This window comes from Mobula birostris, chromosome 24 (assembly GCF_030028105.1).
Source record: "Mobula birostris isolate sMobBir1 chromosome 24, sMobBir1.hap1, whole genome shotgun sequence".
Taxonomy (NCBI): domain Eukaryota; kingdom Metazoa; phylum Chordata; class Chondrichthyes; order Myliobatiformes; family Myliobatidae; genus Mobula; species Mobula birostris.
In genome coordinates, this window is record NC_092393.1 from 43,853,077 (window position 1) to 43,993,909 (window position 140,833).

At 41.2% G+C, this 140,833-nt stretch overlaps 1 protein-coding gene across 4 annotated transcripts; it reads left to right on the forward strand.

Moving 5' to 3' along the window:
- Window positions 1-10,916: 10,916 nt before the first annotated feature.
- On the forward strand, window positions 10,917-107,605 carry mafga (v-maf avian musculoaponeurotic fibrosarcoma oncogene homolog Ga). Of its 4 annotated transcripts, XM_072242097.1 has the most exons (6): window positions 83,348-83,433; window positions 84,550-84,595; window positions 97,890-98,027; window positions 100,338-100,510; window positions 104,053-104,145; window positions 107,503-107,605. In XM_072242097.1, the coding sequence occupies exons 3-6, from the start codon at window positions 97,961-97,963 to the stop codon at window positions 107,551-107,553; spliced, it is 384 nt and encodes a 127-aa protein (XP_072098198.1). In that variant the 5' UTR covers window positions 83,348-83,433; window positions 84,550-84,595; window positions 97,890-97,960; the 3' UTR covers window positions 107,554-107,605. The 4 variants fall into 4 exon arrangements, with proteins under 4 accessions (XP_072098195.1, XP_072098197.1, XP_072098196.1 ...); XM_072242094.1 differs by lacking the exons at window positions 83,348-83,433; window positions 84,550-84,595; window positions 97,890-98,027; ... (1 more) ...; window positions 104,053-104,145; window positions 107,503-107,605 and adding exons at window positions 10,917-11,042; window positions 46,885-46,948; window positions 69,894-76,469; XM_072242096.1 differs by lacking the exons at window positions 83,348-83,433; window positions 84,550-84,595; window positions 97,890-98,027; ... (1 more) ...; window positions 104,053-104,145; window positions 107,503-107,605 and adding exons at window positions 24,305-24,382; window positions 46,885-46,948; window positions 69,894-76,469.
- Window positions 107,606-140,833: the final 33,228 nt, after the last annotated feature.

Consider the following 140,833-nt stretch of genomic DNA (forward strand, 5'->3'; position numbering starts at 1 on the left):
GCTGAGTGGTGCCAAAACAACAACCTCTCACTCAATGTCAGCAAGACCAAGGAGATGAGTATTGAGTTCAGGAGGAGGAACCACAGGTCCATGAACCAATCCTCATCAGGGGATCAGAGGTGGAGAGGGTCAGCAACTTTAAATTCCTCAGCGTTAATATTTGAGAAGTGTGGGCACGTGGCCAAGTGGTTAAGGCATTCGACTAGCAACCTGAAGGTTACGAGTTCGAGCCCCAGCCGAGGCAGCATGTTGTGTCCTTGAGCAAGGCATGTAACCACACATTGCTCTGCGACAACACTGGTGCCAAGCTGTATTGGCCCTTGCTCTTCCCTTGGACAACATCGGTGTCGTGGAGAGGGGAGACTTGCAGCATGGGCAACTGCCGGTATTCCATACAACCTTGCCCAGGCCTGCGCACTGGAGAGTGAAGACTTTCCAGGTGCAGATCCATGGTCTCACAAGACTAATATTTGAGAGGGCCCCCCTGGGCCAATAAAGGCAATTACAAAGTTGGCACAACAGCGCTTCTATCTCCTTAGAAGTCTGCGAAGCTTCAGCATGACATCTAAAACTTTGACAAACTTCTAGAGATGTGTGGTGGGGAGTATATTGACTGGCTGCATCACAGCCAGCTATAACATCAATGCCTTTGAATGGAAAATCTAAAAAATGCAGTGGATGCAGTCCAGTCCATCACAGGAAAAGCCTTCCTCACCATGGAGCACATCTACACTGTTGTTGCAGGGAAGTAGCATCTATTATCAGGTTCCCCCACCACCCAGGTCATGCTCTTAAACTAAAGGGGATAACTTCACTGAACTTCTCTTGCCCCATCACTGAAGTGTTCCCACAACCAATGGACTCACTTTCAACGATTCTTCATCTCATGTTCTCGATAATTATTGCTTATTTATTTATTACTATTATTCTTTCTTTTTGTATTTGCAGAGTTTGTTTTTTTTTGCACACCGTTTGAACACCAAAATTCCACTGATTCAAATTATGATTATTATTCTATTATGGATTTATTGAGTATGCCCACAAGAAATGATTTTCAGAGTTGTATATGGCGGCATATATGCACGTTGATAATAAATTTACTTTGAACTTGACCTTTAAGCAACTATCTAACTATCCCTCTTCCCAAAGCCCCACCTTTTTATTCTGACATCTTCCCCCTTCCTTTCCAGTCCTGAAGAAGGGTCTCGGCCTGAAACATTGACTGTTTGCTCATTTCCATGGATACTGCCTGCCCTGCTGAGTTCCTCCAGAATTTTGTGTGTCTGGCTCTGGATTTCCAGCATCTGCAGAATTTCTTGTGTTTATGTAAACAACAACGTGAGTTGCTCGAGTTGGATTCAGACCTTTAAGTAAACTGCAGAGTTGTATCTCTGGACAGACTGTGCGAGAACAAACCTTTTCCGGTGGACTGATCTAAATGATCTTTTATGTAAACTAGAGGTTAAGATTACATTATAAGGAATGCATTGTTTGGCATCATAGGGCTTTTAATTTTATATTATCTCTGGTAATTAATTACCAGGAAATGGAGGCTGTTTTTATTCTACTTGCTTTAAGTTGATAACATTTAACATTTTGGTAAGGGATCTGTTATTCTGCCACCCTCTTCAATTCTGAAAATCAGGATTTAAATAACTCATTGACCTGTAAATTAAAATTGAGATGATTTTGGAAAGAGCCTTGTGGTATTTTATAAAAATTGTCTCCAAATTAACAGTGTAATAAGATGCTAAAAACCATTTTTAAATTACAAGCAAACAACAGGAATTCTGCAGATGCTGGAAATTTCTGTCCTCAGTAAGGGCCTCACCTTTGTCCCCCTTCGCCCACACCTCAGCGAATTCCGTGTTCGCCATGATGCGGAACTTTTCTTCCGCCGTCTCCGTCTCCGAGCCTACTTCTTCGGCAAGGACTCTTCCACCCCCACCGATGACCCCTTCTCCCGTCTTCAACCCTCCTCTTCTTCATGGACACCCCGCTCTGGTCTTCTGCCTGCTCTGGATCTCATTATTGCTAACTGCCGACGGGACATCAACCGTCTCGACTTTACCGCACCTTGTCCCCATTCCAACCTCACTCCTTCGGAACGCTCTGCTCTCCACTCCCTCCGCACCAATCCTAACCTTATTATTAAACCCGCCGATAAGGGGGTTGCTGTTGTAGTCTGGTGTACTGACCTCTACCTTGCCGAGGCACAGCGACAACTCGCGGATACTTCCTCTTATTTACCCCTCGATCGTGACCCCACTAAGGAGCACTAGGCCATTGTCTCCCACACCATTACCGACTTCATCCGCTCAGGGGATCTCCCATCCACTGCTACCAACCTTATAGTTCCCACACCTCGCACTTCCCGTTTCTACCTCCTACCCAAGATCCACAAACCTGCCTGTCCTGGCCGACCCATTGTCTCAGCTTGCTCCTGCCCCACCGAACTCATTTCTGCATACCTCGACACTGTTTTATCACCCCTTGTTCAATCCCTTCCGACCTATGTTCGTGACATTTCTTCCGCTCTTAAACTTTTCGATGATTTTAAGTTCCTTGGCCCCCACCGCTTTATTTTCACCATGGATGTCCAGTCCCTATATACTTCCATCCCCCATCAGGAAGGTCTCAAAGCTCTACGCTTCTTTTTGGATTCCAGACCTAATCAGTACCTCTCTACCACCACTCTGCTCCGTCTGGCGGAATTAGTCCTTACTCTTAATAATTTCTCCTTTGGCTCCTCCCACTTCCTCCAAACTAAAGTTGTAGCTATGGGTACCAGTATGGGTCCTAGCTATGCCTGCCTTTTTGTTGGGTTTGTGGAACAATCTATGTTCCGTGCCTATTTTGGTATCTGTCCCCCACTTTTCCTTCGCTACATCGACGACTGCATTGGCGCTGCTTCCTGCACGCATGCAGAACTCGTTGACTTTATTAACTTTGCCTCCAACTTTCACCCTGCCCTCAAGTTTACCTGGTCCATTTCCGACACCTCCCTCCCCTTTCTAGATCATTCTGTCTCTGTCTCTGGAGACAGCTTATCCACTGATGTCTACTATAAGCCTACTGACTCTCACAGCTATCTGGACTATTCCTCTTCTCACCCTGTCTCTTGCAAAAATGCCATCCCCTTCTCGCAATTCCTCTGCTCTCAGGATGAGGCTTTTCATTCTAGGACGAGGGAGATGTCTTCCTTTTTTAAAGAAAGGGGCTTCCCTTCCTCCACTATCAACTCTGCTCTTAAACGCATCTCCCCCATTTCACGTACATCTGCTCTCACTCCATCCTCCCGCCACCCCACTAGGAATAGGGTCCCCCTGGTCCTCACCTACCACCCCACCAGCCTCCAGGTCCAACATATTATTCTCCGTAACTTCCGCCACCTCCAACGGGATCCCACCACTAAGCACATCTTTCCCTCCCCCACCTCTGCATTCTGCAGGGATCGCTCCCTAAGCAACTCCCTTGTCCATTCGTCCCCCCCATCCCTCCCCACTGATCTCCCTCCTGGCACTTATCCGTGTAAGCGGAACAAGTGCTACACATGCCCTTACACTTCCTCCCTTACCACCATTCAGGGCCCCAAACAGTCCTTCTACGTGAGGCAACACTTCACCTGTGAGTCGACTGGGGTGATATACTGCGTCCGGTGCTCCCGATGTGGCCTTTTATATATTGGCGAGACCCGACGCAGACTGGGAGACCACTTTGCTGAACATCTACGCTCTGTCCACCAGAGAAAGCAGGATCTCCCAGTGGCCACACATTTTAATTCCACATCCCATTCCCATTCTGACATGTCTATCCACGGCCTCCTCTACTGTAAAGATGAAGCCACACTCAGGTTGGAGGAACAACACCTTATATTCCGTCTGGGTAGCCTCCAACCTGATGGCATGAACATCGACTTCTCTAATTTCCGCTGATGCCCCACCTCCCCCTCGTACCCCATCTGTTACTTATTTTTATACACACATTCTTTCTCTCACTCTCCTTTTTCTCCCTCTGTCCCTCTGAATATACCCCTTGCCCATCCTCTGGGTTCCCCCCCCCTTGTCTTTCTTCCCGGACCTCCTGTCCCATGATCCTCTCGTATCCCTTTTGCCTATCACCTGTCCAGCTCTTGGCTCCATCCCTCCCCCTCCTGTCTTCTCCTATCATTTTGGATCTCCCCCTCCCCCTCCAACTTTCAAATCCCTTACTCACTCTTCCTTCAGTTAGTCCTGACGAAGGGTCTCGGCCTGAAACGTCGACTGCACCTCTTCCTAGAGATGCTGCCTGGCCTGCTGCGTTCACCAGCAACTTTTATGTGTGTTGTTTAAATTACAAGAATATTTTATGCCCTAACTTTATAGGGGAAGATTGGTTTAAATGATGAACTGGCCTGTGCTCACAAATTTTTGTGATTTCTTGTGACCTTGAGCAGAACAGTCACAGTTTGGTATGGCAATTGCTCTACCTAAGACTGCAGGAAGTCTCAGTTGGTCAGTTTGACCATGAATGTTGTGTCTTAGGCATCTAGATATACAAGACAGGGCAGTACAATAAGGAGAGAAAGTTGCTGCTCATGTAGCAAGTGCCCCCCTCCACGCATCTGATGAACCCAAAAGAACAGCAGAGACTGATACAGTTTGACACCAGCAATGTCACAGGAGTTGTCAGTCAGCATTGAACTCAACATAGTACTGCCTTAGGGGCTCCAGCTCCAGATTTTTCCCTCGGGGTTTACTCCTGAAGCTTTTCCCATGAGTGGGTATAGCTGCAAGGCAGCGGAGGTTTAAAATCAGAGCATATTCCTTATCCTAGATGAGTTTCCAACCACGGCTGACAAGCCCCCTCTACCTGAAGCAGCTGGCTTTAAGGTGCCGGTAACTTGCCTTTGCCACCTCTCCTGTCAGTAGAAACAGTTCCACTGGGCTTAGTAGCTAAGCCACACGTGAAGGCCAGGAGCTGGACTTGGTTGTCAGAGGCCATTTGAGGCGCACGCAATTGGGAGCATTTAGTAGGTAGTGGGACCTTCTCCCTACTAACACCACTGGCTATAACAATCTTAAAGGACCAAGACTGCAAGAAATTGCAGTGAATTGTGTGTTGAGTCTGCCTACACTTCCTGCTCCCTTGGGAAAGCAGCTAATATAATAATGACCCCTTCTACCCCAGCAATTCTCTTTACCCCCACCCCAAGTTCCCCATCAGGAAGATGATACAAAATCCTGAGAGAATGAACCACACCTGACTCAAGGACAGCTTTGATCCTACTGCTATCAAACTCTTAAATGGACCTCTCTTTTGCTCAATGATAAAATCTTGAACTCTTGATCTCCCGATCTGCCTTGTCATCCTTCTTACACCTACCTTCACCTAATCTGTCTAACTGCAGTTTCTCTACAAGTGTAACTCTACATTCTGTATTCTTTCTTCTTGTATGGTATGATCTGTCTGGGCGGCATGCAAGTCAAAAGCTTTTCACTGTATCTCAATGCATTTCATAACACTGTAATAAACCAATTCCAACATAAAAGCTAATTAATTAACAAAGATATGGTATATTTTTCATAATGGTCCAAATATATTTTGATTGATTTACACCCATTTTTTTTAAAAAACATTCACAGAGAGTTCTCTAAGCTTACCCAACAAGTTCTGCAAAAATGGAAGGTTAGACTCTCCATCTTTGTGGACAGAAGCATAGTGGTTAGCACAACGCTTTACAGTACAGGCGAACTGGGTTCATTTCCTGCCACTACCTGTAAGAAGATTGTACGTTCTCCCTGTGACCACGTGGGTTTCCTCCAGGTGCTCCGGTTTCCTCCCATAGTCCAAAGACGTAGCAGATATAGGTTGATTGGTCATTGTAAATTGTCCTGTGTTTAGGCTAGGATTAAATCAGTGCAGCTTGAAGGGCTGGGAGGGCCTATTCCAAGCAGAAGCTCAATAAATAAATAGTTCAAAGTAAATGTTATTATCAAAGTACAAATATGTCACCATATACAGCCCAGAGATTCATTTTCCTGTGGGCGTACTCAGCAAATCTATAGAATAGTAACTATAACAGGGTCAATGGAAGATCAAATAAAGTGCAGAAGGCAGCATACTGTGCAAATGCAAATGTAATTAAATAGTAATAAATAACAAGAGATAACAAGATAAAGGGACCTTAAAGGGAGTTCATTGGTTGAGGGAATATCTCAATGGATGGGCAAGTGAGTGTAGTTATACCCTTTGTTCAAGAGCTTGATAGTTGAGGGGGAGTAACTGTTCTTGAACCAGCTGGTGCAAATCTATTAAGATTTATTTTGGTGTGTTGTCTGTAGCTACATACATGTGATCCCACTGTAAGCAAGGTTTTCATTGTATCTGTGCCTCACATTATTTGGGCATATGACAATAAACTCAACTTGTCTTGAAAAAGTTGTAAACAAGATGATCTGGCCAATAGGAATTGAATGGGAGTGGGAGCAGGTAACAGTTCCCTATTCCGGTTACCCTCTCACCCCTTCACTTCTCCTCACCTATCCATCACCTCTCTCTCATTCCCCTTCTTCCCTTTCTTCTATGGTCCGCTATCCTCTCCTATCAATTCCTTCTCCTCCAGCCCTTTACCTCTTCCACGTATCCCTGCTCACTTTCTTTACCCCACCTTCTCTCCTCACCTGGCTTCACTTATCACCTGCCATCTACAAATGCCCACTTGGATTCTCTGCAGGAACCTGTGAAACATGACACAAGCTTATTAAGAACAGTGCTATGGTGTGTTATTAACCTCTTGATCTCTGGGAAGATAATCAGATTTTAAAGATAATCTCCCTGAGGCACACAGTAGTGCAGCATAAAGTGCTTGCCTAAGGAGGTACGTGAAAACATGTGGAAGGACAATCGATTTCTATTCACTATGGCTTGGTGCCAGCCACCCATTCTCATATCTCACCCCACCCGATCTGAGATGTATCAGGCAGCAACCTGGCTTTTTCTTTAGCATTTGTTTGTTTTTACCGAGACCGAGATGCTAGCTCTATGCTCAACCCAGCGTGGATGGAAAGCATGCAAGGAGCCGGCCAGATTCGAACCAGGGACCACTCGCCTCCAAGTTTGGTGTGGATGCCATTACACCATTGTGATACCCATCCCCATGGTCTCCATAATCTTGACTACTGAAAACAGACTGGTATCTGTTATTCACAAGATATTGATGCCACATTGCAGACCCTTTCATTGTCTTGTCACTCATTGTCAATCTTTGCAGAATATGCAGCCAGTTTTCCTATGGGTGATCAAGGAATTTTGTAGGTTGCCCCTTAAATTTCCAATCTGTGGGGGCATTGAAGGAAGCTTGAGCCAAGTGACCTAAGATATTATCAGGTGTGCATCTGACTGCAGGAAAATGCCAAGCAGGCCATGGCGAATGTGCCCAGAGCAACTTAAAAGCCAGTTACATGTTAACAATACCCACAGATGATTGCAGTTTCTAGATTTTAATTTGCCAAGGCTGACCAGCATTTTGGATGGATTGCTAAGCATGTTCACGAGTGATAGACACCGAATCCTTAAAATATTAGCTCAAGAGCAGCCCGATTAGTCCATCATGTTTTTATGAGTTCTATGATCCCATCAAGACAATTTAACTATTACTCTATTTTCCTAAATTTATTATTACTTCTTTGAGCATTTCTCTAATTCTGCCTTAAACGCTGTTCTTAAGCTGTGATCACTTGTGGTAATGCTTTCCATATTCCATCAACAATTTTAAAACTACTTGTCCTCTTTTCAGCAGTTGCTATTCCCGTGTGAGATTCCAAACGCCATTCACCCATATCTGACCTGACAGTGATACCTTGTTCCTGGCTGACAGGAACTATGCCTGAGTGGCTTCAGCTGTTTCTTTCCTTTGATCATGGCTGTTGCTTTGGGGGCAGTGGGGGTGGGGAGGGAAGGGCAGTTGGCGCGCGGAGGGAAGAACTTGACTTTCGTTTGGTTTCTCACTTCAGCAATATGCATAGGATGAAATTGAGAAGTCTGTGTATTAGCTGACATGCGGTACAACCACCAAACACAAAACATACATTTTATTTATGTATTACAAACTTGGAATATACAAGTTAATAAACTTCCTTTTGAGTAGACATAACTAAGAATTCATTTTAAAATTTGGTTTACTGCTGGAATTTCCTAAGAGGATCAGGCAACAAAATACAACTGCTCTGCTGAAAGACACTTTGAAATGGGTAAAATAAGATGAAATAAAAATGCTGGCAAAAGAATGTTACAGGGGACATTTAATCCTCTTTTATGTTTCATTTTATGTACAAATTGCTCTGGTGAACACCCATACTATTCTTTGTCAAAAACTGGAAGTCTCAATTACAATAAATATAGGTATATCTCCTGAGAGTTATTGGATTGTTAAGAATTTGAGGGTCATGGACTTTTACCTGCAATTTAACTGAGTTGCTCCATGATTTGAGTTTCCACTTTGGTCCGAAGTTTCTGACCTAAAATTACCTAGAGGAGCAGGTTGATCTCCTTGGAGGACTAATTATGCACTGGCCCCAAGTTGTACCGAGAGACCCCGCACCAGATGCAGGTCACCTTTGGCTGTCTGCTCCTTTTTGCAATCTTGTTTGCGTACAGATGGCCCTGGATAAAGAGCAGGCAGGGTTTGCCTGTACCGCCGAATGGGTAGACAATGCTAAAAATCAATCTGTGGATATCAGCAATAACAAAATTATTTACGTTTCCAAGTTTCCTGTTTTATGATTTACTTCCTTTATAGTTGAACCATTCTGAAAAGGGGATTTTGTTTTTTGTTAGACATAATTCATTGCAATGGTTGAGAAAAAGCACATTGTTGGCAGTGTAATGCACAGGGAAGTCATTAACCTGCAACAACATTTGATTCAAAGGTTTATGGCATATTACTTACTATTAGTGATAGAAAGGTCTCAATAGGTTTTCCTTTATTCATATTCATTTTGCAGGATTTGAGCATTGCTGACATTTACTGTCTACTCCTAAATGCTCCAGAAAAAGGTAGTTTTGAGCTGTCTTCTTGAACTGCTGCAGTGCTGAAAGCCTGTCCAGAATGCTGTTAGGTCAGGAATGTTAGGACTAGGCCAGGGGCAGGTGACTTGGAGTGGGATCTGTGTTTGTTGCTTCTGTCTGTACATCAAACAGTACAGCACAGGAATAGACCCTTTGAGCTGTGGCCCTTTGGGAACACCTAACTAAACTAATTCTTTTTGCCGTCACAATATCCACATTCTTCCATTATCTGCATATTTATATGCCTATCTGTGGCAGAGGTAGTATGGGTTTGGGAATTATTGTCGAACTAGCCTGCCAGTGCATTTTGTACATGGTACATACTGTGTGTTTGTAGTGTAGCGAATTAATAATTAGGGTCGTTGATGGGGTGTCAGTTAAGTGAGCTGCTTTGTCCAAGATAGTGAGCACAATTATTAATAATGAAATCTGTGAACACATCATCCTTTTCTGTCTGCTCTTTATGATTTTCATGTTGTAAATTCCCCGTTTCTTTTGTTTTTCCTTTTTATATCTGGGGTAAATTCCTAGACCCAGAAAAAAATTGTTTCTTGTTTTTTTTTCACTGAAAGTTATTGCTTGCATTCCTCCTGATGATTATTGCTGTATCTTTTTGACTGTGCCGTTCCTCTGTCTTTTAAGCCCCGGACTGTAATTTGTAAAAGCAACTGTTTTGAAGAAAAAAAGGAAAATTTAAATTGAATCAGAATGTTGCCCTGGAGGTTTGACAATATGCTCCAGACCCTCAGTTGCCCACTAGTTGCAGAAGCCTTTGAACAGGCTGATGGACACCACATGCTTCCTCTCCAGGGACACCCAAGCACATATGTAAGGAAAATGATAGGCAGCTGGAATGAATGACTCCGTCACCAGCTCAGCGTTGTCCTATACAGATAACAACTATAGATTTCCCATTTGTGTTTCACAGTGCATAAAATTAATATATGGGAAGCAATCTGGAGTTTAATCTTGTGTGCAATTTAAAAAAAAAAATGCATTTAACTATGTACATTTAAACTATCTCAAAATTCTGTAGTTTTTTATTAAATTGCGTCTGTCTGGGAAATGTGCTTATTGGCATGCTGGAGGAATTTTCATGTGAGATAGACAAGGAATTTTCTTTATCTCCTTTGTTTCCTTTTTTGATGGGGAACTGAGTTATGTGGAGACTGGAGAGGCCGAGCTTGTTCTTTATGGAGCTGGAAATGTTAATGTGAGCTTTAATAAAGGCATTCAACAGGAAAAGAGTAGCACCAGAGAAACAGGTTTCATAAAACCATAGAAATTAATGACACGCAAAGAGCCTATTCTGTTCATCATAACAATATTAACTGATAAAGCTATTTGGACTAAACCTACTTTGTAGTTGCCAGATTTTTTATTGGTAATTGGCGTCTCATTGCAGATGCAACGAGATATGGTGAAGAATTCAGAAACATCATTCCAAATCTTAGTACCTCGAGGCAATTCAAAGGGCAATAATGGGCTGCAATATGGCATTGCAAAAGTGTAGTGCAGGTAAACAAATAAAGTGCGAGGGCTTTGACGAGGGAGTTGGTTAGTGTCCATGATGTGTTCGTTGAGGTTATTTTTAATTAGGATGGATTTTTCCATCTCCATTACCCTTAGTCGCAGTGAGATTCCACCGCCCCTTGAACTCCCTTTAATCCTTCTCTTCATGGACTCCTCCCAAGCTTCTGAAAGGAGCAAGGTCCACTGGCAGGAGTTTCACAGAGTGACGGAGGGTTGCAGATTACAGTGTTAAAGGCAGATGCTTGTTACAGTGCCTGTGCCTTTAAAAGTTTGCCCGTTGCGTAGAGCTTCATGAATGAAGCCACATGACAAAACATCATCTGACGTCTGGCCTCGGCACAAGCGCAAACAACGAGTGGGGGGAAATTCCTTCAATTGCAAAAGGAGGAAAAACAGGCCTTTTGGCTGTCCAGGTCTGCTTCAAACCCACTCCGAAGGGTCGGGGAGCTTCTCAGGAGTCGGTGAGTAAGCGAAAGGTGGGGTTTGGTGGGATTAAGGGGACAGAAAAGGCGCGGTGTTTTGCTGAGTGTGCAAACGCAATGAGTGTGTGTGTGTGTGTCTATGATAGGGAGGGAGGGAGGGAGAGAGCTGCTGACTCATCAGCGGATCACAGCAGCCTGAGTCAGGCAGCCTGGCCACTGGGTTTTGCAATGGAGGCAGAGCGGGGACTAAGACTGCTTCACACAGAGGGCTACCCTTCACCACCCGTACCCCCCTCTCTCGTTTCGTTTCCTCCCCTTCCCTCTCTCTCTCTTCCTTCCCCTCTCTCTTTCTCTCATGCCTTTGCTCACTCACTCTGGAACACACACGTTGAACGGGAGGCTGCTGTCTGACTCCCGAGTTCCCTATACACTGAAACCAGTTACCATTCCCGATCTACAGTGGAGAGAGCAGGGCAGAGACAATGTGTAATCTGATAGCACTTGCCTGAAAATACATAACGATCACAGGAGAGCTGCTGACTCAGGGTACCGACTCTGGCAGCAGACTGTTGTCCTATTCGGGATTAAAAGGGGATATGATCATTCCAGTAACTGATATGTATCTGACCGGGTTCTTTATCTGTCAGGTAATTTTGAAGTAACTGCACGGAATAGTTGATGTTTGAGAATATGGAGTTCTTTTAGGAAAACCAAAATCATTCCTTTATTGGGAAAAATACACCACTTTCTGGTGTAACACGGATCAATGGGCTGTGTCTCAATGTGGGATTTTATGTGAGCAAAATACACCAGCTGACTCAGCACTGATTAGTGAAGGTACACCAATACACTGAGTAATGGATTCAGTTAGATAGTTCTAGATTGTGACAGTGGCACAAATATGAGGGTGGACACTGGATGGGGAAACATAACTTGTCTGCTGGGTCTTGTGATTATATGCTGTAATAGGTACGGAAATGTGACCCGGTGCATGTCTCAGTTCAGTTATTGTTGTGACTTCAGTCTGGCATTTTATAGTGCCAAAGTGATAATGATTGATTATTTGTGTCTCTACTTCAAATGCACTTTTTGGTAGATACAACAAGTGATCCTCACTAAGTTTTCACAGTACTCTTATTTAATCAGAAGCTTTGTTGTAATCCATGAACAGGTAAAGCTTGTACCAGTTCAATAACTTTTGTGTGTAATGAGTTCTCCTAATTGATGCATGTTACAATTTTACACTTCTGTCTGTATTTTGAATTTGTCTTTTCATGAAAGGTTCTCCCAACATTTTGATTCTTAAGCTGCCGGTATGCCACATGATGGCAGCTATTAAACTTGATGCCCTTTTTTGTGTAGCACGTGTTCCATTGGTATGCAAGAGTAGTTCTGGGAAGTCTTAAAAGATTCTATTATGGATCTGTAAAAGTGTACATAATATATATATTTAAAAATCTAACTATAATGGTGAGGGAGCTAATTGCTGTAATTAGATCTGCAAATTTTGCTGACACTAGTAAATTACATGAGTTTCACTTGATCAGTTTGATATAATCCTTTCCACTGAGTGAATTACAGCCTTATAAAATTTCCAAAGCATCTGCTTTTTGAAAATGATGGTGAGGAAATTGATTGGTCTGAACAATGGCAAAACTTAGTAACTCAGGCAAAGGGGGAGAAAAAATTGGTTATGGCTGGCAATATATCAAATATCATCCTGGGCAATCTGTTACTTCCGTACAGAGCCATAATGTTGTGCGGCTTCATATTGACAATTGACGCTCTTTCTGATTTCAAATCTTAGAATTGTATAAATTGTTTTCAAAATTAACGTTAGCTATACTTATTGCATGTGAAATTGATATAGATTTATAATTTGTTCTTAACATTATTATAGCTTTAACTAGAAATGATCTGTACCCCAAATTAGGTATTTACATTTTGACATGGAACCAAGCATATTTAGATTTAAAGTGTAGCATGGAGCTTCTTAATTTGCCTTCATACATTTTTTAAAATTTCTGTTTGGGGCGTGGCTGTCACTGACATGGCCAGCTGTAGTTGTCCAGCCCTTGAACGTGCTGAACCACCATCGAAGAACCACCATCGTTGCTGGCCTTGGAATGATGCCATTCTGATAATGGCGTTGGTAAGTTACAGGATTTGGACTCAGTATCTGAGTGAAGTCCGGCAGCTGTTCAGTTTGGAGAGCAGCCTGCAGGTCATGGTGCTCCCGAGAGCCTCCTGTCCTTGTCCCTCTTGGTGTTATGCTTGGTCTTCTTGTCCACCTATATCTTGGTCAGCCTGTAATTCTCTAATGCACTATAATTCCGGTTATACAGTTGGAGAAGAAGCCCATGTGATGATGAGGTGGAGAAATAAGTTAAATGGGCAAGAAAGGAAAATTCCCAGGAGTGCCTCTCGGAATTGCACTGGGAGGGAAAAGCTCTTGTGACTGAACTGTTGGCAGTAAGTGAAGAAAAGCTCTTGTGTGGCTGAGTAGTAGCTGTAATATCCCAACTGTATTTGACAATTGTGTTTTGAATTCTTAGCGAGAAAAGATGGTGGAATAGATAGGGTGTAGATAGGGTTTCATTTTGGGCCTGGTGAGAGTTTTGCAACCCTCTATTGTTCCCACATAATCCATTTGGCTAATGGACTAGGGCGTGATTCTGAATGTAAAATTTGAACCTTGCCCATGTTAAGGAGGTGAATATTGAAAAGAAGGTATTGAGAAACTGAAATACAATAAAAAAACAATTAATTGTCACCCTTTATGTAAACATGGATGAGGTAACTGAGCAAGAACTAAAACAGTAGTTATTCATTGCAAACATTAAGCTGGGGTTGAGTCGGAATACCTGAATCCCAGCCAACAGGGTGTTGATGTTCACCAAAAGCATTGGAGGATATAATAACCCTGGTAACATTTCCCTGACAAATATCAGAAGCTACAGTGGAATAAGGAAGTTGCAGAGAAATTAAACAGTTGCCTTTTGTCTTTGCAGAAAGTACAAAGACCTTGAATTAATGGAGAATTGGGGAATCTAGTGTAAATGAGGAAGTAAAAGTCAATAGTTGTTGAAAAAACTACAAGAGGAGTTGATGGCGTTGATAAAACTGATGAATTTCAGAATCCAATAATCTACAGTATATCCTAGAGCGGAGGTTCCCAATCTGGCGTCCGAGGACGCCTCGGTTAATGGTATGGCTTCGTGGCATAAAAAAGGTTGGGAACCCCTGTTCTAAAGTTTTGATAGAGATTATGGATGCACTGATTAAAATAATTTAAGATTCTACAGATTGTAGAGTAATTCCTGTAGATTGGACACTAGCAAATGCAACTCACTGAAGGGTAAACCAAATGGGAAACTACTGACTTGTTAGCCCAGAGGTTCCTGACCGGGGGTCCACAGATCCCTCGGTTAATGGTAGGGTCCATGACATAAAAAAGGTTGGAAACCCCTGTGTTAGCCTGATGTATATGGTTGGGCATATGTTAGAGCCTGTTGTAAAGGATGTGATAGCATTATAGTTAAAGATAATTGAGCTAAGCCAGCATGGATGTTTTTGAAAGGGAAATCGTATTTTACTAATCTATTGCCACACAAGTTGCTGGAGGAACTCAGCAGGTCAGGCTGCATCTTTGGAGAGGAACAAGCAGTAAATTTTGGGCAGAGATCCTTTTTCAGACTGGGAAGGAATACCAGTTGGTTGGTGATAAGTGAAACCAGGTGAGGGGGAGGTCAGAAGTGAGAAGCTGGGAGGTAATAGGTGGAAGGAGGAACCTGATAGGAGAGTGGACCATGGAAGGAAGGAGAGGGGCACCAAAGGGAGGTGATGGGCTGCTATTGAGGAGGGATAAGAGGGGAACCAAAACTGAAAAAGAAGAAATTGCTAGAAGTTAGAGACATGTTTAGTCAGAGATCAGAAGAGAAGCAGCGATAGAGGGTCTTACTGAACTCCCATTGAAAAGGAGATTTAAATTTTAGGGTAGGCATGCCTCGTAGAGACTTTGGAGTGGAGCAAACAAATCAAACATAAGATTTACATCAGAATCTCGTGTTACTAATCTGAAGACAGCTATAGGTAAGGATAAGTATGGACTTTGCAGGAGACTTTTAAACTAGAGCAGGGCAAATTACAGTAGCATTGCGGAGGAACTAGGGAGAGTTATTTGGGAATAACTGTTTTTGGGCAAATTCTCATCAGATGTGGATGGTGTTGAAAGGCCAGCTGCTTGAAATACCGAACAGGTATGTGCCAGTCAGTATGAAGGACAAGGATGACAGGCTAAGAGAACCTTATGTGGAATGGGGTGATGAATTTTGTCAAGAAGGAAAAGTGTGTAAAGCTTCGGAAGCTAGAATCAAACAGAGTCCAGGAGGATTATAAAGAAGTCACAAAAGAATTTAAGAATGGAATTAGGAAAGCCAGGAGGGGGCCATTGAAAGTCCTTGGCAAATAAGATTAAAGAGAATCCGAAGACATTCTACACATGCATCCAAAGCATGAAGATAACCAGGGAGAGGGTGGGAGAAGGGTGGCGTGGAACGTTCGCTTTGATGCGAAGCACGTAGATGATGTCCTTAATGAATACTTTACATCATTATTTACAAAGAAGGACATGGAGGATAAGGAGATCAGTGCTGCGAGTGTAAATATCCTAGGGAATTTAAAGTAAAAGAGACAGTAGTGTTGGGTCTCTTAAAGTGGACCAGTCTGCAGGGCCTGTTGGGATATACCCCAGGTTACTGAGAGAGGCAAGTGACGAGATTTCGAGAGCCTTGACCAATATCTTTGAGTCCTCCCTAGTCATAGGCGAGCTACCGGAGGACTGTCGAGTAGCTAATGTTATTCCGTTGTTCAAGACGGAAACCAGGGATAATTCTGGAAACAATAGACAAGCTAGTCTCATGTTAGTGGTGGGGAAATTAATGGAAAGAATTCTTGGGGGTAGGATTTATGAGCATTTGGAAAACCATGACCTAATTAAGGAGGGTCAGCATAGCTTTACGTGGGGCAAGCCCTGTCTTACTAAATTGATTGAGGTTTTTTGATGTGATGAGAATAACTGATGAAGGTAGAGCTGTGGATGTTGTGTCCATGGATTTCGGTAAGGTGTTTGAGAAAGTCCCTCGTAGGAGGCTTGTCTAAAAGATTAAGATACTTGGGATCAATGGTGCATTGGCTGTTTGGATTCAGAACTGGCTTGCCCATGGACAACAGAGGGTGGTGGTGGTCAAAGGGACTTATTCTAGCTGGAGGTCTGTGACTAATGGTGTTCTGCAGGGATCTGTGCCGGCAACTTTGCTATTTGTGATGTATATAAATGACCAGCTGAAAAGATAAGATAGGCTTTCAGATGATATAAAGTTTGGTGATGTGGATAGCGTAAATGTCTGGCAAAAAATATAGTGGGATATAGATCAGTTGCAGATATGAAAGGAGAAATGGCAAGTGGAGTTTAACCTGGCCAAATGTGAAGTGTTGCACTTTGGTAGGTCAAATGTAAAGAGATGGTACATTAAGGGCAAGACCCTTAACGGCGATAAGCAGAGGGGCTTGGGGGTCTGAGTTCACAGCTCCCAGAAAGAAGCTGCACAAGTTAATAGTGGTTAAGAACGGGGGTCCCCAACCTTTTTTGCATTGCGGACTGGTTTAATATTGACAATATTCTTGCGGACCGGCCGACAGGGTTGGGTGTTCAAGTAGGGTTAAACTCACCTCAACATGTCTTTTACAGTTAGGGTTGCCAGCTTTCTCACTCCCATATGAGGGACAAAAGTAGCAGTCAAATCCTGATGAAGGATCCCGGCCCGAAACGTCGACTGTACATCTTCCTATAGTTGCTGCCTGGCCTGCTGCGTTCACCAGCATTTTTTGTGTGTGTTGACGGGACACTCGTGTTTACCCTGAGAAAGACTACCATGACCATGAAGCCTTGCGCAGGCACCTGTGTGCGCATGCGTCAATTTTTTTTTCCACAAATCAGTTTTGGCTTAATCTTCCCGACTACACTATACATACATTATTTCCACTTTATAGGCTGTGTATTTATCATATCATTCCTGCTTTTACTATGCGTTATTTTAGGTTTTATGTGTTATTTGGTATGATTTGGTAGGTTATTTTTTGGGTCTGGGAATGCCCAAAAATTTTTCCCATATAAATTAATGGTAATTGCTTCTTCGCTTTACGCCATCTCGGCACGAAAGGTTTCGTAAGAACACTCTACCTTAGCGGGGGAAATATGGGACAAGGGCGGTCCCGCATGGGACAAACCAATTTAGCTCAATATACAGGATGTCCCAGCAAATATGGGACAGTTGGCAACCCTACGTTCAAGTTCAACAGTGCGTGGCAGGGAATGTGGAAAGGTGCAGCTGACTCGTATTGTTTCCTCGTGGCCCGGTAGCACATGCGTTGCGGCCCAGTGGTTGGCGGACCGCTGGTTAAGAAGGCATATGGCAACCTTGCCCTTATTAGTTGAGGCATTGAGTACCAAAGTCAAAGTTGTGTTGCAGCTTTTTAAAACTTTAGTTAGGCTGTATCTGGAGTATAGTATACAGTTCTTTCCCCCCTCCCCCATTATAAGAAGGATGCAAAAGCTTTGGAGAGGGTGTAGAAGAGTTTTGCCAGAATACTATCTAGATTAGAAGGCTATAATGAGAGTTTAAACAAACTTGGGCTGACTTCTCTGGAGCGGAAAAGACTGACAGGAGATCTGACAGGGGTTTATAAGAGTATGAGGCATAGGTAAAATTTTTTTAGTATCTTTTTCCAAGGGTTGAAATGTCTAATACTAGAGGGCAGCATTTAAGGTGGCGGGGGGGGGGGGGAGATATTTAAAGGAGGTATGAGGCAAATTTTATACACAGTGGTGAGTGTCTGGAATATGTTGCCTAGGGTGGTGGTAAAAGCAGATACATTAGAGACTTTTTTCGATAGACATGTGAATGTGAGGAAATGGAAGGTTATGGACATTATGTAAGCGTAAGAGATTAGTTAGCAATTTGATTACTGATTTATCTGGTTCAACATAACATTGTTGGCTGAAGGGCCCGTTTGTTCGCTGTACTATTCTATGTTCTATATATTTAGTAGAGTTGATAATGGGGGACAGGTCTCTATGGTATGTTTGGATTTTTCAATAAGGCCTCAATTAGGAGATTGGTGATCAAGGTTAGAGCATGTGGAACTGGTGGTAATGATCTGATGTGAGTTGAGAGTTGGTAAAATAGTGTTATTTATATTGGTAGGCTGTTGCAAGGTTTGGTGCTTGGATCCCAATCATTCACACTGAATATAGCATGTACAATTTTGATAACATTAAACTGTTAGAATTTAAGTACAGATGAAGATACAAAGATTCTTCAAGGGAATACAGACAAATTAAATGAATGGGCAGCAGCTTGGCAAATGAAGTGTAATGCAGAAAAAGGAGATGTTCACTGAATGGGGAAATGGTCAATGTACTTAATTGGTAAGAGATGGGTCAATGTTGATGTTCAGAGGGATCAAGGTGACATTGAAAGTTAGTGTGCAAACACAGCAAACATTTATGAAGGCAGGTGTTATGCTACCCTTTAGTACATGAAATTTTGAATGCAGGGATAAAGCTATAACAATACATTGCCAAATTGAGATAGTATCTGGAGTACTGTATATAGTCTTTGCCTCCTTGTCTAAGGAAAGATGTACTGGTCCAAGAAAGCATGCAGAGAAGGTTCAGGATTTGTTCCTGGGATGGCAGGTCTGTCTCATGAGAAGAAATAGAACAGGTTCTCTAGAATTATCTTTTCTGCATCGTGGATGTCTGTAAAGAGTAAGGTTGTATACATTCACTGATATTAAATTGCACCATGAATTATCTCTTCTGGAGAGGTGACGTCATTGAAATGTACTGAATTCTTGGAGGGCTCGATGGCATGCATGTGCATTCTTAAAAGCATGTACCAACAGCTTTAAGGACGGTTTCTATCCTGCTGTTATAAGAATATTAAATAGCTTCCTAGTATGATAAGATGGATTCTTGTCCTTACAATCTACCTTATTTTGATCTTGCACCTTATTGTTCACGTGCACTGCACTTTCTCTGTAGCTGTTGCACTCTATTCTGAATTGTTCTTGTTTTACCTTGTTCTACTTCAGAACTGTGTAATGATCTGGTCTGCATGAGCAATATGCTCAACGAGTGTTTTATTGTATCTCAGTACATCAGATATCCAACCTTGTAATTCATTTTCTTGCGGGCAATCACAGTTAATATATGAAACACAAGAGAATCAATTAAATCTGACTCTGAGAAGTAGAGAAGGTGGGTCAGAGACTTTATGTGTAGGCCATTTATGATTGAGGGAAGAAATTTCTTGACTGGGATAGGGATAGGAGGAAATGTTGGTAATTCTTTACCCCAGAGAACTGCAGAGCCTCAATCATTGTTAGATTGTTGGAGGAAGTAAGGAACATCGGAAACACTGAGAAGGTAGTGTCAAGTTAGAAAATCTACCATGACGTGCTGAATGGTGGAGTAGGCTTCAATTTCTGATGTTTTTAAAAAAACTAGATTATTTTCCACTTGATTAGGTACACCTGTACAGCTGCTTGTTAATGCAAATATAATTAACCAATCGTGTGGCAGCAACTCACTGCATGAAAGCATGCAGACGTGGTCAAGAGGTTCAGTAGCTTTTTTGAATAAATATCAGAATGGAGAAGAAATGCAACCTAAGTGATTTTGACTGTGGAACGATTGGTGCTGGATGGGTGGTTTAAGTAGCTCAGAAGCTGCTGATCTCTTGAATTTTTCATGCACATTTTTAGAATTTGCAGATAATTGTGTGTGAAAACAATAAAACATCCCGTGAGTGGCTGTTCAGTGGGCAAAAATGCTTTGTTAATAACAGGAGAGATCGGAGGAGAATGGCCAGACTGGTTCAAGCTGACAGGAAGGTGACAGTAACTCAATTGACCATGCATTACAACAGTGGTGTGCAGAAGAGCATTTCTGAACGCGCAACATGCCAATCCTTGAAGTGGATGGACAACAGCAACAGAAGACCGCAAATATGCACTCAGTGAGCCCTTACTTAGTAACAGGATGTAACTAATAAAGTGGCCACTGATTGTGTCTTTGCCATTCACAGTGTTATGGCCGGCAAGCTTTCATTAAGGGGATTACTTAAGCATCTTCATTCGAGAAGCACTGAAAATCTATATAGGCTTTAAATAAAATGGCAGGATATCCTGAATGTGCAACTTTGAAGATGAACTAGTTTGGTAGTGTTTTCAAAGTTGAAAGTAAAAGTCAAAGTACATGTATATCACCATATGCAACCCTGAGGTTCATTTTCCTGTGGGCATACTCAGCAAATCTATAGGATAGTAACCGTTACAGGATCAGAGTGCAGAAGGCAATAAACTTTGCAAATACAAATAAATAGCAATAATTAACGAGAACATGAGCTGGTGAGATAAAGAGTGCTTAAAGTGAGATCATTGGTTGGGGCAACATACATTAAAGTTGCTGGTGAACGCAGCAGGCCAGGCAGCACCTCTAGGAAGAGGTACAGTCGACGTTTCATTGGTTGGGGGAGCATTGCAATGATAGGGCAAGTGAGTGTAGTTATCCCCTTTTATTCAAGAGCCTGATGGTTGAGGGGTGGTAACTGTTTCTGATTGGGGTGCTGCAGGTCCTGAGGCTCTTGTACCTTCTACCTGGTGGCAGCAGTGATGGGAGCTTGGATGATGGATGCTGCTTTCCTCTGACAGTGTTTCATGTAGATGTGCTTAATAGCTGAGGGGGCTTTATCCATGATGACTGAGCTGAATCCACTACCTTTTGTAGGACCTTTCAACGGCATTGGTGTTTCCATATCAGAGAGTGACGTGGCCAGTCAAATATGCTGCCCACCATACATGTATGGAAGTTTGTTGAAGTTTACTATTCTGTTTAAGAATGTAAAATCTAAGGTGTGTAAATATTTATCAGTTTAAATTCCATGAACTAGATTACAAGGTTGGCTTTTGTAGATCTAGTTTTGCTCTTGAGTTTTGTCTTGGAGAGATCTTTGTGATTTGGAGAAGGTTTGCAAACTGAAGGCGCTGTATCATATGAATGAAGAATTGAATATGCAATGCTTGTACACTTGTGTGTGTGTTTTTAAAATCCATGTGAAAGGAAAAAACAATTTTTTTGAAGTTTAATGAGAAAAGCCAGAAGATAGGTGAAGAGGAACCAGAAAGTCTCACCTCAGAATCGGGTTTATTATCATTGACATACGTTGTGCAATTTGTTGCTTTCTGGCAGTAGTGCAGTGCAAGTCCGGAAAAAAAAAAAGATCGCCAAGCTAAAATAACTAAGTAGTGCAAAAAGAGGAATAGTGAATTACTATTCATGGATCATACAGAATCTGGTGGCAGAGGGTAAGAAGCTGTTATTAAAATATTGAGCATAGGTTTTCAGGCTCCTGTACCTTCACCCTGGTGGTAGTACTGAGAAGAGGGCAGGTCCTGAAGCCTGAGATTCCTTAATGATGGATGCTTCCTTCCTGAGTCAGCACTTCTTGAAGTTAGTTGAATGCGTGTGTGGGGACGGGAGTTGTGCCCTTGATAGAATTGGCTGAGTGTACAACTCTCTGTGGCCTCATTAGAGTCACCGTACCAGATGGTGATGCAACCAGTCAGAAAGCTCTTAATGGGACATTTTTAGAAACTTGCTTAAGTCTTTGGGGACATACCAAGTCTCCATGAACTCCTAATGAATGCTACTGGTGTGCATTCTTCATGATTGCATCAATGTGTTAGACCCAGGATGAATCCTCTGAAATGTTGCCACCCAGGAACTTGAAGCTGCTCATACTTTCCACCCCTGACCCCTCAACGGGGACTGGTGTGTGTTTGAAACCTGAAATCTATAATAGATGCTGTCTGCATCCTGACCGACCTTCAGAGTGTTTCCAGCCTTTCATATCTAACGCCTTGCACGTTTTTTTTTTCATTTTGTGTGCTTCCTGCAGGTTAGAGACAATCGGTTGAAGCTTCTGTACAGTATGTGGTATATGTAAATTTACTGCAAAAGCAGTGGTATTCATGGAGCAAAAATTAAATTTTGCATGTGTGCAGTTGATAACTGCCTTTGTCTGTCCTTCCTTCCTTCCTGAACAGCAACAGATAGCAATTTCTGTTTGGAGGTTTTGCATGTTGAGCTACAAAAACTAGATGTGCTATTGTTGGGGCCCCGTTTTCAGTTTGAGTTCAGAGAGGCTAGTAGGATAATTCTTCAGGATTCCAGTACTTCCTATTGTCCTGATTCCTATTATTTCAAGTTTTTATAAGATGCTGGGACTGCTTATCCTGCTTTTATTTGAAATGTAGATGAGGTGTTCAGGATCTCCAAAAAATATCTGTGGTTATGCGATCCATATATCTTCCTTCCAACGTTCTCACTCCAGAGAGTGTAATTATAAAACATGTATATTTTAATAGATAATATTGACTTATCAAAAGTTTAGTGCAAGTTTGTTTTAATTCTGAAAATTCAGTGGGGAACCTGGAAAGTTAACCTCTCATGCGAATAACAGATACAAAATGCTGGAGGAACTGGGCAGCATCTATGGAAAGAAGTAAACAGTTGATGTGTTGGCCCAGGGCTCTTCACTTGTTTATTGTCTGACCTGCAAAGAGTTCCTCCAGCATTCTGTGTGTGTGTGTTGCCCCGGATTTCCAGCACCTGTAGAATCTCTTGTGCTAATGCAAACTTAAATACATTCTTGTCATAGTTGCTGTACTATTTCCATTTCATCTCCTCTGTATGGCTGAGACAAGAGAATGAAATACCTGTGGACTATTTCCACTTCGCCTCCTGTTTCTTGCGTATTTGTATGCCAGTGAAATATCTAATCTTTTCTTTTTCCCATTGCCACTGCTTTCCCCTGGCAGTGAAATGCGGCTGTGGTTTTCTGACCCGAGCAACACTTGATGGATTTTGTTTGAAATCACTTGCTGGGCTTATTGAAGCTACTGTCATTTTATGACTAATCCAGCCAAGTCATTTCACTGCTCGAACTTTGCTGTCTGGTCTCAAATTTGGTCATTGGTGCATCATGAGAAAATGTAATGTAGTCTGTTGGAAAAGCCCAGTATTGGTGTTGTGGGAACGGGGAAGGGGCATGAAAGAGATTTTAAGGTCTGTAATAATATTCTAGTGATTGAGGTGCCTTTGTCTTTTGCTGCATGTTGTTTTGAGCAGAAATAATTTGAAGTGCATCACAAAAATACAGTACTGTGCAAAAGTTGTAGATATATAGTATCTAAGACATTTGCACAGTGCTGTGGTAACGTCATGTACTGTACAGTACTGTTGCCACAAAAGAAACATTTCATGACCTATGTGAGTGATGATAAACCTGATTCTGATATGGGTTTCTGTTGTGGATTGAGAGCGAGAAAGGGGAATCATGGTTGGGAAAGGGGGAAGGGACAGAGCGTTAAGTACCAGAGAGATATTCTGTAACAGTTAATAAACCAACTGTTTGGAATCAAAAATGACCTTGCCAGGTGTCTCGGGGTTAGATGTATCTGCAGCCCAAACCATCATCCGCCCCTGCCACTCCTCTGCCACCTGTCCCACACCTCTTCTGTGGCACTCCACCCTCGCCATTTCCAACATCCTTTGCCCCTGCCAGATTTATGAACTTGCTATCTGCTCCACATTGACAAATAAAGTACTGTGCAAAAGTCTTGGGCACTATATATATTTAGAGATATAAAATCTCTTTATCTCTAAATATATATCTCTAAACCATAGACATTTACGAGGTACTTTATCTGTTATATTTTCTTGTCAAGTGTTGGCATACTACATTTGTGGGAATTGCCTCTAAAGCATAAGTGAGGACGGGACATAGATACAAGATAACCCCACAGCGAAGGACTCTGAGTTGTTTTCTGTTAACGAGCTAGTGTTAACAGAATTACAGGAATGAGCTTCCTTCCTTAAAGTGGAAGAAAGGACAATCTTTTCATTTGAGAATATTCTAACATTCTTCTTGCCCTTTGATCTTGACTCTGCATCCAAGGTGTATTGGAGAGAATAGGTTATGTTTGTGTGTTAATGGAACAGTAAATGCGAAATATAATATTTAGGTGGATTTGCTGATTCATCTGGATTGCACAATTCAGCAAATGCCATCCAACACTCCACCCACTCAATCGGCACTGAAAGATTGCACAGTGTTTGGAATGTGATGGTGTTCATTTATGTAGAGTCTGTTGGAGCCTCTTGATCGAGCTTCACTACAGGGTCCATCTTGCCCCATCACTCCTTGTCGACACCCCTACAAAATCTCCTTTCCAATCTTCTGGACTTGAGGGCAAGTACCATTCTGTCATTTGTTAATAGTGGGTGAGATTGTTGATACGGATTGAGGTTGTTTTGAAGAAGCTTGAACGACGAATAAGCAGGCATAGGAAGGCTTCATTTTAAGGGTGAGCTCATATAAGGCTTATTGAAGTAGTGGTTTTAGGCTTTGCAGGAAATTGGCTTCCTGTGAAGCATGTCGCTGGCTTTCATCTAAACTATTGGGTGCAGCGTGACTTTTTTTTCACAAACATTTGGTTAAAGTTTAAATGTTTACCTCAGATTCTTGTGTACATATTTTCAAGTGAAAGTGTTGCTCAGTCGCAGTGGTTTTAAGACTAAACTATGCTCAATAGTGGAATTAAGTTCATCTTCTGTGATATTACTGAATGGTGAAGCAGATTGGATGTTCAGATCTGGCCTACTATTTTGTATGTAATACAACTTGTTTTTCTTAATCCCTTGAAGGAAATGCTTGATTTGAAAATTATTGAATGACTTTTGTTTTCCATGTTGTGATGATTGTGTGCAAGAGGTAAGGTATTGCCGTTGCTGTGGGGTATTTGAACCCATGTGGTTTTACTTGTGCTATTTACTTAGATTTGGGTGCAGGGAGTGTCCCTTGGTTGGCAGGTCGCATTTTGTCATAACGTAGCCTTAAACGTGTATTCTAATTGATGTGTGGCATTTATTTCTGAATTCAAATTTCAGCTTCAAGTAAAAATGCAGTTGCTCAGCCAAGCCTGTGAGTCAGCACATTGTGGTTTAAGACACAGGCCAGGATTTGAGGCCATAGTCAGAGCTGACCCTTCAGTACCCAGGCAGTTAGGACATGTTAAGCTGAGGCTCTGTCTGCTCAGTCAAGTGGATATAAGTTCTGCTTTTCCAAATGGTCCCGCAAGAAATGAGGAGAAATTCAGGTCACATGGAGAGCTTTTGGAAAATTTAATTTGTAGTTATAAATGTAAAATAAGAGATATAGCAGACAAGTTTGTGCATAGGAAGCTCTCCTAATATAAGATCAAATTCTGTTTTAGTAAGATGATGGTTAAATATTAGAAACATAGAAACAGAAAATCTACTGCACATTACAGGCTCTTTTGCCCACAATGTTGTGCCGACCATGTAACCTACTCGAGAAGCTCCCTAGGATATCCCTACTGCATAGCCCTCTATTTTTCTAAGCTCCATGTACCTAAGAGTCTCTTCCAAGCACCTTAAAACTGTGCCCTCTCGCGTTTGCCATTTCAGCCCTGGGGAAAATGCCTCTGGCTATGTACACAATCATCTTATACATCTCTATCAGGTCACCTCTCATCCTCCGTCAGTTCAAGAGGAAAAAGCCAAGTTCGCTCAACTTACTCTCATCAGGTGCACTCTCTAGTCTTGGCAACATCCTTGTAAATCTCCTCTGCACGCTCTCTATAGCAAATTGGTCAGATTAGCTTTTCAAATGAATACCATCAGGTGTAAGTGGCAGAGGTTGTTAAGCTCATGAATAGAATACGAGAGTTGTATTACTTGTTTTATTCACAGATTAACACACACTTAACTGCACCAACAGATATCCCTCAAATAACAGATTTTTCTGAGTCTTTTGTGGGATTTGGCTGCCACATTTCTCTTCACAAACTACTGAGTGTCCTACATCTCTATTCCATTTTATCAAATCCCAAGGTCAACATCAGCATCTTCGATGTGAGTCTTCCCCGAGGCTCTGTTCCTGAGATCCATTCAAAATCTGATTCTTTCTCAAGTTGGAAATAAGACCACGAGCTGAGTTCCCACATGGCAGAAGATGCCTATAGGCCCTTGGCAGCTGGAAAATCTATTCGGCCAGTCTCCCCAAAGCTTATCTGTATGCGCAGGCCTCCATCGGTCAGAGTTGACCATACGTATTGCATCCTAGCTGTCTAGATACGCAAGCAGTACGATATGGAGAGCAAGGTGTTGCCCATGTAGCAAGCTCCCCTTCAACACGCACTTGATGAACCCAAAGGAACGGCGGAGACCGATACAGTTTGGTACCAGCAGGGTTGCAGGAGTTGCCCGTCAGTGTTGAACTCAACGTAGGACTGCCTTAGGGACTCCAGCTTCGGATTTTTCCCTCAGGGTTTACTCCCGAAGCCTTCCCCATGAGTGGATATAGCTGCAAGGCGGCAGAGGTTTGAGATCAGAGTTTTCCTTCTAGATGAGCTGCCGACCACGGCTAGCAAGCCCTATCTGCCTGAAGCGACTGGTTTTAAGCCTCCATTAACCCATCTTTGCCCTTTCTCTTGTCAGTGGAGACGGTACTGGCAGGCTTTGTAGCTAAGCCACACCTGAAGGCCAGGAGCTGGATTTGCTTGTCAGAGGCTATTTGAGGTGCACGCGATTGGGAACATTTAATAGGTAGTGGGGAGCTTGACCCCATTAGCGCCCCCCCAGCTATAACAACCTCAAGGAACCACAGGCTGCATGCAAGTTAGACATTTGTAGGCTGGGAAGGACCTGTAATTACTTCATCGAAATTGCACAAATTCTCATCATTATTAAAAGTTGGTTAACTGATGAAATTATTTTGATTTTTGCTGTAAAAGTCTCAGATTGGAGGAGAAAAGGGCTAAGGAAATTGATAACCTGTGAATGTGAGGTCATGAGATAAAGCTGTGAAATGCTGCTCCACTGTATTGGTAACCCACACTGGGCATGTGCTTGTCTCTGCCACCCTGTGGCCATAATGCTTGAGTATTTGCAAGTTTAATGAATAAGGCCCTCCGTTTATTCAGCATTAATGGGTAATGCTACATTAATATCATTGTCGCTTGATTCATAAAGAGAGCAGTACAATTACTTATCAATATAATCACAAGACACTTGTTTCTGGTGATTTTTGTTTGACTTGAACTGCTGAGAAGTCAGAGACAGTATGGCTCTTTTAAAGTGTTAACTAATAAAAACAGGACTCAATGTCAGCTAAGTTACAATTTAAGCTTCCCAGGACCCCACAAATATTTGAAGATCTTCATGCTTTGAACTGTATTAATGTCTCTATGTAAAGAAATATTTTTTTCCCAGTTGAAATTGAGAAGAGTTGACGCTGATCTATATTTTTTGGTCATTTTGCCTTGAGCAGTTTATTAACCTCGTTGATTTGGGGAGTGCTGTGCAGCTGGGAAATTGTTTCAGATCTTTTATGTTTAAACGGAGATTTGCTACAAGCTGCAACCCCCCCCCCCCACCTCCACCACCACCTTGTGTTGCTTTTGTAATGGAGACTGTTGCTTTCAAACAGATGCTTGGTGTTATCTGCAGTACTTTTTAAAAGTGAGTTTGTGTAGCCTTGGCCAACTTCGACATGTGGACAGTAATTATATTTGTCAGATCAGTTAATGAACAGGTGGACTTCCCTGTTAAAATTGTTTTCTTTAAATTTGGCACAATTTTGCACCAGTGGCCTGGATTTGCTGCTAAAGTGATCTCCGAAGCAAAGTTTCAGTTTCATTTGACAAAGGGTACGGTAGGATAAGACACGTGTGCAAAAACACAGCCCCACATAGGTTTGTTGTCTGCTGGGCCTGTTTCTGTGTTGTAATGTTCCAGCTACTGAAATCTTTCAAAGCTTACTATACAAGATGCCAAAGCTGAGGCACATAAATGTTCCATTAATGGATAATATATCTATTCTAAGCTTCTAGTAATATGGTGATTTTATTTAATCATGTTGTTTATGGAAACCTACAGTTGGAAGGAGGTTGACTTTTCCCATTTTTTCCCCCTTCCCCTGCTGTTCCAGTTACCTCATCCCCTTAAATCTTATGAGTCTTCCACCACTCCTTTGCTTCTAGATCAAGTGAACCTAATGCTTTTTTTTAAAAAAAAATGGTCTTTTTGCCAAAGCGTGAAAATAAAGTCTGCATTTTTATTTTGAAGCTATTGATAAAGTTGGAATTTTCTCAATTATTTGAGAGCTGTGGAGGACTGTACCTGGGTGTGCATTTCAGATTGCGTTTCCAACTTTTGTTGATATGCTGAGCAAATGCCCACACACTTTTTTGTTGTTAATCCTCCAGTTCAGTGTGTTTCCTGTGGGGATTATTGTCCTGATTTAATTTGAAGTTCATTCATTTATTTAACAGGATCTGTGTGCATGTAAATTTTACAGCCCGAGTCACTGCAAATTAATGTTAGAATCTGTAATGTGAACATTTTTGCTCTGTGTTCATGCAAGCACACTTCATTTGGTGTTTCCTTAAAAGCACATTTGGGATCTGCTTGTGCTCTTTGAATTCAAAATTAAAAGCACCTTGACCCACTTCTCAAAACTGCAATGTCCTATTTTAATAGTAGCTTAGATGTCCTGCTAGGCATCCACTTCGTCTTCAATCAATATCGTATCGTTTTTTTAAAAACATGTTATACTGTCAGGGCTGGTATTATATTCTTGAACACATTTTGGCAATTTTACCTTGTGGATATCATGTAGCGTGGTGCTAGTAACATTCCCAGTAGAGTGTATTCGGTTATTCTTAGTAACTGATGCCATCTTTTCCTTGTGGATCCAGTGTTCTATTTGGATTTTGAGTTTGAGCTGCATTTTAACCTCTGTTTTCTTTTAGTGGCTATAAATTTTGCACACTGATCCAGATAATTCTTTATAGGCTGATTGTACCTTAAGACATGGGAGCAGAATTAGGCCATTTGGCCCATCGAATCTGCTCCACCATTCAATCATGGTTGATCCTCTTTTTTTCTGCCCCCCTCTCGAGCCCCACCTCCCGGCCTTCTCCCTGTAACCTTTGATGCGGTGTCCAATCAAGAGCCTATCAATTGCTGCCTTAAATACACCCAACGACCTGGCAATTCCGAGGAGCTGGGTAATCTGTCAATATGCCCTACCGTCACAAGATCCATAACTGGACCTTTCGAACAGAAAATGTGGTGCCAACGTCCAAGAAAGGATTTGAGGACAACAATAAGTACTGAAGAGCTTTAAGTGTTCACAGGAGAAAGTGACATAGGCAAAGTGTATTTGGAAGAGCAGTCTGGAGCAGGACCCTTACCATTAACCGGGGGGGGGGGGGAACGGGTCTGTGGACCCCACGTTGGGAACCCCTGGTCGAGAGCTTAGAACCTTGAGAGTTGAAGGCATGATGTATGAAGGGGTACGGTATGTATGTTGCAATTACATCAGAATTGAAGGGTTGCAGGTACCTGGGACTTGGAAAGAGTTAGAAAGATTTATTTTATTTCTCACGTGTACATTGAAAAACAATGGAAAAATGTCATCTGCATCAACAGCCAACACAGTCTGAGGACATACTTACTGGAGGCATTCCGCAAGTGTTGGCACTAGAACCACGGTGACGCTTGCTAACCTGACTGACCGTCCGTCTTTGGAATGTGGGTGAAAACTGAAGCGCCCAGTGGAAACCCACGCGGTCGCAAAGAGAACGTACAAACTCCTTGTGGGCAGTGGTGGGAATCAGGCCCCAATCGCTGGCACTGTAAACTGTTACACTAGCCCCTAAACTACCAGGATTCCCGATTCTAATGAGGAATGGAGAGGTTTTACAATTGAGGTATTGTAGATCATGAAAGGAGCGGTGGCTGAAGGATATTTGGTACTGGCTACAAGAAGTAGTCTTGGTTGCACTCAAGTTATGGAAGAAGGTTGGCCATGGTGGACTTTTGCCGAAGAGTCTGTTTCCATAGTGTATCATTCAGCTTCCATGGTGGAATAGTCAAGGTTTGGATGGAAGTTTTACCAGCAGCTCAGCAGAGGGCAAGATGGTCAGACAATGCTATGAAGGTGAAGGTTGACACCTGTTGCTATGGGGGCTTCTCTTGGGATCTGTGCATGCTTGTACAGAGGATGGTTCTATTTCCCATTTGCCAGGGTTGGGAATGAAGCTGATGGTCAGGAGCACCTATTGTGTAAGGTTCCAGTGAAAACTGCTTTGACCACTTCAAAATCCTCAGCTGAAGAGAAGTACGTGAGGAATAGCAACTGGATTTGTTAGTGAGAGATGATGCATTTGGGATATTCAAAGCTGGGTAGGACTAGTACGGTGAATGGCAAGGGGCTGGTGGATGTTGTGGATTAGAGTAACTTGGGAATTCACTGTGAGTGACTGTGCAGGTAGATAGTGGTGGCATTTAGTATGCTGGCTTTCATCAATCAGGGCATCAAGTTTGGGAGTCGGAACATAATGTTGCAGTTATACAAGTTATTGGTAAGTTTGCACTTAATAACTCTGTTATAGGAAAGACATTGGCAAGCTGGAGAGGGTACAGAGGAGGTTTACAAGGATACTACCTGGACTAGAGGTAGGGGTTGGCCACTCTGGATCTTTATTCCTTTGAACAAAGGAGAATGAAAGGAGAGCCTCAAAAGATTATAAAATCACGTGGAGTATGGATAAGATGCATGATTATGGTCTTTTCTACCAGGGTTGGGGAGTCCAAAGCTATAAGAAAACAGGGGAGAGATGGAAGAGACCTGAGAGGTAACTACTTTACGCAGTATAGTGAGTACCTGGAATGAGCTGCCAGAGTAAGTGGTTGAGGTAGGTACAGTAGCAATATTAAGAAGCCTTTGGATAAGCACTTGGAGGAGTGTGGGCTGTACACAGGTCGCTGGGATTAATGGCGACTGCTGTATTCGACACGGACCAGTTGGTGCAAAGGGCCTGTTTCTGTACTGCGACTCTATAAGGTTATCATTAGTCTGTGGCTCTATAAGAATACTCGTACTGGTCAGCTTGGCCAGTAGGGAATGTTGGGATTGTTGCAGGAGAGGTGAGAAGTGCGTCTGATGGGCAAGTTGGTGTGAAGCGAGAAGGGGTAACAGGGTGACTTGGGTGTGAGTGCAGTGGAAAATTCTATATAATTTTACCAGAGTATGGGGTAATGGAGGGCAATGACGGCCATTAAGCCACTTGTTTCCATGTGTAAGAAATCCATGAGCTCCTTGTAATTGTTGATGAGGGAAGAAGAGGCAGAGAATGGGGACTTAAAGGTTTTCAGTAGAGGAAAGAAGCCAGGAATTAGATTTTCATTCCAGGATGATCCAAAATCAGTGATCTTGGCAGACAAGGGCAGGATCCATTGCTGCTTTCTTTGTGTTCCAGCCAAATCTGTTGGGAGGGTGGGGCGCGGGAAATGGCTACCATTTCTTCAGGTCTTAGTCTTGGTCTTGAGAGAACTGAGCTGAGGGTTGTACAGAGGAAAGGGCCGAGGTAAGATCAAGTGGTTTAATTGGATCAAAGGAGAAAGATTTGGCAGATGCAGAAATAACATAATGACCGAAGGGCTCAAGTTTGGAAAATACGGATTTTGAAAATACAGTTGGAGACATTTTCCCCTGGAGGCTTCTGAAGCAGGTATGGAAATAAGTGGTCATGGTAACCACATAAATAATCATCATAAATTCATTCTTCTATCTCCTTAACTAAACAATCATAATTATTCTGTTTCATAATGTGATAAAATAGTCAACATGCACAAACAGTGCGTCGTGCACTTACAGCAGTTGCTGATCTGCACAGTCGGCTAAATTCTACGTGTTAAACACCCAAGCATTCTGAGATTTAACAACTTTAACCATTCATTTTGTATTTCACCATCTGCATTGCGGATACACAAGCCTTAAGTCTAAAAAAAGTAAGTTAAACCTTTTTGAGGTTGAAACAAATCCTTGTGCTATTTGTCTGTACATACACATCCTTGCATAAAGATGTTCTGTTCAGAGAGAACAGCATTAACCCTTTGTGCCATAGCACTGGCTTGGATATGTTTGAAGAGTGACTGGGTGGTCTCTGGCAGACAACTGTAAGGTTCACACTACGTGACCTGAGAGCAAAGTACATCGCTCAACTGAAACCCCCAATCTAGATTGTTGAAGAAAACAGATTTTTAAGAAAAAATCTCCCTTAGCTCTTGAGAATAAAGTGAAAACAATTGTTTGTCTGAGCTTTCCTGCTCATTTTTGTTTCAAAGTTTGATGAAGTTTGATGACCCAATTTGAAGCAACTGTTGGTCGTTCTCAGGGATGTATAGAACTTAGCATCAGTTGTCCTCTGAATTCATCAGATTATCCATCTGTGCACTTGGCAGACCCGCATTTTACCTTTCCTGAATGATTCCGTTAAGTATAGAAATCATTGCTGCTTCCTTTTAGTTTCAAACTTCTCTTTTTCTTTCCCCCACTGAGCACCCAGCTGCATAAGCCAAAATAAGTTTTTGAAAGAACAAGATTTTTGCTATTAAGAATTTTACCTTTTAATGTAATTTTTTAAAATGTCCTTGGTTCAGTGGGAGCTGTAAACAGTTTGAGCAAACTAAAGTTTCCACTTGGCAGTTTTTGGTGGAGATTATGTGAGAACCCTTTGCAAGCTGTGGGTGCATTTTTGTTTTGGGGAGATGTTTGCAAGAAGACAGTTAAGAATTCTTCATTCCTCCTCGTGTTTTGGCACACTTTTTAAAAAAAAAAAAAAAAAAAAAATTAATTGTGGATAACTCTAATGTAGAGATCGATAAGAAAGGGCCTTGCTGAGTTTCTCAACGACATACGTTTGTACGAATCAAAGGGAAGCAATTGTCCTAGTTAAATTTTCCTTGGCCCAGATAGAGCCAATCTGTTGTCAGACGTAGAGATACAGCATAGGAAATCATTTTGAGGAAAGGTACTCAAGATTGTTCAATGTCATTTCCATTATATTAAAGGAGAATAAAATGATTTGTTCCTCCAGACCTGATGCAGCGCACAAAGAACACAATAATAAAAACAATAAATATAAGTACATAAGATAGCTTGTATACATTGATTGTATATCCACAAAGTGACGAGGGGCACAGGAGTGTCTGTACATAAGGTGACTCTGACAAGAAATGAAGTAGTAGTGGTGTGGAGGGTGGGTTAGTGGGTGGAGGTGTTTTGCAATTCACAATTACCTCTAGTGCTGTAATCTAGTGAGAATGTACTTAATCAGCAAAAACCAGTTAGTCCTGTGGCACAGATTCCATTTTGTGTGTAAAATGTTGTTGTAGATGAGAAGAAAGAAAGAAATTAATTGCAAAGGCTTTGCTAAATTTGTGACAGGGCTACATCTTTTCCTTGCTTCACTGTAAATTGTACCATTTAACTTTTATGGATGTCTGATGTTAATTACTTACTTTCATGGCAGTAGTGCTGAACTACTTACCAGAAGCTAAAGATCTAATGTGCTTCAATAATAGAAAAAGTGACATTTAAAACTTAGGTTTTTTTGCCTTGAGTAATGAGGATACAACATTGACTTCTGCAAATGGAGAGTTGGGTGATAACTCAGTTATTCTGAACGCTTCCTTTAGACTGGGATACCTTGGTTTAAAAGTGATTAATACTGTGATGTGGTAGTGCGCAAGTTTATATAATCTGCATAACCACCAACCAGCTTTCAACCACAGATGCAAGCTTACTGCCCTGAACTTAAACTGTCCTTGGGAGTTTTTTTTATATAAAACTTCTTGCCTGAGCCAACCTAAGCTCCCTGTTTGTTTTCTTGACAATATTTATTGCAACTGCTTAAATGCATGGCAAACATTCATCACTGAAAACAATGGTAAACAATATTTTGTTGAGTTTGGTAACAATGATTCTTGTCACTTGGAAAACCAAGCCAGGCCGATCTTGAATCAAATGCCAATCTCTGCACGATGGGATTCTTGCTTGAATGGCGACAAAGGCTGTTCCATTAATTTTGCAGCCCTTTTTTTTGTATCGGGTCAAAATGAAACGCGTTGAAGAGGCTGACATGGTGGAGCTGTATAAAATTATGAGAGGTCTAAATAGGGTAGAGAGCCAGAGTGAATTTCCCATGGTAGGGGTGCCGATGGTACAGGTTCCGAGTAAGACAGAGGAAGTTTAAAGGGGATCCAAGGGGTTAATTTTTCATACAAAGTAGTTGGCATCTGGAAAATGTTGCAAAAGGAGGTCATGGAGGCTGGAGAAGGAATAACACTTAAAAGGCACCTAGACGAATACATGAAAGAGTGAAGTATGAAGAGTTATGGGATTAATTCCGGTCAAGTGAGATCATCACAGAGAAGCAGGCATGATGGTAGGCACAGACCCAGTGGCTGGAAGACCCTTTTTCTAAGTAATACGGTACAAATCAAATACAAATTTGACCCGTGTCTTTTTTTTAAAAAAAGAACTGGTGTACAAATTTGCAGGATGCTGAACGAAAGGGGGTTTCTTCTAACTTTGAGTTTAAAGTACATGGTTAGGTTTGTTTAGTTGGAAAGAAGCTGACGACTGATCAGTGTGACATAGGAGAACAATGTGTCAGCTGGTTCAATGCTTTAATACCCTGAAAGCTTTTTTAAATAGATGACGAGATGTGCCTTGCATTATAAATCTATGCAAGGGACAGGCTTTTGGAGGGCGTCAAAATGTTCAATTTTGCAACCTCTGGAAGGAGACCTGTGAAGTTGTACTTCTGAAATACTATTGATGTAGTGTTAATGGAATGTTGCTGTGTCTCTGTAGAATTCAAAAATGAGCAACCTATTAGCTCAGAAGCAATATGAATGTTATTCATCTCAAGTTCATGTATGTGCTCCATTGTAAAGTGCCCCCGCCCACCACCACCACCATTCTGTCACAGTGAGCCTGTGTTACTGCCAGCTATTTTTAAAATGCATTAATTTCCTGTGGCCTTCCCAGAACATTCCTTTTGTGAGCTGTGCACCAGGTTCTCGAGGAGGCAAGAATTTCTTCCATTAGGAAAGGTGTTAAGGCCATTTGGTCTGTCAAATCTGCTCTCCCACTTGACCATTTCCCCCCACAATCCCATTTTCCTGCCCTCACCCCATAACCTTTGAAGTCCTTACTGATCAAGGACCCATCAACCTCTGCTTGAAGTATACCCAGTGACGGCCTCTGCAACCATCTGTGGCAATAAATTCCACAGATGCACCACCTTCTGTCTAAAGGGGATGGTCGAATTGGGGATGGTCAGCATGGCTTTCTGCAGAGGAGATCATTGTTGTACAAACCTGAGTTTTTCAAAGAGGTGATAGAGATGATTCGAGGCAGGGCAGTGGATGTTGTATTCATAAATGTTACTAAAGTACTTGGCTCCTTATGGAAAGGTGTTCCAGAAGATTAAGGCACATGGGATCCATGGAGACTTGGTAAACTGAATTCAACATTGGTTGGCTTGCCCATAGAAGACTGTAGCAATAGAAGGCTGTTATTCTGTCTGTTTTTGGGGGTGGGGTGTCTATGACCAGAGATGTTCAGCAAGGGTCAATGCACGTAAATGATTTGGATAAACGGGTAGGTAGTCTGATCAGTTTACAGGTGACACAAAGGTTGATAGAGTTGTGCATTGTCAGGGAGTTTTTTTTCCCCCAAAAGATTCCACAGGCTATTAACCATTCAGGAACGTGGGCAGAGAAATGGCCGAAGTAGTTCAATCATGGAAAGTATAAGATGTGTTTTGGGAGGGTCAGGGGTAAGAGAAAATGTCTAGTAAATGGCAGGAGCTTAGGAAGCATTGCTGTAATGCAAATTCATAGCTTCTTGGAGCAGGCTGAAGATGATAAAAAGACAATGTACTTCCCTTCATCAATCAGAACCTTGAGTACAAAAGTTGAGAAGACATGTTGTAGCTGTACAAAACTTTGGTTAGGTCACAGTTTTTGCATGCAGTTCTGGTTGTTGCATTACAGGATTTGGGGAAGTGGAGGGGCTTCGGAGATGGTTCAAGAGGTTAAGCACAATGCTGTCTGGATTCGAAAGGATTAGCTGCGAGGAAAGGTTGAATAAACTGGGAATTGTTTTCACTGGAACATCAAAAGCTGAGGGGTAATCTGATAGAAGTATACAAGACTGAGAGGCACTGGTAGGGTAGATAAGTCTTTCTCATGGGTTTGAAATGCCAAGTATTTAAGGGCGAGGCTTTAAGGTGAGGGGTGGGGATTTTTTAAAAGTGGTATGTGTCTGGAATGTGCTGCCATGGGAAGTGGTGGAAACAGATTGAACAGTAATATTTCAGATGTGTTTCAACAGGCATATGAACATTCAGGCAATGGAGGGTAGACCAATTGAGTTAGTATCCTGGTCAGCACAGACACAGTGAGCCAGGGGGCCTGTTCTAGTGCTGTGTTCCATTTTCTATTTTATCACTGGGTTTCCCTTGCAGAGAAACAGAACTAGGTTCACTCTGGTGTGTATTCCATGTGTATCTTCTGCCGTTGTTAGACATTTTAACTCACTGATCAGCCTCTTGTTTTTTCCTTCAAAAGACTTGCTACTCTGCACCCTCTTTAAGCCACTCGCATTAACGCTGTCACCAAGTGTGAGTACACTCTGGCCACTTTATTAGGTACACCCGCTCGTTCGTGCAAATATTAATCAGCCAATCATGTGGCAGCAACTTAATGCATGTAAAAGCATTCAGACATGGTTAAGAGATGCAGTTTTTGTTCAAACCAAACATCGGAATGGGGCGGAAATGTGATCCAAGTGGCTTTGACCGTGCATTAATTGTTGGTGCCACGTCGGGTGATTTGAGTATCTCAGAAACTGCTGATCTCCTGGGATTTTCACACGCAGCAGTCTCCAGAGTTTACAGAGAATGATGATGAAAAACAGAAACATCCAGTGAGTGGCAGATCTGTAGCTGAAAGTGCGTTGTTAACGAGAGAGGTCAGACTGTTTCAAGCCAACAGGAAGGTGGCAGTAATTTAAATAACCACGGTACAATAGTGATGTGCAGAAGAGCCTCTCTGAATGCACACCATAGTAACATAGAAAACCTGCGGCACAGTACAGGCCCTTCGGCCCGCAAAACTGTGTCTCTATTACCTGAGAAATTTCCTAGGGTTACCCATAGCCCTCTATTTTTCTGAGCTCCATATACCTGTCCAGGAGTCTCTTAAAAGACCCTATCATATCCACCTCCACCGTCACCGGCAGCCCATTCCACGTACTCACCACTCCCTAAGTTTTTTAAAAAAGCAACAACAACTTACCCCTGTTATCTCCTCTGTACCTACTTCCAAGCACCTTAAAACTGTGCCCTCTCGTGCTAGCCATTTCTGCCCTGGGAAAAAGCCTCTGACTATCCACACGATCAATGCCTCTCATCATCTTATACACCTCTATCAAGTCACCTCTCTTCCTCTGTTGCTCCCAGGAGAAAAGGCTGAGTTCACTCAACCTGGTCTCATAAGGCATGCTCTCCAATCCAGGCAACATCCTTGCAAAACTTCTCTGCACCCTTTCTATGATTTCCACATCCTTCCTGTAGTGAGGCGTGTCAAACCTTGAAGTGAATGGGCTCCAGCAGCAGGAGACCACGAATGTACACTCAGTGGCCACTTTATTAGGTACAGGAGGTACCTAATAAAGTGGTCACTGTGTACGTTGGGCATTCGTGCTGTGCTCAGAGTAAAGAGTTTGTCCTGGTTGTGGCCCATTGTTCTACAAGCAGAAATGGCCCTCTCACATTTTGCAAATCCCTTTTACATCAGATTTCTCAATCCAGACACTTTTCTGATCAAAGTTGCTGGTGGTCAGGACGAAGGGTCTTGGCCCGAAACATCGACTGTACCTCTTCCTAGACATGCTGCCTGGCCTGCTGCGTTCACCAGCAACTTTGATGTGTGTTGCTTGAATTTCCAGCATCTGCAGAATTCCTCGTGTTTACACTTTTCTGATCAAGCTTTCCTGATTTGTGTAAACTGTTGTATAGGTCTATTAACTGGAGACAAGGTGTTAGTAGTTAAAATGTAGTCCAAGATTTTATGCAACACACATAAAAGTTGCTGATGAACGCATTATTACATAGATATATGTATGTATTCTTTTTCTCTCTCTCCTTTTTCTCCCTCTGTCCTTCTCAGTATACTCCTTGCCCATCCTCTGGGCTTCCCCCCCCCCGCCACTTTCTTTCTCCCTAGGCCTTCTGTCCCATGATTCCTCTCCTATCCCTTTAGCCAATCACCTGTCCAGCTCTTGGCTCCATCCCTCCCCCTCCTGTCTTCTCCTATCATTTTGGATCTTCCCCTCCTCCTCCCACTTTCAAATCCCTTACTAGCTCTTCCTTCAGTTAGTCCTGACGAAGGGTCTCGGCCGAAACGTCGACTGTACCTCTTCCTAGAGATGTTGCCTGACCTGCTGCGTTCACCAGCAACTTCGATGTGTGTTGTCCAAGATTTTATTGCAAGTTTAACATATTTCTTGTTTTGAACCGCTGCGGAAATGAGCCGGCTGATAGATTATGCAAATATAACATTACAGTACAGCAGAATCAGGTGACTTGTATTTCTATTATTTTTGTAAGTGTGTAATTAAAGTGTGGAGGGGATTAGTAATCAGTTTTTCAGCACTCTGCTCTGGGGGTGGGGGAGGCTTGGAAGCTTGTGGAGAAAATGAGCCATGTACTAATTAGCAAACAGTGGGCAAATTCTAGACTCTGTTATTTAAGGTAATGGTACGTTAAGAGACCAGCAACAGAATTGGGCAGAATCTACATGATTTGTGAAAGGGAAATCATGTTTGACAAATCTGTTAAAATGTTCAGAGATTGTAATCAACGAAACAGATCAGTGTGAAAGTGGATGTGGTGTACTGATCTTCAGAAGGCCTTCAATTGGTTGCTAAACAAAATCGGAATCTGGTTTAGTATCACTGGCATATGTCGAGAAGTTTGTTTTGCAACGGCAGTACATCGCAATGCATTAAAAACTATAAATTACAAAATAAAAATATAAATAACTGCAAAACGAGAGGAAAAAAGTGAGGTAGTGTACATGAGTTGGTTCATTGTCTGTCAGAAATCTGATGGCGGACGGAAAGAAGCTATCCCATTATCCCTGCATAGTGTCTTCAGGTTCCTGTACCTCCCTGAGGGTAGTGTCGAGAAGATGGCCTCTCCTGGGTGGTGGCGGCCCTTAGTGGTGGATGCCGCCTCTTTGAGGCATTCACACACAAAATACTGGAGGAATTTGGCAGGTCAGTCAGCATCCATGGGAATCAATAAACAGTCGATGTTTCAGGCCAAGACCCTTCTTCGAGGCATCGCCCTTTAAGGTTGACCTCTGCTGGGGAGGCTGGTGCCCATGACGGAGCTGGCTGTGCTTGCTACCTTCCGCAGCTTTTTCCAAACCAGACGGTGATGCAGCCAGTCAGAATGCTCTCCGCAGTACACCTGTAGAGTGTCTTTGGTGACCATACCAAGTGTCCTCAGACCCCCTAATGAAATATAGTCTCTGTCATGCTTCTTTGTAGTTGTATCATTATGTTGGGCCCAGGATACAGCTTCAGAGCTGTTAATGCCCAGGAATTTGAAACTGCACACCCTTCCCACTGCTGAGCACTCGATGAGGACTGGTGGAATCTACCCTCAACTTCCCCTTCCTGAAGTTCTCAGTCAATGTGGAATCAAAAAGACCAGCAATATGCCGGGGTTGGACCTGTTGCAAATAAGTGACATTTTTGGGAGGCTGTGAAGAACGAGGTGCAGCAGAGACCAATATCCCAGTTGCGCACAATCAGTTTCAATGGTTTGGATGAGGGGATCAAGTGTAATATATCCAGCCTTTGCCGTGAGGTAGGTACAGAGGTTTCCTGGAATTGAGGAATGCAGAATGAATTGGCAAGGATATAAAGTGGGGAGAATGCCTCCATCAGCTTTAAAGAAGGAATTTCAAAGACATGACCTTTCTGTGAGGAGTCATCACTTTACCAGTGACTCGGGTAGCCTTGCCCTCCAGCAATGAAGTTTCAGGTTGTCCCACAAGACAAGTGTCTGCGATGTCAAGACGCTCCATCTTGTATGTTTTACTTGGTGAAAGGATAAATAATGTTTACGGTATAATTTTAGGATTTGAATTGTCACTTTAATTCAGGCATTTGCATTGAAGCATTTTTAGGTTTACTAGGGATTTAGACTGGAATTCTTGAGTCTGAGCAAGCAACTAGAACCATTACATTGAAACTAATGGGTAACATGCTTAATGTTTTCCTGGATGGGAGCTGTCTCGAGGAATGCCCATATTTCACGTGTAATGTAATCTGAGGTGTACTTCTGCTGTTAATGGTGAAATCCCAAAGTTGCTCTGAATGAATCATTGCTTCCAGGATGTGCTCCACAATAACCTCCACAAATCAGCCAAGTAACAAGGATTTTGGGTATTTTAAATTATTCATGATTCCAAAAAAATACGTTTTATTGCATGTGGTTTTAAAAACCAGTCAAAGCAATTAGCAAAGCTTTATGGGATTAAAATTATATTTAAAAAAAAAACAAATGCCTAGGTGGTCACTGTCTAACACTATATCAAAACTTTATTCTTGTGAGTGGTTTGATTCAGGATTATGATATTTAAGGATCTGACTTGTTCTCATTTATGCCCGTTTTTATTTTGTAAGACTTATTCTGTGCAACTCAATTAATGATTTCACTGTGGCTGGGTCCCAGAGACTGCTTGGAGCTGGTAGCTGCTGATGTCATGGGAAGGACTCCATCACACAGAGATCACAGGATCTCTGTAACACAGGGCAACTGAATAGGAGGCCAGCAACTCGTGCTAATCACAGAACCTGAGCCAGAAGCTCTTATTCAAACTGAATTGGTGGAAATGAAATTCACCCTTTACTCTTGGCAGAGGATCGAGAAATGTAAATAGTTGTATGCTCAGAAATCTATCCTCTACTTGAGGCACCTGATACGTAGCCTTGTATATTGTTGACTCTGAAGTGACTAGAATTTCACAGGCCGAGTTTGATGTTCAATAGCGACGTATTGTCTGTCTAGGACATGCTAGTTACTACTACTTTGTCATTTCAAACTTAGTGCTTTTTAAATAAAACTGAAATTCTGCAGATAAGTCTGCCCCAGGGGAGGGATATAGCAGCCTGAATCGAATTTACTAACATCCATCAGTTCTGATGGACTAACTGCTCGCTGGCTGTTCCCACCTCTGCTCTTGAGATCCATTGCAAGCCTAGCCAAATGCAGAAGTTCTAAACAAGCTGGAGGTGGAACGGGTGAACATACAATTCTTGCTGTGACACTGGATTTGCCATTGAACCCAATGGTGGACCAGTGGCTTGCTTAATGAAAGATCTTGATGCACTTGGCATTCAGGTCCTCATCTTTATGATAAGATGGCTGGCGTACATACAGCAACCTCTACATTCTTGTTGTAATTACAACTGAATGTTGTCCCTAACACAGCTGAGAAAGGTAACTGCATGTAAGTTTTGTGTTACTTTGACCTTCATTGTGTTTTAAATTAGAATAAAATAATTACAAAGAAATATTGAATAATTTGTTGGTTAGGCACATTAAAAAAATTAATAGCCATTAATAGCCATAGAATTCTGGGTGTGGGACCACACCAAAATGCATGGTGGGCCTAGTTTCCTGTTGGATAAAGATCAGCTTGCTTGGTCTGTGAATATATGGAAAAGGTAGGGGTGAATGGTGAATATCTGCAACAAGCAGATTTTACCACAGTCTTGCCCAAGGGAATGAGAGGTTTGGAATATTAAAGGACCTTTGAGTGACTAGGAATATTATTTTTATAACAATACTCCGTTCAAGATTCTTAAAATTTTTTATCTGTTGCAATACTGATTTGTGTTCTGAGCAGGTTTATGAGCAGGCAACAAAGTTGTGTATTTGAATAAATAAATTATTTTTAATGTGGTGATCAGCAGGAATATTGTGCCCTTAAGATTGTATATTTTTAAAAATTTATTTATGGGATGTGGGTGTCACCAGCTAAGCCAGCATTTATTGCTCTTGAGAAGATGGTGATGAGCTGCCTTCTTGAACCGCTGCAGTCCCTGAGGTGTTGGTACACCCACAGTGCCGTTAGGGAGGGAATTCCATGATTTTGGCCCGGCAACAATGAAGGAACGGTGATATGTTTCCAGGTCAGGCTGGTGAGTGACTTGGAGGGGGATTTTCAAGTGGTGGTGTTCCCAGGTATCCTTCTGGATGGTAGAGGTTGTGAGTTTGGAAGGTGCTGCCTTGGGGACTTCGGTGTGTGGTTGCAGTGCATCTTGTAGATAGTACACACTGCTGCAACTGTCTCAAGTTCTTGATGCTAAAGCAATTCTGTATTATTAATTGATTGAAGTGGCCATTGGTCTTAAAAACCAGGTGTAGCCCCCCCCCCCCGGCCAGCCTCAGGGTCGCTCGGCTCGCTGTCGTCTAGGGAAACAGCCCTCGGCCCTGCCAAACTGGGTAATAGTTTGTGTGGATGCTGTGTGATGTAGCCCACCCCACCCAAATAACAGGCAATACACCAGATACGATTAAATGATTTACAGTTTATAGATATTACTGGAACTATATAATTAATACAGAATAAAATATAAAAGGAAAATAAAAGGTGCCACACTTATCAAAGTTCAAAATCTTCGTGCACAAACAGTTGGAGCTCGGGACCCTCCTCCTTCACCCTGCGACCCCTCGGACCACCTCGACCGGTCGCCTGAAACCAACAACAGTGGTCGACCAGACGCTCCACACGAGTCCGTCTCCATCTCCCCTCCTCACCGAACGCCCCGCTCGGGGTCCGACCCCATTAGCGGACTCACAGCACCTGGTTCATTCTCTGTCTCTCCGTCCCACCTTCTCCCCCAAAACCCTGCGCATACAAATCTTCCAGATACACCAAAGTCATAACAACTATCCCAATTGGTTCATAACATCCTTTTATCACCCCCTAACCCACAACAAGCTGCTAGCGCAAAGCTTTCTCAGCGTTTAACATAACAAAGAAGCATTCCCGATTATAACATAACAAAGAAGCCATTTTAATTAGCCTTCGCAGTAACATAAAAGATGAAACCCCCTTACACAGGTCTTGGGTAAATTCAGTCCATAGAATTTAAAAAGTAAACTTTCAATCCGGCAAGAAGGGTACAAGAAAAGCTTGAGTTGCTATGTCTTCAAGGGGAAAATCGATGGGATATGAGGGCTGTCAACAGACAAAGCATCCAAGAAATCTTGATTTATTCAGGGAAAAATATTTTGAGTGTCAGACTCGCCTAGTCAGCAGCATCTGTGGTGAGAGAATCACCAAACATTTCTCTTCCTCAGATGATGCTTGATTTGCTCACTATTTTCTGATTTTTGTTTTTAAATTTCTGTTTTCTGGCATCCAATTTTTTTTCAGGTAAAAATATTTCTATTGGACTTGATGCTTAAATATATGGATTATTCTGTGATAATTATATTATTCTTAAAATGTGTCTGTCAAATTGCTGTCTTGCTGTTTAAATCTATTCAAAGCCCAAAGGGACCAATGATGATTTCTTCTGTTGTCCCAGCAGTTGTGCTCAATCTTCAGTGCTTGGAATTCTGGCGCTTGAGTCAAAGGGACTCCTACCTCAAGGGCACATGCGTTGGAATGTGGTTAATGATAAATGTTGTGGTCCTCATCCTCGTGTGACCATTCTGCACACTGCTGGAGTTTGTAAAAGGCCTAAATTTGCAGTCAGCTTCAGCCAAGCATTTGGTTGCCTGATTATTCTAGAAGTATTACACCACTGTAAGTCAATGACACCTCGGGGGAGTGGGTTCCATCCTGGAATGTCGGAATAGATTAAGCAAAATAAAATGTACTAGATTAAGTTCTTGGAGTGGGGGCACTAGAGTAACCGCGCTTACTTGGGCTAGATGCACAAACTTCTCCTCTTTCCCTCTGGCCTTGCATAATCCCTGACCCAGTGGCCTGATCTACACAGACTAGGCCTTGGGAGTGCAGCCAAGAGGCCTGACCTTTGACATGTATTGCCACTTAGACAAAAAATTATCTTTTAAATGTATTCCATTCAGATTGTTAGAAAGTTTTAAAATGAATTACTTGGAACACACAAGCTCTGCTTGTTTTAAAAAAAATGCAGCAAAATCTTTTCATAAGAACTGTCTTTCTCTCTTGCCCTCAATCAATGCTCAACAATACCCATTTAACTTAAAAAAAAAGTGTTTAGATATTACAAGTGATTTTGACCAATACTGGATCTTGTTTGGTCTGGGGTTTGGGTAGGGTGGTTGGAAGATTTAGGCTGAGCAGTCCTGGGTCCAGAATTCTCCGACCAATTTTTCGTTTCAGTGGCTAAATGCTGTGGGTTCTGGTCAAAAATGCATGGGAAATGTCAGCATGATCTAGTCCACAAGACGTTAGCTGTTTCTCTCCTAAATAGCCACTAATCTTTTGTGAGGTGAGGCTTTGGGAGCCAGCTTGCTAGCTGATAACAGCAGGATGAGCACTGAGTTGAGCCTTCGTTTAATGATGCACTGGTTCTCAACTCGAGAGCCTCAGAGCATTGGATTATGTATCATTTCCCATCTTTTTGGCACTGGAATGTCTTTTGGAAGCTCAATTACTGTCTGAAAGAAGGGCTAATTTAGTATGGGCAGGATCCAAACTGAAAGCTTCTGTTTTTCTTTGCATTGCGCTAGTTTTGCTTTTTCCCCACTGGGTCCAAGGAATACTTAGATTCTAGCTTTCAGTCTCATTTATTAATCAATAACTTGTCTGGTTGGCAGTGCTCCTGAAGGTACAATGACACTTCATTGGAGCTGATCCTAAATGAGTCATCATTGTTAATAACGAAAAACAAAATGCTTTTGTGTTGGAAAGATGATAGTGCTGTGGATTTTGGGATACATAAATACAAACTCTGGTGGTTGCAGGAAATCTGCATCCAGCCACTTTGGGGGGAATTGTCTGAAGGTCATCTTTCCCAGGAGTGCTTGATAAGACTATAGTGGCTTGCCCTGTAAATCTCTCGTGGTTGAGAGGTGTAGTCACCTTGTCAGCGTGCACGGAAAATGCTGACTCATCATGAATCGTGCATTTGCAGCTTGCCACTGGTCAGCATTTGATTCTGCTATGATGATCGAGCTAACAGGAAGTTCCAGCTGCTTGAGCGATTGTGCTAAATTGTACATGTGAGTTTTGTTGGGAGTTGGCTGCTGTGTTGGATATTCTGAATATATTCTCAGAGATTGCTTCTGTTAAGCTATCTGTAAGTAAGATATTTTTTTTTCTTGAATTGTCTTGGAGTTGAGGACAATTAAATTTCCCAGGTGAAATCCAGGACAATTCTGAGTATTGTTATGTATATGGAAGTATAATATCATTGGGGTTGAATCTTCAACTCAAAATAAACACACTGTAGTTTGCACATTATGCTCTGCTTAATGAAAGTCACTTGACTTTGGAAGTCATTTGAAGAACAGGAGGAGTACTTCAATAATCTGCATGTTTAGTTGGAGTGACTGAATTTCCTCTCCATTATCTCTAAGCTTTACACACTCTGTAGAAAACCTCAATGCAGGTGTAATGAGAAAATGCAATGCTAACCATAAGTGCATGATTTTCAAGTTTAAAAAAAAATCAGGTGCTAACATTGTCATTTAATTTTAGGCAACCTCCTGCAATTTGCACTAGAGAAGAATAAACTATACATGTTAAGAGTCTTGATTTTGATTGCTCATAAAATGATAACTGTCAACTGGCTTAAATCTTGCCCACCCACTTTGGAACAATGGATACAGAGACTGAAAGAAGTGAACTGTATGGAAAATATCACTGCAAGTCTACAACTGAAAATGGACTCTTACTTGGAAAGATGGAACTCTGTTATAGTGTACCTGGAACAGCAAAAGGCCCATACAGGGGCCTGGTAAAAAGTGGGACTTGAGTTGATTTACTGAAGAATGTGATTTTATTTAAAATAGATGTAAATCTACATTGTGAGGTGATGTAAAGTATGTAGATCATCTGTATGTTTGTGCTTGTATGCAATTATATGTATGTGCTCTTTGTTTCTTTTTTTTTCTCTTACTCCTAGTCTTTTTTACCCCTGGTATTGTTAATATAGGTATTTACCATTGTGCAGTGAACTATGGACTGATAGCCGATGCTTGTTTGTTGATATGTGTTTGTTCGATAAAGTTTTTAAAAAATCACATGCTGCTTCCATTTCTCATCTTTTTTTTATAGATAACAATGGTTTTTCCTATTGCATTTCTCCCCAGCTCTTTTCTTCTGAAATTTTCTCCTGAGTACTACAGCACAGAAACAGGTGCATCAGCCATCTCGTCCGTGCTGACCTGATTTTCTGCCGACTCTCTGGACCATATCCCTCAAAACCCCTCCCATGCGTGGCTTGATGCATCTGGTCAAACCCTTGATTACCTGTCCAAATAGTGGTTTTATTCATCACTATTGACCTTGATTAATGTTCGCAGGCTATTCCAACATGGTGGGTGTCATTGTCTTTCATCCTTGTTTGGAATGTATGTCAGTTGTACCATCCTCACTACTTGGCGCAGATCAACAGTCTAGCCTTCAGTCTGCTTTACCTTCTTATTGAATATGTTCTTTAAATAATAATTGTATTTAACGCCTCCAACTGGTATCTGTTTTTGCATAGGAGTTATTTGATTCTTTTTGCTTTCTATATAAATAAAAATTCTCAAAGTAAGTGTGCATTTTGCTTTCCCACAGGTTTACGTGATTGAAAGTGTGCCGTGGTATGACGACTACTAACAAGGGAAACAAGGCCTTAAAGGTACATCAGACAGCCCTTTAAATATTTTATACACAAGGCTCTGTGTCCAAATGGATAACCTTCAAATGTGGAGTGTTGATCTCGCCAACTTTTCCACATTGAATTTATCACTCTTTGTAACCTGTTATCAAATAGTTTCTTTTTAGATTTTTAAACTTCATCCTTGAATTATAAGTGATATTGAAACATGACAAGATCTAACTGTGTTTTAATTTTAAAGTCTATTCAACTTCATTTTCAAGCTTTTCTTTTCATCAGGTCTTTTTCCCGGCACAAATCTGGATGGGAATGTGTGTTGTATAGGGGTTGCAGTGAAGCTTTGGTTGATGTAGGCAAAGCTGTGTGAATGGGCAAGGACAGGACAGATGGAATAGAATGTTAAAAATGAAGTTGTCTCCTTGATGAGCGAGAGTAGAAAAAAGAGAGACTGAGATGTGTTGTTTAGGGAGACCTGTGTGTCCTTGCACACAAAGCACTAAAAGTTAATATGGTCGTCTAGCAAACATTTACAAAGGTAAACCATGCAAGAGGATTTGAGTATATCAATGCAGATAGATGTCTTTTTTTTAAAAATATATAGTCACGAGTACTGCAGCACAGAAACAGGCCCTTCAGCCCATCCTGTCCGTGCCAAACTATTAATCTGCGTAGTCCCATTGGCCTGTACCTGGCCCTTCATACTCTCCCATCAATGGACCTATCCAATTTCATATTAATTGTTGAAATTGAACCCAAATCCACCACTTCAGCTGGCAATTTGTTCCACACTCTCACCACCCTCTGAGTGAAGGAGTTCACTTCAATTTTCCCTTAAACATTTCACCTTTTGCCCTTAAACCCACAATCTCTAGTTGTAATCTCACCCAATCTCAGTGGAAGAAGCCTGCTTGCAGTTAGCCTGCAATGCCCCTCATTTAGGTGAGATGGCATCTGAAAATTGTGTAAAGATCTGATCTCCCTATCTAAAGAAGGGTATACTTATATACAGTGTGTAAATTAGTGGGAGGGTGCTGCGGTTTGTCGGATTGAAAAGTTAAGCAAAAGACGTATACTCTTGATTTTTGAATTTAAATGTTTAAAATTCTTGCAGGGATGGGCAGGATAGATTTAACAGTGCTTCTTTTCTCCACCTGGCATGTCTGAAACCAGGGGTCACAGTATTAAACTAAAGGTTTAATCATTCGGGACTGAGATCAGAAGAAACTTCATGCAGAGACTAGTGAACCTTTACAATTCGCTTCTAAGTTCTGTGGGACTCTGTCATTCAGTGACAACAATATCGATATTTGGATGTTAAGGGAATCAACGCATATGGGGATAATCCTGGAAGATTGAGCAGAGGCAAAAGATTAGCCATAATCTTATTGAGCAGGCTTTGGGAAGGGGGAAGAAACCTATTCTTCTTGTTTCCAAGTTGTTCACACCCTCTCTAACGGATTTTGTCTCTCAGAATGTGGTTTTAAGGTCTCAGCTATCAATTAATTCCTCATCTAAGTAGCCAAACTTTGTGCAAGAGTTTTAACGTGAAATACAATTACAGAAAATACTACAGTCAAGGTAGAAGCAGTTTTCACTTTCTTATGCTGCTAGCTGAAATTACTGGCTTTGACTTCCTTTTCCCTCATGAGCTAAATGTTGTGAAGAGTTAACTTTTCGTATGTACAATATTGCAGTGACATTTAAAAACTGAAGTCTTTTTTTTCTTGTGGCCACACATCCTGATGCTGCAGTATATTTAAAGTACCCTGGTGTGAATACCCAGTGGTTTGAAAATCTGTGGGTAGGTATTTGTTCACAAGGTAATCTGAGTACCTGTACTAAATTATGCCAATGGTGAGTAGTGATGCCTGACTTAATAAACTAACACCAATGTGGTCAAAGTTGCCAGTAAATCCAGAAAGAGGGATCCAAACTTGCTACTTCTACCACCTGTAAGGGTTAATGGTTGGGCAAGACATGTATCAAGCTGGCTTGGAAATGTATTGTAACTTCATTATTGGCAGGTCCAATTCTGAATCTTCCTATCCAACAGTTCTGAAGGAGAACCTTTTTACTATGTGTACTGCAGAGATTTAAGGAAGTAGCCTTTGGATGATTGGCCTGGGGACTTGAACTTGGCTGTGACACCCATGCCCATAAGAATTTTTTTTGTAACTTGTATCACATTCTCTCCACGGAGCCCTGCATAATAAAACATAGTACAGAAGCAGGCTCCTTAGCTCAGCTTGTATATGCTGACCAGAGAGCCTTTTAGCACTAGTCCCATTTACCACCCTTTTTTCTACATTTCTCTGAAACTGAGACAAGAACCTGTCTAAATGTCTTTTACACAATGTAATTATACACTTCTAGCATTCCTTTGGCTGTTCGTTCCATAACCCTGCACTGTTTCTGACGCGGCAAAATATTTATCCGTCGGCAGCCCCCCCCCCCACAGTTCTTTAAAAAAAAAAAAAAAAAAATGCTTCCTCCTCTCTCCTTCAACCAATGTGCTCTAAATTTTGGCTTCCCTGTTCCTGGGGGGGCAGGGGGGTGTTCTGTGATAACAGAACAATGACATTTGAGTAATAAATGTGATCTTGTGCTAGAATACAATATACTGAGCTTTTGAATTATTTTGGAATCCTGCAGCTGGTTGGGATCATTCATAGCTAGTTCACTTTATTGCCAATAAAGGGTTCTTGTCTCTGGCCTTCACTGTTACCTTTGTATCTCAAGACTCTGGACATGTTGATCCTCTAAGTTATTGCCCTTGGCTGTAACGTCTAAATAAACTGGCAATTGTTCAATGTACAATATCTTCTGATCTCCTTAACCAATGTTCCATTCTAAGTTGCTTGGCTAATATGCAGCTCTAGATCAGCAGAAATTTCCAGTAAAATAAGTCTTCTGCAGCCATCAACTCTTTGACGCTGAGTCAGGCTGTTTGTTATCTTTGAATATATTGACTGGCTGCATCATAGCCTGGTATGGAAACACCAATCCCCTTCAATGGAAAGTCCTACAAAAAGCAGTGGATACAGCCCAGTCCATCACTGATAAAGCTCTCCCTACCAGTGGGCACATCTACACAAAATGCTGTCACAGGAAAGTAGTATCCATCATAAAGGACCTCCACCACCCAGGACATATTCTTTTCTCACTGCTGCCATTAGAAGGAAGGTATAGGAGCCTCAGGACCCACACTACCAGGTTCAAGAAGTTATTACTCCTCAACCATCAGGCCCTGAACCAACTTCACTTGCCTCATCACTGAACTGTTCCCACAACCTATGGGGTCACTTCCAAGGACTTTTTCCTCAAGCTCTTGATATTTATTGCTTATTTATGATTCTTTTTGTAATTGCATAGTTTGTCTTTCGCACGTGGTTGAACACCCAAGTCGTTGAGGTCTTTCGTTGATTCTGTTATGGTTGTTATTGTTCTATAGATTTAAGTATGCCCACAAGAAAATTAATCTCAGGGTTGCATATGGTGACATATCTGTACTTAGATAATACTTTGAACTGTGGGATCATGTCATCACTAAAACCCCTTTATTTCTAATTCAGAAATGTATCCATATTCCACCCCGCTTATCCATTGGCAAAGCACTTGTCCTGCCATTGCTGTCTTCCAGACTTGACTATTCCAGTGTACTTCTGAATAACTTGTTTCATTATGAAGTGCAGATATTTCAGGCTTGCAAAGGCCATCCAGAGCTCAGCTGTGAGGCTCTTAACTCCCAGCACGGTCAGTTTACTAATCAACTTTTTGATATATAATAAGGCTTTCCTCTTGTGAAAAATTCTTGTCCTTCAAATTGCTCCAGTTGCCTCGCCCTTCTCTTTCCTCTTGTAATCTCATCCATCCCTGCAACCCTGAGATATCTGCATTGCACTAATCTTGGCCTCTTGCTCATTCTGAAAGTTAATTACTACACCATGACACCAATGACTTAGACTGTGTTGTCAAGGCCATAAGCTATGAATTTCCCTTAAATTCTTTGTCACTCCACCTCTTTCCTCTTAAGACGAGGGTTCCCAACCTTTTTTATACCACGGACCGCTGTCATTAACTGAGGGGTCCGTAGACCCCAGGTTGGGAACCGCTGCTCTTAAGGTCTATCATCGAGTAACCAGAATTTTGTGCATATTCTACTTAGCATTGATTTGATTCATTCGCTGGCATATTGTGGGACGTTTTGAGTTTAGTGTAGTAAGCAACAAAACAATTATTTTTGAGCAATAGTAGAATACTATAGTATAACTGAAGTTGCTGGTTCAGGTTTTGATGCTTGTAATACAGTAACGTCATTTTCCATCTGTTATTTTGTTGGAATATTTCAAATAACTTAAATGATACCTGTTTTAAATATCAATCAAAGGAGCTCCGAATAAAGTTCAATGATTTGTTTGCTAATCTCACCAACGGCAATTTCCACTCTTTTCTTACACGAAGTACATTTGGTGGAACATTGCTTGGTTTAATCATAAAGTGAAACTTCACAGCATTTTCTCAAAAATTACTCATCGCTCTTGTTTTTATGAACTGCTACAATTAGTCATCCTCTTTATTGGTCAGCTACGGCCTGAGCTGAGTAAAAGACAGAAAAATGGTTTTTGTGGCAATCTATGGAGGAAGTTGATTCAGTATCGGAATGCAACAGCAGAGAGTCAGGAGGAATTGTCTGATTAAAATCTGGGCTGGAGGTTTGTGTAGACGAATCTCCATTGTATCGCAGGCGAACACACCCAGTGCAAAGTTTATTGATGGTGTTTTACTACTGGAAACGTTCACCTTAAAGGGAACTATTTTTAAACTTGTCCTGATCTTCAGTGGTTCAAAATTGCTCCAATGACCAACCCATAAAGGGCAAAAATCATTCCTGAATCTTGACAGCACTTCCATCATTTTACGTGGCGAACCCAATTTTGGGATCTCGCAATCATGTATTTAAATTTTTAAAAAAATTCTTGCATTTCTGAAATTAACTTGATAGAACTAACATAGCTGTGGTTTCTGCGATGATCGTGAACTAGGAGGGTGAATTTTAACACTTTTACAAAGAATAACAAGTATGTGGAATGATTTGTTTCATTGGGGTTCTGCACAGGTTAGATCTTGATAGAAAATTCGATTAATTACCAAGGGGAAAAACGTGGTAGAGGTGTGGGATATAATGATCTGTAGAAATTTGAGCCCAGTTAAAGCACATTTGTGTTCTCTTTCACTCACTGGCCATACAAGAGTTTGCTATTGGCAAGTGTGGTTTGCAACCTGACTTACAGCTGCAAATTGATAACCACTTGACAAGTCTGCAAACCGTTCCCACCCTCTGCAATTGAACAGGACATCAAGTGCCGTTTTGTCACCACCAGGCCATCTTGAACAGACTTCTGCAGAGCAATTCAGTTGCAAAATAGTTGTTATTTTTTTAATGTAGTTCAATTGAAAAGCTTCCGTGTGATTTGGCTACTAAAACTTTGGTATAGTACCTGAACTATTGTGAATTTCAATGCTGAAAGATAATCAGAGAAAGACATTTAGTCCCTCAAGTCATTGAATTGACTTTATTTCTTCCATCCTTCACATACCTGAGGAGTAAAAATCTTGACGTTAACGTCTCCATCTAAATGTGCAATATGCAATTTAAAGTAATTTGTGATAAATAGTATATATAACAGACCGGTCAATATAGCATAGAAATACAATTGTATCAGCATGAACTAATCAGTCTGATGGCCTGGTGGAAAATGCTGTACTGGAGCCTGTTGGTCCTGGCTTTTGTACTACTGTGCCGTATCCCAGACGGGTATCAGCTGGAATAGTTTGTGGTTGGGGTGACTTGGGTCTCCAATGATCCTGCCATTTACTATGTTCATGACAGATCTGTGACCTTACTCCACGTAAATGCTTTTGCTCTGCATTATAGGTCCTACCCATTTTATGGGTAGCTTACAGGTACCTAGCTTACAGTGCCTTGAAAAAGCAGTCAACCCCCAACCTGTTGTTTACATAAATGAGTATTACAACCAGGGATTTTGATCAATTTAACTGAGAATTTGTATTTGTGAATCACGTGCTCCTTTTTTTCTACACTAATGCGCAGTATTAGATTAATGCCACACAGTGCTGAAAAGAAACATATCCTTGCCCGGGAAGACTTTGGAAAGTGTCACTTAAAAGATACTATAAAGATACGGAAGAAGGCCTTGAGGTTGGATGAGACTAAAGTGGAATTTCTTGCCCTTGACACCAAGCAGTACGGGTGGTGTAAATCTAACGCTGCGCGTCAGCCAGGTAACGCCAACCCAACTGTAAAGTGTGGTGGAGTTAGCACCATGCTCCGGAGATGTTTTTCAGTAGCAGGGACCAGCAGGGATTGATGGGAAGATGAATCTGCTAAATACAGACAGATCCTGGACAAAAACCTGTTGGCCTCAGCCAGAAAGCTTAAACTGGGGAGGAAATTCGTCTTTCAGCAGGACAACAACCCAAAGCACACTGCCACAGCAACCATGGAGTGGCCTCAAATGAAGAAATTCGACATCTTGGAGTGGCCCAGTCAGAGTCATGGTCTTAAACCTGATCAAACATCTCTGACAAGACCTAAAGAATGCTGTCCACCGCTGCTCCCCAACCTGACATAGTTTGAGCGATTTTTGCAAGGAGGAATGAGCAAGTCTTGTTCCATCATGTTGTGCAAAGCTAACAGAGACTTAACCAAAAAGACTACTGGCTGTAATAGCTGTGAGAGGTGGTTCAACAAAGCACTGAGCAAAGGGGGATGAATACTTTGGGACTGCTGACATTTCGGTTATTGATTTTTTTTTCATGCTTTACAATTTCCCCGTTATTTGGGTTCTACTGTGGTGGGGGGGGGGGAGCTACGTGATTAGCAAATTAAAACTCTGTTACATTGATCAAAACCCCTGGTTGTAATACCCATTTATGCAAACGAAGGGTTGGGAGCCGAACACTTTTTCAAGGCACTGTAAAATGCAGCCTGTGCAGATGAGCAAGTGATTGGGAGATTGGAGAAATGGGTGTGTCAGCTGCTGCGGAGCCCCTGACATCTCCTGCCATGTGAGTGCTCTGTTTGCAGCTACGTATATTTACAACTTGTGAACTGTTCGGGTACTGAACAGTTCACAGAAATGGAGCCCTGTTGTAATCTGTTTGGTTTAAAAAAATCTGTCCTTCAGTATTGAAAATTAAAATCCAGACTTTCCAGACTTGAGATCTGGAAAATCTCAAAGTTCCATCTCTTTTAAAATATACAAGTATCTTCTAGTTTTGCTTGTGTTAGGCCTTTCAAAACCATGTATAACAATTGGGTATTGAGTCTCTGAAAAGCGTCTTTGCCTAAACAGAATTGGACACTTGAATTTTCCTGTAAAAGTTTCACTTAAATTGTAAGCCATTTCCAAGGCATAAAACTGAAGTTTGTGTTACGCCTGCCAAATTAACCATTTGAGCCTGGGTAACATTCTAAAAAATTGTAAGTGAAGTTCCACCCATAATCATTGTCCTTCCCAGGGTCTGGTTCCATTGCTGTTCCCTTGTTTCTTGACAAACAGGAGAAAATCTGCAGATGCTGGAAATCCAAGCAACACACAAAATGCTGGAGGAACTCAGCAGGCTAGGCAGCATCTATGGAAAAGTGTACAGTCAGCGTTTCGGGACGAGACTCTTCAGCAGTCCTGCTGAAGGGTCTCTGCCCGAAACATCGACTGTACTCTTTTTGCCTGGTGTGCTGAGTTCCTCCAGCATTTAGTGTGTGTCCCTTGTATCTTGAGCTGCCGTAAAGGGTTGTTCTTAATTGCTGTTCTCCTTTTTTTAAAATCAATTAGCTTTCACTATTTTCAGAATCTGTCCACAACTTTAACTTGCAGATAGATTTTAGCAGTCTACTTTGAAATAACTGTGTGTGTGTGTGTTTTTAACCCATTTGCTCTGTTTGTTTATGTCATTTCATAAACACTGCAAGACAAAAGGATTAATAATTTTGCCCTTCTCTGTTGACCAATTCAAATGATGGGGCAGAAAGCTACACGTCCAAGTCATTTGTGTCAGATTACCAAAATGTCAAAACACCATTGGACCTTTGAGGGGCACTGCCAGTCACATCTGGCTAATTTAGTGTACTTGCCCATCATCCTGACTCCTTGCTGCTCTCCCAGCTTTCTAGACAGGTCAGTTCCAGAATCTTAAGTAGCTAACTCTCTGTGGGGTATGTGAACCAATTCTTTAGTAAATCTGAATTGAATGTAAGATGTAACTAAAAATGAATTGACTCACAGATAAAATTTGAGGTTTTTCTTGGGTGGGTGCTTTTTGCATGTAGGTTTTGGTAGCTGAATTTTTCTTGTAAAGATGTGTGCAAAGTTCCAGATGTGGACAAGTAACAGTTCACTTGTAGTTGTGAAATGACTGTGATGGTGCATGTTTGATTGATGCAGTTTGTTCCATTGCTAAATGAATGTTGCAATATAGGTTATGCTGAGAAAAAGTACTTCTGTCCCCCTAATATTGGGGGCAGAACTAGCTGCTGTATTAAATACAGGTTTGCTTGTTGTCAGCTATCACCCTGCCCCCCCTCAACAGTGAGGATTTGCAAGTCTGTAACATGAAGAGACTAGAATAACCTTCTGAATGGCTGAAGACTGCTCAGCCACTGGGAAAAGCATGGTCTTAGATTGATAATGATTTTCAAAAAAGATTAAAATTAATGAATGCAATTGAAAATTTAAAAAAATATCAAAGTGCAAAAGATGTTTAAGCAACTTGAAGAATTAATGCAAACTCAAATTTATTAAAACCAGAAATAACATTTTTTTTTACTTGCCTGTTTACCTCTTCTATTCAAATGAATGGAGTTGCTGTCTTTTCAGTGGATATAAATTTCTTTCCAGTCCTGAAGAAGGGTCTCTGCCTGAAAAGTTGACTATCTATTCATTTCCATAATGCTGCCTGACCTGCTAAGTTCCTCCAGGATTTTGTATGTGTTGCTTTAGGTTTCCAGCACTCTGCAGACTTTCGTGTGTTTATGGTAGATATAAATTGCTTTGTGTGCACAGAGTAGATTCCCCAGTACAGTTATCGGGTTAGTATGGCAAGTTTGCTGAACACATTGTTAAAGCATATCCTGGCGTTTGGCAGGCTCAGCACCTCTACATTAAAGTGGCAGGCTCAAACATTGCCCCTCAGGATGGGTAAATGCTGGTAGTTTGATGAACTCCAGGCATTTACCAGCAAGCTCCCTGGCACTTGTGTTGCTTGGATTTCCAGCATCTGCAGATTCTCTCTTGCTTGTGACAAATCATGCCACGTTCGTTTATTGAAAAGATGCTTCCCCCCCGCCCCATCAGAACGAGGTAGTTCTTCATGAAATCCAGATGGCCAGCCTTATTTACCAGTAACCATCTACCAGTCATCCTGGTTCCAATATACACATGCTGTCTCAAGGCTGTAATTTCATTGTCCTTTGACAAAGTTTGGTCAAGTGGTCTGAATTAGCACATCCTGTACCTCAGCAGAAAATAAATGACTCAGCCAACTAAATTGTGCATTGACGATTCAAACCATAAAGCATTTTCGGAATTAATGGCAACTGTTTCGTTATCTGTTATGTATAAAACTAAAGCCATTTATACCAAAAGGAAGCTTGCTTGATTTGTTTGCCTTCTAGAACTGCTGCAATCCTGTGGTGAAGATGCTCCCACACTGCTCTTGTTTAGGCATGGCAAGGCAGGGTGGTGATGACAATGAAAGAACCTCAAATCTTCCTAGTCAAGGTGGCATATGGCTTGGGGGGAGCCTGCAAGTGTAGGTGTTTGTATCTTGTTGCTGCCCTTGGTCACCTTGGATAGAGACAATGAGTTGGGAAGGCATTTCTGGAACAACCTAGGCAAAAAAAAAAAACAGCAGGGTAAACTTTGATTGCTACTCAGCCACTTTGTAGTATTGGTGGATGGTCTGAATACCAAGGGTGGTGGATGAGATAGGGGTCAACTAGGCCACCGAGTACCAAATCATCTGAAAGCTCTTGGGAGTTGTTGAGAATGCAAGTGGAGACTAGCTTATCAGACTCAGAATTATGCCTTGTAGATGAGTAATGTCAGCCTTTAACTTATTCTTGTAACACTCTATGGTTGTTTCAGCTGAGTTTCTGGTGAACAGAGACACTCAAATTCCCACCCCTCTTGCACCCATGGCAACTCAGTGATGGTAGTGCCATTGAATGTCAGGGATAGGTAATTGGAGATCATTGGATATGGTTATTGCATCCCACTTTTGTGATGTGAGAATAGTTTGGGAAAAATTGGAAGCAATTATTTGGCCTGAGGTGAACAATCTTTTGAAATTCTTCATCCTACTACACAACCAATATTGTGGTGGCTTGGCCATTGAGTACTTTGGTTTTCGGGAAGTGAAGGATTATTGCAGGAAAGTGATGCTGAGGTAAAAGGTTGGTTGTAATCTTTTTGAATAGCGGAAGGAGGCACAAATGATTGAATAAACTTGTACTTCCATTCCTGATCATTTTTTTAAAACTAACTTTAAAATGAAAGTAATGTTATTGATAACACAACTAAAGCTGTTTAAACCTAGGAACAAGTTGGCAGCGGTGCCGTAGGACTGGGATGTTATACCTCTGACAACCGCAGCCAAAGATCAAAGTACATGTATGTCACCATGTACAACCCGGAGATTTATTTTCTTGGGGGCATATTCAACAAATCTGTAGAATAGTAATTATAACAGAATCAATGAAAGACTGCCCAACTAAAGCATTCAACCAGAGTGCAGAAGACAACAAATTACGCAAATACAAAAAGAAGAAACAATAATATAAATAAATAATCAATAGGTTTTGAGGACATGAGGTGAAAAGTCCATTGATTGTGGAAACATTTCTTCCTTTTGTTTTCTGAATGTTAGTCCATTTGATGATCATTGACTTCACTTTCACCAGGGGTCTTGGCTGCTGTGCGTATTTCATTTGAATGCTGCCATTCTGAACTCTCCTCAGGCATTTGACTCAGGTCTGGTGCCAAATAGCCCTGGATTTAAGTTGAGCATAACTGGATTTGTACTCAAACTGAGTAAGGGTGGGCTTCTGTGGTGTTTAAATGCTTTAGCTGGTGATAATCTTGGAGCCAACGTATCTTTTTCACCTGTCCACACCAGCTCTTGCTCCACTCAGCTTCTATACAGGCTATCTCAAGAATGAATCTCCAGATAAAGATCTTCCAGTTCAGATAAAAGGGTCTCAACCTGAAATTTCAACTGTCCTTATCCTTACATAAATGCTGGCTGACCCGCAGGGTTCTCCCAGTGCTCGTGTTTTCTCCCGTCTCCCAAAGTCTGCAGTCTCTTGTCTGCTGAAAACAGACAAGCTGTCCTGTTGCAGAACCGCAGAGTTTGATCTAATCCATTAGTTGTGGTACTGCTGAGCTGGGCTCATTCCGTGCTCTTAACTAAGCAGGTGATGAGCTGCTTCAGGTGGGTATCTTCCATTCTTAACTACCACTAGTGTTCCTTGTGACTTCACTTCCACAACTGTTCCCTGCCTGGCTATTCACATTCCTCATTAAACCACAGATGATCCCTTCGTTTGTTTCTAATGATAAAAAATGTTCTGTTACACCAATGAGATTACAGACTGTAAAGGAATATGTCCCTGTTGATTAGTCCACAACAGATATAAGCTTGCTGTGTCCAGCTTCTTTGGTACTACAGTAATGCCACAAAATCTGGAAGTCCTTAGTGAAGGCAAAACCTAGTCACCTCATTATAGGAAGCTTCAGAGATGTGGAGATTTACCAAGATGCTGCCTGGATTAGTGAGCATGTCTTATGAGGATAGACTGAGTGAACTAGGGCTTTTCTCTTTGGAGCAAAGGAGGATAAGGGGTATCTTGATAGAGGTGTGGAAGATGATGAGGCATAGAGAGGACAGCTAATACAATTTCTCAGGGCAGGAACAGCTAATACAAGGGGACATAATGTTAAGGTGTTCGGAAGCAATGGGATGTCAGGGGTGTTTTTTTTTTACACATGGTGGTGGGTATGTGGAACTCGTTGCCAGGGGTGCTGGTAGAGGTGGATGTATTAGAGGTATTGAAGAGATTCTCAGATAGGCATGTGGATGATAGAAGAAGAGGGCTATGCAGGAGGGAAAGGTTAGATTGATCTTAGGGTAGGTTAACAGGTCAGCACAATATGTGGGCTCAAAGGCCTGTAACGTGGTATACCGTTCTATGTTCCAGTCTGTATAAAGTAGTGGTCATTCCAACCAGTCCAGTAGATTGAGAAAGTTCAAAGTAAATTTATAGTTTTATCGAAATACATATGTCACCATATACAGCCCTGAGATTCATTTTCTTGAGGGCATTCACAGAAAACACAATAGTATCAATGAAAAACTGCTCCCAATAAGACAGACAACAACCAAACCGCAAATACAAAAAGAAAGAAAATAATAATCGTAAACAAAATAAGCAATAAATATTTAGGAAATGAGATGAGTCCTTGAAAGTGAGTCCGTAGATTGTGGGAACAGTTCGGTAATGGGGCAAGTGAAGTAATCTCCACCAGATCAAGAGGCTGATGGTTGAGGGGTGATAACTGTTCCTGAACCTGATGGAGTGGGTCCTGAGGCCCCCGTACCATCTTCCTGATTGCAGCAGTGAGGAGTGAACATGGCCTGGGTGTTTGGGGGGTGGGGGGGGGTCCTTGAAGATAGATGCTGCTTTCTTGCACTACCGTTCCATGTAGATGTGCCTGATAGTGGAGAGGGCATTAACCTGATGGACGGAGCTGTAGCCGTTACCTTTTGTATGCTTTTCCATTCAAGATCATTGGTGTTCCATACCAGGCCATGATGCACCCAGTCAGTATACTCTCCACCACACATCTATAGAAGATTGTCAAAGTTTTTGGATGACATACCGAATAATAATGGCACTTAGGTGTTGGACCCAGGACAGATCCTTTGAAATGATAACATCAAGGAATTTAAAGTTATTGACCTCTTTCTCTGATCTCATAATGAGGACTGGCTCATGGATCTTCAATTTCCTCCTCCTGAAGTCATTAATTATCTCCTTGGCCTGTTGTTGTGGCACCACTTAGCCAGGTTTACGATCTCTCTCCTATATGCTGATTCATCAGCACCTTTGAATCGGCCAGCGAGAATGGTGTCATCAGCAAACTTGAATAAGGCTTTGGAGCTGTGCTCAGCCACAAGTATAAAACAAGTGCGGCAGGGGACGAAGCACACAGCCTTGTGGTGCTCCTGTGCTGATGGAGGTTGTGGAGGAGATGTTGTTGCCAATCCAACCTGACTGGGATCTCCAAGTGAGGAAATTGAGAATCCAGTTGCACAAGGAGGTATTGAGGCTATAGATTAGTTTTGAGGGGGTGATAGTATTGAATGCCAATCTGTAATCAATGAAGGGCTTCCTGGTTATGCATCTTTGCTGTCCAGATGTTGCAAGGTTGAGTGAAGAGTCACTGAAACGGCATCTGCTTTTGACCTTTAGTGATGGTAGTTTGTTCAGTACCTGCCACGTAACTAGTCTGGTAACTGCTTCAGACCCAGTCAGTTTAGTCAATGGTGGTGGTATTATGAAGCCACATCTGGTTATTTGTATTGAAGCCTCCACCCTGAGTGCACCTTGTGCTCTGATATTTCTGGCATTTATTCCAGTTGTTGCTCGGCTGAGATGACAACTGATCCATCAGCTGATGGAAGCTGATAATTGGAGGTTTTCTTGTCCAGTTTTGACGAGTCTATTTTGAAGACTGCCAGAGGTACAGACCTGTATAACCATCTCTGCTGGGATGTACTGAGGCTTTGTGATGGAGGAATCTGACATATTATCTGTAACACAAGAAGAGGATCTGGATACACACTTCCTACAGTCTAATTCAATGTCTGAGTGACTTTTGGAAGAGAGTTAGCCTGCATCACCCATGTTGTCAATTATATTCTCAGTTTTTTAAATTCAATTTGTCTTTTGCACATTGGTTGTTTGTCGGTCTTTGTGTGTAGTTTTCATTTGTTCTGTTGTATTTCTTCGTATCTACTGTGAATGTCTGCAAGCAAATGAATCTTAAGGTAGTATATGGTGACATATATGTACTTTGGTAATAAATTAACTTTGAACTTTTGATCAGGCAGCTGTTGGACTGACTAATCGCCTATTTACAAACCTCATTTCCGGAGAAGTTGGGATATTTTCCAACATGCAATAAAAACAAAAATCTGTGATATGCTAATTCACGTGAACCTTTATTTAACTGACAAAAGTATAAAGAAAAGATTTTCAATAGTTTTACTGACCAACTTAATTGTATTTTGTAAACATACACAAATTTAGAATTTGGTGGCTGCAACACACTCAACAAAAGTTGGGACAGAGTTAAAATAAGATTGAAAAGTGCACAGAATATTCAAGTAACACTGGTTTGGAAGACTCCACATTAAGCAGGCTAATTGGTAGCAGGTGAGGTATCATGACTGGTTATAAAAGTAGCGTCCATCAAAGGCTCAGTCTTTGCAAGCAAGGATGGGTCGTGGCTCACCCCTTTGTGCCAAAATTCGTGAGAGAATTGTTAGTCAGTTCAAAAGGAACATTTCTCAACGCAAGATTGCAGAGAATTTAGGTCTTTCAACATCTACAGTACATAATATTGTGAAAAGATTCATAGAATTCAGAGACATCTCAGTGCATAAAGGGCAAGGTTGGAAACCACTGTTGAATGCGCGTGATCTTCGAGCCCTCAGGCAGCACTGCCTAAGAAACCATCATGCTACTGTGACAATTATAGCCACCTGGGCTCGGGAGTACTTCAGAAAACCATTGTCACTCAACACAGTCCATCGCTGCATCCAGAAATGCAACTTGGAACTGTATTACGCAAGGAAGAAGCCATACATCAACTCTATGCAGAAACGCCGGCGAGTTCTCTGAGCCCGAGCTCATCTCAGATGGACCGAAAGACTGTGGAACCGTGTGCTGTGGTCAGATGAGTCCACATTTCAGCTAGTTTTCGGAAAAAACGGGCGTCGAGTTCTCTGTGCCAAAGATGAAAACGACCATCCAGATTGTTATCAGCGAAAGGTGCAAAAGCCAGCATCTGTGATGGTATGGGGTGCATCAGTGCCCACGGCATGGGTGAGTTGCATGTATGTGAAGGTACCATTGACTCTGAGGCGTATATTAGGATTTTAGAGAGACATATGTTGCCATCAAGGCGACGTCTCTTCCCGGGACGTCCACGCTTATTTCAGCAGGACAATGCCAGGCCACATTCTGCACGGACTACAACAGCGTGGCTTTGTAGACACAGAGTGTGTGTGCTTGACTGGCCTACTGCCAGTCCAGATCTATCTCCTATTGACAATGTATGGCGCATCATGAAGAGGAGAATCAGACAACGGAGACCACGGACTGTTGAGCAGCTGAAGTCTTATATCAAGCAAGAATGGACAAAATTTCCAATTGCAAATCTACTACAATTAGTATCCTCAGTTCCAAAACGATTAAAAAGTGTTATTAAAAGAAAAGGTGATGTAACACAATGGTAAACATGCCTCTGTCCCAACTTTTGTTGAGTGTGTTGCAGCCATCAAATTCTAAATTTGTGTATATTTACAAAATACAATTAAGTTGGTCAGTAAAACTATTGAAAATCTTTTCTTTGTACTTTTGTCAGTTAAATAAAGGTTCACGTGAATTAACATATCACAGATTTTTGTTTTTATTGCATTTTGGAAAATATCCCAACTTTTCTGGAAATGGGGCTTGTACATTATTGTCTGGAATGATTACACTTCCCGTTCTATACATCTGATCAAAAGCTTTCAAAGGATGGGCATACCACGAAAAATTGTGAATATCGATGAATCAAAGACGAAGTATCTAGGATATTTTTGGTGTGACAGTTTTGGGGAAGTGTTATGCAGAATATGACTGTCATCCTGGTTGGGTGAAAACTACTTCCTGCCCTATGCCTGTAAATGGCTTTAATATCCAAGATTTTGGGATGCCATCTCAAAACTGTCTCTGCATTACTTGAGATTGCACAAGGTTCTTTGGGGAAATTGATTGGGAAATGAGACTATCGAGGGACCAGTTGGGATAAGGGTCTTGGACAGCAACAGTTAGTGAGAGGAAAGTAATGTATTACCTGCTGTTTCATAACTCACCAAGAAATTCCCATTTCTCTGCAATAATCATTCATGTAGATATCTACAAATACAAATCTTTACCATTGTGGTGATGTTTGGAGGACAATGTAAGTGGAAAATGGCCCAGCTCTCTGAAGACTAATGAAAACAGCAAGCTGCACGTATGTGTTGGTGACATGGGGGAGAGGGGTACAGTTCTACTTTTCGTTGTGTCTATTTAATACTTGCCTCAGTTCTATATCACCCATAAAACCTCACTATGGAATGAGCCTCACCCACAAAATGGTTGTTAAACATATTAATAGTCTTAAAGTTATCCTCTAAACTGAGCATCAAAATAATTTATTTGTTGTTTATTATACTGGGAAATTGAGGAAATCACTCCACAATCACGTTTGTTGTTCCTGCTTTTCTTTGTTGCTGACCAGTGAAAGTATTGCATGAGAATATGTGGTGTCTTTCTCCCCCCAACCCCAGTGAATGACAGCTACAGGTTATTTTAATGTGCATGATCAAAGTAGAGTTTGTGTCTGGAATGTCAATCTCCACTTGGTGATTAATGATTAAACAAAACAGACATTTGTTGTAGATACCTAAGTTTCAAATTTCTGGCTACCAAGAGGTTTTGTTTTGGTGTATGGTATTAGTAAATACTCAATTGCAATGATAAACTTTTGTTTGGTTGGACAACATGGCTATCTCCAGAGGGTTTGGATGAGCTGTGGTTACGAAAGGGAATGTAGTCCTTGCAGGTCAGAGGAACAGGTGTGACCTTGTGTCATTTGAAGTCTGGGTTAAATTAATGGATATTAAAAGAAAAGTAATTTTGTGCCATTGGCTAAATTACTGCATAGTAATTTGGTTAAAATAGAAACATTATGCATGATTGACTTTTGAATTTTTGCAAAAAATATTAACTACTTGGGGTAGGTGATTTTGGCTACAGTGAAAGTTCAAACTAAATTGATTATCAATGTGCATAAATGTTGCCATATAGTACTTTAAGATTCATTTACTTGTTAGAATTTTATGAAAAACTGAACAGAAAGACTGACAAACAGCCAATGTGCAAAAGAAGACACAGTGCAAATAAATAATTCTGAGAACACAAGTTGTAGAGAGTTTTTGAAAGTGAGTCTGTAGCTCATAGAATCAGTAGAATAATGGTAAAGGAAAGTATGTCGATTTGTACCCCTAATACATTTTGTGCACTTGTTTCTCTGTTATGCCACTAGACTTTAAGTGCTTGTTGTGTTTTGTTGTTGGGATTCATTAGAGTTTATTGTTCACATCCTTTTGAATGCCCTGCCAGGGGTGGTGGTAGAGGCAGATACAGTACAGGCAATTAAGAAACTGTTAGTGTCTCTTAGTTAGAATCAATGTACGTATGTTAGCATATATTACTATAAGATTAATTTACTTGCAGGCATTTACAGGAAAAATGTAACTCCCAGGTACATGGACAATAGAAAAATGGAGGACTATCAAGGAGGGAAGGGTTGAATTGATCTTAGATTAGGTTAAAAGGTCAGCACAACCCTGTGGGCTGAAGGGCCTGTACTGTGGTGTTCTATGTTCTATAAAGTGACTTCATCATACTCTGTAACTCTTTATTACAAAACTGGTAGAAGATGAATGTTTGGTTGACATCAGTCTTTCATTAAATCTTGCAGCATCAAAAGTGCAGACAATCCTTCAAGTGGCCAAAAGAAAAAGATAATGCTCAAAATCTAGTACTGGAACATGTATTACATATTGGGGAGGTTAGAGATGTTTTATTTAAAGAGGGTGAAGAAGGGTTAAATGTGTTTGGAGATGAGAATAAATGGCAGGTGCCTCTGAATTTGATCATGATCTACAAAAAAAATTATCGTTTTATGTCAGATCTGCAAAGATGGATTTTATGAAAGTGTTGACGTGGCTGGTTTGAGCATTTCAAGTAGTGTGCAAACCTGCATAGTGTTTTGTGGGGTAGGCTGCAAGTGCAGATGCTGTGAGGGGTGATAATCACCTTGAAGATGACTTTCTCCACCCCCACAAACGAGTTGAAGGTGAATGCAATGGAGCTCTTTTGGAAGAGAATGCCTGTTCATTGACGGATGGGAAATTACACGGACTCTGTGGATGCCCATTCCTTTTCTTCGAAGCAATGCTATGAGTGACTAAACTTAAGCTTGTTTTTCTCTGCCACTCAGAGAACCCTAGGGCATTAATGGACTATTCAAAGCCAACCTTTCCAAAGTGAGATGATCAAGCAAAGTTTGGATGATTGTATGCTGGTTAAATCATATCACATTGTGGTGTTCTCCCCAATACAACGATACTGTGGAAAGAATAATTGGGGTAACAGGAGCCCTGCTTATCATCAAGAATGTGGTATGCAGTATCTGGTCAGCATTTTCTGCTCCTAGAGTGACATTTTTCTGCTCAGCAAGATTCTTCAGGATCTTTCCATAAAGGTTATGAAATATGGCTTAAAGCATTTTTTGCGCAGTTAATATTTTATGCATATCTCTAGAGTGAAGATAAATATTTTATAAGGAAAGTACTATTTCCCCAGGAATGAATGATAGTGATAAGGAATTGGTTCACATTTGGGTTGCAAGCTTTTAATATTTTGTTTATGGCACGTCTTGCTGCCCAGGGAATTTGGCAAATCCATTTTTTGGACTACTGCATGCAACTTTGTCTTTATTATTTAAAGGGATATATTTACATTGGAGTAATTTCAGAGAAGGCTAACTATTAATTCTTGAGGGGAAACAATACGACTCATTAGAGAATGTTTAGCGCAATGGGCTTGTGTTTATTGCTTGCAGTCTTTTGCAAGAATGAGAAGGTGATCTTGTTCTGAAGAGATTTGATGAGGTAGATGCTGAGACAGTTTCCTCTGGGAATCTAGAATAAGGGAGCATGGATTTCCTGTCTGAGATGGAAATGAGAACATCTTTTTATCAGAGGATGACGAGCCTTTAACGATACTGTGTCATTGAGAATTGTGAAGACTGAATCACTGAACCTGTATAAGGCTGAGATTGACTATTTTTTAAAATCTATCTGGGAGTCGAGAGTCAAGGGCAACGGGCGGGGAAGTGGTTCTGGCACCCAGATCAGATCAACTGTTATCTTATTGAATGGCAATGCAGGTTCATTCATGAGTTTTTTGTCTGACTATTCCATATCTATCTGGAGGCAGTATCAAAAGATAATTTTTGTACAATAGAGCAAACTTGAAATTATTGAGCTGCCCCATTTTTTGTTGGGATCCTCCTCTTAAAAACATATTGCTGTTCCATCACTCTACTGTTTTCTCATAAAGAAACAAACGATAAATAAAAGAAAACATTTTTGTTTTGATTTATTGATGTAAATTCTGAATTTGACATATGCTGTGTTGGTAATACATTGAATTTTAATGGCTTTTTATTTTCAAATTTGCCTTCCTGTTTTATCAAATTATCCATCTTGATAAGCATATAATTATTGCTGTTTGTCTCAAATCTGGTAAAATGCTATCTAGTGTTCCTTGATGCAGATTCAGACTTGTTTTTCTTTGCCTTTTGTGATGGATATTCATTGTCCAGGGGAACTTTTTATTTGCCAAACTCAGCTTTCTGACATAGCAGCTAACATTTCCAGAGATCAGGGTTGTTTTTGAGCAAGTTAAACTTCCATCCAATATTCTTTGTTCAGCTTCTTGTCGTAAGTGGGCACCAGTCTTCAGTTATTAATGTAAATACCAAGCAATAACCAGTCTGAAGTTAAGGACAGCTTTGCAAACAAACAGTATTGTCTACAGAATACAAACTGATGGCCCACAGCACGAGGCTGATTGCTTAAGAGATGAATTGTAAGACAATAGGATTGTGTTATTTGGGCCTGTATCAAACAAGACAACACTGGCTAAGTTATTTGGTTTAAGGAAGTTTGCAGACCAGACTGATACAATGACCTAGCACATCAGATAACTGATCTATCAAAAATTAGAAGATTTGTATACTCAAAGGATCAGTATTTGCAGCATTAATTTTGGGAACTCCGTTGCCAGAAGCTTGTAGGCAATCTGTCTGAAAAGGTATCTGAAAAAATATCACATGTTTTAAGTCACCCAAGTTGCAGAGAAACAGTAAATGAGGTGACTAGAATCCATTCTTCTGTCTTCGATTTCTGCGATGGATGACTTGTTCTTGTGCAAGTTGTTGGTGTGTATTTATAGGAATTATACCAGCATTCTGGAAATCCTTTTGTGTTTTAAAAAATCATTTGTAATTTGGAAATCTTTGATAAGATAGAAAGCCTCTGAGTTTTAAATGCGTTAAGAATTTTGTCTGGATTTCAACATGTATCATGAAAAGTGAATGAACTGTGTTTAAACTAGCTTGTTAGCTGGAAGTATCTCCTCTTTGGTAGGGAATGGAGGGCCTACTGCTCAAGTAATGGGTATTCACAGCTAAACTCACAGGTGAAGGATAAACAGGAAAGTGTAGATGGCCTTTGAAGAGTAGGGGGCTGTAGTATAACCTCCCTTTTGGTGAGGGTACTCATAGCTATTTATATTGGATAGGGCTTAAGATCATTTGAGTTTAGAACTTGGCAGTCAGCAAACTCAATACCATCCCACTTTTTAATAACCTTATTTCAAAGATCATTTGATCTGTGACACCTGTGACAGTCCACAGAGCCATCTGAATGGGCCTCATCGGTGTTTTCTTGAAAGTCTTTTTAAACTTCTGTTGTCACAGCTCCTGCCTCCATCATTGGTTTCAAGTAGGACAAGCTAACCATGTTGTGCATGTTATTTTTCCATCTGTTAGTTTCTGTGGTAATCAGTTTGTGTCATTTTGTTATTAATCGCTTAAATAATACATCTAGATCAAAAAACTGCTGCTGTTCAATGTTAAATAAAAACAGAAAAAGTTAAGAATATTCAGTGGGTTAGGCATCATCTGTGGAGGAAGAACTTGATGAAGAGTCTCAGACCAAAAATGTTAATCGTTCCTCTGTTCATCATAAGAATAAGCTAACTTAACAGAACTCAATCTTATGAAAAAAATCGTATTTTCTCATTTCCCAGTGCACTAACATTTATGTTCTCCTTCCAGTACCCTGTGCCTCATTATAACTGAAAAATAGCTATGCTAGTTAGGGAGTTTAAATAGCTCCTAATACAAAGGCCAGTAATCTTGCAGGCAGCTCTTGTATTGTTTTAAACTCACTAGTGTTACCTGTGTCAGTACTGGAGCTTCCCGAATGAGAGAGACAGTTCCACTATGCATGAGCAGCATTCTGCTTCTGTAAATAAAAAAAATTTTGATTATTGGAGTTGGTCAAAACCACGGTTTATGAGTCATTTCGTGATTCTAATGCCTAATCTTTAATATGCACTGGAAAATGTACAGTTACATTGACAAGTAATTATCAAATGTTAAAACATTCTAATAGCTGTGTTGCAATTGTGTTATGAACACGAATAAAATTGAGTCCTGATGAAGGGTGTTGGCCCAAAACATCAATTGTCAATTCCTTTCACTTGATCCTGCCTGACCTGCTGAGTTTCACCAGCATTGTGTGTGTTACTCTGGATTTCCGGTGTCTGCAGAATCTCTCAGTTTTTAAAATAAACAGTTGTTTGCAAATTTGATAAAATAAACTTGGCGTTGAAGTAGTAAAATAGTACATGACTGAATTAAATATTCAGAAGTGATGTCATGTATCTAAAATAATTTTGCATTTAAATTTAAATCCCAAATTATTCCAAACTTAAGTTCCTCCCTGCACTAATGTGGAGATTGGGCAGCAACCTTGCCATTGCTTTAGCATTCCTCTGTTTTATGAGGCCGAGTTGCTATCTTGACATTCAACCCAGCAACGAGCCAGAACTATACAACGAGCCAGCCAGATTCAAACCCGGGGCTCTCACTCTGAAGTCTGGTGCGGATGCCACTACACCACTGGTGCAGACTAAGCATGGCAAATACTCAATATGTTTACGTGCAGATATGCTTTTCAGTGCTAGTGTGACCAAAAAAAAAGATGATTGTTTCCATAATGGAAATATTAGGAACCTCCTGTGTCTTGATATAAATGGCATTTTGAATGAAACATTAGTAATCACTATTGTGATCAGTGATCCTATCAATCTTGCTTTCCCTGAGCTAACCATTTACATTGTGTTTTAAGGTCCATCCCCTAACTTGTTTCTGTTTTCTTTGAGTGAAGAAGCTGATTTACTTCCCAGTTAAAACACCCCTCCATAAACAAATTTTGCTTTTAATATTTTCACTTTTTCATCTCCTATGGTTTGAACGATGACTTAATTGAAAGATGTATGTATTTTAATGTGAGTGGCTACTGTCCCTGAGTACCTATCTTTGGTGTAACAACAATGGACGAACTCCATGGGTTTTAAGAGTGAAAACAATTTCTGGTGTTAGAAGATGACCTTGATCGGAAAATCATTATTATATAAATAACTTGTGAAATCAGCAATAATACTTCCATTGTTTGCTATTTTTATGGTGGACTGTAAGCCAGTTCTTAATTGATTTAATACTTGCAATAATTGATAAAAACAGCTAACTCATTAAGTAAAGGTGTATTGAACCATTTAAATGTGGTTAACTTGTGGGACAAAAAGTCCCAACTGGTGAGTCATAATTTCTAGATGCCTTAGTTTTGGGTTGGTTCTGTATTTTGGTTATTCTGTGCTAGTCTTCTGCAGTCTTTCCTCATAATTCTTTTTTCTCCCCCACCCTTGCAGGTGAAGCGGGAGCCAGGTGAAAATGGAGCCAGTCTCACAGATCAGGAGCTTGTCTCGATGTCTGTTCGAGAGCTGAACCAACATCTGAGGGGCCTAACCAAAGAGGAGATCATCCGGCTGAAGCAGCGTCGCAGAACACTCAAAAACCGTGGCTACGCAGCCAGCTGCCGCGTCAAGAGGGTGACTCAGAAAGAGGAGTTGGAGAAGCAGAAGGCCGAGCTTCAGCAGGAGGTGGAGAAGCTGGCATCCGAGAATGCCAGCATGAAATTGGAGCTCGATGCCCTGCGATCCAAGTATGAGGCCTTGCAGAGTTTCGCCAGGACCGTGGCCAGAGGACCCGTCATGCCAGTTAGAGGTCCCATCACCTCTGCCATTGGCCCCATTATGCCAGGCAAAGTGGCTACCACAAGTGTCATCACAATAGTCAAATCCAAAACTGATGCAAGATCTTAGTACATACTGCTCTAGACATAGGCCAGAGCCAAACTAGTCTGTAGTAAAACTGGTTAATTCATGGAATTAAACACAAGGTTTTAATGCTTTCTCCACCACCTACCAAAACAATCATTTGAACTGAATTATTCTACCGAAGTATGCAGGTTGGTGGCAAGTGAACAAGCAAAGTGTTAGTTAAAATAGCCAACCCAGATGGTCATAGCAAACTAAACCTTCGGCTTGGCAGCATAATGTTGAGGGCTTTATTTTTGCACATATCTACACAGGCCTCCAGTTCTAACTGACCATCATGAGGACAATTAATAGAAATCTGTTGTGGTACCCCAAATGAGTGCTCTACATTTTTGTGTGAGTTAAGTGGAGAGAGCTTCGTTTACTTCGAATATCTTGCCACTTGACGCACGTTTACCACAACAAAAGGCCCTTTCAGCCTGACAAGGCTGCAACACCCAATTACAGCCATGTGACCAATTGACCTATGAACCTGTGTGTCTTTGGAATATGGGAGGAAGCCTAGGGGTGAACGTACAAACTCCTTGCAGGCGGCAGCAGCAGAATTGAACCCGGGTTGCTAGCGCTGTAATAGTGTTACGCTTAACACTACGCCACCATGCCATCATATAGATCAACCCCACAGATCCATTAATGCTTTTCATCACTAATTTGAATAAAGTTGACAAAACAAGAAACCTTTTTTTTGGTGCATTTTAAAAGTGACCTCATTAAATGTTTAAATAAACCCCAAAGTTGTGTAGTACAGTAATAGTCAACCAATTAGGTTTGTGACAGTCCGTTAATCCAGAGGGGTGCATATTTATTGGTGTTATTATCTCACATCGAAACCTTGTGGCTAATTTTTGTGCATTGACCAGTCAACAGCTTCTCATATTCATGCACATCTGAACACGGTGTACCGTATCACCATGGAGTAAGGTAGTTCAAATGACCTGTTCATATGGTTAAGTATTCCTTTCTATTCATATGTTACCATTTTTATCTTGACTAATTTAGAGCATAAATTTGAAATTTTGGATTTTAATTTATATTTTTAAAAACATTTTAAGATGCACAGTACTTAAAATCTTCAAGTGGGAGAAGGCAGAATTATGTCCTTTCGTAACTCTGAGCTGCTCCAGCGGCCTTGCATCTGTCTGCCCCAATCTAAGAACGTGAAATGGTCATCTGTACAGTGAGCTTCTCAATCGTTTCAAAAGTGCAGTTTCACTAGGAGCTCTTCCTTTGGATATTTCAAACAGACAGCTTTGGTAACTCTAACCTTGTCGTTTGTAAACTGTTAAATCACAATGTACAGCTGATGACCATCTTGGAGGCAGAAATTGAAATTGAAGTTTGTCATTTTAATGCATTGCTGATTTCAACAAGGAAATGTTTAGTTGTCTTAACTAATGCATATACACTGTGTGGAATTTATAGCAAGTGGATGGACGGATTACCACTAACTTGAAGTGACCTCATTTGCTTGTCCCAGTCCCATTGTCATAGTACCAAAGTGTTTTATGTTGTCTCCTAAAACTTTAGCTGAAGTGGTAATAGAAAAGCAGTAATCCAAGCACCAGAAAGGAAAACACTATTACCTGTTCTTTAGCACTTAAGAGGGATTTGTCCTCTGAATTGTGACTCATTGTTTATTCTGCTGACTACAATCAGCTGCTGTTAGGCCTTCCAACCCTTGAAAATGACTGCTGTGTTGAACCTTTTTGCTGAAACTGCTTTTAAAGAGCAAGTGTGAGTAGAAGGGACTGATTAACCATATGAATGAAAATATATTCAGAGAATCTTTGATAGTAAAAGTTCCTCTTTAGTGTATGTATACAAAGTATCTTTGTCAACATGTAAGGGTATTCGAGTTTAATTTTTATAAGTACACAGATTATCATACGATATTTATATACAAAAAATTCAAAAAAAATTGTTTAATAGCTTTTACAGATGTTTCTAGAGTGGCTTATTGAAATCAATAGCTTTCTAGTGAAGCAGCGTGTTAAGTGAATTCGGGGTGATGTATCTGTGATGTGTTAATATGCAGGTTAGTGTTACTTTACAGTTTAGTTCTGTATTTATTTCTGTGTGAGCACAATGAGGTTTGTGTTGTGTGTGTTTTCTTTCTGTATTTCCTTCACTTCACCTGCTGCACATGTGAATTTACACAAGAATTCGGCCAACTTTAAGGGCGTACGCGAACCTCAAGTTTGGTTCAATCAGCAGTCTTGGCTTCTGAAATATTCTTTGCCCCATTTTAACCCTACCAGAAATATCAAACTCGGCACAGCATCTATTGTTAAGCATTTAAAACCTGAATTCATTCTGTAGTTTTCTTTAAAATGTGAGGGTTAATTTGTGATTAATCTTGAATTCTTTGAGAGTTTTTTTTTGTTGGCTTGTACACTGCAACGGTCTCCAAAAGGTACTCCCTTTGTATTTTCTGAACTTTGCATTAATTTGTGCATACTTACTACCAACACAGACTAAAGGATTTCTTCTTTGGTTGTAGTGAAGTAGAATGTATATTACAAAGATTTGGAAATGCAAAATATATTCAATGTCTCATGTAATTTTATGTTGATTGTGTAATCAAAGGTGCTGTTCAATTGTTGAGTTGTTATTGGAGTTGCTCAGTGTTTGTTGTTGAATGGCTAGCCTAATGTTTGATTGGAAATACAAATCTATTTGGCTAAACTACATATGACTTCGATTTCTCACACACCACAATCTAATTGTGATATTGTAATTGTAAAATCGCTGTTCTTATCGCAATAGTTTAAGTATGAAAGAATTATTTTTTAATTGTCAGAAACAATTTGTACCTGTGCCATGAAGGGCTGTGCAAAGTACTCTCAGCATCTCAACTCTGACTAATCTTTTAAGGACTGAATCCCCGATCATAATAGTTGACCATGAGCTCTTGCGGGCGCATTGAGTGGCAACCTTAAAGTTTCTTTAGCATTTGTCTGATTTTTACGAAGCCGAGTTGCTAGCTCAGCGCTCAACCCAGCACAGGTGGAAAGCGTGCAAGGAGCCAGGACCACTCACCTCGAAGTCCAGTGCAGATACCACGATTCCACTGGCCGGCTCTTGGTTAGTATCCCAATGAAATCAAATAACTTGTACTGAATACATCTGTTAATTTTGTCAAACCTGAAAAATTTTGGAATGCAATAATGCATATGCATCTTATTCTTAAATTTTTATAGTTCATGACAATATTGATTAAAATAGCTCCAAATCTCCACACAGTAGTTCTAAAACATTGCATCCACATTTAGCCCGTGCTCTGTGGACGTCCATTTGAGATGTTGAGCGGTTGGTGCTGAGATGACGCCTGCCTTTGGCCAGCTTTTAGTGCCATGTGTAAATGTTTTGGAAAAATGCATCAGCTGTGTTGTGACTAGTTCATCACCCGTCTACACAGCAACTTACTGCTAGAATTTAAATTTGAGTCGCATCTTCTGAGCATGCCGTTGAGTGTGGAATCGTACGGACAGGTGTTAAGTGACAATAAGTGCATTTGGTTTGAGTTTCTTTTAACACTAACTGTGAAATCGATCAAAACTATCTGATTCTAGAAGCCTTTTAAACTTAAGCGAAGCTACCATTCTTAAAATGGATGCTATTCAATCACAGAGCAGTTTTGAAAGTTGAATTTGAAACAAATGGTACATTTGTATATCTTCCAAGCTTCCAACGGTACCCCCACCCCCAGCCTCCAGAGATTAAAATGGAAGTTTTATCTAAATATGTAGACTACCTGTTTAATTTTCAATCGGGCAAACCTATTTCAAAGCCATTTTGGGAAGTAGAATTATGACGTCAATTGTAATATTTGACTGTGCCTAACCAGCAAGGATTAACTAAGAATTATGTAGTTTCCCACAAGAGGGAATTACAAGTTGGGTAATATTTTTTTAGGAACATGAACAATAATCCTAAAGCAACATTTATTTATATTTGAAGCAGAGTTCTTATACCAGGAAAGAGGAAATTGCACTAGATTACTGTATGGGCTGAAGATTACTTTCTCAAAGGGCTTTTAGAATGCATCAGTTCGACATTTTGAAAGAGAAACTGTTGATTATCAGGAGAACCAGGCGTTCATGATGATGCGTCCAACGCTATGGGAGTTAATAGATGTGGAGTATGACATTGTTTAAAAGAAGTATATTTTTAAAGACATTTTGTAAAGAAGCTAATCAGTATGACACCGGTCGGTAAAAGAATCACTTCTCCCTGACACTTCCCTGAAGGGACACAAATGTAACTGAAGCCTTGTTCTGATTCCCATTCAGATGCTGAAGTGATTTGTTTTTCATTGTTAATGCTCTTGTGACGTTTATTCTGTGAATAGTGTAAGTGCTTGTTTTAGCAAGTGCTTTTGTACGTGAGGTGTGTGGCGTACGTGCGTACGGCTTGGTGATTGTAGTTAAAGTGAGGCTCTTCAAATATGCAAACAGCAATTTGTTTCTAGCACAACAGTGCTGGAATAGTGCCCTACAGATAGCTAGGTGACTACTCATTGTACAAATAATGTATCGATATAAGGGCTAAAGAATTTGTATTACAGGAGTGTGAGTGTCTGTGTGTGTGTGTGTGTGTGTGTATGTCTGTGTTTTATAGTTTTCAAAGTTATAGACTGGAATAAAACAGGCTAAAGGTCAGTTTTGTTAATATATTAGCACAGATAACGAAAAGACATGACTATTGCATTTAAACCCTTTGGTTTGGATCCCACGTGAAATGTTATATTTCGCACTTGCTAATGAGGAATATTTTATTTCTTGCAAAAGCGTAACCGTGTAATGATATTAGACTTGATCAGAAATTATAAAAGCAAAAAAAAATCAAGCTATGAATCTTTGGGTGATTACCGGATGATTTGATTTTCACACAATTATTCAGTTATTTGGGTGTGCTTCCCAACTTTGCAAGCAATTCTGCTCCTCTTTGCTTGCTAATGTTTCGTGGGTTAATGCAACAATGCGACCAGATAAGAGATAAAATATCCTCATTTGCCTTATTTGATGGTCGGCACTCCGGGATGCATATCCAACACCTTGCAGAGAAGTGCTCACGTTTTGGATTTGGTTGGGCAGGTATTTTGTTTTGCTATTGTACTCATTGGCAGAGTGCTGCATTCAGCTTTATATTTGTTACAGCCCTTTGACCAGATGCTGGAAATCTTTAGGATGCATTACCAGCCATTATGGACACAATATTTGGTGATTGCATGTCGCTGGGAAGTTAAACATAAGGAGCTAGTGTAAGAATCAGGAATGTGGAACCTCAAAGTTTTGCTCCTTTGATTATTTAAAATGAAACCCTTTCTCTGGACATGTTTGGGAAGTGAACGTGCATCAGAAGAAAATGCTGCTTTAGATGTTGCTTTTACGTGGGGCTAGTCTAGCTGTAATATTATAGTTTTTTTTTGACAAATTTCTTTGATGTGGCTGCCCATTCTACTCATCTCTGAATCTTTGAAACGTTCATACTTAATGCTGGCTCCTGGATTGATTTTAAAGCTGCTTCAAATTTACTGCCCCTCCATAAGATCCATCTCAATCTTTTGGAGCCTACATATCTCAAATTTGAGAAGTGTAAGTGTGTTAGCTGTAAAACATGCACATCAGTATCAAGGAATGGGTTGTTAGCAAAAGTACCTAGCTGATCAAATTTGTGAAAGGATCCATGTAAAGGGGGAAAAAAAGTTTGGTTTTTACTTCCCAGAAGGATTGTAATCACACCGAAGATTGAATGTTGTGAGGAGATTTACATGCAACCACATGGAGTGATGGGAGATTGTGCAGTATCAGGTAAATTAGGTTATAGCTCTTTTGATGACTTTGCTGCCTGTATCAAATTCTGGCCCAAAGGGTGTAATGAATCACTCTGTTGTCGTACTTTGTATAAAGAGTCCATTTAATAAGTATTTATTACCTAAATTATTGTACTTTATGATCTGTAGATAAGTATGTATTCATAACTGCCATGAAAATTAACTGTATCAGTTTCCATTGGATGCATCATTAATTTATTTCTGTATATACTGTATGTTTGTTGAGATACAGCTTACTTTATTTTGTATATGACCAATAAACACCTTTTAAAGTGATCCAATCTAGTCTACTTGAAGTTCTGTCTTTCATATATGTAGACTTTACTGGAGTATAAATATTTGAAGATGTCACCACAGAGCAGTTTAATTTCCTTATTAAACGCACATTAACAAGCGAAACCAGTTGAAGAGCTGAAGAACATTGGGACCAAGAGAAGGCTGCAGATCCCTTAAGCGGATTTAGCTTTAATAAGATCATGGTTGAACTTTACATCAACTTTGTTTTCCTGGCACCTAGTCGGGTCCTTTGATTACCTCGTCCCTAAAATATCTATGGATCTCAGTCTTGAAGTCACTTTGCAACTTAACCTCCATTATTGCACAGTCCTCTGAGTAAGGAAAACTCTCAATTTCAACACTAAAGGGCTGAATCATAGGCTCTAGAATCTCCTGTTAGGGGAAATCGCTTCAAAGCATCTTTCATGTCAATGGTACCTCAGAATTTTAGAATTGTTCTGAACTCAGAAAATGTAGCCCTTTCTCTCCTTATGGCAGAGCCTATCTTGTGAATTTTGATGTTTGTCATCTGCAGGGACTCAATTTATACTGTGAATGTGACCCTGCCACTGGCCCATATAACTAAAGAATAATTCTGTACACTTGTATCACAATCCCTTTGTGATAACAGCTAACATATCGTGTTTGCTGAACCTGCACATTAGTCTTTTATGTCTTGATTACATCCCAAGTCACTGATTGTATTTATAATTTATCTTTAAAGAAAATGCCCTTCCTGTGGGCGATTATTTACTCCATGTGTCATTTTGCCCAATCATTTAAATGGTCTATATGTTTAGTTTCCTCTAGGTTGACTTTAATGCTTACCTTACCATTTTTGAATAATCACCAAACTGATTTTTCACTCAATTTCCTGATCCAAGTTATTGGTCTAGATAGTAAATAGTTTTGCCCAAGGGAGCATCTTCCTATCCTCAAATAATCCATTTTTTTTGCATGCGGTCTTCGCTCTGTTCGACAATCCTGTCAGTACACCAGTGGTTATGGGAGTCATGACAATAATCCGTGCTCTCTCTTTGAGTGCTTTCTGAATCTTTATGTTTCCCATTCTGATTCCTCCTTGGTTGTCCGTCCAGTTTTGCCATCAAACTCCAGGGGGTATGGCGAACACTTTCTCTGCCATAAAACTATATTGATCTTAGAAAATCACAGCACAATTAGCGAAATCAAATGTTTAATCTTCTTCAGTAGTTGTGCACTGTTAAGTAGTTTTCTCCTTGAATTTCGAGGATCAGCTGGTTACATGTTCCACCAGATGATTTTTTTTTTGAGGTAGAAGCTAAAATCCCAAACTTTGGCGATCAAAATCAACATGCATGTAAGCTGTTAATCCAAAATGTAAGTAATGCTTTTATTTTCATGTCAACTGACGCTGAAGAGTGGTGGAAACCCAAGTGGGAAAAAGAATGTCTATTTAGAAATGTGTACAACCCTGGAGGCAAAATTATTCAGGCGAGTGGTGTCGTGCAGATGAAAAAAGTGGCCTGTCCAGTAGAGCCAAGTGATATTAGGACTTCGATACTGGGGATGTTGCTCTCGGAGAAGATGCTGACATGAATTTATTTATTCTCCCAGTAAATTTGGAGGTTTTTGTGAAAGCAGTGATGTTTTCTTTCAAGAGCTTTGTGATTCCTGCTCTAGGTAGCTCAGATCTTGTGTTTTTAACTCAAAAACATCAGACTAATTGAAAGGAAATCGCAGGATCCCAGGATAACTCGTCTATGTTTAGTTTTACTTTAATGAGGTGCGCAAATATGATGGGGCGTAATGACATATGCCATTCATTTAGTTTTACATAGAACAAATGAAATTAACCAGTCCGGTGACTAGTGGTGTGCCTCAGGGATCTGTACTGGGTCCAATGTTGTTTGTCATATACATTAATGATCTGGATGATGGGGTGGTAAATTGGATGAGTAAGTATGCAGATGGTACTAAGATAGGTGGAGTTATGGATAATGAAGTAGGTTTTCAAAGCTTGCAGAGAGATTTAGGCCAGTTAGAAGAATGGGCCGAAAGATGACAGATAGAGTTTAATGCTGATAAATGTGAGGTGCTACATTTTGGTAGGACTAATCAAAATAGGACATACATGGTAAATGGTAGGGCATTGAAGAATGCAGTAGAACAGAGGGATCTAGGAATAATGGTGCATAGTTCCCTGAAGGTGGAATCTCAAGTGGATAGGGTAGTGAAGAAAGCTTTTGGTATGCTGGCCTTTATAGATCAGAGCATTGAGTATAGGAGTTGGGATGTAATGTTGAAATTGTACAAGGCATTGGTGAGGCCAAATTTGGAGTATTGTGTACAGTTTTGGTCACCGACTTATAGGAAAGATGTCAACAAAATAGAGTGCAGAGAAGATTTACTAGAATGTTACCTGGGTTTCATCTCCGTAAGTTACAGAGAATGGTTGAACAAGTTGGGTCTTTATTCTTTGGAACGTAGAGGGTTGAGGGGGGACTTGATAGAGAGGGGGATAGATAGAGTTGACATGGATAGGCTTTTTACATTTAGACTGGGGGAGATTCAAACAAGAGGACATGAGTGGAGAGTTAAAGGGCAAAAGTTTAGGGGTAACATGAGGGGGAACTTCTTTACTCAGAGAGTGGTAGCTGTGTGGAATAAGCTTCCAGCAGAAGTGGTTGAGGCAGGTTCTATGTTGTCGTTTAAAGTTAAATTGGAGAGCTATATGGACAGGAAAGGAATGGAGGGTTATGGGCTGAGTGGGGCTAGATGAGAGTAAGAGTTCCGCACGGATTAGAAGGGCCAAGATGGCCTGTTTCCGTGCTGTAATTGTTATATGGTTATAACTGCTAATACTTACTAAAACAGTATGTCACTAAAGATCTCAGAAGTCAATTGGAGGGAAGGGATCTTTTTTTTAAGGAAAATTTCCCTTAAGAGTCCCTGGTACATTGAAGGTGAGTGAATTTTATCATCTTATGTTTGTCATCACAGAGAGGCAGCTCCTGAGGTATGGAAAGTGGTCCACATTTTCTGGGGCTGTTCCACAAGTCATTGTAGTCAGAGGGCAATGTTGTGCAGCAGGGGCAGTTTGCTAGCGTGTGTTGTGTTGCCAGATGCTCAGCACAAGGTATGCTTTACTGAAGGTTCTGATGATCGACTGGTACTTGCCCTTCATTTGCCAACAGGTTTGCATACTACAGGGGTTAGTCAGCCTTGGTTCTGGCATGTACTGTTAGCCCTCTTCAGTTTTGAAGGTTAGCTCTAGATCTGCTGGGAATTTGTTGTGGGAACAATACAAAACTGTGGCAAGAAATACTGAAGTGTTTGTGTCAAATAAATATACCTTGTACAAAGTAAAAGAATAAAATTTTAATGACTTGAAGGCATAAATTCAACTTGGAAGTGATGGTAATAGAAGCTATTACTGTGACAAATCTGGGATGAGGGAAGAAATATCCCACTTAAGGTCTACAGATAAGATTGGGGAGAACAGTAAGGAGAGGTGTTACTTTGATGAGATTGCTTCCACGATGAAGTGAAAAACAGTGGGAAGGGGAGTCTCATCACTCATTGGCCTCAGTGACCTCAACTCGCAAATAAAGTGGAATTTATTCCTGAGGGCCTTCCTCAAAGCAAGAGGTAAAGACTAGACAGATTTAGGCAACAAGAATTTAAGACTGGTATGAGTTGTATTTGGCCACTGCAGTAGCAACCAGGAAATGGTAGAATGTGTCAGCACTCTGGTTCATCAACTATAGTGTAAAAGGTTTCAATGAAGCAGTTAATTTTCTTATGAATTGGGATAAACTGATTTCTTTTAGATTTTCATTCAAGCATGTGCTCTAGAAACAGGAAAGCTTGGTGGCCATATTGGATTTACCAGAGGGTAATGAACCATATTTAACTGACAATCTAAAGCCCTTGAAAATTAGTTTCAATCATATCGCCATAATAAATAATATTGTTAATGAGGGAAAAATGGAGAGTTCCCGGAATCAAAATTTTGGAAGGCCTGATTTCTATGTTGAGTCATTTTGTCAATAGTGAAATAGGTAATCCATTAATGAGCAATGATAAAAATAGATTATTGGGAGTTCTTCAGATTAGTTTTAGTTCTTCAAGCTAAAGCACCAGTTTATAAGGTTGCAACATGCTTAAAAGCCCCAACAAAAGAGAAATGTGAAGCTTAAGGTCCTAGCAAGTGATCACCAGTCAAACAGCTTGTCCAAAGTGACTGTAAAACAAGATACTAAAATCAGCATCGCTTCCAAAAGAAATGGGTTTGTGTTGCATGGAAGTCTTGGAAATCTAGACTGCAATCTTGTAGTTGAAGTAAGGAAATAAGTGGAATTACTTCTTTAGCATCAGTGTTTATGATAACATGCCAGAGATCCCAAGGAAATTAAATTTGATTTGACGGTGGATTCTCCCCAAAATCAACATTGTCCAGAAGATGCTAACCTCTGGAAATGTGACTTCTAGACTTTTAGAGTCATTCAATAATGTTGTGGCACGTCAAATGCCACTTTTCATTATCGTCCAAAGCTATAGAATTTCAAGTATCTCAATATGGCACTTTAACATATTTGGATCCAGTAATAGACCTGCTGACTTGGCTGTTCATTCAATTTTTAGCTAACATCCTGCACATTTTCCCAGTGTATATTTTTCAATAAATTCATAGATTTATTTTTTTGAAATGGGTCTGATTGTCGTCACTGCCATCCCCCCCCGCCACCACCGTTTCTCAGCCCAACACCAATTTTATATTGTAAGAAGGAAAAACTAACCATCCTTGGCTGGCAGAATCTTCTTCAGCGCATGCTGATAAAGTGTTATCAGGGCCGGATTTACCATCTTAGCTGGAGGACTGAGTAAACAGCTGTGACTTCTCTGCTCAGCAGGGCCCTCTGGAGGCCACAGGCAAGGCCAACATGTTAAACTGGAAAATTAAGTTATTTTCTTGTAACCTAAGAGGAGCAGCAGTCTTTGTGTCTGAAGTATTTTCAGTGGCCACTTTATTAGGTACCGAATAGTATTCACTGTGTGTATGTTTGTGGTTTTCTGCCGCTGTAGCCCATTCACTTAAAAGTTCGATGTGCTGAGCATTCAGAGAAGTTCTTCTGCAGGTCACTGTTGTAACATGTGGTTATTCAAGTTGCTGTCCCCTTCCAGTCAGTTTGAACCAGTCTCGCCATTCTCCTCTGACCTCCCATTAATAAGGCATCTTCACCCACAGAACTGCTGCTCACTGGATGTTTTTTTCTCTCCCCACACCACTCTCTGTAAACTCTGGGCACTGAGGGTGAGAATTCCGAAAGATCAGTTTCTCAGATGCTGAAACTCACCTGTCTGGCACCAACAATCACCCCCGAGGTCAAAGTCACTTAGATCACATTTCTTCCCTATCCTGATGCTCGGTCTGAACAACAACTGAACCTCTTGACCATGTCTGCATGCTTCTGCGCATTGAGTTGCTGCTGCTTGATTGGCTGATTAGATAATTGCATTAATGTGCAGGTGTAACTAATGAAGTGGCTACAGAGTGTACTGTGCCACTGATTTGGGATAGATCTCATGGGAATTAACACCAGAACAATTTAAGAAGGGAACTGCGCAATCTGGTAGAATGAATAAAACATTAGAAGTGCAGAATAAAATGTCATCCTAAATTGGCTCTTATAAACAGAGAACTCCATGATGTCCTTTTTACTCCACACGTCCTTTTTAAGGTTGGGGAGCTAACCTTGATTATACATGTAATCAATTACATTTGACTTCATCACAAACATTAAATGGGTTTCTCTTTAGTGAAGGGTTTATTGACTAATGATTAACTAGTGAATTACAATGCTGTCAGGCAGTTCCCTTAACATCAATATTCATAGAACAAGATGCCCTTTGTTTAAAATGCTCCATTGTATCTTGGAATAGGTTTCAGATAAAATTAAATTTATTTGCAACAAAATGAGTATGCTATTTCATGTAGGTAAAATATCTGGAGTGTATTTGGGTAGGAGTTTACCACTGGCAAAATGCTGACACGATGCTGGATGCCCCGTTTTAACAGCCCTCTCTGTCGACTAACTACATGGTTCCAGTCAGTTGCTCTGCATTCTGACCTCTCGGTGTATCCACAAGGGCTGATCTTTCTTTCTTTTTTTCTTTCTCTCTCTCTCTCTCTCTCTCTCTCTCTCTCGCATTTTCCTACATCTTCAGGCTCAAATTAAGCCTTGCTTAACTTGAGACAGGTTTAACCGCTCCAGGGCAGGGTGTGGACTTACTTTCAGGGAAGTGAAACCATATTTATAGCCACGAGTTTCAAAACCTTCAACTGGCTTTGTAGTTTTTTTTACATTCAAAACCTCAGTTTAAAAATGGTGGATACTACTAAAATCTGTTAGAATTTTATTTAGTAGCTAGAACTTAATAGAATTTTGTGTTTTTTTTAAAACTAAATTTACTATTTGTTGGAAAATTCTTCTAAAACTTAACCTTTGGCTAAATTCTTAAGAATGAGCTGAGGGACCTTGGGGTCCAAGTTGATAGTTCCCTAAAAGTGGCTACACAGGCTGATTGGGGTGGTTAAACATGCTATATGACTTCTTGCCTTTTTTAAAGTCAATGCCTTGACTAATAGTCAGGAAGTTGTGTTGTGGTTTTATAAAACTCTGGTTAGGCTGCTTCTAGAGTACTGCATTCAGTTTGGTCACCCCATTGTAGGAAGGATGTTGAGGTTTTGGAGGGGGTGTGAAAAAGGTTTAACGGGATGCCGCCTGAGTTAGAGGGCATGTGCTAAAACAAGAGGGTGGACAAATGGGATGTTTTCTCCACCGCAGCAGAGGCTAAGAGGAGATTGAGAGTCATAGATACTGTAGGCAGACGGTATCTTTTGCCCGGGGTGAAATGTCGTAATACCAGAGAGCCTGTATTTATGATCTCCAAGGAGATTCTAATTCCAATGGCAAGGTCAGTGAACTTGTGGCACAAATCAGTACAAAGGGGTATGATTTAGTGGCCATTGCAGAGACATGGTTGCAGGGTGGAGAGGATTGGGAATTAAATATCAAAGGATATCAAGTAATATGGAAGGATAGGCAGGAAGGTAAAGGAGGTGGAGTAATGCTCTTAATTAAAGATGAGATCAGGGCGATAGTGAGAGACGATATAAGATCTAAGGAGCAGAATGTTGAATCCATCTGGGTAGAGATTAGGAAAGGTAAGGAAAAAAATCACTGGTAGGATTTGTCAATTAGCCACCAAATAGTACAGTGGTACAGGCAATAAACAGAAACATCTGAGGCATGTAAGAACGGAACAGTGGTTATCACGGAGAACTTTAACTTGCACACACATTGGGTGAATCAAGTTGGTTGAGGCAGTCTTGAGGGCTTCACAGAATGCATCTGTGATGGCTTTCTTAAACAGCATGTTACTGAACCTACAAGGGAATGTGCTATCTTAGATCTTGTCTTGTGTGATGAGACAAGTAAAATTATTGATCTTGTAGTTAGTGATCACAGTATGATTGAGTTTCTCATACAAATGGGGGGTGCAATAGTTCGATCTAAACCAGTGTATTATGCCTAAACAATGGAGACTAAAATGGGATGAGGGAAGATTTGGCTTGTGTAGACTGGGAACACGGGCTATATGGCAGAACTGCGGAAGACTTTCAAAGAAATTTTTCACAGTGCTCAAGAAAAGTATATACCAGTTGAAAACAAAGATAATAAGGGTGAGGAGAGCCAGCCTTGGATAACTAAGGAAATAAAAGGTGCTGTCAAACTAAATGCTCATGCATACAACATCATCAATTGTAGTGGGAAACTGGAAGATTGGGAAAACTTTAAAAAGCAACAAAGAATCACTAAGTGAGCAATAAAGGAAGGGAAGATATTTTATGGAAGTAAACTAGCACAAAATATAAAAATGGATAGTAAGTTTTTATAATTATATAAAGTGGATAAGGGTGGCTAAAATGAATGTAGGTATCTTGGAAGATAAGAAGGGGAAATTGATATTGGGTAATGGGAAATGGCAGAGACTTTGAATGACTATTTTGTGTTGGTCTTCATGGTGGAGGACACATCTAACATGCCAAGGAGAGATATCATGGATGCAATGGGAGGTGAGTACCTTGATACAATATCTATCACTAAAGGGGTAGTACTAAGCAAAATTGTGGGCCGGAAGATGGGTAAGTCCCCTGGTCCTGATGGAATGCATCCCAGGGTACTGGAAGAAATGGCAGAAGTTATAGCGGAGGCTTTGGTGATAATTTACCAAAATTCTCTGGACTCTGGGCAGATTGGAAGACTGTGAATGTCATGCCACTGTTCAAAAAAGGATGTAGGGAAAAGGCAGGTAACTATAGGCCAGTTAGTTCAACATCTGAAAATGCTTGAAGCTGTCATTAAAGAAGAAATAGTGAGGCATCTGGAAAGAAATAGATCCATCAAGCGGACGCAGCGGGTCCTGTTTGACAAACTTACTGGAGTTCTCTGAGGATATAATGAGCACAGTGGATAGAGGGGAACAGATGGATGTTATTTACTTGGATTTCCAGAAGGCGTTCATTAAGGTGACACATAAAAGACTTATCCATAAGATGGGTAGAGGGATTGAATTTAAGAGCAGGGAGGTTATGCTGCAACTGTACAGGGTACTGATGAGGTCAGACCTGGAGTACAGCATGCATTTCTGGTCTCCTTACTTGCAGAAGGAGATACTGGCTTTGGAGATGGTGTATAGGAAGTTCACCAGGTTGATTCCAGAGATGAGGGAGATAGACTATGAGGAGAGATTGAGTCACCTGGGACTGTACTTGCTGGAATTCAGAAGAATGAGAGGAGATTTACAAAAACATATAAAACTATGAAAGGGATAGATAAGATAAAAGCAGGAAGGTTGTTTCCACAGTTGAGACTAGAACTAGGGGACATAGCCTCAACATTTGTGGGAGTAGATTTAGGATGGAGATGAGGAGAGACTGCTTTTCTTCGAGAGTGATGAATCTGGAATTCTCTGCCCAATGAAGCAGTGAAGGCTACCTCAGTAAATATATTTAAGACAAGATTGGATAGATTTTTGCATAGTAGGTAAATTAAGGGTTATGGGGAAAAGGCAGGTAGATGGAGAGGATTCCATGGCCAGATCAGCTATGATCTTTTTAAATGCCGGAGCAGGCTGGATGGGCCAGATGGCCGACTCCTGCTCCTATTTCTTGTGTTCTTATGAGATATGAGGACCGAGTATTTTGAATGGTGGGTCTGGGGTGATAATAGAGGCTGGCCCAGCACCCCACTGGGGACTTTTAAAAGGCATCTCGGTGGGCACATGAATGAGAAAAATGAAACTCTGTAGACATTGTGTAGGCAGAAGAGATTCATTTAGTTGGCCATTTGATTTCTAATTTCGTGGTCTGGCACAACATTGTGGGCTGAACAGTCTGTTCCTGTGTTGTACTGTACTGTTCTATGTTTTTCTTTGTTAATTAGTGTTGAATAGCCAGGAATCTAGTTATTGTCAAGCTAAGTTTATACATGAAGTTTATGTGTGGATTTCAGATGATGTGGCACATCATTTTACATTAATAGTATAATATAAATCCTTTTGGTGCTGTTGTTAATTTAATCATTGTAAATGCCTGGACTCTATTGCTAATAAATCAAACGAATTTGTTTCTTTCAGTTCCCACATTGCTAGCACTTCCTTGAGCAGAATAGACATACACTTCCAGCCGTACAAGGTCTGAGCCTGTTTTATGTTGTGAAGAAATTAAATGCCAGCTTTCTGATTTTTGCCTGATGGGGAAGAAAATAACATCAATGAGCAAGGGTTTGGTACATCAGTTCTAATGAAACTGGTGCTCAAATGTCTTTCTTACAACACCTCGTCTCACCCTGTCTCTTGTCAAGATGCCATCCCTTTCTTTTGGTTCCTCTACCTCCTGCTTTATTTGCTCTCCAGGCGAGGCCTTCCATTCCAGGATGTCTGAAATATCCTCGATTTTTTTTCAGGAAACCTAGCTTCCTTTCTACTCTGGTTGATGGAGCCTTCTCTCAATTTCCCTGTTTACCCCTTCTACTCTCACTCCACCTCCCTCCAGAGCTTGAGTTCCCTTTGATCTCTGGTCTTCAGCACAATATCCTTTGCCATTTTCAACAGCTGGCATGGGATCCCACCAGTAATTGCATTTTGCTCTCCACAATCCTTTTTGACTTCTGCAGGGACTATCTGCTCATCCTTCCCTGAATCAAAGGCACCTTCCCTTGCAACTGTAGGAGATGGAATGTTTATTTCTGCACCACCTCCTTCATCGGCGTCCAGAGACCTCTCCAGGTGCCCCCGATGAGGCCTCCTCTAGACACGAAACCACTTTGCAAAGCACTCTCATTCTTCTGTAAAGGCCATCCTAAGTTTCCTGTTGCACACCATTTGAACTTCCTTTCCCTTTCCTGCACCTAACCCGACCACCTTCATTGCCAGAGTTAAGACAGACACAAACTAGAACAACAGAATCGGAATCAGAAATGGCAAAAAAATTATGCAGATGCTGGAAATCCAAGATGAAGTCTGGATGAAGGTTCTTGGCCGGAAACATTGAATGTTTACTCTTATAAACTGTTTCCATAAATGCTGTCTGGCCTGCTGAATTCCTCCAGCTTTTTGTGAGAATTAGAGTCAGGTTAATTTTTGCCGACGTACATCATTAAAATTTGGTGTTTTGCAGTCGCAGTACAGTGCAATGTATAAAGCATGCTATAAATTTTAAGAAATATGAAATATATTTAATTTGATATACATCTCAAATTAAATATGTAAATAAAATTTAAAAAGTAGTACAAAAAGAGCAAAATTATGAAGGGAGTGCTTTAGATTCATGATCTTTTAAGATATCTGATGGTGGAGGGGAAGAAGCTGTTCCTAAAATGGGTGTGTCTTCAAGCTCCTGTACCCCTTCTCTAGTAGCAATGAGAAAAGGGCATGTCCTACTGGGTGGGGGTCCTTAACGATGGATCGCATCTTCCATCTGTCACCCATTTGCCTCTGCCTCGAAACTCCTCCCCATCTGTCTATCATACCTCACTGCTACTCAATCCACCTCTCACCTACCGGTCTGTCTCAGTCCCCTCCTTCTCTTTAGACCAATTACCTTTGGCCCATCATGCCTATTCCACCCAAAATGTTTAGGTTAAACAAATAAGCATGTAACAGTGTAAGCCCATGCTAATTTTAACTACTGGGAATATATTAACCTGGGACCATTCCACAATTTCTCATTGCCAATGTGCCCTTTTACACTATTGGTCACAGAAACAGGCTCTTTGGGCTAACCAGTTCACACCAGCCTGGCCTTCTGCCCTGTCCCATCTACCTGCACCCAGACAACATCTCTTCAAACCACTCCCATCTCTGAATTTATCCCAACTTTTTAATGTTATATTAAGTCTTATTTATTTTATGTGTACAGTAAAACAATATTACAAAAAATAAGAGACATCTTGGGAATCAAAGTTGGCGGTGAGAACATCAATAATTTCAGATATGCAGATGACACTGTGTTAATTGCAAGTACGGACGAAGAACTACAAAACTTAATTGATATAGTTGTTGAAGAAAGTGCAAAAATGGGTCTATCTATCAATTGCAAAAAGACGATGTATGGTGATATCCAAAAAGAAGGAGAATCCTATCTGCAGGCTGAGAATAAATGGGGAAGACATAAAACAAGTACGAAACTTTTGCTACTTAGGAAGCTGGGTGACATCAGATAGCAGGTGCGACATGGACATCAAAAGAAGAATAGGGATAGCAAAAGACACCCTTATGAGAATGAAGAGTATACTGACCAATACCAAAATGACAATCCACCTCAGAGTACTGAAATGTTACGTTAATTCAGTTATGTTATATGGCTCAGAATATTGGACAATATCTAGTAACATGAGGAAATGAATTGAAGCAGCAGAGATGTGGTTTTTGAGGAAGATGCAAAGAATATCATGGACGAAACGAATATCTAATGAGGATGTCAAGAACAGAGCAAACACAAAAAGCGAAATAATGTATGAGATCATGAAAAGGCAACGTAACTTCAGTGAACATGTAATTCGGAAAGAGGAGTTAGAATGCATGGTAATTATGGGAAAGGTTGAAGCAAGAGGAAGACGAAGATAAATGATGATGGAGACAGCAGCCAGAGAACTGGAAATGAATACCAATGAATTGATCCACTTGACCTGAAACAGGAGTGTGTGGGCCATGGCAGTCAAAGCTCAAACTGGGGCATGGCACCTGATGATGATGATTAAATCTTAGTGTACTGTACCACTTGATGCTATCAACTTGTTCCACTAGATCTCTAGTTCTAGTCTCACCCATCCCAAGGGGGAAAAGCCTATATGGATTCATCTTGACTATACCCCTCATAATTTTGTAGACCTCTACAAGATCTCCATGCATTCTTCTATGCTCCCGGGAATGAAGTCCTAACCTGCTCAACTTTTCCTTACAACTGAGGTCCTCAAGTCCAGGCAACATCCTTGTAAAGCTCTGCATTCTTTTGAGCTTATTGATATCCTTCCTGTATTGATGGAAGTAATTTACTATACATCTTTATTACTGTTATAACCATGCCAACCCCATTCATTATGTGAGTGTCAGGGGGAACTAAAAGGATCGGTTTCTTATTGCCCAACAATTTCCTTGTCTCTGAAGGAATTTCTAGGTGGTTAGTTTTATGGGCTAGTTCTTAATTATGAAAATTGTGGAATGTCTACTTAAATGAAACATTCTTTTGTTTGTCTTCTACAAAGCATGATGTAAGAGTAAAACTACTGAGAGAGTGTGAAGCTCTGCCAATCCTGAGTGGTTCTGGGGAAATGTTGACTTGAAGGATTGGGTCTTTTGTTCCCTCTTGATTCTATGTCGAATCACAATCATGTTTATTATCACCAGCATGCGTCATGAAATTTGTTAACTTCAGCAGCAGCAGCAGCAGCAGCAGCAGCCCAATGCAATGCATGATAATATAGAAAGAGGAAAATAAATAAATCAATTACGGTAAGTATATATTAATTAGATGTGGGAGACAGTGCCGATCCAATGCTGGTCTTGTGGCCCATAAGCGTGCCTGCAGAGACTAAACTCTCAGCACAGTCAACATCGAAATCGGTGGACAGCCGAAGAAGAAGAAGATTAAAGTAGTGCAAAAACAGAAATTGTATATACTTTTGAAAAAGTGAGGTAGTGTTCATGGGTTCAATGTCCATTTAGGACCCGTATGGCAGAGGGGAAGAAGCTGTTCCTGTACTACTTGAAGTGTTCAGGCTTCTGTACCTCCTTCTTCATGGTAGCAATGAGAAGAGGGCATGTCCTGGGTGATGGGGTCCTTAATGATGAACACTGCCTTTCTGAGGCACCGCTGCTTGAAGATGACTTGGATACTACGGTGGCTGGTACCCAAGATGAAGCTGACTAACACACACAACAGTCTATCGAGCACCTGAGGTCCATGGACACCTCTGTTAATTGTAGGGGACCAGGGCATAAGAGGTTGTGAATCCCTTGCTCTAGAGTTTACAGAGTATGGTCCAAAACAAAGAAGATCCAATGAGCGACATTTCTGTGGGTGAAAGTACCTTATTAATGAGAAAGGTCAGAGGAGAATGGCCTGACTGGTTCAAGCTGACAGGAAGATGACAGTAGCTCAAATAACCACACGTTGCAATAGTGGTGTGCGGAAGAGCATCTCTGAATGCACAACACATTGAACCTGGAAGTGGGTGGGCTACAGCAGCAGAAGACCATGAACATACACTCAGTGGTACCTAATATAGTGGCCACTGAGTGTAAAGCTCTCCATTTCAGAGCTCATTTTAAGAAAGCAATACTCCAGGATCCTAATGATGTACACTTGCTTCAAGGATTCTTAGTTTGGGAATATGGTCTTCCAGTGTTCCTGTGAAATCAAAGGAGGAAGAAGCAGGAGGTCCATGAGCCCAGTCCTCATTAGAAGAATGGAGATGGAGAGAATCAGTATCCCTTGGCGTTATCATATAAGAGGATCGGTCCAGGACCACCAGTCTTTAAGCCATAGAATTGTAAACCACTGTAGCACAGAAGCAGATCCTTCAACCAATCCAGTCCATGCTGAACTGTTATTCGTCCTAGTACCATTAATCTGCACCCAGACCCCACCCACCCAATGTTGCAATCGGACCAGCATCCACCATCTCTGCTGGCAGCTCCTTCCATTATTCCACCACCCTCAAAAGTCCAGAGTTCCCAACCTGGGGTCCACAGATCTCTTTCTTAATGGTATTGGTCCATGGTATAAAACAAGATTGGGAATCCCTGCTCTAAGTGAAGAAGTTCCCCCTCAGTTTCACCTTAAATATTTAACCTTTCACCCTTAAACTATGACCTTTAGTTCTGGTCTCACCCAACCTCAGTGCAAAAAGCCTGGCTGCATTTACCCTGTCTATGCCCACTATAGTTTTCTATGCCTCTATCAAACTGCCCTCATTCTCCTGCATTCTAGTGAGACATGTCCTAACCTAGAGTCATAGGAAAGTCCAGAACAGACACACTCTTCAACTTTAGTTCAGAGACCGAGACTGGGGAGGTCAGTGTGATAAAAGGCATTGGGAAAGGGACTAAAGCAGTACCTTTGCACCAGATACACCTAAAAAGTGACTTGGTCTCCGGACCAGTCACGATAGGGGTGAGGCCTGAATTGCCGATGGAAGATGTGGAGGTCTTACTCGGTAACGACCTTGCAGGTGGAGAAGTTTACCCAGCAGTAAAGCTGACAAGCAAGCCTGCCAGGACTGAGGATCAGCCCATAGACTCACAGGTTTATCCCGTTGGCGTAGTAACCCAGAACATGTCGAGAAAGGCTGCCGAAGCGAATGTAGATTTAGCTGAGACGTTTTTACCAGCCTTGTACCAGAAGGGGTTAGAAAGTGAGAAGAAGGAGCATAGTGGAGCGGAAGGAGGTGAGGGAGTTGAGGTAGATTTATTATTAACGAGGAAGGAATTTATACAGGCACAGGAACGAGACGAGGAGTTGATGGTTTTGACGGAGACAGCTCTCTCCGAAGCAGAAATAAAAAGGGAACCAGTGGGCTATTATGTGAAGGAGGGAGTACTGATGAGGAAGTGGAGACCAAGTACCGTGCCTGCAGATGAGGAGTGGGGGGTGGTACACTAGGTGGCAGTGCCAAAAATTTATAGGGACGAGATTTTTAACCTGGCCCACAAGATACCCCTCGGTGGACATTTTGGGGTGAGGAAAACAGTCAATAGAATTATGGAAGTGTTTTACTGGCCGAACATGAGGAAGGATATTATTGAGTATTGTAGACGTAAGCCGACACAGTTAATGCATATTAATGTGTTAAAAGCTTACCACGATAAGAAAGCAGATCTAGTCGGTGTTATCACGAAAATTAATGAGGCTGGGGTGCCAAATGATAAGGGGAAAACCCATCTTGAAAAGATAAATATGGTGCAGACCAGATTGGAGAACTCTATTGTTTTGGCCAACTTTGCTGATAAGGTCTCTCACTTAACCCCCGAACAGAGCGAGCCGCTGATAAAGCTAATTAACCGGCATGCAGATGTATGTCCAGATGTCCCGAGGTGATGCAAGAGGACGGTACACGATGTTGTCGTTACATCAGATCAGCTTATTAAGCAACACCCCTATAGGATGAACTTGGAGAAGGGCAAGTTATTGGTGAAAGAAATTGAACACATGCTAGCCACAGGTATAATTAGGCCATCCAAATCGGAATGGGCGTCTCCCTGTGTGGTTGTCCCGAAAGTCGATGGGAGCATACGATTCTGTACAGGTTACAGAAAGGTAAACGCCATCACAAAAACTGATGCTTACCCCATCCCAAGGGTAGACGATTGCATCGATAAAGGGGGGAGAGCTAAGTACATCACCAAGATCGATTTGCTGAAAGGGTACTGGTGCGTTCCTTTAACCGCCCGGGCTAGAGAAATCTCAGCATTTGTCACTCCATTCGGGTTATACGAGTATAATGTTTTACCTTTTGGCGTGAAGGATTCCCCAGGAACCTTCCAAAGGATGATTAATTCAGAGGATGAATTAAAGGTTAAAGAACGCAGAAGCGTATATTGACGATTTGGCGGTCTGGAGTGACACGTGGGAGGAGCACATTGTGGCAGTAGAGGAACAGTTTAAATGGCTGGCTGAAGCCAACCTGACAGTGAACCTCGTGAAAAGTGAGTTCGGCCACGCTAAGGTCACATATCTGGGGTATGTGGTAGGACAGGGGCAGCTGGCACTGATGCAGGCTAAGGTGCAGGCTATCTCTGAAGTTCCCATCCCGACAGACAAGAGAGCCCTGAGAAGGTTCTTGGGGATGGTGGGGTACTATCGGAAGTTTTGCAAAAACTTTGCGGATATTACCCTCCCTCTTACTAAGTTCTTGCCGAAGAATGCGAAGTTTGTGTGGAACGACCTTTGTCAACAAGCCTTCGAGAGTCTGTGTCATCACCCTGTATTGAATACCCCTGACTTTTCAAAACCCTTCTCCCTAGCAACAGATGCTAACGACGAAGCAGCCGGGGTGGTGCTGTTGCAGACAGACAAAGAGGAAAATGAAAACCCAGTGGCTTATTTTTCTAAGAAGTTTAATGTCCATCAGAGAAATTATTCCACTGCGGAGAAGGAATTACTGGCAATCATAGTGGCATTACAATATTTTGAGGTTTATATTTGTCTGGCACGGAAACCACTGATAATTTACACTGATCACAATCCATTAGTGTTTTTGGCCACAATGAAGGATAAAGACAAACGCTTATTCAGTTGGAGCCTGGTATTACAGGAATTTGATATTAAGATTAAAACATATAAAAGGAACTGACAGTGTGATTGCTGTCTATCTGTCAAGGTGTTAAAACTTAAAGTTCTCTGTATTAGCCAAATAGCTGATGACTACCTGTATATTAGTGTGTATCTTATAATGTGCATTCATGCCCATAATTTTTACCCCGGTAAAAATCCTTTTAAGGGTAGGGGTGTCATGTGTGACGCCAAGCAGAGCTACCAGACGGATGATGCTAATGAGAGAGATGACAGAAGACAATGGAGAAACATTCAAAATGCTAATAAGAGAGAAGAGAGAGATTAACGAGAAAGAAACACAATTCAGATATTGACAGACCGTTTGCTTTGAATCTGAACTGTTTGAAGTTTGATGGACAGGTGATACCCCAACAGGGGGATAAAAAGAGCAGGTTTGCTAAGACATGACATGACACACCATGAGACCTTGGAAAGAGCAGTGTGCCCCCACAAGTTGGTGGGAGTTTGGAGGACCGGTTCGCGGGAATTGGTCAGAGGCTCACAGGGTGTAAAGGTACGATTGGTGGGAACCTGGGGTGTGTGTCCGCCCTTGCCTGGGTGCCGGGTTCACCGCGGAAGGATGATCGTATCCGGAACGGAGGGGTCATAGTCGGTGACCACAGCAGGATCAGAAGACATCGAAAGGTCTGCCCGAAACAAACAAACATACATACATCTCTCTATCTCTCTCTCTATCTCTCTCTCTATCTCTCTCTATCTCCCCCTATCTCCCCCTATCTCCCCCTATCTCCCCCTATCTCCCCCTATCTCCCCCTATCTCCCTCTCTATCTCCATCTCTATCTCCATCTCTATCTCCCTCTCTATCTCCCTCTCTATCTCCCTCTCTATCTCCCTCTCTATCTCCCTCTCTATCTCCATCTCTATCTCCATCTCTATCTCCATCTCTCTATCTCTCTATCTCTCTATCTCTCTATCTCTCTATCTCTCTCTACCTCTCCCCCCCAACGGTACAACAACAACGATTACTTCGAACTGCACTAAACTGAACTGAACTCTGCTTCACTTAAGACTGATCATTTTACCCCTAGACTGCAATAGAGCTTGGTTGATTCCTATTACCCTACTTCTGTGTATATGTGTGTATTATCATTGCTAACCTGTTACATTTATATCCTTGCGATTAGTGTACTGTATTACTTATTCCTTTAATAAAACTTTATTAGTTCCTAGTAATTACAGACTCCAATAAGCGTTCCATTTCTGCTGGTTTGGCAACCCAGTTATGGGGTACGTAACAGGTCCTACCAAACTACAGCACCTTGCACTTGAATGCATTAAATAGCATCTGACATTTTTTTCTTCCCATTTTTCCAGCTGGTCAAGATCCTGCTGCAAGATCTGGCGGTCTTCCTTACTGTTCACTACACCCCCAGTCTTGGTGTCATCCACACATTTGCTGATCCAATTAACCACATCATCATCCAGATCATTGATATAGGTAACAAGCATCAAAGGACCCAGCACTGATTGTCAGCAGTCCACTAGCCACAGGCCTCCAGTCAGAAAGGCAACCATCTATTACCGCTCTCTGGCTTCTCCCACAAAGCCAGTGTCTAATCCAATTTACAACATCTTGAATGCCAAGTGACTGAACCTTCTTGACCAACCTCCCATGTGGGATTTTGTCAGATGCCTTGCTAAAGTCCACGTAGACAACATCCACTGCCTTATCTTCATCAATTTCTCTTGGTAACTTCCTCAAAAAAGTGTATAAGTTTAGTTAGCCATGATCTACCACACACAAACCAATGCTGACTATCCCCAGTCCATGTCTATCCAAATATTCAAATCTGGTCCCTTAGAATACTTCCCAATAACTCTCTCACTACTGATGTCCAGCTCAGTGGCCTATAATTTCCTGGTTTAGTTTTAGAGCCTTCCTTAAACAGCAGAACCACATTAGCTACCTTCCAATCCTCTGGTACCTCACCTGTTTCTAAGGGTGATTTAAATACCTTCGCTAGGGCCCCTGCAATTTCTGCACTTGCTCCCCACAGGGTCCGAGGGAACACCTTGTCAGGCCCTGGGGAGTTATACACCCTACTTTGCCTCGAGAGCAATCACCACCTCCTCTGTAATCTGTATAGGGTTCATGACTTGGTGGCTTCTTTGCCTCACTTCTATAAACTCGGTTGCCATCTCCTGAGTAAATACAGAAGGAAAAAATCCATTTAAAATCTCCCCCCCCCCCCCACCATCTCTTTTGGCTCCACACATAGATTACCATTCTGATCTTCCAGGGGATCAATTCTGTCCCTTGCAATTCTTTTGTTGTTAACATATCCCTTGGGATTCTCCTTCACCTTGTGTGCTAAGGCAACCTCATATCTTCTTTTAGCCCTCCTGATTTCTTTTAAGTGTTCTCTTGTGTTATCTCTTTTGTTCCTATCTGCCTATACCTGCTGTTCAACTCCTGTTTTTTTTCCCCTTAATTAGGGCATCAATACCTCTTGAAAACCAAGGTTCTCTGAGCCTGTTATCTTTACCTTTTATTCTTGCAGGCACATACAAGCTTTGTACTCTCAAAGTTTTGCTTTTGAAGGCCTCCCAGCTTTGCCAGAAAACAACCTGTCCCAATCCAAGCTTGCCAAATTCTTTCCAATGCCATCAAAATTGTCCTTTCTCCAACTTAGAATTTCAACCCATGGACCAGACCTACAGTATCTTTTTCCATATTTACCTTGAAAGTAATGGAGTTATGATCACTAGAGGAAAACGTCTGTCACCTGCTGTCTCATTCCTTAATAGGAGATCAAGTATCACACACTCTCTTGTTGGGACTTCTATGTACTGATTAAGAAAACTTTCCTGAACACATTTGACAAGCTCTATCCCATCTAGTCCTTTTACAGTATGGGAGTACGGATCTCGGGTTTCTTTCTTCAATTTGACTCAGGTTCTCAAATCTCAGCAACGTCCTTGTAGATTTTCTGGGTCTTCACAAAGAAAGCACAGCAGTGCTTCTGCTTCCTTTAAAGTTTGTGAAGATTCAGCTTGTTACTGAAAACTTTGACAAAACTCTATAGATGCACAGTGGAGAGTATCCTAAGTGGTTGCATCACAGCCTGGTATAGAAACACATTGGTTGTCAGTCTTCATCGGTTTACCTATTTTTTTTTGTAAAATTCTACTGTCTCTTTCTTTCCCTATAAATGCCTGTAAGAAAATGTATCTCAAGATAGTATGTGGTAACATGTACATACTTCGATAACAAATTTACCTTGAACTTTGATTTTTGTTCTAGAAATTGGCACTTAGAAAACAAACTAAGCCCTTAGTGTGGCCCTAAGTTTCTTCCCAAAACTCAGAATTGAGTATTAAAATGTCTCTTAGTGTTCTGGCCATATTTTATTACACAAAAGATTTTGAATTGGGACTTTGATTTTTACGGAAGTTTTAAATGTTTTCTTGGAACTTTCTGTTTGGACGTGCTTCAAAGACCTTGTGAATACTTGTGAAATCTAGCTGCTATGTAAGTAAATATTACTTTCAAGTTCGTGATTCTTCTCACTTACAGCTAGATTAGGAGGACCACAGCAAAACCAGTAATGAAGCTTAGAATTCCGTCATTCATCACTCCATCTCAGGATCCTCATATCACATTCCATGATCTCAAAAAGCATGGAATTAAACAGTGAAACTTTCATTGGCATACTTATATTGATGCTTTATTCTGAACTAATAAAGGAATCACGATAACTGATGCATGTTGCATCATTAAATATGTTAGTGTGCTATGAAAATAAATGACTTTACAATGATTGCTATTCACATTCAAGAAAATGAGCTATTATACTAAATAATTATTATGGTTTCATTTAGTGTAATATCAATATAAATGGTACATTAGTATAATCACTGGAGCATTTGGAATAGTAATTTCTTTGAGGACTGGTCAATTCCTTCATTTGGTCAATGGGGAATAGCTTCAGAAATGCACTTGATTCAATGTATGGTATAATGTGACATTTTTTAAATTTGGCCGGTGGCACATACTGTAATGTGGGTTTACTGACAGAAAAGTAGATTCATATTGTTTTAGATTTTCCAGTGAGTGTAATAAGTTCCAAACTTCATTTGATGAGACCATAGATATGTGTTTTACCCATATTAAAATAATAAATGACATATCTAGTCTTCAGTGTTATGATTTTAGAAAGTGAAATATCTATTACATTTAACGTCTTCAGCTATGAACTTATTAGCTTCAAGAAACTAATTTTGAATAATGCCTAATTTCAACTCTCAAGTCTTATGTTTCAAGAGTTGTATAATCGACTAGAAAGTATAATAATTATAGGCTGTTATAAATGGAGCCGCCTTTTTAATTTACTTTTGTTCAAAAACAAGTCTCAGCTGTGTTGGTTTTCCATTGCCTGTCCCCTGGGCAACCACAGGTAATTCTACGCAAACAGAAAATTACAATCTTATTTGCAGATGATACTGCTTGGTAAATATGGTCTTACGTCCTTACTAACATTACCATCAAGGACTTATTCATTTATTTTATAGAAAAAAAATTCTTAAGTGCTGCCAAGATTCTCTAGAATCAGTTCTTAACTTCATAGTAACAAGAATCCCAAATGGCCTTCACTGGAAAGTATGAATTGGAGAGTCAGGAAAACTTTGAACAACTCATGAAAGCTCTGGGTAAGTTTAAATGGTAACTCATTTTAAAATGTGTTTAAGTGCATTTATGAGGGATATAAATCAATTACTGTGATGGGCAATATTGTGGTTAAAATCAGTCTGTATTTGGGTGCTCAATAGATGATTGATGGCAGCTCACTTATTTAATTTGACATTTTATGTTCTACTTAGTTTTTCCATCTGATCTTCATTGCAAGCTACTGCATTAGAAACTTGTTCTGGAGCTGAAGCAAGCGACATCATTTTTTGGGACAATAACTACTTTGATCATAGATTTCAGATTTGTACAGATAGTTGCTAAGTGAAATATTGATTTGGCTGTAGTGTTGCTTTGAGACACAATAATTGAAAAATGCATGTTATTTGGACAGGCTACTGATAACTGGAAGTAATTGTCCCGGAAAATAAAATTAAAGTGTTTCTGAGTTGAAATTCTAATATGATGAAACTAGGGTCTTTCAATCCACTTGAGAACTAAGTACAAATACTTTAACTCGATATTTTGCATTGTGGCACAATAGTTGTATTCAAATAACAAAAATGAAATGCAGGATGAGAATGCTGGTGTTTTAACTTATTTCTTAAACCCCTTCCCACCTATTAGTATGACATCCCATTTTGTTGCTTAACTCTCTACAACCAAATCTAATTTCTCCGCCATTGACTCACTCCTTCAGTTTTGAGTTGGATAATTATTCAACTTAAGGACCTGATCCATGTTTTAATGCAAAAATGGACAACATATTAGGGTTCTGTGTTACCAAAGGTAAAAGGCTATACTGTACTCCCACTTATTTGATTTGGTGAACTTTGGCTTTAATTAGCTTCTGCATCAAGAGACAAATTCTAATTTCTTATTACTTCTCTCCCCAATTAGTGGCTACAGCAAAAGTTCCTTTTGTTTCTGTGAATGTTTGCAAAAGGAACTAGATGTAATACTGTACTGTCGTTCATTCAGAAAATACGGGTCACCGTAAAAGAGTTTCACGCACCATATAGAGCACACAGGAATGATTTTTAAAATGGTAAGATGGTTTATTAAGGAAATGCAGTTAATACTTGGGTCGTGCAGTTTTCTAAACTCCATCTGAAAGAGGGCTTTAATTGGAGAGGGAAACTAACTAGCATTGAGCAGAGAGCAGCATTGCTTTTGAATGATGTACTCGATAAAGAAAAATTGGGGAAGAGCTTTTTTTAAAAAAAAACCATAGTTTCATCACTATTTCATTTTTGAAAACCATTACACCAGACAACATGTATACATGACACAAAATCTGGAAGGGATTATGAAAAATGTTATGGTGGCTGGCAAATTAGCAGGCACTGGTGCACCTGCCCCTCCTCCTCTCCAACAAAGAAAACAAATTGTTTTCTTCCCGTCTATTGAGCCCCAGGAAGATCCTGATAATGGGAGTGGAGTAAATAATAGAATTATGCAGTTGAACTGGCCCTTTTAAAGGAATTAAAGTGGATTGTTACTTATTTGAAGAGCTTGACTTTGTATTTAGTAATGTGTATGTGAGTGGCATACTGTGAAAATTAAAAGTTTCCCCAAACAGAGTGCTAACTCCTAGTCTTGCTGTAGTCTGAAGTGCAGCACTTGCATAGTTCTAGGTGGAATTAAAGCAAAATACTTCTGTAAAGTCACTCATGGTAACAACATCAGGGTTCTTGGTGTCAATATGAATATATGCCCTTTTTATATCTATTTTCTTGACTTAAATACCTCAAGTAATAGAGACTAAATTTCACTGATAATTGTGACACAAATTTCAATATTACAACTTGTGTTTGCTTCAATGCCAATTTATTTTGCATTTGTAAACAACTTTAAGTAATGGCACCTCTATAGTCTGCAATCCAATACACTTCCTTTTAATTCAGACAATAAGAACCTAGTGTGCCTCTCTCCATGGCAGCATCTATGGAGAGGAATAAAGAGCTGACGTTTCATGCCAGGATGCTTCATCAGGTGAAGGGTCTCAGCCCAAAATATCAGCCAGACCTATTGAGTTCCTCCAGGATCTTGAAAGTGTTACTCTGAATTTCCAACATCTGCCAAATCTCTTGTGTTAATGATGCGCCTCTCTCCCTCCCTGAGTTGAAGAGTCTGACCTCCCATGAGAAAGCAGATGAGGACTCTCCCGTGTTTGTACCGAATCACAGTAAAACGTTCAAACTCCTTCCATGCTAGTGGAGAACATCCTCCACCTGGGCTTCCGCTGCAGAAATAACAGTTAATAGGTCTGAGGGTGCTTTTCACTTTCCTGCGGATAGTTACTGAATGATTTGTGCATTTACTTTGATTAGGATTCTCAGATGATATCATAAAGAAATATAAAGACAAAAGCAGCGCTGTTGAGTTTTCTCAAGATGGCGATTCCTTTCAGTGTACTTACCACTTTGGTAACAGAGTCATTACAAACAATTTCACCATTGGACAAGAGACTGAATTTGTATCTTTCACAGGGCATAAAGTTAAGGTAAGAACGCTCACATTTTTTAAAAAAGAAAGCAATTTCTAAAAACAGCTGTTAACCTACTTAATTCCAATTATCTTCATGCCTGAGACTTGATCAGGCCATAAGACATGGGAGCAGAATTAGGCCATTCTGTTCCACCTGGGTGGAGTGAATATGAATCAAAAGTCCATCATGGCCAATTCATTATTCCTTTCAACCCCATTCTCCTGCCTTCTCCCTGTAACTTTTGATGCCCTTACTAATTAAGAACTTATCAATCTCTGCTTTAAATATACTCAATGACTTGACCTCCACAGCCTGTGGCAAAAATTTCCACAAATTCACAACCCTTGGGCTAAAGAAATTTCTCCTCATCTCTGTTCTAAAGGGATGTCTCTCTATTCTGAGGCTGTACCCTCTGGTCCTAAACTCGCGCACTATAGAAACCGTCCACTCTACGTAGGCATTTTGATGCCAAATGGGTTTATATGAGATTCCCCCTCTTTCTTCTAAACTTCAGCATGTACAGAGTAAAACCACAGGTCATATTTCCCAGAACAAAATTTACTTTGTTTCCTTGAAGCTCGTTAATAAATAAATGGATTGTTATACATCATGAGCAATTTCTCAGGTAAAACCCAGATCAGCAATCCACAGTGTATTTTATTACATCTCAGTTATATCTCTAATCTTTTCATCCATTTTTAATTACATTTATTTTCTCCAGATTTGGATTTTTTCATGAGCTTTATCAGTTTATTAATCATCACATATTTGTTTTGGGCTCCTGACCTCTCTCATAATCCCATCCTTTGAAAAAGAAACCCCTTCCACAAATTTACATACACTGAAAAGTTCTGATGATCACACCTGAAAGAAATCCATTGGCTTTTGCTGAAGTAAAATTAATGTTTAACATTTATCTTAATAGATAGCTTAATGGAGTGATAAAAAACCCTAAAAGATCTTGTATTTTGCTGGTGGGGGAGTGCAAGGGAGAGTAGTGTGCTGATCTATTGATCCTATTTCATGAAAACTACTAAACATGGCCTCAGGATTCAACAAGCCAAGATTTTACATTCCAAAAGTGCTGTCTATATACTGTGGCATGCAAAGGTTTGGGCACCCCTGGTCAAATAGCTTAGCGAGTAAAAGATGATCTGATTTCCAAAAGGTATAAGGTTAAAGATGACACATTTCTTTAATATTTTAAGCAAGATTACTTTTTTATTTCCATCTTTTACAATTTCAAAATAACAAAAAAGGAAAAGAGCCCAAAGCAAAAGCTTGGGCACCCTGCATGGTCAGTACTTAGTAACACCCCCTTTGGCAAGTATCACAGCTTGTAAACACTTTCTGTAGCCAGCTAAGCGTCTTTCAAGTCTTGTTTGAGGGATTTTCACCCATTCTTCCTTGCAAGAGGCTTCTAGTTCTGTGAGATTCTTGGGCTGTCTTGCACGCGCTGCTCTATTGAGGTCTAGCCACAGATTTCCAATGATGTTTGGGTCGGGGGATTGTGATGGCCATGGCAAAACCTTCGACTTGCGCCTCGAGGTAGTTCATTGTGGATTTTGAGGTGTGTTTAGGATCATTATCCTATTGTCGAAGCCATCCTCTTTTCATCTTCAGCTTTTTTACAGACGGTGTGATGTTTGCTTCCAGAATTTGCTGGTATTTAATTGAATTCATTCTTCCCTCTACCAGTGAAATGTTCCCCGTGCCACTGGCTGCAACACAAGCCCAAACCATGATCGATCCACCCCCATGCTTAACAGTTGGAGAGATGTTCTTTTCATGAAATTCTGCACCCTTTTTTCTCCAAACATACCTTTGCTCATTGCAGCCAAAAAGTTCTATTTTAACTTTATCAGTCCACAGGACTTGTTTCCAAAATACATCAAGCTTGTTTAGATGTTCCTTTGCAAACTTCTGACGCTGAATTTTGTGGTGAGGATGCAGGAAAGGTTTTCTTCTGATGACTCTTCCATGAAGGTCATATTTGTGCAGGTGTCGCTGCACAGTAGAACAGGGCACCGCCATTTTAGAGTCTGCTAAATCTTCCTGAAGGTCTTTCTCAGTCAAACAGGGGTTTTGATTTGCCTTTCTAGCAATCCTACCAGGAGTTCTCTGGGAAAGTTTTCTTGGTCTTCCAGACCTCAACTTGACCTCCACAGTTCCTGTTAACTGCCATTTCTTAATTACATTACAAACTGAGGAAACGGCTACCTGAAAATGCCTTGCTATCTTCTTATAGCCTTCTCCTGCTTTGTGGGCATCACTTATTTTAATTTTCAGAGTGTTAGGCAGCTGCTTAGAGGAGCCCATGGCTGCTGATTATTGGGACAAGGTTTGAGGAGTCAGGGTATTTATAAAGCTTTGAAATTTGCATCACCTGGCCTTTCCTAACGATGATTGTGAACAAACCATAGCTCTAACAAGCTATTTAAGGTCTGAGACCTTGGTAAAAGTTATCAGACAGCTCAAATCTCTTGGGGTGCCCAAACTTTTGCATGGTGCTCCTTTCCTTTTTCTCACTCTAAAATTGTACAAAACAAAAATAATACACCAATTTTGCTTAAAATGTTGAAAAGAATGTTTCATCTTTAAATTTATGACCTTTGGAGATCACTTAACAGAAATTTTGACCAGAGGTGCCCAAACTTTTGCATGCCACTGTATAAGACCATAAGATATATAGAAGCACAAGTAGGCCATTCGGCCCATCGAGTCTGCTCCGCCATTCAATCATGGGCTGATCCAATTCTTCCAATCATCCCCACTCCCCTGCCTTCTCCCCATACCCTTTGATGCTGTGGCTAATCAAGAACTTATCTATCTCTGCCTTAAATACACCCAATGGCTTGGCCTCCACAACCTCTTGTGGCAACAAATTCCACAGATTTACCACCCTCTGACTAAAGTAATTTCTCTGCATCTCTGTTCTAAATGGACGTCCTTCAATCCCGAAGTCATGCCCTCTTGTCCTGGACTCCCCTACCATGGGAAATAACTTTGCCATACCTTATCTGTTCAGGTCTTTTAACGTTCAGAATGTTTCTATGAGATTCCCCCCTCATTCTCCTGAATTCCAGGGAATACAGCCCAAGAGCTGCCAGACGTTCCTCATATGGTAACCCTTTCATTCCTGGAATCATTCTTGTGAATCTTCTCTGAACCCTCTCCAATGTCAGTACATCCTTTCTAAAATAAGGAGCCCAAAACTGCACACAATACTCCAAGTGTGGTCTCACGAGTGCCTTATAGAGCCTCAACATCACCTCACTGCTCTTATATGCTATACCTCTAGAAATGAATGCCAACATTGCATTCGCCTTCTTCACCACTGACTCAACCTGTAGGTTAACCTTTAGGGTATCCTGCACAATGACTCCCAAGTCCCTTTGCATCTCTGCATTTTGAATTTTCTCCCCATCTAAATAATAGCTTGCCTGTTTGTTTCATCCACCAAAGTGTTTTGAAAGGGTCTATAACAGTAATTTTTCTATAATCTTTTACAGTGAATGATGAGATGGGTTTACATCATCCTGTTTGGTTTTCTTTAGGCTTTGGCCAAACTGGAAGGTGAGAATAAGCTCGTTGTCACAATGGATGGGTTGACTGTAGTCATGGAGATGAGTGGAGACCGAATAATTGAAGTAAGTCACTGTTACTACCGGCTTCTCTGCAGAAGGAGTTGGAGCTGTTCTTCGCGATTGCTCGTAGTCTTATCAAAGGCCAGATTCCATGTGTGCCAGGAATTCTGACTTCATTAGATTTCTGGAAACCTCTCACTAAATCATGAGCTTGAATATTCCCTTCTGAGGTTTAAAGTTGTTATGTGCTGTCTAGCCAGTACATATAACACCTAATCAATTTATACAACTTAAAAAATAGAGAAAAAATAACATTCTGGATTATTCCACAATTATAAACAATTCTAGAGATATTATCATTCTGCTCATTGAGAACAAATGGCCAAAAGCTGTAGTCAGACTGAAATTAACAGAGTTAAGAGGAATGTTTCAAATTACTTAAAATAGCAGATTGCCTGAGGCATTAGTCTAGGATCAAAGGTTTAGACTGACTTAAATTTCCCAACTGAAGGAGTGATGATGAATTTATTTCTGAATTAAAGGCCGCAGAAAAAAATATATTGAATGAACTTTCAAACAATGTTATCTACACTAATTAAGAGAGTTTGCACAACCAGTATGGCTGATGGCTAAATGCTAAGCGAGCTGCAAACTTGCTCCTGCAGGTTCAATCCTGAATTCTGCAGCTGTTTTTATGTGCAGTTTTAATGTTCTCATTCTGGCCATATGGTTTTCCCCAGCTGCTGCTGACTCACGTTGGTGTCTTTGAACCTGCAAGGGCCAGACAAACATCCGCTGTCCCAGCTGAATCTCATTAGCATAATGGCACACAGTCATGTAGCACAGAAATAGACCGTTGATTCACTGACTCAGCTCTGGACAGTCGGCACCCATTTACACTAATTCCATTGTATATTTCATACATTCCCATTGAATCCTCCCACTGATTCTACCACTCAGCCACACATCAAGGGTAATTCATAATGAACAACTCTTCCAGCACGATGGTGGCGCGTTCCAATGCAGTGGCCTGTTGGGAGCAAATGAAAGATGCCTTTTCTCTTTGTGAGATGTTTTTTATGATTGCAAGGCTACACTGGACAACAAGAACTTCGGGTACAGCACCAGTGAGCTACTCGTTGATTGGAGCAGCCGAAGGATTGGACTCAGAGGAGCCGACCTGGGAGCAGACCGTGCTTCTCGAAGGCATCGGAGTAGGCACGCAAAGGTGCCGTGCACGGCTGATTGTCTTGGACGTTTCTCTTGTGATTCCAAGATAACGTAAGCTGACGCAACCCTGTTTCCCTTGTTTGGCGGAGAAACAGGCAGCTGTGTAGCCTCAGTTGTAGCTCGGTTGTATTGAGGACTGAGCCTCTAGTCACAGACTTGCCTACTGCTGCAGTTCAGATGAGGAGATGCCGAATGTGGTGCAGACTGGCGTCCATGTTTGGTTGGGCTCTGGCCTCTCCCATCAGTGCTGTCCTTCAGTGTTTGATCAGTGGAGTGACAGGATGATTTGTGGGAACTGTACCATCAATTTGTGGGACATGCCACTCAAGCTCTTGAAATTATGTGTGTGTGTGTGTGTGTGTGTGTGTGTATGTTTTTTGTGTGACTTGTTTTTTTGCTCGCTATTTTGTATGTGCTGTGTATGTTTCGCACTTTGGCTTCTGAGGAACACTGTTTCATTCAGCTGAATTCACGTATGGTTGAATGATAATTAAACAGTTTGATTTGAGACCAACTTGCACATCTTTGGGACGTGAAAGAAGTCTGGAGTTCCTGGAAAATCTCACAGAACATGCAAACTCCACAAAGACAGCACTGGCAAATGGATTGAATCTGGGTTACTGGAGCAGTGAAATAGTAGCTCTGCCATTGAAAAGTGTTTATTTTAGCATTTCCAGTATTGATATTATCAATTTTATGATGATTATGATCATGAGGACACACAGTCCCCTTTTTATTGTCATTTAGTAATGCATCCATTAAGAAATGATAAATTGTTTTTCCAGAATGATATCACGAAAACACATGACCAACCGACTTTAAAAACTGACAAAAACCACATAATTGTAACATATAGTTACAACAGTGCAAAGCAATACCGTAATTTGATAAAGAACAGACCATGGACACAGTAAAAGTCTCAAAGTCTCTCGAAAGTCCCATCATCTCACGCAGACGGTAAACCTCCAGCGCCGCCAACTTGCCGGTGCAGCATCCTGGAAGCATCCGACCACAGTCCATCCGAAAAACTCTGAGCCTCCGGCCCACCTCTTCAGCACCGAGCAGAGATCACCATTTCTGCCAAGCACTTCAATCCCGGCCCCGGCAACAGGTGATACGCAAAGCTGAGGATTAGGAGCCTTCGTCTCCGGAGATTCTCGATCACACAGTAGCAGCGGCAGCAAAGCAGGCATTTCAGAAGTTACTGTAGATGTTCCTTTGCGCTTCTCACGGTTGTCTCCATCAAATCCGGATTGTGCACGGCCCCTAGTTACACATAATCGATATTCATTTGGAACGGCCGTGTGTGCTGCGTCGCGTCGCCATCTTCTCCTCCCTCCCTCAGTCCAATTGCAAGTCAGTTAATTTATTGCGAGTCTTGGTCCATAATCACTTGCAGCAGTGAATTTTAACACCACATTCAAGATACTAAAACAATTTTCTTAATTTTTGTAGTTTTTTAAAGATTAGCTGCTACACATTAACAATTATGTACAATAAAAGTAGTTGTTATATATGAGCCCTAAGGCATTCAGCATTCAATGGGATTGTAAAATCTCTGCAGATTGCAAATTAAATAAAAAAACATTTTCATTTCACTTTGATTTTACCAGCTTTATTTGCTGGAGTTTAAAAGACTGAAGGGAGGGGGGTGGAATCTCATTGAGATCTATCAAATATTGAAAGCCCAAGAGAGAGATACCGTGGAGAGGATGCTGCCTGTAGTGGGAGAATATAGGACCAAAGTGCACAGCTTCAGGTTAGAAGGATGTCCCTTTAGAACAGAGATGAGGAGGAATTTCTTTAGCTAAAGGATATTGAATCTGTGGAATTCATTACCACAGATTGCCGTGGAGACCAAGAAATTGGGTATACTTAAAATTTAATTAGTGAAGTGTCAAAGGTTGCAGGGAGAAGGTAGCAAAACAGAGTTTAGAGGGATAATTAATGAACCACGACTGAATGGCGGAGCAGACTCGATGGGCCAAATGGTCTAATTCTGCTCCTATGTCTTATGGTCATATAGAATCCCGATCTGCTGATGAAGTTACTCTGAATCAATAATCAATCTTTATCTTTTCAGATACTTGCAACTAATCCTGTAATTATAGCTGGTTTTGATTCTGCCTATTTTGTGATAAGGATGTTTAATAATTAAGCATTTCACTTCTGTACCTTGCTTTCTTTTAGACTTTTACCAATGGAGAAGTTACCTTCAAGAAAATTAGCAAAAGAATATAAAGTACATGAAATGAAATTAAATGAAGCCTGAACTGCACTGTGTTAATGAAATGAACCCAACCACTTTAAACTCTGATTCAAATGGATTATTAGTTAATTAATTCTGTGAAAAGAGTTTTTAAAAATTCTGTCCCTGTTAAGTACATAATGAATACATCACACTCTGAAAATGTCTAGAATCTGGTTAAATGGTTTACGGAACAATTTTAACAGTTGCCTGGAAGGAAACATGTCCCTTATGTAATTATTTGTTTTCTGTAAACTGAATAATGACAATTGCTTTAAAGCAGCATAAAATGAGTTTAGCCAGATGTTGAATTTTTTTATATAAAAAAGCAAAGTACTGCAATAAAAACAGATAATTGATGTCAAACATTAGTGATGTAAAGATTTTGCCTAGCCTAAGTATTCCAGAATTGTCTATAATTTTATGCAAGTCTCGACAAAATGAAACTGTTAGAATGGCACAAATTTTTTTCTTCTGAACATTTTTGTTAAAATTATTCTCATTAGATAATGTAAGGATATTTCTTAAGGAGTGAAAGGTAATAAATTGCAAAGGGCATATGGATATTAGGTATAAATAAAACTGTTGTGTAATGTTTATAGTCAATTTGCAATTCGAAATATTCTTTTCAAAGTTTAGAAAGAGTTGCGCTCAATAATGACACTAAGAGATTAAAATTTAAAATCTCTCCCATTGTCTCCTAGCTTTGTTAGACTACCTTACTGTGGCCACATTAGGTCAGGTCTTTAACAGTTGATATGGTTTTGAACACATGCCAAGAAAAATAAAATTATCAAATATTCAATAGTCCTCACATTTTAATTTTCACATGACTTCAACAAAAGAAGAACTCACCTTCTGGATTTATTGGGCAAGTTTTTCCATGGCTGTTCAATCTTTACGATGGAGTGCGCCCTACCACCTGGAGGCCATGTCATTTATGAGTGAAAAATTAAATACATAAAATAATTATTTAAGTAGATCATCATTAAAAAAGAAACAATTTATAGGGGGAAAATAATTTTCATTGTGTTGTTATAATGACCCTTTCATCATGAAGACCAAATAACACTTGTCTTCAATGCATCTACAATTGATTTTTGTATGGGGAAAAATGAATTACCTGATGATTTGAATCATTATAGGGTAATATGTTAGATTATTGAGTATTTGTGTTAACTAACTATGTAGCAGTGAATCAGAAGAAACAGACCACATTTTCAAAATCACAAAAAGAACTTTTCCCATTTATCACACTGGCAAAATGTTCCTCTTCTTTTGCTGATATACTTCCAGCCCATTGCGCTGTTGGCATTTAGGGCAGTAATGAAAGTACTCCATCTCTGTCTGTCCTTGGCAGCCCAGCAAGTCCCAGGAGGAGACACACACAGATGTAGAATGATTCTTCATTACTGTTTCTAGCTTTGTTTGACCAGTCAGGGTTGTTAGCCATGAGCTGAACCCCTGAACCTGGAGGACCAGCGGACCACTTTTAGCCCGGACTCTACCCTTTTACCAGTCTGGTATGGGTGACACTACCAACAGCCAAAACATAAAGCCTTGATTCCAAGCAACACACATAAAAAATGCTGGTGAAAGCAGCAGGCCAAGCAGCATCTATAGGAAGAGATACAGTCGACGTTTCGGGCCAGGACTCTTCGTCCTGACAAAGCATCTTGGCCCGAAATGTTGACTGTACCTTTTCCTATAGATGTTGCCTGGCCTGCTGCGTTCACCAGCATTTTTTATGTGTGTTGCTTGAAATTCCAGCATTTGCAGCTTTCCTCATGTTTGTGTGAAGCCTTGATTCCAGCCAACATTGCTCTCTGGGTCTTTGAGACAAACAAGCCTCCAAACTAGACAAGGTTCTGGTCATCTTGGAGCTTTTGCCGAAATGTAACATTGTAAAAAAAAATAACTATTCATGGATTTTGAGTGCAAGAGAGAATTCTGAATACAACTTCAACATACCATCCCATCTCCTGTACTCAATACTTTGACTTCTGAAGGCTAAAGTGCCAAAAGCTTTCTTTACAACCCTATCTACCTGTAAAGCCACTTCCAATGAATTATGGATCTGTATTCCCAGATCCGGCTGATCGACCGTACTCAGTGCTTTATTGCTCACCATGTAAGACCTGCTTGGTTCTCCAATCTGCAGCACCTCACACTTGTCACATATCTGCCATTTTTTTCAGCCAAATTTTCCTGCTGATCCAAATCCTGTTGCAAGCTTTGATAGTCTTCCTCAATCCTCTATACCTCCATTCTTGGTGTCATCTGCAAATATGCTGATCCAGTTTTCCATATTATCGTCCAGGTCATGGATATAGAGACCAACAACAAAGGAACAGACACAAATCCCTATGGCACACCACGAGTCATGGACTTCCAGTCAGAGAGGCAACCATCTGCTACCACTGTCTGTCTTCTCCTGTGGAGCCCACGTCCAATCCAATTTACTATCTGATCCAAATGCCAAGTTATTGAACCTTCATGACCAACCTCCCACATGAGACATTGTCAAAAGTGTTGCTAAAGTCTATATAGACAACATCCACTGCCTTGTCTTCATCAACTTCCCTGGGGGTGTGTGGGTGTGTGTATACCCTTAACTCCTGGTGGAGTTGTCGGGTCACCATCATGACAAGCTTTTTTTGGTATGCTCATCGTACGGCGTGTCTTGGGCATCTGAAACCTGACAGAGCCCATCCCTCTCCAGGCTTTTTTTACGAGGTCGAGTTGTTGGCTTGACACTCAACCCAGGCACGGATGTAGAGTGTGCGAGGGAGCCGGCTGGATTTGAACTTGGGACCTCTTGCCCTGAAGTCCAGCGCTGATGTCACTACGCCACCAGCCGGCATAACTTCTCTGGTAACTTCCTCAAAAAAAAAACTCGATAAAATGTGCTAGATACAACCTAGTGTGCACAAAGCAACATTGACTATACCTAATCAGTCTCGGTCTATCCAAACACTTATATATTGGTCCCTTAGAATACCTTCCAATATCTTTCCCTCTACTGATGTCAGGCTCACCAGCCTATAATTTCATGGCTTAGAGTTTGAAGGAATATCTTGTCAGACCCTGGGAATCTACCCACCCTAATTTACCTCAAAACAGCAAACGCCTCCTCTGTAATCTGTACAAGGTTCATGACCTTGCTGCTACTTTGTCTCACTTCTATAGATTTTGTGTGCATCTCCCAAGTAAATACAAATGCAAAAAATCCTTTTAAGATTTCCTCTCTTTCGGCTCCATGCATAGGTCACCATTCTGATCTTCAAAGGACCAATTTTGTTCCTTGCTATCCTTTTGCACGTAATATAGCTGTAGAAGACCTTAGGATTCTCCTTCACCTTGTCTACTAGAGAAACATCATGCCGCCTTTTAGCCTTCCTGATTTCCTTTTTAAGTGTTCTCTTGCATTTCTCATACTCCTCAGGTACCTTATTTGGTCCTACCTGCCTGTATCAGCTATGCACCTCTTTCTTCTTAACAAGGACCTCAGTATCTATTGAAAACCTGATATTCTTGCCTTTTATTTTGACAGAAACATACACACTCTGTACTCCCAAAATTTCACTTTTGAAGGTCTCCCACTTAGCAGGTACACCTTTGCCAGAAAACAACCTGTCTCAATCCACACTTGCCAGAACCTTTCTGATACCATCAAAATTGGGTCTTCTCCAATTTAGAACTTCAACCATAGGACCAGACCTATCCTTTTTCATGATTACCTTGAAGTTAATGGCATTGTGATCACTAGATGCAAAGTGTTCCCCTACACAAAATTCTCTCACCTGCCCTGTCTCATTCCCCAAAAGGAGATCTAGTATTGCACTCTCTCTGGTTGGGACCTTCTTTGTACTGATCAAGGAAGCTTTCCTGAAAACAATTGACAGGCTCATTCCCATTCAGCTCTTTTACAACATGAGAGTCACAGTCAATATGTGGAAAGTTAAAATCACCTGCTATAAAAAACTTATGTTTCTTGCAACAGTATCTGAGTCCTCTACAAATTTGCTTCTCTGAATCTTGCAGAGTATTGGGTAGTCTATAATATAATCCTATTAATGTGGTTGTACCTTTCATACCCCTCATTTCTACCCATGAAGTATCACAAGATGAACTCTCCAGAATGTCCTGTCTGAACACTGTTGTGACACTTTCCATGACTAGTAATGCCACCCCTCTCCTTTTAATCCCTCCCACTCTATCACATCTAAAACAACCAACTCTGGAACCACTCAGCTGCCACGTGCCCCCTCCTACAACCAGATCTCACTAATTGCTACAATATCATAATTCAATCTGTTGAGCCCAGAGCTCCTCGGAGTTTCCTACAATACTAATTGCGTTGAAATCTACGCAGCTCAGAACACAAGTCCCACCAGCTTAACTTTTGATTCCTGACTTTGAATGTGGGGTCCTCTACAACCACTCCACTATCTGTTCCAGCACTGTGGTTCCCATCCTTCTGCAAGCTGTCCTTTCTGCACAGGTCCCCCCCTTCCCTGGATGAGAGCCTAATGATCCGAAAATCTGAACTACTCCCTCCTACACCATCTCCTTAGCCATATGTAAAACTGTATGATCTTCATATTTCTGCCCTCTCTAGCATGTGACATGGGTAGCAATCCTGAATTCACTACCCTGGTGATTCTGACACTTAACTTAGCACCTAATGCCCTGAAATCACTTTGCAGGACCTCATCACCCCTCCTATCCATATCATTAGTACTGACATGAACCACAACCCCTGGCTGCTCATCCTCTCACTTAAGAATGCTGTGGACTCAATCTGAGATGTCCCTGACCCTGACATCTGGGAGGCAACTTATCATTTGGGAATCTCATTTTCATCCACAGAACATCTTTTCTATTCCCCACACTAATGAATCACTATAGATCACCTCTTCTCTCCCCACCCCCGCCACTCCTCACCTTCCCTTCCTGAGCTGCAGTGCCAAAGACCTTACCACTGTGGCTTTCCTCTACTAGGTCATTCACACCACCGCCCCACCCCACCGCATCCAAAGTGGTATACTTGTTGCTGAGGGAAATGGTCACAGGGGTACTCTGCATTGGCTGCCTATCCCCTATCCCCCTCCTGACAGTCAACCAGTTGTCTGTGTCCTGTCTCTGTGCAACTCCATGTGTGTTTTATCTATCAACTCCTCAACCTCCCAAATGACCCAGAACTCAGCTCCAACTCCTTAACCCCCTCTGTTAGAAGCTGCAGCTGGATGCATTTAATGCAGATGTGGTTGTCCAGGGCATGGAGGTCTCCTTGCTTTCCTACATCCTGCAAGAGGAGAATTCTACTTTCCTTCCTGGCATCTCCTCTGTTCTAGGTGTACAATAAGAAAGGAAGAATTAATAAATTATGAAAAAATATCTACTCAAGGCCTACGCCTCTTCTCACCGAAGCCTCGATAAGCCAAAGCCTCAACTGCCCACTCTAACACTGCCCCACTCACAAAATGGCTGCTCTGCTTAAACTTAACTTTTTTTTATTGGATCTTGCCAAGTGCTTAATTATGTGCTATCCAATTATCTCCTCAGGGACTGTGGCACACAAAATCTGATGACTGACCCACTCGCTTCTTTTAAACTCTCTCTCCCTCTACGCAGTCCAATACCACATTGGAAACTGTGGCATGCAAAATGTGCCTGCTGCCCCCGCTTGCTTCTTTTAAACTCTCTCTCCCTCTATGCAATCCAATGCCTCCTCAGAATAAGGGGTGCGCAAGATGTAAAACTGCTCCCTCGATTTCTAAAGAAACAACTGATAATTTCAGATTGGATTTTCACCCAAGATTTTGTCAATTCCTTTCCTCCATCTGATGTTGCTTGACCTGCAGAGTCCTTCCAGCAGATTGTTTGTTGCTCCAGATTCCAGCACCTGCATACTCTTCAGATCTAGTAAGCTGTATGCTTAAATTTAATCAGTAAAGATGGTTGTGAATGTACTAAAATTATCATTTGTGTTAAAACTATCATTTGGGATAATTGCTTACAAAAAAAAAGGATTAAACTATTGTAGAATCTTGAAATGACAGACCTTCTTTTGCCTTATTTTAAGGAGGATAAGTTATTTTTGCTTTGTTGGGGCACTTATTCGCCTTGGGAGAAGATCACATTCAACAAAAGGTCACGCAAATAAATAGTCACAAAAGACATCACACCTGGAAATAAGGAAGCAGGAATAAACAGGATTTTTAGTGAGGCAAAGAATCACTGTGAGTTATTAATGAATCCAACATTGGCATTACAGGTTCTTCCATCTACAAGATTTTCTTTGCTATTTAAAACTAAGCTGTCTAAAGGACATAATTCTGAGGTATATTTTTAGTTGTGAAAATGATTTCAATGAGAAGAGAGGTAGAATTAGCTCTCTGCCAGAGGAACTCATCCAATACAAATGAGGAACAATTGGGAAGTTGGAGAAAATGTGGAAGATAAAGGTGTAATATTTAATGATTAGCCCTTAACAAGGCAGATGCAACTATCTGTAAATTAATTTTCCAGGCTGAAGTGTACATGAGAATGAAATGAGAGCCTGAACCCAAAGGTGTTGATGTTAGAAATGTGTTTATAGTTGGGAATAAAGGAAAACGATGGCGTCTAGAATCAGAGTGGCAAGTGATGATACAGATCCACTATTCTCTAACGGCGGAAAGTTGAGGGAACAATCCCCAAGGTGGCACTGCAAACTGATCAGAGAAATGAAAAGACCCTATTGCTGGTTAATGTGGCATGTATATGACTGGGACCAGATAGGCCTGAACCAGTGAAGGTAAAGCTTGATGAAGAATCCTGAGATCAATAGTGAGAAAAACTGCAAATATATCAAAGTGACTTGCAACATTATGGCACAGTTTTAAAACAGGAAGTAACCAGCGCACATACTCTCACATTTATCCATAGATCTGCTGTTTTGAGGTCTTCCTCCCAACAGATGGCAGTCTAGGATAGTTACTTGAGCAGGGGACATTCATCTAACATTAGAACTCCCTAAAGTCAGTAGGACAAATGGAAATTCTGGTGTGGATTCTATGACTGTGCAATACTGACTAAGTAGATGGGGTGGGGGGGGGGGAACAGTTCATTATGTGTGCAGGATCATAAAATTAAACCCACATTGTGAAATTCCTGAATGCGTTGGTCTGTCAGAAAGTAGAATGACAGGTAACCAGCTTCAGACTTCGTGTCCTTTCAGATTAGCTACAGAATATCCAAATCCTTTTTAAAAGCTGAGTTGCAATTATGGTCACAGTAAAACACACCAGGCTTTAAAGTCTTTTATGTAAAACATTTTTTGACTTTCCTGAAAAGGATTGACTGGGTAGATGACTGTTTCACCAACCTGGATCAGGGCTATATCGAGTTTATTGTGCACAAGTACACGTATGCACAGGTGCAATGATAAATTTAAATTCAACCGCATTACATCACATCAGATAGGAAACAGTCACAGGAAAAAACATAAATCAAACAAACTTTGAGGCCCTCTTTTGGTTGGGGTCAGCCATGAATGTTGCGTCCCAGCTCTCTACATGATACGCAAGCCAGGGCAGTATGATATGGAGAGTGAGCTGTTGCCTATGTGTAATGGGCTGGGTTGATTAGACTCAAACAATCGAGCATCCAGGGTATGAGGTAATAAGCATACAAACACAACAAAGTAACTTAAGCCTAATTTATTATTATAAAATAGAAAGCACAAATAACCCACAGAAAATACTATGTAGCAAGCTCACAAATATTTCAGGGTTCCTGATTCTTAGTTATCACTTGATTGTCACTGGGGTCAGGGGAGCTCTGAACTCTGACTCACTCGTGAAACCACCCCTGGGTCATAGGCACCGATCACGATTTCTGATCCTTGACTGGAATCCAATGAACCCAGGGAAGGTACCCTAATAAATATGAATTCCACAAGCACAGAGAGACACACAGAGAAAGGCAAATTCTATGATCTTTTGATCTCAAGCCACTAACTCAGACTAGTTTCTTTCATTCAAACACAGTGTTCAGCAAACCCTTTTAAGTCAATTAGACACTTTAATGGTCACTTCTTATCCATCAGTCCACCGATGTTTTGGACATTCCTTTAGTTACAAATGGACATTAATATTACATAGAAGCAATAACCCCAAATTGAAAAAAAGAATCCATCAAGTCAATTTGACAGGCACTAAAAAAGAATCCATCAAACTACCTCTCAAAGTGACCAATAAACATTTAGACATTAACAGACATCCTCATGTTAATGGTGCCTGAGACTAAGAAATAATCCAGCTGCAATCAACAAACATTAGACATTAACAAAACTGCAGTGTTTACCTTTCACACTGTACATGCTGCAAGCTCAGGAAGAATTAAATTGCCATTTTGAACTGTTCAGACATTCATTCAATGTTTTACAAAATTTAATACAACACACCATGTAGCAGGCTCCCCCTCTCCATGCAGCTGATGCATCCAAAGGAACGGCAGAGACCAATATGGTTTGGCATCAGGAGCTGCCAGTCAGCATTGAACTCAATGTAGGACTGCCTTAGGGGCTCCAGCTCCAGATTTTTCCTCGGGGTTTACTCCCGAATCCTTCCCCATGAGTGGGTATAGCTGCAAGGCAATGGAGGTTTGAGATCAGAACTTTCCTTCCTTCAATGAGCTGTCAATCACGGCTGATGAGCCCCATCCGCCTAAAGTGACTGATTTTAAGGCGCCAGTAACCCACCTTTGTCCGTTCTCCTGTCAGTAGAAATGGTTTCAACAGGCTTAGTAGTTAAGCCAGACATGAAGGCCAGGAACTGGACGTAGTTGTCAGAGGCCTTTGAGATACATGCCATTGGAAGCACTTAATAGATAGTGGGAGATATCCCCACTATCACCCCTGGCTATAACACCTTTAAGGAACTTTAGCAACTATGCACAACTTTTACAATAAAGAACACAATTATAAAAAAAAATTGAAATCCATTTTAGTGCAAAATGATCAAAGTGGTTATAACATTGCTGAACTGCAGTGAAGACAGTTACGCTGATTGGTTCAAGAAACAAATGTTTGCAGTTAAGTAGCTGCTCATGATCCTAGTGGTGTGGGCCCTCAGATTTCCGTACTTCCTGCCTGATAGTAACTGTGAGACAATGATATGGCCCCGGTGGTGGACATCTTTGATGCCTTCCCCAGGCAGTCTATCTGTGGAAGATTGTTAGAGTATTTGGTAACAAGCCAAACCTCTTTCATCTCCTCAGAAAGTAAAGCTGGCACACTTTCCTTATGATTACATCGCTGTTTTGTATATATTTGACACATATTAGATTAGATTATGAGCACACGTAGTCCTCTTTTATTGTCATTTAGTAATGCATGCATTAGGAAATGATACAATATTCCTCCGGTGTGATATCACAAAGCACAGGACAGACCAAGACTGAAAAACTAACAAAAACCACATAATTATAACATATAGTTACAACAGTGCAACGATACCATAACTTGATGAAGAACGGGCCATGGCACAGTAAAAAAGTTCAAAGTCTCTTGAAAGTCCCACATCTCACACAGACGGGAGAAGGAAGAAAACTCTCCCTGCCATGCCCGACCACAGTCCGACTCTGAGTCGTCCGAAAACTTTGAGCTCTGATCAGCTCTCCAACACCGAGTACCGAGCACCATCTCTGCCGAATGCTTCGACCTCAGCCTCGGTCGCCAGCAGCAGGCAAAGCCGGGGATTTTGGGGCCTTTCCTCCAGAGATTCTTGATCGCACAGTAGGAACAGCAGCGAACCAGGCATTTCAAGAATTTCTCCAGATGTTTCTCTGCTTCTCACGTCTGTCTTCATCAAATCCGAATTGTCCATGGCCCCTATTTAACAGATATGATATCATTTCACCGGAGAGCTGCGCGTGCTGCGTCGTGCTGCCATCTTCTTCTCCTGCCTTTATATCCCAGCATATATAGATATATCAGTCGTTGAATGATGAACCAGGTTCAAAGGACTATATGGCTGATCTCTGTTTTTTTATGCTCCATGTCCAATTTTTCTAGAAGAAATATTTCTTTTTCTTCTCAATTATTTTCAATACTCTAAACCACTTAGCTCCTTCCAATATGATAAGCCTAATTTCTAACCTTTTCTTCATAATCATATATCATATTACTTGTGAAGCATTGTAGTATGTGTACCCTCAATAGGGAATTTAGAATTGTAAAGTTTACATAATTTCTTGTACAGATTGAACGTAGCATTTGTTTTACATTCATTATCTCTGCTCCCTCTCCAAGACTCCTATTTGATTTTTCACGGCTTTGTAACAATTCATCCATCTGCATCCCAAGATATTTCCTTTCTTCCACTTTAAAGTGGCTTGCTGATGTGTGTGCATGCAAATGCAGTTTTTAAAAAGCACGATTACTTCCACTGAGAATGACAATTTGGACAGCTATATGAGAATTAGGCCAGGATTGAATTGGTGGGTTGCTGGCTGGCGGCAAGGCTCAAAGGGCCTGTTCTGCACTGTATATCTAAATTATATATGTACGTATGTATATCCGTACATATATTTACGGGGGTGCAATGCTACCGGAGCTCACCAGAGCACCGCTCTGGCACCTCTGTAAAAAAAAGTCAAAGTAAACGAGCAGGAATTTAACAGCAGTTGCATATTAAATAGAGGGAATTTTACGGAAATTGGGGTTGGGGAGAGGGCGTGGTGGTTGGTGGGGAAAATATCACTAATAACATCAGCATAATTGATCGTTTTTGGTGAAATCCTGGATCTGTGGCTGTTTTTTATTTAGGTATTTGTGAAATTCCTCCTTGCTCGACCCGTTGTCCCAGCATTCCCTGCTGTAGCCTCCCGTCATTTCACGGATCCTCAGTCTCTCTCCAGCGCTCGTTGTTTGAGCATTGTTCCCTAAACAATACAGTATAACAACTATTTACATAGCATTTACATTGTATTAGGTATTATAAGTAATATAGAGATGATTTAAAGTATACAGAAGGATGTGCATAGGTTATATGCAAATACTACGCCATTTTATATAAGGGACCTGAACATCCGCAGATCTTGGTATCCGCGGGGGGGTCCTGGAACCAATTCCCCACGGATACCGAGGGACGACTGTACACAAGTGTGAGCATTTTCCCGCTCTTTCCAATGGCTGCTAGCACCATATGTTCATGGTAACATCCTTGAAAGGTTCTCAAACTTCTAAACCTCAAAGTATGTATAAATCCCTGCTAAATAAAATGTGTGTCCTTGATAAAGATAACTGGCCTGCTGAAATACTGCCTAATTATGGAGAAGCTACAATATCATCTCTCTGTAAGAGATTTAAGCTTTCTTTGTCCTCTGTAATAAATGCCTTCAGAGATTATGTGGAGGATCATGGACGCCGCATCCCCCAAGATTTATGCCCATTACTGAGCTGTTCACAAGTTATTCCTATTAGTACTGCTGAGTGTGAGAGAACATTCAGTCACATGAACTTGACAATAACAACAACACGCTCAATAATTCTCATAAATCATGTATCAGCACTTACATTTGTTAAACTACACGGACCTCCTCTAGTTCAGTGGAATCCTGAGCCGTATGTCACATCATGGCTGCGGTACCACAGATCAGCACATGACACCAGGACAAGAGTTGCTTCAGACCCCCGAACACATATTACGCCCGACCCTTTGTGGAAATTATTGTGAAACTTCTCATTGGTGGCATTTGGGAAGTAGGTAATTACTTTTAAATTAGTAAAATACATGATTACCGTCTTTTTCTTTACTTGCTTGATAATTATATTTTATGATAATTAGTGAGTGCAACTGTGCAATACTTTGTCATATTATTAAATTAAATATTATGTTTTATTGTACCAGTTATACACTGAAATGTAGTGATGGGCTATAATCTTGTTAATGTGTTAACTATCACTATATTTCTGTGGAGCTCTGAAATTCATATATTTCTTTCATCTTGGTTTAGTGCCTGACATTATAAGAAGCCCTATTCATATATTTCATGAATGGGGCAAGGAAGTTGCCCAGTACATGAGATGAGCAGGTACACAAATTGGGTATGACATATACGGTATATAGAGAGGATATAGGAAATGGCAAGCATTTTGTCAGCTCTGGCACCTAAAAAATGAGCACTGCATCCCTGTATATTTATAATATGTGCGTGTACACAGTGAACAGAAAGAAGTGTGTTAGTACTCCACATCTCCACACAGCCTGTCTGCATCCCTCCTTATCTATTAAAGTTTAGCTTTGTCACATGCACATCGAAACATACAGAGAAATGCGTCATTTCCATCAACAACCAACACAGTTGGAATATGTGCAAGTGTTGCCATGGTTCCGGCGCAAACATAGTATGGCCACAATTTACTAACCCTAACCCGGTTAGTATGTGGGAGGAAACTGGAGCAGCCAGAGGAAACCCACAAAGTACAGTTTCCTTACAGAAGGCAGTGGGGATTGAGCCAAGATCGTTGGCAAAGCGTTTTACGGTACCGTGCTACTCCTCCTTCTTCAGTGCTGAAGCCGTTTCCCTTTGGGCGCATCTGTGCAACCTGCTCTCACCACTGCAGCAGCAGCATTTCACATGCCTACACACTCCATAGGAAGAGAGGAACCCCCTTGCATTTACGACTTAATTTAGGGGTGACTGTGTTGTATTTCTGCCCTTGGCTGTCAAATGGAAACACGAGGAAATCTGCAGATGCTGGAAATTCAAGCAACATACATAAAAAATGCTGGTGAACGCAGCAGGCCAGGCAGCATCTATAGGAAGAGGTACATTCGACGTTTTGGGGCTAAGACCCTTCGTCAGGATTAACTGAAAGAAGAGACGGTAAGAGATTTGAAAGTGGGAGGGGGAGGGGGAGATCCGAAATGATAGGAGAAGACAGGAGAGGGAGAGATGGAGCTAAGAGCTGGGAAGTTGATTGGCAAAAGGGATATGAGAGGATCATGGGATGGGAGGCTGAGGGAGAAAGAAAGAGGAGGGGAGCCCAGAGGATGGGTAAGGAGTTATAGTGAGAGGGACAGAGGGAGAAAAAAGAGAGAAAAATAATAATAAATAAATAAATAAATAAATAAGGGATGGGGTACAAGGGGGAGGTGGGGCATTAACGGAAGTTAGAGAAGTCAATGTTCATGTCATCAGGTTGGAGGCTACCCACACGGAATATAAGGTACCCATTCTGATATGTCCCACGTCCCATTCCCATTCTGATATGTCTATCCATGGGCTCCTCTACTGTTAAGATGAAGCCACACTCAGGTTGGAGGAACAACACCTTATATTCCATCTAGGTAGCCTCCAACTTGATGGCATGAACATTGACTTCTCTAACTTCTGCTAATGCCCCACCTCCCCTTTGTACCCCATCCCTTATTTATTTATTTATTATAATTTTTTCTCTCTCTCTTTTCTCCCGCTGTTCCTTTCACTCTAACTCTTTGCCCATCCTCTGGGCTTCCCTCCCTCCCCCTTTCTTTCTCCCTGGGCCTCCTGTCCCATGATCCTCTCGTATCCCTTTTGCCCATCATCTGTCCAGCTCTTGGCTCCATCCCTCCCCCTCCTGTCTTCTCCTATCATTTTGGATCTCCCGCTCCCCCTCCCACTTTCAAATCCCTTACTCACTCTTCCTCCAGTTAGTCCTGACGGAGGGTCTCGGCCTGAAACGTCGACTGCACCTCTTCCTAGAGATGCTGCCTGGCCTGCTGCGCTCACCAGCATTTTTTTTATGTGTTGCTGTCAAATGGAAACCCATTCTACACCATAACAAAGTACTGCTGTAAATCTGAACTAAAACAGAAAATGCTGCAAACAGTCACCGTGCCCCTGTGAAGGGCATTCTAATGGAAGGCCACTCTCGTGAAACATGAATGGAATCCTCGCTTTAAGATCCTGACTTGCTGAGTGTTTCCAGGATTCTGATTTATTTCTCTTTATCCACCGTAATCTTTCATAATCTTCAATAAATCTGCGTCGGGTTACTGTCAGTCTCCCTTTTAAATTAAAATCCCAGTTCCTTTAATTTCTACCCGGTTCTGCTGTTGTTAAGTACCCGTACACGCTTCGCTGTGGTGAGAGGCTGACCCCATCGACTGGGGGTGAACCCCGTTCGGCTGCGTTGGACTCCGGCTCCGGTGATTGTGAGTTGCCTGGATGGAGGGGCGGACGCTCTGATACGGCCAGACCGGGAGTGAATTCGGTTTGTATTGCTGGGTGGCTCGAAATGATACCTTTTTAGTTTAAACTGCACCAGCCTACCCAGGTGAACCGGAGGAAAAGGAGCAAAGCGTGTATTTCTGAGGAGTGGCATGCAAGGTCTGTAATCCTGCAGTGACAGACCTGTCAATTATGACACTCCGATGTCATTGAGTTCGACACAACATCCTGCCAATACCTAGGTTCCCATTCGTGCTTTGCATTATTCTCTGCGCAAGAGACAAAACACCGAAGGAAAAGGAACTAATTATTGCCCAGGCTGGAGGAAATGACTTTTTTTTTAGCGTTTTACTACTTGCCATTACTACCACCCCCCCCCTCCCCCCGCGGACTTGACTAGTCCACAAGTGGCTGGGTTCCCAATTTCTATTCTCTAAAGACCAGAGGTCAAATTAAAACTTCGCTGCCTCTACTCCAACGTGCACAAAGGGCCATTCATCTGTCTTTCCAGATTTATAATTCTCATAAATCTCCCCGTAGTCTCGCCCCCGAGTCTCCAGCAACCCTGGCAACACTCATTCATGCAATATTGTCAGACTTTAGCTACCGAGGATCCAGACTCTGACTCCCTGTCCTGCTTGCCTATTCTTTAAAACCCTCCTTAAAATCTTCCCTTTTAGACCAAGAGTTTGACCTTCTGCCTGAATACCTCGGTGGTGGGGTGGAGATCTGTCTCTTCCAAGGAGGTGGAAGACACTCCTCTTCTCCCGGCTAGCCTGCGGGTCACCCTTGGGCAAGATATTCTTAACACCCCCCTGCAAATCAGGGTGATGAGAAGCTTTGGGAGCAGGTGGTAGATGGTCGTACGAGCAGCCGGTGCATATCACAAGTCCTGGTTAGGTGACCACTGATGCCAGGCAGACAATCTCTGAAGAGAATTGGTATGGTTGGGGTCACCTGTCTCGTAAAGGCACTGCCCAGAAGAAGGCAATGGCAAACCACTAATGTAGAAAAAATTGCCAAGAACAATCACGGTGATAAAGACCGTGATCGCCCACATCACACGACACGACACACAATGACGAAGAAGGCCTGAATACCAGTTTGTGGGGCAATGCCAAAAGTTATTAAAGTTCTGTAAAGATCCCTGGGTCACTTTGCTGTTTTGAAGGAGCAGCGGATGGTTTTGTGAAGTTGTTGCATTTGATTTGATGTCCAGATAGAAAGGCTACAGAGTATTTGGTTGAAGGATCAGGTACTATTTCTCGGGACCCTCGGGTAGTTCGGACTACCATCCCTGATATTGCGCATAGCCTGGCCAAATAGCATGCCAAGAAGCAGGTCCTCCAACCTGACTGCAACCTCTGCACCGGACAACCAAAGGGAAGGAGCGAGGACAAGCTCCACATCATGGAATCTTCAGCGTGCTTGTTGCTGGTGAAGAGTTTACACATTCTCTTCGTGCATTTCCTCCAGGTGCTTGGATTTCCTCTTGCATCCCAAAGGTATGTGGATCTGTGAACTGGATACTGTAAATTACCCAGGGTAGAGTAATGGCCACTGAGTTAATAGGGCTGGTTGATTGATTAAAAGCTTCCTCCTCACTTTCAGCCATTAGAGTAGTATCATCTGCACATCTGAGTCTACTAAGCTGGAGCTGACAGTCCCATGGGAAGATAGCTTGGAAGAGGCCTTTGAAAGGAAACTCTCCAAGTACGCAGGACCGGTCAGCAACTGTCAGCAGGCTGGATGGAGAGCGAGGTGTCTCCCAGTGGAGGTTGGTTGTAGGGGATTCACAGCCCGTTCCTTAGTTAGAGCCTTCAGCAATTTGGGCATCGAGGGAGAGAGGAAGAGGAGAGCCATACCACCGATGCGGCAGAGAGGGCCTCAAGATGGCTGTGGCTCAAAAGAGGGGAGCCATGGAGTCATAAGTAGCTAGCCATCTGGACACAAGCTGGGGTCTGATCAGCCCCGGCTGGGTCACCTGGAGGAGGTTGTATGATGTTGAAAGACCTGAAACACCCGATGATTCCAGGAACATCACTGAAGATGTGTCCAGAAGCATCAATAGATGTATGTACACAGGTTGTTAATATTTTGTCCGGCAATTTCGATTCCAACATTTGAGTCCTTCAGACTAGCATTCCTCATGATGTGTTCAGCATATAGATTAAATAAGTTGGGTGACAGTATGCAGCTTGTCGCACTCCTTTCCCAATCTTGAACCAGTTTGTTGTTCCGTGTTCAGTTCTATCTGTTGCTTCTTGATCTTCGTACAGGTTTCTCGTAAGGACGATCAGATGTCCAGGTATCCCCATTTCTTAAAGGATTTGCCATAGTTTATTGTGGTCCACACTGTCGAAGGCTTTAGAGTAGTTAACAAAACATAGATAAATACTTTTCTGGAATTCCCTCGATTTCTCCGTTATCCAGAGGTGGTTAGCAATTTGGTTTCTCGTGCCTCTGCCTCTTCTCAAACCAGCCTGTATATCTGTCAGCTTTCGTTCCATATATTGCTGCAGTCCTCCTTGCACAATCTTTAACATTACTTTGCTAGCATGTGAAATTAGTGAAATTGTTCGGTAATTTGAACATTCCTTTACATATCCTTTCTTGGGAATTGATCTTTTCCACTCCAAAGGCCATTGCTGGGTTTTCCAGATCTCGCTGGCAAATTGCATGCAACACTTTTACAGCATCACCTTTTAAAGTTTTAAACAATTCCACTGGACTCCTGTCACATCCTGCAGCCTTATTATTGGCAATGTTTCCTATCGCCCATTCGGCTTCACTTTCCAGAATGTCCGGCTCTAGGTTGATGAGGGAGTCATTGCAGGTGTCTTTGCTGTTGGGATCTTTCCTGTACAATTCTTCTGTATTCCTGCCATCTGTTTTTGATGTCTCCTGCTTCTGTAAGGTCTTTCCCTTCTTTGTCTTTTACTGTACTCATTCTTGCATGAAATGTTCCTTTGATTTCTGAAATCTTCTTGAATAGATCTCTTGTTTTTCCAGTTCTGTTGGCTTCTTCAGCTTCTTCAGCTTCAGCATCACTGCTTTAAGTAAGTTTCCTTATCTTTCCTTGCTATCTTCTTGAACTTTGCATTCATTTGGATGTATTTGTTCCCAATCTTCATTGGCCTTCTACTCTCTTCGCTGCTCAGCCACTTGTAGAGCCTCCACAAAAAGCCATTTTGCTTTCCTGGTCTTCTTTTTGTTTGCAATATTTTTTGTTGCCACCTCTTGTATAATGCCCCTTACTTCTATCCATAGTCCTTCTAGCTTTCTCTCTACCAGGTTTAATCCATTGAATCTGTTCTCCACCTCCATGGCATATTCTTGGAAAGGAAGTGGAAGCAGTGATGGATTTTGTCTTCTTCGGTTCAAAGATTTCTATAGACAGTAACTGCAGCCACGAAATTAAATGACGCTTACTTCTGGGGTGGGAAGCAATGGCAAATTTGGATAAAATACTGAAGAGCAGAGAAATAACATTGTCCACTTAGATCCATATAGTCAAGTCTATGGTACTTCCAGTTGCGATGTATGGCTGTGAGAGCTGGACTATTAGTAAGGCTGAATACAAAAGAATTGGCGCCTTTGAACTTGGATGCTGGTGGAAAGTGGTAAGAGTTCGTTGGACAGCAAGAAGATCCAACAAGTCAATACTTGAAGAAATACAGCCAGACTGCTCACCAGGAGGCTTGATTATGAGACAAAAGCTCAAATATTTTGGTCACATCATGAGAAGGCAGGATTCCTTGGAGAAGACTCTCATGTTGGGTAAAACAGAAGGTAAAAGAAGGAGAGGACGACGGAGGCTACAATAGATAGATAATATTACTCAGACAACGTGTCTGACCTTGGGGGCTCTTAGAGAGGTAGTTTCCAACAAGAAGGCTTGGTGTGCTGGAGATCATGAGGTCACGAAGAGTTGGACTCGACTTGACAACTGAGCAACAACAAAGAATAATGGCCAAGAGGATCAATAAGGAACTGATGGGCGTGTGTGAGGAGAATAAATTGCCAATAAGGAAAGAGAAATGGGAATCAAAATCAAAAACTTGCTGTAAATCCAAAATAAAAGTGGAAACTGCTGAAAGCGCCCAGCGGATCAGACTGCCTCTGTGGAAAGAGAAACAAAGTGAATGTTTGAGCTTGAAGGTTGAAGAAGTCTGTTCCCAATTCTATGTATAACATTTTCTGTTAATTTGACATCCTCGTTGATTGTGCCCCCTTTGTCCCCCAGGCTCGGTTTCCCAGTAGGTAATCTTTATGGCTCTCAGCACCCGAGGTTTGAGAACAATGAGTGGCAAGTTAATGTCCAGTTTCTTGTGGGCAGCAGAGTGGAGTAGCAGGAAGGGCTGCTGCCTTCCAGCTCCAGTGACCTAGGTTTGAGCCTGATCTCCAGTGTGTGTGGAGTTTGCACATTCTCTCTCTGGGCACATGGTCATCCTCTGGGTGTTCTGGTCTGCAACCACATCCTAGAAACATCATACAGGTTACTTGGCCCCGAGTAGACAGTTGGCAGCAAAATCAAGAGGGGCTTGATACGAGAGAGAATATGTTACAGGATATTAAGTGGAGGAATAGGATTGATAGGAATTCTCTGAGAGCTGGCACCTTGGGCCGAATGGCTATCTTCAAAGTCATAATCAAATATTATTCTGAGAAAATGAATATGAATTATTGTGAGTATGCACTGATTAAAATTTTATCTTCCTAGAAAGTTGCTTTCATTGATACCTTTCAAGAAGCACTCTCTAAATAAAGTTCCTGACTTCGCGCCACCAGTGAATTTAAGATACACAATGTTATTTGTGCAGAATGGAGAGCTATGAAGAGTTCTGCAAAGCCTCGTCTTGCTCAAATCAAAGCCAAGGTCCTGGTGGAGGAAAGTTCCCTGCCAGCAGCAAGCTCCAGAGGCTCTTTGATTCAGTTCCACAGCGTCGCCATACTTTCACCACTGGCAAGTGATCATGGGCTTGCCATGAGGTTAAAGTAGTTCCTTGTCTATTTGTAGATGTAATTGATGTGTTCAGAAATGTTTACTGATTGCAGTGTTGTTATCCTATTATAATCATGAATAACAAGAAGTTTGAAATAAAGAGAATATTTGTCAGTTTATTTAAACGTTACAGTAATTCCCTGCCACATATTACTGTAAGACATAGGAGCTGAATCAGGCTATTCAGCCCATTGAGTCTGGTTTGCCAATCTATCATGGCTGTTTTTTTCTTTTTCTTTCTCAATATTTTTATTGATTTCTTACATAAAAGAATACAGAGTACAGGAGGATACATATTATATATCAATTACAATATATTAAATCACACTTATAGTCTCATTACCCCATATTCATGTAAATTAAATTGAATCATAATATTGAAAAGTAGTAATTTTATTATACAAGAAAAATCTAAACCCACTACCAAGAAGAGCTGTTTGGTAAAGAAAGAAAAAAGGAAAAAATCCTTATCATATAGTAAAACATATTATTAGCCAACATCTGTGCATAATAACAAATCAACGATTTTACAAATAATTCAGAAATGGTCCCCACAATATTAGAAAGTCTTGTCTAGATTCAGAAATTGAACAACGAATCTTCTCAAAATTTAAGCGTGACATAACATCGCTTAGCCATTGAGCATGAGTAGGCAGAGCAACATCCTTCCACTTAAGCAACAACGCCCTCCTAGCTATAAGAGAAATAAAAGCCAAAATATGCAAATCAGGTGTCTCCAAGATAATATCTTTTCCTCCAACAATACCGAATAAGGCAGTCAAAGGGTTAGGCATGACTGTTTTATTCAACAGCATTCTTCTGCCTTCTCTCCGTAACTCTGAACCCCTTTACCAATCAGGAACCTAACAATTTCTGCCTTGCGTACACCCAAATAAATTAGCCTCCACTGCCTTCTGTAGCAGCAAAGTTGACAAATTCCCTACTATCTAACTGAAGAGATTCCTCCTCATCTCAGTTTTAAAGGGACATCCCTTTATTATGGCTGTGCCCACTGACCATCAACTCTCATATCATACTCTCCTTGTCCACCCTGTCTGGACCTTTCAATATCCAGTAGGTTTCAATTCTGAACTCCACCATGCACAAGCCCTGAGATATCAAATGTTCCTCATTGGTTATGCCTTTCATTCTTGTAAATCCTCTCTGGGTCCTCTTCAGGGCCGGTATATCTTTCCTCAGATACGTGTCCAAAATCGCTCGCAATATTTCAAATGCAGTCTGACCAATGCTTTAGTAAGCCTGGGCAACACATCCTTGCTTTCATGTTCTAGCCCTCTGGAAATGAATGCTAACATTGCATTTGTCTTCTTTACCACTGACCAAACCTGCAATTTAACCTGAATCCTGAACCTTTCCATCTCCAATTTCTGAATTCTTTCCCCGTTTAGAGAATCGGCCCCATCTTTATTATTCCTACCAGATTCAGATTTCTTTATCACATGTGCATTGAAGCATACAGTAAAATGTATAATTTGCATTAACAACCAGCACACCCCCACCATGCTTGGCAGAACAACACAGCACACAACAAAACAGAACATACCAAGCAACGAGGCAACTTCCCTGAGGACAAACTGTTCATTGCAATTTTCTGTCTGCAGCCCAGCCTCAAATGGAACAAAGGGTGTATTTGCTCGTCATTTTCTATTAATTCTGTGTGTATTTTTTACACAGAAGTTCTTTTACCTTTATGGTTTCAATAGATTTTGAAATTCCAAAAATGAATGAGGGCAGCACAGTTAGTGTAACAGTATTACAGTGCCAATGGCCCGGGTTCAATTATGCCACTATGAAGGCACTTGTACATTCTCTCTGTGACTGTGTGTGTTTCCTCCCACATTCCAAGGTCATACAGAATAGAGTTAGCAAATTGTGGGCATGCTACGTTGGCGTCAGAAACACGGCGACACTGCCCCCAACACATCCTTCGTAGTTGACGCAAACAACACATTTCACTATAGTGTCGATCTTTTCATGTACTTGGGACAAACAAAGCTAAACTTTACGAACAGAAAAGAATCTTGATGATTTTCAGAAGCATCGGGTCCTGACAAATTTTAATCATCTTCTTTGAGGACATAAGACCATAAGATATAGGAGCAGAAGTAGGCCATTCGGTCCACTGAGTCTGCTCCGCCGTTCAATCACTAATGAGAACATCGTATTAGATAGCACAGGTACCTTCTGAGGTGGAGCTAGTTGTCTCTTAACTGTAGCTTTTGGTTGTGGGATCAAAATTTATTTAGAAGTTGCTGCCTACTGCAGGTGTCTTGCTCTAGACCGTGAATTCTAGCCCATTGATTAACTTTATTAATTTTTCAGGATCTAGGTGCTGCTGGCAGAACCAATACCTGTTATGCATCCCAAATTGTCCTCATCCTTGATCTCCTGCATTATCTCTTGTGAACATGCTCTCGCTGTGCTGTTGAGTAGGAGTTTCTAGGATTTAGACCCAGTAAAGGAACGATGGTCTCTCTCCAAATCAAGATGGCATTTTCATTGGAGGGGAACCTGCAGCTGATGGTGTTACCACGCACCAGTTGCCTTTGTCCTGGCTGACGATAGGGGTCGTGGAATCAGAAGGGACCATCAAATACTAATGATTGGCTGTAAAGATAATTACTTATTGTCTGATACAGAAATAAACTTAGGGGAAGGGGCAGCAGAATGGTGTAGCAAGTAGGGTGATTGCCGCACAGCTCCTGCACCTCAGCTGCAGTCCTGACCTCCCCGTGGCTGTCTGTGTGGAGTTTGCATGTTTCTTCCTCTGACTGTGGGGATTTCCTCCAGGTGCTCCATTTTCCTTCTATACATATTGGTAAGTTATAAATTGCCCCTCAGGTTTAGGTAATTGGTAGGTTATAGGGGAGAGGGAAGGATAATGTCAGTATAGAGTGAATGTGTTGGCATATGGCCAAGTGGTTAAGGTGTCGGTCTGGTGATCTGAAGGTCACTAGTCCAAGCCTCAGCTGTGGCAGCGTGTTGTGTCCTTGAGCAAGGCACATAACCACACATTGCTCTGCGACGACACTGGTGCCAAGCTGTATTGGCCCTAGTGCCCTTCCCTTGGACAACATCAGTGGTGTGGAGAGGGGAGACCTGCAGCATGGGCAACTGCCGGTCTTCCATACGACCTTGTCCAGGCCTGCACCCTGGAAACCTTTCAAGGCGCAAATCCATGGTCTCACGAGACTAACGGATACCTATTTAGAGTGAATGTTACATGGAGAGTTAGTTGGGGGTGAAGTGGTTTCTGATATGTACTTTTTATTTTTATTTAAGGATACAGTACAGGGACAGGCCCTTCTGGCCTATGAGCCTGTACCACCATGTGACCAATTAACTTACCAACCCATGCGTCTTTGGACTGTGGGAGTAAACCGGAGAACCCAGAGCAAACCCACGTGGTCACGGGGTGAACGTATAAACTCCTTACAGACGGCAGCGGGAATTGAACCCGGGTCACTGGTGCCATGCTACTGTGCCACCATGCAGAAACATCAATCGCATAATACTAATTCCTTCCAGCTTTCCTCAGAACAAAAGAGAAGAGATACGTGAATATCAGGTGAAATCCAGGAACCTCAGTAAAACCTCAAATGAAAATCTGCCTGAAATGCAAAGAAGTATGCTGATACGGAACGTGCATGCACCATCGAACAGAGAAGCATGCAAACTGGTCCATAGTTTGCCGGTGAGGCCTTTCTGTTTGTTATTTCAATCGACTAGATAGAAGATGTGTTTAACAAAGTCTGTGAATACTGAATTCATTGAAAGCACTGTACATGCCTGTACTCACTAATGTTAGCACGGACAAAGCAGTATTGACAGGTATGGCCTTGCAGTGTTTCCAGGAATGGAAGGTTTTGTTGCATGAGGACAAACTGAGTAGGTTAGGCCTCTGCTTTCTGAAGTTAGAAGAGCGTGAAGCAATCTCATTGAACATAAATGTTATGCTGTACACTTCTTTACCCTACGATCTATGGACTTGGACATTAAGATTCCTCCGTACATCAAAGTGTTCTGCCATTATCTGTATACTTTGCTCTTCATCTTCTCTTACATGAAGCATATCAATTATAAAAACATGTCTTTTAATCTGTTTTAGATGGAATGCTTTTATTCTCTCCCAAGGTCGAGACCCTTTCGCACTGTACATGCCTGGCCATAGACGAGCACTCTTCCCGCTCTGAGCTATGACTGAGCCTAGTTAATAGTTTTGTTTTAGTCACACAAAGAGCGAAAGATTGATGAAATTTGGGGACGTTATTCATTTCCATGCCTGTTGGTATGCGTGCATAGTATGTCTGTCTGTATTTTCTTAACTATTACTCTATTGCACAGATCGTCTTCTTCTGCACATTGGTTGTTTATCGGTCTTTGTGTACGGTTTTTCATGGGTTCTATTGTGTTTCTCTGTTCTGTTGTGAATGCCTGCAAGAAAATAAATCTCAAGTAGTATATTATGACATATATGTACTTTGATAACTAATTACTTTGACTTGACTTGAATAATTGAGCCTAACTTTGCCCAGGTCACTGATGAGATTGGAGAAGCATGCTCAACAAACCTTGAGAGAGATCCTGTAAAAGTGACCTCTGATCTGATTAAAGTAAAGTCGGGTATTTCAAAATACCACACTGGATCTTCCTGCTCGGATCTACTGGTGAGGATGAATCCAAGGGTCAACAGTAGCAAAAATAATGAACCTGGATCAGATGACTTTCAAAGGATAGCTGATCATGCTCTTCAAACTGTCACTGTACGTAAAACTAAAAGAGCAAAACATAAAGCAACAAATTCAAAGGAAGCAAATGTATGTCAGGTTGACGGCAGCAACTCTGAGGTAATATTGAGGGACAATGAAACTAGTGGTGCTAACTTGGATCTCTTCCATCTTGCTCCTAAGGAGATCAACCTGAATGGGGATTCGCCTTCCGAAACAATTGCACCCAGCCTGCAGAGCTTTTTGAAAAAATCAAGGGAGTATCGAGAGAAGCAGAGACAACAAAAACTGCAGCACACACAAAATGCTGGTGGAACGCAGCAGGCCAGGCAGCATCTATAGGAAGAAGTACAGTCGACTGCAGAAGAGTTTACATTTCAAAGGGGAAGCTGTAAAGCTTTCTGACAAGGAGATTCTTTTATATGCAAGAAAAGTTTGCAAAAATACCAGGGAAAGAAGAACTACTTAGGAAACGTTATGCCACACAACACCTTATTAAACCCTAATCCATCTCTGTCATCTGCTTCCTCATTGCCTTTCACTCCTACTTCCAAACACAATTATATTTCAGCAGCCAGGAATGTGAGCCCAGCAAAAACAACTGCGTTGTTGTCCTGCTGTGACACCCTATCTGACGGGAATAAAAATGACAAAAGAGATGATGTTGATCTAAGTAATAAATTTTATTGCTTTAATAAAGAGCAGCCTAAAGGAAAGAATACAAGTTCCTGCTCCAAGAGAATCCCAGTCTGTTCTGACTCTGAAGGTCAAGTATCCCAGCGTCAGAAGGGAAGGAAGCAGGTGAACAGCTCACTAAGAAGCCAAAACAAAGGTTTCATGGTACCCAACATAGCTCTGAGTGGAAGTCCAGTACTGTCAAGAAAGTGGACCTGTTCTTCACAGAAGCTGCTTGTGAATGTCCCACTCAATATGGGCAGTGAAATAATTGAATAGGAGAAGGGCTGTAGGTCAGATTCATCCAGAGATTGACCAAAAAACAACCAAGCTCAGCGACTGTACATCACTGAACTGGAGGTGAACTTGGATAGTCTGAAAACTTTGATAACAGATTTGGAAACGCCATTATCTTCCTCCTGCAATGTGACTATGAATGAGCAGTTACCGAATGATAAGGCAACTACTTTGTAGACAAACCGGGTCTCTTTCGGCATCAAGTGCACACAGAACAAATGTGGAATTTTTGACTTTGCAGTAGCTGGACTAATTTGGAAAAAGGATGCTGATTTGGGTTCCCATCAAGTGAAGATTCAACCCCACAAGCTGTTAATAGTGCACCTGCTACATTTCAGTCCAATACAAGATTTACAAAAATCACACAGTGAACAGTTATTTGAACAAAATTCTCCCACTGTGTCAGCCCTTCAGATGGGGAATCTAAGGCCTACTTTTTGTAGAAGAGTATGGAATCCGTCAACTAATAAATTCTCGTGTGGATTTTAACTTATTTTTGGACACAAAATTTTAAGTTAAAGCAGGAGACGGGTAATACAAGACTCACAGACTGTCCAGAACCTGGACCAAATATATTTGATCACAGAGTCAAGTAAAACTTAATGATGGACAGTGCCAGTAACGACAGGAACGGAGGTCCACTGCTCTGATGAGATGCTCTAAAATATTGTGGCGAGCATTCGGTCCATGATGACAGATGAGAAAAGCTTGTTTAACTCGACAGACATTTTTATTGCGACAAGCACAAAAACAGGCCAGACTTGATGACCCAGGGGAGAACATAGTCATATACAGATGGGGGAGCTGACCATCGCACACCCTGGTTACAGTCAGGGTGACCCACAAACACACAAGCGAATAACTGTATAACCCAAGCTAAAATGTAACAATAAATGAACTTGAACATCCCACTATAAACCCACTGTGTACATACATCTATTGATGCTCCTGGACACATCTTAAGTGATGTTCCTGGAATCATCGGGTGTTTTGGATCTTTCAACATCATACAACCTCCTCCAGGTGACCCAGCCGGGGCTGATCAGACCCCTGCTTGTGTCCAGAAGGCTAGCTACTTATGACTCCATAGCTCCCCACTTTTGAGCCACAGCCATCTTGAGGCCCTCTCTGCCGCATCGGTGGTACTGCGGATGGCTCTCCTCTTCCTCTCTCTCTCGATGCCCAAAATGCTGAAGGCTTTAACTAAAGAATGGGCTATGAATCCCCTACAGCCAACCTCCACTAAAATGTAACAATAAATGAACTTGAACATCCCACCATAAACCCACAAAAGCATTTTAAAACAAAAACAATAATAGCGCTGGCCACTAGGAATGCTGGTGTGGGCTGTCAACCGCCCCCAGAGTGCCACAACATAATTAGAAACCATAGAAACCATAGAAAAACTACAGCATAGAAACAGGCCTTTTGGCCCTTCTTGGCTGTGCTGAACCATTTTCTGCCTAGTCCCACTGACCTGCACACGGACCATATCCCTCCATACACCTCCCATCCATGTATCTGTCCAATTTATTCTTAAATGTTAAAAAAGAACCCGCGTTTACCACCTCGTCTGGCAGCTCATTCCACACTCCCACCACTCTCTGTGTGAAGAAGCCCCCCCCCTAATATTCCCTTTAAACTTTTCCCCCCTCACCCTTAACCCATGTCCTCTGGTTTTTTTCTCTCCTTGCCTCAGTGGAAAAAGCCTGCTTGCATTCATTCTATCTATACCCATCATAATTTTATATACCTCTATCAAACCTCCCCTCATTCTTCTACGCTCCAGGGAATAAAGTCCTAACCTATTCAACCTTTCCCTGTAACTGAGTTTCTCAAGTCACGGCAACATCCTTGTAAACCTTCTCTGCACTCTTTCAACCTTATTTATATCCTTCCTGTAATTTGGTGACCAAAACTGAATACAATACTCCAGATTCGGCCTCACCAATGCCTTATACAACCTCATCATAACATTCCAGGTCTTATACTCAATACTTTGATTAAAAAGGCCAATGTACCAAAAGCTCTCTTTACGACCCTATCCACCTGTGACGCCATTTCTAGGGAATTTTGTATCTGTATTCCCAGATCCCTCTGTTCAACTGCACTCCTCAGTGCCTTACCATTTACCCTGTATGTTCTACCTTGGTTTGTCCTTCCAAAGTGCAATACCTCACAATTGTCTGTATTAAACTCCATCTGCCATTTTTCAGCCCATTTTTCCAGCTGGTCCAAATCCCTCTGCAAGCTTTGAAAACCTTCCTCACTGTCCACTACACCTCCAATCTTTGTATCATCAGCAAATTTGCTGATCCAATTTACCACATTATCATCCAGATCATTGATATAGATGACAAATAACAATGGACCCAACACTGATCCCTGTGGCACACCACTAGTCACAGGCCTCCACTCTGAGAAGCAATCCTCTACTACCACTCTTTGGCTTCTTCCATTGAGCCAATGTCTAATCCAATTTACCACCTCTCCATGTATACCTAGCGACTGAATTTTCCTAACTAACCTCCCATATGGGACCTTGTCAAAGGCCTTACTGAGATCCATGTAGACAACATCCACTGCCTTCCCTTCATCCACTTTCCTGGTAACCTCCTCAAAAAACTCCAATAGATTGGTCAAACATGATCTACCACGCACAAAGCCATGTTGACTCTCCCTAATAAGTCCTTTATTACCTTTATGTTACTGTAATCTTTATGTATCTCTAAGATAAAAGAACTTCAGTTACATGATACTGGAGTAAAGTTAATGACATAGAAACACTTTTGATAGAATGGACAAAAACTGACCTCACATTCTTTTGTATTTTTATATTTTTCTCAAATTTTAATAATGCGTATTGTATTTTTAATTTATCATTGGGCTAATAAATTATTTAAATACCACCACAATCTTTTGTTGCTACTGAAAGATTTTTCTCAACTTCAACTGCAGAATTGTACACATCAAAAATTCTTGTTTAATTCACAGAGAACCTTGTGCTGTAAGGATGGTTTTCTTTGAGATGATCCATTAAATGCCTCTACTTCCCTTCTGGGTAAACCCAACATCCTGAGCAGGATGTCAGGCTTGATAAAAGTCATCATTAGGTTGCATCTGGAATTTCCAGTTGGCGGATGATTTCTCTCCATGCCGCTCTGTCCCGACACGTGTCCACAACATCCCTAGTCTTGTCCAGCTTGGTCCAATCCTTGATGTTATTCAGCCACGTTGTCCTTTGCCGTACTCTTCCTTTCTTTCCCTCCACTTTTCCATATAGCAAGTCCGACAAGATGTTATCTCTCCGCGTAATGTGTCCACAACTTTTAACTTCTTAATCTTCTCCAGCAATATCCGTGGTCTATCAACTTCGGACAAAACCCTCTCATTTGAAACTTTCTCTACCCAAAAGACCATAAGATACTAGAGCCAAATTAGGCAATTTGGCCCATCGAGTGTGCTCTACCAGTTCATCATGGCTGATCCCGTTTCCCTCTTAGCCCCAATCTCCTGCCTTCTCCCCGTATCCCTTCATGCCCTAACCAATCAAGAATCTATCAACCTCTGCCTTAAATATATATAAAGACTTGGCCTCCACAGCTGCCTGTGGCAAAGAAATTCTTCCTCATCTCTGTTCTAAAAGGATGCCCCTCTATTCTGAGGTTGTGTTCTATGGTCTTAGACTCTCCCACCATAGGAAACAAGTATCCTCTCCACATCCAATCTATCAAGGCCTTTCACCATTCAATAGGTTTCAATGAGGTCATCCCTCATTCTCCTGAATTCTCGTGAAAACAGGCCCAGAGCCATCAAATGCTCTTCATAGGACAAGCCATTCAATCCTGGAATAATTTTCATGAGCCTCTTCTGAACTCCCTCCAGTTTTAGCACATCCTTTCTAAGATAAGGGGCTCACAATACTCCAAGTGATGCCTCACCAGTGCTTTGTAAAGTCTCAACATTACATCCTTGCTTTTATACTTTGTCTCATGAAATGAATGCTAACATTGCATTTGCCTTTCTCACCACAGACTCAGCCTGCAAATTAACCTTTAGGAAATCCTGTACAAGGACTCCCATGTCCCTTTGCACCTCAGTTATTTTGTATTTTCTCTCCATTTAGAAAATAGTCAACCCTTTCATTTCTTCTATCAAAGTGCATGACCATAACTTCCTGATACTCTTTTCCATCTGCCACTTCCTTGCCATTCTCCTAATCTGTCTAACTCCTTCTGTAGCCTCTATACTTCCTTAAAACTACCTGCCCCTTCACATATCTTCATCTCATCTGCAAATTTTGCAACAAAGCCATCAATTCCATCATCCAAATCATTGACATATAATGTAAAAAGATTCAGTCCCAACACAGACCCCTGTGGAACACCACTAGTCACCAACAGCAAACCAGAAAAGGCTCCCTTTATTCCCACTCTTGCTTCCTGCCAATCAGCACTGCTTTATCCATGCTTAAATCTTTCCTGTAATATCATGGGCTTGTAGTTTGTTAAGCAGCCTCATGTGTAGCACCTTGTCAACGGACTTCTGAAAATCCAAATACACATCAAGCCATTCTCCTTTGTCTATCCTGCTTGTTGTTTATTCAAAGGTTTCCAACAAATTTGTCACGCAAGATTTTCCCTTGAGGAAACCATGCTGACTATGGCCTATTTTATCATGTGCCTCCAATTACCCTAAGACTTCATCCTTAATAATTGACTCCAACATCTTCCCAACCACTGAGGTCAGACTGACTGGCCTATAGTTTCCTTTTGTCTGCCCCTCTCCCTTCCTGAAAAATGGAGTGTTATATGCAATTTTCCAGTCCTCTGGAACCATTCTAGAATCTAGTGATTCTTGAAAGATCATTACTAATGCCCCCACAATCTCTTCAGCCACCTCTTTCAGAACCCTGGGTTGTAGTCCATCTGCTCTAGGTGACTTATTTGCCTTCAGACCTTTCAGTTTCCCATGGCTCCAAAACTCATTCTCCTCACATTCCTCTTGAGTGAAGTTCTCCGCTTGAAACGTGATTGATAAACGTCCTGTTGTGTCCAATAATAGACAGGTGCTGGATTGTTTCCAAGCAGGAAATACCATAGCAAGTTGGCCTTGGGAAAATAGGAAAATAATTATGGTCAATCGTTTGTTCATTACGTTCGTTATGTGCTATGTCATATGACATAGATGACCATGGTCTTTCCATGACCATGGAGATTGTTTGCCTGGTGTCAGTGGTCACATAACCAGCACTTGTGATATGCACCAGCTGCTCCTACGACCATCTACCACCTTCTCCCATGCTTCACATGACTCTGAGCTAAGCAAGTGCTAAACCTTGTCCAAGGGTGACCTGCAGGCTAGCAGAGAGAAGGAGCTCCTTACACCTCCTTTGGTGGAGATTTATCTCCACCCCACCACCCAATAGTTAGTATACCCACTTAATTGCAGGATGGACAACTCTGAAAGATCTTTGAAAACTGGTAACCTAGAAAGAGGATGTTCAGTTAATCCCGAGACCATTGCTATGGTAGGAATATACAGGCAGAGCATTTGTCAGTAGTCTCGTGTTACAGAATCTCTTCTGCAGTTACATCCTTGACCTCAGCAATTCCTGTGAGATTTCTACTTCTCTGGTTTTCACATATAATCACTGAACAGTTTCTAAGGCATAATTACTTTTTTTTATATTCCTCCATGGATTATAATGGAAAAAAGATGTTTCTAAAATTTCTCTTTCTTAATTTACCTTTTCTACATAAGCTATAGGAACCGAATTAGGCCATTCAGTCCATCAAGTCTCCCTACCATTTAATCTTGGCTGATTTTTAAAAACTCCATTCTCCTGCCTTCTCCCCGTTACTCTTAACTTCATTCAATTCAAGAATCTATCAGTCTCTGTCTTAAATATACCAAATGACAAGTCCTCCTCATTCCCTCGGTGGCAATAAGTTCCACAGATTCCTCCTCATCTCAGTTTTTGAAGGGATGTCCCTTTATTCTGAGGCTGTGCCCTCAAATCCTAGAATCTCCTCCAGATGGAAACATTGCCTCTACTGCCACTCTATCCAGACCTTTCAGTCATCAGTATGTACTTTTAAACAAGTAATACTATACAATAGAAACTTTTCAAGCAGAGCTTAATAAACGAATGAAAAAAAAAACAAATTAAACACTATTATTAAAGTTTGTATCATTGGCAATTATTTTGATGGGAGTGTTTTCATTATTAGCAATAATTATTGAAATAATTATTTTGATCATTCAGCTAGGATTAGGCCTACAAACAGCAAGTCCTGTTGCTAATCTGAACATTTTTCCAGTTTTATCGTCAGCCAAACATACAGCCTATAAAATGGTCTGGAAGTTTGGAATTTATGTTATAAAATTTTAATACAGAAACAAATTACTGAGTCAACATGGATCTCCATCCCACTGATCCTGCAAGGGACATTCCTGGGGTGAGGGGCATGGCGGGGTGGGGGGGGCGCGGTCAGCACAAGCCCTTGCCCTCACTGGCCTTCATCCACTGTGCTTGCACATCGTCACTGGCGATCAAATGGAGAGCACAGCACAGAGGTTTAGACTCTGGCCAGACCTCTAGCTCCCCCACGTCCCTGTTCCTAAACCCTAATCTGACCCCTAACGACCTCCCCCCCCCCACCCCACCGTCCCCAAAGCTATCCCTACGAACCTAAAACACAACTAAGTTTGAGTCATGACTTCAATGGAGACTGCAGCTCAGCACCATCTTGACTAGAAGAATAGAGTAATCAGTTTGCTAATTAAAATACTGCAGATGTTGGGCATCTGAAATAAAAACAGAAAATATTGAGAACCCTCTGCTCTATCTATGGAAAGAAATAAAGTTAAAATTTAAGACAAAGCATCGTGACCTGTGGGGCATTTGAAGTCAGTTTACTAGGTACTGTATGTTTAATCAAACCATTGTGAATGCTTTTTTTCCATTGAGAGTAGGGAAGATTCAAACAAGAGGACATGAGTTGAAAGTTAGGGGGCAAAAGTTTAGGGGTAACACGAGGGGGAACTTCTTTACTCAGAGAGTGGTGGCTGTGTAGAACGAGCTTCCAGTAGAAGTGGTAGAGGCAGGTTCGATGTTGTCATTTAAAGTAAAATTGGATAGCTATATGGACAGCAAAGGAATGGAGGGTTGTGGGCTAAGTGCAGGTTGGTGGGACTAGGTGAAAGTAAGCGTTCGGCATGGACTGGAAGGGCTGAGATGGCCTGTTTCCGTGCTGAAATTGTTATATGGTTATATGATTTAATTTGTCTTATGATAGTTTACATTACAGTAATTTAAAAAGAATGACATGAACCTTGTAGTTAAAAACATTTCATGTCAATGCTATTTAGATTGAAAAATAAGACTGGAACAGAGAAAAGTAATAAAAACAATGCAACTCAGTAAAGTTCACGCTGCAGCTGAGTAGTAATCTGACCAGCCCTTCTGTCATTAGAATTTCTTCATGTGAGAAATTCGTAGTGATAATAGTTTGTTTCAGTGGGTATGAATCCTGCTAATCTGCGTGAAATGTAATGTTTATGGCTCTGAATTGATTAAATAATCTTTACATGTTATGGTATAATAGAAGTGCTCCACAAGATGTCACTCCACAGCTTTTGACAGCACAGCGTGTAAATGCTAGCTAACTACCACCTAGAATAATTGATACAAAAATGACGGCAGAATCATAATTTTCTGTTGCTCCCTTCAGTCAGTTTTCCAGTTTGTTTCCATGGCCTACAATCTTCACTTCCGACGATAATTTGCTTAATTCAGTGTACATTGTAAAATACGTCAGTGGAGAGCGCTGATCTACATCTTAATCCTGTTAATAAGATCCTTGTAAAAACTCCATGTGGATCATTGACCCCTCTGTCACTGTGGATACTTCTCTTAACTTCCTTCAGATTCAGCTGGGATATGATTTGTAGTACGTTGCCAATTTTTTTTAGCAGCCCCTCCTAATATCAAAACTTCATGCCTTCTGGAAGGAGAAGGACAACAGCCAACATTGTTCTTCAAAAATAAGGGACAGATTGTGGATAGAACTGACTTTGCCTCACTGGGAAGGATCCCAGAGGATCAGCGTTCCTGCTGGGACGATTGGTCTGAAATCAATTGACCATTGCATTTGTTGGCTGTTTCTCTTTTTTCTCTAAACACAAAATACTCTGCAGATGCTGCGGTCAAAGCAACACTCACAACCGCTTCGTCGAGCACCTCCGCTCCGTCCGCCATAACAAACAGGATCTCCCGGTTGCCACCCACTTCAACTCTGCTTCCCATTCCTATTCGGATATGTCCATACATGGCCTCCT

Bases quoted from the DNA above. Each gene is read 5' to 3' on its own strand.
- mafga (XM_072242094.1), top strand. From the start codon at position 46,913: ATGACGACTACTAACAAGGGAAACAAGGCCTTAAAG. The intron at 46,949-69,893 runs GTACATCAGACA...CCACCCTTGCAG, and splicing joins AGGGAAACAAGGCCTTAAAG to GTGAAGCGGGAGCCAGGTGA.